Here is a 120227-nt window from a genome sequence, read left to right as displayed (position 1 = left end):
CCTTAAGAGCTCGAAGCTCGGAGTTTTGTTTTTTTTTTCAACGAGCTCGAAACTCAGTTTTTTTGTTTAACGAGCTCGAAGCTCAATATCCCGAGCTCGAAGCTCAATCCCGAGCTCGAAGCTCAATCTCCCGAGCTCGAAGCTCAATCTCCCGAGCTCGAAGCTCAATCTCCCGAGCTCGAAGCTCAATTCCGGGCTCGAAGCCCAATCCCGAGCTTGAAGCTCAATCCCGGGCTCGAAGCCCAATCCCGAGCTTGAAGCTCAATCCCGGGCTCGAAGCCCAATCCCGAGCTCGAAGCTCAATCCCGGGCTCGAAGCCCAATCCCGAGCTCGAAGCTCAATCCCGGGCTCGAAGCCCAATCCCGAGCTCGAAGCTCAATCCCGAGCTCGAAACTCAATCCCGGGCTCGAAGCCCAATCCCGAGCTCGAAGCTCATTCCCGGGCTCGAAGCCCAATCCCGAGCTCGCAGCTCATTCCCGGGCTCGAAGCCCAATACCGAGCTCGAAGCTCACCCCGGGCTCGTAGCACAATATAGAGCTCGAAGCTCACCAAGCTCTAGGCTCATTATTTGCTCTGAGGCTGTTTCACAATCAAGGTAAAATATTTTGGAGTAGAGTCACAGCAGGGCGTTTTTTTATGGGGTTTCTTTTTGCGATCACATAACTTGTGGTTTTTCTTCACCATTTCCTGCTGCTGCTTCTGCCAAAACTTTTCCTTTGAGGTCCACTCGCGTTTTTGTTTTTGCGCCTTTCCAAACACTTTCTGCCAAACGCAAACAAGCACTGAAATCAGAATACTGTGTGTCTGTTAGAGCACCACATAATCTAATCTAACCCTAGCGCAGCCAGTCTTTCGAGGGCATCCTGGAGAATGCCTTAGGTTGGTTGACGCCTAGCATCTTCTTGTCATTATCAACGTTTGCAGTGCGCCATTGCATTAGAATGCATTGAAACATCACAAACGTCGAAGCAGCCAGGCCAACTGCGTAAAGTTTACCGCAAAGATGATTCGTTGAATTGGATTGAGTATGAACACGAATGTTCAAACAACAATACAGTTCTGAATCTACAGGGGAGGAAGAAACGTGGGGATCCCCCGCTCACGTTTCTGTTTGTTTAGGTAGTTAAACGTTGGGAGCCACCATACTAAGAAGTTTTGGGGCTCCGGGACCCTCTGGGATGGGACATTGTATTTCCACAAATGCCCGGGACACTATTTGCCATGGTTATAGCGCCACAACTCGCTCTGCACTTCGGAAGAAACCGGTCAAGAAAAAAAATCAAATGGTCAGCAGCGGCGGCGAGAGCAAGCCAGAGAGGGTTAAGAAATGCCCCAAGAAATCGCTCCCTCTGCTTTATTCAGCTGTTCGTTAAGCTGTTTCTTGACCCCTCTCCTTCCGAACTCCGTACTAGCCTTTACACGGGACTCACCCATACTAGCATACCAAACTTTTGATGGTAAGTGTATGCTCTGTGTAAAGAGGGTGTCAAACTAAGAAGTGACCCCTTTCGTTTGACAAGAATTGGTGTCAAACCATCGGGGTTTGAGTGTAATAATGACAACAAATCCCACACGCAGAAAAATAAGGCATATTTCCAGACTGTTTTTTGATTAGGTTTTATAAACATATCTGGAGATTTTTTTTGAAAAAGTCCAATAAACCAAATTTTCAGTTTTTGCTTTTTGGGTGTTTTTTTATACCCCTGACTCAAGGCGGTTTCAAAAACACCCAAAAAGCAAAATTTGAAAATTTGGTTTATTGGACCTTTTCAAAAAATACTCCAGATATGAAAGACAATAGCTTATAGAATCTTTAAAAAAAACTCAAGATTTGAATTAACAATATTGTGGATAGAGAGCCTGGAGCTTATTAGAGAACGGTCATCTCAAACCAAAACCCCATAGAAATTTGAGCCGACGTTCTCAACGATTTAGTCGGTTTCAGTCTGTTGAATCTACCGACTAAATCTACCGACTAATCGGCTAATTGTTTCACCGACTCTTATGGGAGCTTAACACAGGGATCGACCGACTAATCGGCCGACTGCAACCGACGAAATCGCTTGATTAATCGATGCATTTAAACGGCGTTGTGGGTGAATCCGGCCGGCCGGATCAACCGGAATGAGCCTACTGCCAAGTTCACATGCGCAGGCTCTTCCAATACATTGTTACACCATGTGTAGCCCCCGGAAGTTTTTGCATTAAATCTAAAAAAACTAACCTCAAATCTCTTCGCTCCCTCGAATAATGATTGATGTTCCGGAAAGCTGTAGCAGGTAGAAGTGGTGTCATTATAAGCTAGTTGGCCGCATTGGCCATCTACCGGATCATCCAAGAGTTAGTTTGTCCGGATGCCCTTTGTGACCTGGCTTTGTTTTGAAGCACCTACAAAATTATAAAAAAAAACTTAAAAAAAATCTAAAATAAATAACAATCTATCAAGATTTTTATTAACTCCACTTACTTCTTAAACTAGTACAGTAAATGATGTTCGACTTTATCTAAAACATACCCAAAATAACTGCTCTCCTAATGAAATGGCTTGGGTTCAAAAATTCAAAGGATATGGAAATCAGCAAATCAGAAATACCATTTGTTTAAATTCACCTGATGAACGGTATAATTATTGAGACGAATTATAAAACTGTAAAATAATTCGCAATTCGCAATTCGCAATTTTCAGTGTAAGAACGGGCCTTGACCGATCTTATGCACCAGGTTCCCGACGAACACGCACTGCCCTTACACCAACATCTCACCCTTGCTCTGAGTCAGTACGAGCAACACGCTAGAACACGCTTTGAGTGTTCGTGCCAGGCATGCACACCTTCTTTTCCGGTTACGCATTTTAACTCGGCCGGGGGTGGTACATTACGTAGGGTTTGATGTAAGTATAAGCGCCTAACCATTTATAGTGTGCCTATCAACTTTCATTAAAGCAAAAACTGTTATATTTTTAGTTTGAGTTCAAAAACTAATTGTTATTTACTGTGTATTGTTTTCTCCTGAAATCTTTCCTAGTGTTGAGTCGTGTTTATATGTTGCTATTTCTTTTGTCGCGGTGTTTTGTTACAATATTTTGGTCCTAAGCATTTTAGAAAAGTTTTTCAAAAGTACAATAGTAATATTTGTGTTAATTTTTGATCATTCCAAAAATTGAGTAAGGGTTCGAACCTCATTTGTTTGAAGAAAAGGGTGAAGTTTGAAAACAATGGACAGTGAAAGAAATATACTATTTGAAGAATCAATAGTAAAAGAAAGATAGTAATTTATTAAGTAGATAATGAAATTAACAATAGTTAATAAAAAGAGGTAACAAACAAGCTTAGATTGTATTAAATGCAATTTATAGGGCAGATGAAAAATTATTCAAATAGATAAATAAAGATAAACAATATTGACATCGCTGCCAAATTAAGGAAAAACAGACAGTTTGTTACAGCAGCATCAGTTGGTAAAATGGAATGGAAAAGCGTTGAGAAATAAGAGAATCAAATGAGTAAAATCGAAATCAAATGGAGTAAACAGAAGCCGCGTTAGAAAATCAGTGAAACAAAATAAACAGAAGATAGGTGGTAGATGAAATGAAAAGAAGAGAAACCCCGTTGTGCGATGTTTCAGGTACATCCACAGCAGTTGACTCAACATACTGCGAATCAAAACAATACCGTCTACAATCACAAATTACTTCCCTTTCCCACATTGTCGCGCCCCTTTCTTTTAGCCGTCTCGACTTTGACCCGCGGTGGTCAAAGGTTTACGATCCGTTTCCACAGGCCACCAGCTAGGTCATCATGAAAACCAAGCCAACGTGGAGGTAAGAAAATAGGACACTTGCAAGGAACCAGAGCTATACTGTCTCGATTAAGAAATGATCTAACAGGACTGCGGACGTAGTCAGTGACGCTCCTTCCAGGATGTTCCTCGCCTGAGCGTCAACTGAAGAGGTATCATCAGAATCATTCGCACTTGGCCTGCATAAAACTGTAAAATAATGTATGCAAAAAAGATTTAAAAAAGCTTCATTCATGTTAAAAAAAATTAAATTGAAGAAAATGCTTCATCAAAAATCCACTTTTTTCATATAAAAGGACTTGAAAAGAAAGTGATTTTCTTACGTTTTATTGGATTGTTGAAATTTCAACGAATTTCAAGAAAAACTGTCCGCTAGCAAGTTATCGTTAAATTTAAAATATACCCTGAATAAATTTTTAATAAAAAAATGCTCGAAGAATGTTAATTGATCTCACTTATGTATAATTTCGTTTTTCTACAAATCTGGATGAAAAACTTATGAACAAATTGGTAAATTTCTACTACAGTCAAACCTCTTTTTACGCGAATTTTGGTTCTCGCGTAAAAAAAAATCGCGTAAAAAAAGTTCGCGCTATTTTGAATTTTTCGCGTAAAAAGAGTTCGCGCTATTTTGAATTGCTCGCGTAAAAAGAGTTTTCAGTATTTTTTAGTTTTATAAAGTATTATATATTTTTAATAATAATAATGTAATTCCAGGTTATTCAAAATAGCTTCAGTGACCTGCGCTGTATATTCTACAGCAGGTTGGGATGTTCTGGGTTATCCAAGAACTTCCGGAAGTAATGAACTGATTATCTATCTGTTCAACAAGGGTCTGTACCAGTGTATCCACCATCGTAATAATTGCAGGTAGCTTCCGTGACCTACGATGGTTACCTTGTGATCTGTTAGAATGTACTAGGTCATCCAAGAACTCCCGGAAGTTATGGCCTGGATATCTACCGGATCAACGGGGGTCTATATGGGTGAATTAACCATCGGTATAGCTTCAGATAGATTCAGTGGACCACGATGGACATCCTGTGGCATGTTGGATTGTTTTGGGTCATCCAGGAACTTCCGGAAGTCATGGCCAGGATATCTGCCTGATCAACGGGGGTCTATATGACTATATTATCCATCGGTATAGCTTCAGGTAACTTCAGTGGACCACGATGGACATTCTGTGGCATGTTGGATTGTTTTGGGTCATCCAGGAACTCCCGGAAGTCATGACCAGGATATCTACCGGATCAACGGGGGTCTATATGGGTGAATTAACCATCGGTATAGCTTCAGATGGCTTCAGTGGACCACGATGGGCATTCTGTGGCATGTTGGATTGTTTTGGGTCATCCAGGAACTCCCGGAAGTCATGACCAGGATATCTACCGGATCAACGGGGGTCTATATGGGTGAATTAACCATCGGTATAGCTTCAGATGGCTTCAGTGGACCACGATGGGCATTCTGTGGCATGTTGGATTGTTTTGGGCCATTCAGGAACTCCCGGAAGTCCTGGCCTGGATATTTTCCTGATCAACGCATAAATGTCCCATTAGAATTAGCATTCGCATTTGAGGACGAGTTCCTGGATGTCTCAACATAATCTAACATGTCACAAATTGTCCATCGTGGGCCACTGAAGCTACCTGCAGGAATACCGATGGATAATATAGCCATGTAGACCTCCTTTGATCAATTAGATATCCAGGTCATGACTTCCGGGAGTTCCTGGATGACCCAAAATAATCCAACATGCCGCAGAGTGACCATCGTGGTCCACTGAAGCTACCTAAAGCTATACCGTTGGTCAATATATCCATACAGACCCCCGTTGATCAGGTAGATATCCAGGCCATGACTTCCGGGAGTTCCTGGATGACCGGGAGTTCCTGGATGATCTAAAACAATCCAGCATGTCGCAGAGTGTCCATCGTGGTCCACTGAAGCTATCTGAAGCTACACCGATGGTAGATATAACCATACAGACCCCCGTTGATCAGGTAGATATCCAGGCCATGACTTCCGGGAGTTCCTGGATGACCCAAAACAATCCAACATGCCGCAGAGTGTCCATCGTGGTCCAGTGAAGCTACCTAAAGCTATACCGTTGGTTAATATATCCATACAGACCCCCGTTGATCAGGTAGAGATCCATGCCATGACTTCCGAGAGTTCCTGGATGACCTAAAACAATCCAACATGCCGCAAAGTGTCCATCGTGGTCCACTGAAGCTATCTGAAGCTACACCGATGGTTGATATAACCACACAGACCCCCGTTGATCAGGTAGATATCCTGGCCATGACTTGCGGGTGTTCCTGGATGACCCAAAACAATCCAACATGCCGCAGAGAGTCCATCGTGGCTCACTGAAGCTACCTGAAGCTACACCGATGGTTAATTCACCCATATAGACCCCCGTTGATCAGGTAGATATCCAGGTCATGACTTCCGGGAGTTCCTGGATGACCTCGTACATTGTAACAGATCGCAGAGAGTCCATCGTGGCTCACTGAAGCTACCTGAAGCTATACCGATGGTTAATATATCCATACAGACCCCCGTTGATCAGGTAGATATCCAGGCCATGACTTCCGGGAGTTCCTGGATGACCCAAAACAATCCAACATGCCGCAGAGTGTCCATCGTGGTCCACTGAAGCTACCTAAAGCTATACCGTTGGTTAATATATCCATACAGACCCCCGTTGATCAGGTAGAGATCCATGCCATGACTTCCGAGGGTTCCTGGATGACCTAAAACAATCCAACATGCCGCAGAGTGTCCATCGTGGTCCGCTGAAGCTATCTGAAGCTACACCGATGGTTGATATAACCACACAGACCCCCGTTGATCAGGTAGATATCCAGGCCATGACTTCCGGGAGTTCCTGGATGACCCAAAACAATCCAACATGCCGCAGAGTGTCCATCGTGGTCCGCTGAAGCTACCTGAAGCTATACCGATGGTTAATATAGCCATATAGACTCCCGTTGATCAGGTAGATATCCAGGCCATGACTTCCGGGAGTTTCTGGATGACCTCGTACATTCTAACAGATCGCAGAGAGTATACCGAACCTACTGATGGTAAAAAACCCTGACTGTGATCACCGTTGAACAGGAATATATGACCATAATGGTTAAGACTTCCGACAGTTTAAAATCGGACCGCGTTATTTTGAATTTTTCGCGTAAATTGAGTTCGCGTTATTTTGAATTCTTCGCGTAAAAAAAACCGCGTAAAAAAAATTTCGCGCAAAAGGAGGTCGCGTAAAAAGAGGTTTGACTGTATCTAATTTAAAACCGTCTAGATTTAAATTTTTAGCTGTGTGTATATTTTGATGACAAATTTTATAAATAAAGACTTTGAACTGTTAAAAAAGTAGCACGATTTTTAAACAAAATAAAACTCATAACTTAACTTTTCTTGAAATTTTCATTAAAAAACATAAACACTGTTTTATTTAAATTGATTTAAGGCTATTGAGGCTTTTGCTTATTTTCTTAAGCTAATGCAACCTCCTCCAACCAAAAAAGTGTAATTATTGGTTGAATTAAATGTATAAAGAAATATTAAGAAATGCTAAAAAAAATATAAACGTCACAATATTTACTGAAAAAAAATGTATTTATTGAAAGCAAGCTTAAATCATAGTTTGATTTTCTCGATTAAATCAAAAAAAAATTGCTCCAGAATTTTAAGCATTGATAAAATTTTGAAAATTGTTGAAAAAATATAAATCAGATCCTATCTAAAAGTTTTTTTTAGTAAATAATATATGGTTAAGTGCTGTCAAAATGTTATCTTCGAATAAATATAGTTCAATTTTTCCTTTCATATGACTGATCAAACAGTTCAATTTCAAATTGAATAAATCCAGCAAAAAGTATCACAAAATGCTTATAAACATTATTATAGGTATGCTAGAGTATATATATGTAATAATCTATGAATTCATAAAAAAAAAGTTCAAGATGGTATGTCAGAGACATAACCGAAAGACATAGGACCAAATAATTTGAATGTGTTGTTGGATTGCTAGTGAAATCTGGAATAAGATTATTTTATTTTGTTTCATAGATTTGTCGGCAAAATTGTCATAAATGTTCTCCTAAGGTGAACCTTCCATGAGGGCACCGGCAACTCCAGGTTGTGGCCACTACTGTCGAAATGTCAATTTTCATGTTCAGTATCAAAAACCATGAATTTTGATACCCATATTGCCACAACTCGTATGGTTCTGTAAAAGACCCTCGCGGCCCCGGGGGAACCTGCTTTGAGATCACCGGCCACTCCAGGTTGTGGCCACTACTCTCGGAATGTCAATTTTCATGTACAGTGTCAAAAATCATGCATTTTGATACCCATATTGCAACAACTCGTTCTGTAAATGTCCTCCCAGGCCCCGGGGGAACCTTCTTTGAGGGCAGCAGCCACTCCAGGTTGTGACCACCACTGTCGAAATGGCCATTATCATGTTCAGTATCAAAAAATCATGAATTTTGATACCCATATTGCCACAACTCGTATGGTTCTGTAAATGTCCCCCCAGGCCCCGAGGGAACCTTCTTTGAGGGCACCGGCCACTCCAGGTTGTGGCCACTACTGTCGAAATGGCCATTATTATGTTCAGTATCAAAAACCATGAATTTTGATACCCATATTGCCACAACTCGTATGTTTCTGTAAATGTCCCCCCAAGACCCGGGGGAACCTTCTTTGAGGGCACCGGCCACACTGTCGAAATGGCCATTATTATGTTCAGTATCAAAAAGCATGAGTTTTGATACCCATATTGCCACAACTCGTATGGTTCTGTAAAAGTTCCCCCAGGCCCCGGGGGAACCTACTTCGAGGGTACCGGCCACTCCAGGTTTTTTCCACCACCAATTCGAAATTTTTCATGAGAACCGCCGCATCAAAGTGGCTTCAACGCGGTCCGCTTCGCTCGAATTTCCTCCTTCTGCTGCTGGTGGTTCTTCCTTCTGGTTGCTGGTCCTCTTCTTCTATTGGCCGCTGCTGCTGCTGCTGCTCCGCGCCTGCACGACGTGCACAGTTCGAGTGCTCGTTCCAAAGTGACTTGCTTTTGCGAAATTTTCTGCTTAAATAGCGGCAGAGCCGGAGAACGGCACAAAAGGGGCGCGGTCTCGAATGCATACGCTCGCTCTGATTGGTCATCTGTCCGATTTGTACTGAAAAATTACTCATTTTGATTGCATGTTTTAAGTGCTTTAACTATGTTTAGTCAAACTATCTATGTAGTTAAACAATAGCTGAAGACTTCCTCTTTCGATTGGTGGTCCAACCGTCTGGATTGATTCACAGGGAAAAAAGATATAAGCGTTCAAAATGTCCCCTTTTTTAACGCTTAAATGTGACGCTTTGGATCGAATTTCTGAACTGGCCCCCCAATATAGTAAGTAGAGACATAGTCCTATGTCAAAAACATTTATTTAAAAAAATACGGCTTTTCCAATTTTCGACCAAAAATCCTAAATTCACAGTAATCTTTAAAGAGCACTATTTCATTAAAAAAGTTAAAATAAACACTATCCAATGTATTGAAAATAGTGTACAAACAATTACGCAAAGTTCTCAAATAAGAATTTTATTTAAAGATTTGTCTACTCGTTCCTGAGACACAGCTTCTTGAAATTTAAAACAAAATTGTACGATGAAAAATATAAATACCGTAAACCGGGGTGACTTTGATAGGATTTCAATTTGTTTTTAGAATATTTTCCAACAGGTAAGGTTTTTCTAAAGATAATTATTTTTAAAACATGTACTGGGGTAGGCCATACAAAGTCCATGCACAATTTCGGAAAAGAAAGTTTTTCCAATAATGTTTAGAAAAATAGTTACGTTAAAAATTCATAGTTTTAATTCCGGAGTGACTTTGATAGTCATAGTTTTTCTTGTTAAAATCATATTTCAGACGTTCAAACATTATTTGAGCGCTCAATGTACCATCACTTAAGTAGCTGATATAGTTACTTAGAAAAAAAATAATGTTTATATTTAGTTAACTAAGTGTATAAGCTTTTTAGCAAAATACATATAAATTTTAGGTAAAATTGTTAAAAAGTCGGAATTTTGCCTGAAATTTGTTAAAACTAATTTTGTTTATAAAATTATCGATTTATACCTATTGCATTTTATACTGAATTCGAAGCACGAATCACAAGTTTTCACATTTTACATGAAATTTGTTCAACTGAAATTGCCTATAAATTTAGAGTTTTTTTAATCGTGTTTCAAAAACGCATATTATTTTCTTATTTACAAACATTTTTAACCTTCTCCTAGTGGATAATTGTCCAAAGAATCCGAAATTGCATTCCGTTTTCCGATTAAAAATCATGTTCATTGAGAAAATCATGACACTTTTAAAAGTTTAAAATAATGACTTTCATCAACATTTTTTAACTAACTTTTTAAACTTGTCAAAATTTTATGAAATGTTCTTCTTGAGGTACTTTGAACACTTCTCTACCACGGTCAGTATGTTTCTAAACCATTCCTTACGTATTTGAATTGTACTCTTCATTTTGCGGAAAAATCGCAAACCTATCAAAGTCACCCCGGCTATCAAAGTCACCCCGATTTACGGTACGCGCGCCAATTGTGTGCAATATTTTTTGATGGAAAAAAAAACAAATAACTTGAGTTTGTATATGGGTCATTCCATCTGAAGCGGAACAGCATTTGAAAATTACCCTCTCCGATCCTGCTCAAAGTTGGCAGAGCTGTTGATACTATCAAAACATGCAAGAATCCCGAATTTCATCCAAATCGGACCACCCCCTCCATTTTTGTACCCTCCCAAAAAATCGAATTTTTGCCGATTTTTGAGCAAAACCCCTATCTTCAAATGGCGATAACTCAGGAACCACAAATCTTAGAAGGTCGGTCTTAGACTCAATTTTGAAGGAAATTGGACGTAGAATCCATTTCCGTGATCAAATTGTTGATTAATTTATTATTTCTACCTGTATTGCGCAATTGAAAACTTTAAACGGCAGTACCTCAAAACACCCCAACTTATTTTTTTAATTTGACCTCACCATCGTGTTCCCCGGCCAATTTTACATAAGAATCACTTATCGACAGAAATGAATATGTTTCGTTCCAGAGATATCGAATTTTAAAGTTTAGTGTTTTCGAGAGAAACTGATGTAGGCTTCATTCGCCGCATCTGCTAGAAGCACACAGGCGGGCTGATCAATAACTGCTACCTGGTAATTTATTAAAATAATATTTCATCACAAATAATCTTAATATAATTGGGCAAAAATTAACTGTATAACACTGTAGGAAACTGGAGTTTAATCGCGAATGTTTATCTGCTCAAAAAAATAATTAAGTGAATTTCTGTGCTAACCCACAGGACAGAGCAATAACGACAAACAGCAAAGGGCAGAATTGGATTCCAACGAAGCGAGCAGGAAAATGCAATTAATCTTGTTAGTAACACTGAACAATTGAGTGAAAAATATGAATTAAAATAAATAAAATTTGTTGATACATTGTACTCTAGTGAAGGACGATCACAAGGAGTAGAAAAAGGATTTCTGGAAAGTATAAAATTGAAAAATGAAAGAAAATCACAAAGTTTGATCTGCTGCAAAGCGGCTAATTCCCCAAATTTAGTTGCGATAATTTTGACACCGTCCGAACCGTCCGGGGCCCGGGGGAACTTTTACAGAACCATACTAGTTGTGGCAATATGGGTATCAAAATTCATGGTTTTTGATACTGAACATAATAATGGCCATTTCGACAGTAGTGGCCACAACATGGAGTGGCCGGTGATCTCAAAGCAGGTTCCCCCGGGGCCCAGAGGGTCTTTTACAGAACCATACGAGTTGTGGCAATATGGGTATCAAAATTCATGGTTTTTGATACTGAACATGAAAATTTACATTCCGACAGTAGTGGCCACAACCTTGAGTGGCCGGTGATCTCAAAGCAGGTTCCCCCGGGGCCCAGAGGATCTTTTACAGAACCATACGAGTTGTGGCAATATGGGTATCAAAATTCATGGTTTTGAAAATTGACATTTCGACCGTAGTGGCCACAACCTGGAGTTGTCGGTGCCCTCATGGAAGGTTCACCTTGGGAGAACATTTATGACAATTTTGCCGACAAATCTATGAAACAAAATAAAATAATCTTATTCCAGATTTCACTAGCAATCCAACAACACATTCAAATTGTTTGGTCCTATGTCTTTCGGTTATGTCTCTGACATACCATCTTGAACTTTTTTAGCATAACTTTTGAAGTACTTTACTAAACTTCATCATTTTCAATAGGGACTTATGGGACCCCAAGACGAATCGAATGAGACCAAAACGGTCCAAATCGGTTAAGCCAGTGCTGAGATAATCGAGTGCATATTTTTTGGTGCACAGACCCACATCCCTACACACACACACACACACACACACAGACATTTGCTCAGAATTTGATTCTGAGTCGATATGTATACATGAAGGTGGGTCTAGGAGGTAAAACTAAGAAGTTCGTTTTCTGAGTGATTTTATAGCCTTTCCTTAGTAAGGTGAGGAAGGCAAAAATAGATTGTTTTTCATTATCAAAGCTTTTTAGACGATTTAAAATGTAAACAACACTAGGGTAGAGGACCCAGTTTTCGCCCTGCTCCAGTTTTCGCCCACCTACTGGATTTAATCAGTATTTAGCAAACTTATATCATTTTTTGGGTGAATTACTTATGCAGGTTTCAATATTCATTCATTTCTAGCACTAATTGAAACTTTCCTAATGAATTGCTATTGTTTATCACGTTTTTATAAGCACGTCAAAAAAAGCCTTCTTACAGCCGCCATATTTTTGTCAATTTCGACTACAGCGGGTAATAATGTTAATGAGGGAAAACAACTCATTTTGTTCGAAAATAATGTAAATGAGTAATTCACTGCTTCACTGTATGTCTGAACTTCATGAAAGTCTATCGATTAACCTGTTTTAACCGTTTACCAATGGTTATTTTAATAAAATAAAGTGGGCGATTTCTGGGGTCATGAAAAAAATGCGATCCAATTTTCGCCCAGGGCGAAATCTAGTACTGTGTTTTCAGATTTTATCTAGAACCAGTTTTCGTTTACCATGAAAACTAATCTAATCACCGCGAAATGTGCTTGAGAATATATTTGGAACATTCTAGATTATTTTTAAAAGTTAATGTATCAATTTATTTTATTTCTTTCATTAGGGACCATCCATAAACCACGTGGACACTTTAGGAAGGGGGGGGATGTTTGGCGATTGTCCACAATCGATACAAAAAAGTTTTTTTGCATGGACAATTGTCCACGAGGGAAGGGGGGGGGGGGGGCGAGGTAACAGATTCCCAAAAAAGTGTGCAGGTGGTTTATGGATGGTCCCTTAGGGTGTTTTGGTATAACATCTGTTCAAAATTTAACCTAAGCTGAAATTTGGGACAACTATTTCAAATGTGGTAAGAGTTTACTGGTACATAGGAGAACAAATCAAGCAAAGGATGGAAAAGCAGTTACACAATATCCTTCAAAATAGCACATGTGCTTTAATATTTTTATTAAGAGGTATTCAAAGTTTTCCATTGAGTCAATTCGGGAGCAAATGACCCATAGGGTTAAAGCTCCCCTAATAAAATCAACAACAACATGGAGCTAATCTCGGAGCTAATTGTAACTACACACAAAAAAATATTTCCGAATGTTACATCATTTATGATGTAACACTTTTGCACGTCATTAAACATTTAAATTTAAATGCAATTTGATGTAAATTTCCAACAAATTATACGAAAAAACATGATTTTACGTGTGATTCAACCGTTTACGTCGAATCTCACGTTTACATTAATTGAGTTTACATGTAATTCATTTTTTCCGTGTCGAGTAAATTCACATATTTTTTTCTGTGTATGTGCCCTTATCTTGGGTGAATGGGAACACATGAGTTCTACCAGGAATTTTGATTTAGTCATATTTTTTAATGAGAGTACAGAGAACCTCAAAATTAGTAGAATATCTGTTAAAAAAAACTCCTAGGGTTTTATGACCTTCAATTTATTTTACGACAAAATTTGTGCACATCAACGAAATTGAGCTTCGGGAACATATTGTGAATCAATAGGAGACCATATTTGCTTAGCTATGTGCCATAATTTCATTTGATTTCTTGATTTTTGTCGTGGGCGAAAACTGGTTCCAAGGGTGGGCGAAAATTGGATTTAGGGGGGTGAAAATAGGCACTTCAGAGCACTTTATTAAAACGCAAAATTTTAACGAAAATAAACTTGTTTATGATAAAAACCTTGTGGAAGCTTAAAATGAAATAGTTTATCAACGTTCCACGACAAATAGAACCGAAAAACATAAATTGTGACTAATTTCTCGACAAATTTCCAGGATTCCCACTATAAAGTGGGCGATTTCTGGGTCCTCTACCCTAGTTAAGAGGGAGTTTTTCACCGATGTGAAACAGGTCGTATCGAGGTGCTCCGATTTGGATGAAACTTTCAGCGTTTGTTTGTCTATGCAGGAGATGAACTCATGCCAAATATGAGCCCTCTACGACAAAGGGAAGTGGGGTAAAACGGGCATTGAAGTTTGAGGTCCAAAACACATGAAAAATCTTAAAATTGCTCGCATTTCCGTAAAACTTCATCAATTCCAACTCTCTTAGATGCATTCGAAAGGTCTTTTGAAGCCTTTCAAAATGTGCTATAGACATCCAGGATTGGTTTAACTTTTTCTCATAGCTTTTGCAAATTACTGTTAAAAATTGATTTTTTTAAAACCTTAATAACTTTTGGCAACAGCCTCCAACACCCATACTCCCATAGGTCAAAAGTTAGGGAATTTCATGAACTATAAGCCTACGGTATTAACTTTTTGGCCAATCGTAGTTTTTCTCATAGTTTTTCGATTTTTCTAGAACAAACATTTTACAACGTTAGTTTTTGCCCTGTAGGCCAAGAAGACGGCACTTTTTGGTCTCAATTTTGTCATATTCGGAATCCTCGGTCAATTTCATGTAAGTTAGAAGTATTGGAGTTGTAATTTTGATTTAAAAAATAATTAAATAAAACATTTTTGAAAAAAGAAATAGATCTTATTTACCCTATGATCAATACGTCAAATGCTGTATCAAGTAGGCGAAAACTTGTTTACCCCTAATCCGACAAAATTCTAAATAATATTTTAATTAATTCTAAATGGCATTTTTTCCAATCAAATTCAAAATTCCAACACCTCAATCTAATGTAAAATTTTCTGAGGATTCCGAATATGTCAAAATTGAGACCAAAAAGTGCCGCTATGGAGGCCTACAGAGCAAAAACTAATGTTGTAAAATGTTTGTTCTAGAAAAATCGAAAAACTATGAGAAAAACTGCGATTGGCCAAAAAGTTAATACCGTAGGCTTATAGTCCATGAAATTCCCTAACTTTTGACCTATGGGAGTATGGGTGTTGGAGGCTGTTGCCAAAAGTTATTAAGGTTTTAAAAAAAATCAATTTTTAACAGTAATTTGCAAAAGCTATGAGAAAAAGTCAAACCAATCCTGGATGTCTATAGCACATTTTGAAAGGCTTCAAAAGACCTTTCGAATGCATCTAAGAGAGTTGGAATTGATGAAGTTTTACGGAAATGCGAGCAATTTTAAGATTTTTCATGTGTTTTGGACCTCAAACTTCAATGCCCGTTTTACCCCACTTCCCTTTGTCGTAGAGGGCTCATATTTGGCATGAGTTCATCTCCTGCATAGACAAACAAACGCTGAAAGTTTCATCCAAATCGGAGCAACTCGATACGACCTCTAGAACAAACCGAGCAGAATCTACAAATACTGCCTCTTAAGCTAAAACATAAAAAGTGATGTGCTCTGAAAAACACTTTTTTCTTGACCAAATAATGTTGGTCTTATTGTTGAAAATTTACAACAGTTTTCCAATTTCAAAAACCCTTGTATTTTGAAAAAGAGTATGCAAATTTCAATGCACGAAGTTGATTATAAAAGGGGAAATCGTGCTGAAATTATTACAAAGGCCATTTGTTTTAACTCGAGAATGTAAAAATTTCAAAAGAAAGGTATATGTTTTAATGTTAAAATAATTCCCATTTCATAGAATATTGTGATTCACAGCCAAATTAACGTGATAATAACAAATAGCGGGACATTTTTATAGTCTGGAAGGTATGACTTAAACTTCATTATACAACGCGTTGCAACGGTCCAAACTTTAACGTGTTTTTATTTTGAGAATTTCTTTTAAAACTCGTTTAACTTTCTGTCGCTCGAGCGCCCCTTCTTCGATGAAAAAAATAATTTAGCATTAAGTATGAATTTTCAAAAAACACTTCAGTAGAAATATTCATAAAATTGACTTTGGCGCCCCTAAATATTGTTTTTATATTTTAAACCAAATAAGTTAATTGTAATTCTATTTTATAATTCGGCGCCCTTTCTGTTTCAAATATCTAATGAAGATGTTATAGCTGACATGAAAATTATGTACAATCATCGATTTTGGCGCCCCCAAGGGCTGGCGCCCTTGGCGGTCGCCAACTGCGCCAACCCCTAGGTACGGCGCTGTTTGTAATTAATACCCAAAAACACCCAAAATGGATCTACAAGCAAGCTTATTCCTTTTTCATTTTCGATATTTTTTATCTGTACTTTTCTGTAATTTATTCCCAACCAAGCTGTACAGCTAAAACAAACAACATTTTTTAATAAAGGCTAGTATGGAGATCGGAAGGAAAGGGGTCAAGAAACAGCTTTACGAACAGCAGAACAAAGGAGAGGGAGCGTTTTCTTGGGGCTTTTCTTCACCCTATCTGGCTTGCTTTCGCTTCAACTGCTGCCCATTTGAATTTTGTCTCGACCGGTTCCTTCCGATGTGCATACACCGCTTAACATTGTATTAAAAATTTCCGCATTTTAACATATTTTGAAACTGTTAATAAATAATTACTAAAATGCAAAATCAGTAATATTTTTGAAGAATTTGTTTTCATCAGTACCGGTACACTTTTATAAAATAAAAAATAGTCCATATTTCAGTTTAAGATGATTTCTTGAAAAGCAATCTCAATAAATGAAGCAAATTGAAAAATAATATAAATAATTCAATTAATGCTCATAATGTGCTTTGCTGCACAAAATACATTTTTTTTATAAAAAAATAAAATCAAATGTTGTTAATTCTTGTCACAAAAGCTTTCTGAAAAAACATTTTTACCGATTTAACGATTTTGTTCTGTAAATGCATGGTAGTATCAACATTTTTCAACTTTTATATAAAAAATTTTGAACTTTCTATTAATATTCACTTACGCGATCTTTTAACCAAACAAACGATAGTTTTTACCGAATAGTTTTTTTTCTCTGTTGTGTCTACTTAATAATATTTTTGTTTATCTTGAAACAAAACATAGTTCAGAAAATATTATTCTAATGAATAAAACAAAATCATGTGGTAAATTGTTGCAATAAAAATAAAATATATAAACTGAAATAAATGCCGTTCCACTATATTCGATTTCTATTATATGTCAAATTAATTTTCTCTTCCAATTGTATTTATTGTAGCTAAAGGTATGGATTCAAGCACTTTTGATATTACCGTAGATTAGATTATTCAATGTTGCATTTAATCATGATCAAAACAATGTTTAAGGTCATTTTCTTTATAAATACCTTCAAAATGTACTGTGCTTATCAGATAACAACAAAAAAATTTTTTTATTCAATTATTCTTGTAATGCATAGATGTGTAGATTGCAATCTGACTACTTTCTCAAAGGGTTCCAGCTCAGAAACATTTTTCAAACTACCACCGCAGAGGTCTGTTAGGCTCCAACACGGAGGAGACAATATCCTAACCATAAATTCCTTCAAAACGTATCTTGCTTTTCTTAAAACAGCTGAAAGATTTTTTTAATGTTTTATTTTTAAATATTTTGTTTTACTTTTCTCGTAATGTAAAATGGGTTCCAAGCAACTATGATATATTACATCAGTAGATTGTTCACAGAAACTTAATTTTTTTTAATCACGATCTTTACGATCCCTGTCAATAATTTCTTTTCTTATTTAAAATTTTAACTTTTTCTTTGCTGATAAACTCCTGTTATGTAATCTGAAAAAGTTTGGTTTCATAATTAAGTACAATCGATTAAAGAACCCCAAAGTTACTTTAATTTATTTCAAAATAATGTTTATCTTAATTAAATTTTGATATATTTACTTTACTAAAATTCTGAAAGTTTTTTTTTAAACTCAATAAAATGATACATTGTTAAAATATAATTCTATCGAAATTAATGAATAATTTTGAACTATTTTGATACAAATCAAAGATATTGCATTGAAAAATAAAAATAAATATAATTAATATAAATATTTCTTATTTTTTTAAAATTGTGTTTTTTTTTTCGTTGCTCAATTCAAAATTAATATTTAAATATTTGTATTATTTTCTCCTGTAAGTGAATTATTTGACATTTTTTTTAACTAATAATGTATTGTTCATGTTAACGATTACTTAATTTTTTACGTCCCTGTGAAATAATGTTGGGTTTCAAGAAATTTTTTAATCACAGCTGAGTAGATCGATTAAAGTAACAATTAATAATAACAACTATCAATATGGAATACTTAATCATTAACGTCTTTCAATTTAGAGGTTTATCTTTCAAGAGAGGACAACTCCAGTGTTAGTTATAGTGACAACCGTTTTAGTCCTATTCGATGAATTTAAAATCATTTTTTTTATGTAGTTCACAGACATAACGCCAAAATACATATTGCTTTATCTGTGGATACCAAAAAGTGCTCACTTTCACATTTAAATTTATTTATTCATTTTCTTAGGTCAATTTCTTTTGTGAAGTCAAAGTAGTCCTTAATTGAATGAAAAGATTTGCTGAACAAAATATTTTTAAAATCCATAAGGCTCCTTCTGCGAAGTTATTTAAAAAAAATTATCACAAAAGTCTGTCGGGTTCCTTAATCGAGGAGATTGTTATCTGACTGCTTTCGCAAAGAACTCCAGCACAGATTATTCATTTTTTTTAATCTGACTACCATCACAGAGGTTTGTCAGGCTCTAACATAGAGGAGACTTTTTTTGTGACTACCATCGCAGAGGTCTGTCAGGCTCCAACACAGAGGAGACTTTGTTTTCTGACTACCATCGCAGAGGTCTGTCAGGCTCCAACACAGAAGAGACTTCAAAATTAACTATGACTAATCAATTATAACGGCAAAATTCGTTGCTCAAATCAAATTTCAAAGCAAAACATTGATTGTCAATTTCTGCATAAATCTATAAAATTTTCATTAAAATTCTAAAACGATAGTTTTCAATTTCCACAGCATCAAGCAACAGTCTAATATTGCATCAAATTCACAGTAAAAATTTATCGTCAATAATAACAACAATCAAATCTTCATTCTAATGAGAACTAACATTTTTCATTAACCATAAAATTAATAATCAAATTTTGCATCAACTTCAAAACAAAACATTGGTCATCAATTACCATATAAACAATCAAATATTGCGTCAAATTTAAAACTCAAAATTGCCCATCACAAGACCACAATCAAATATTGCATGAAATTTAAAACCGAAAAAAATACCGTTCTATAATAACAAAACTCAAATTCAGAAAACAAATCTTGGCCTTCGATTGCCACAACAAAAAGCAAATCTATCATCATATTCAAAATAATAACTGGTTTTCGATTACCACAATATCAATCAAACCTCGTATCTTACTCGAAACAAAATATTGGGTTTCATTTATCGCAAAAATAAGCAAATTTGTCATCTTATCATAACAAAACATCGGTCTTTAATTCCCTCATCAACAATCAAATTTTTCAATCAAAATTAAACCTGTAAATTTGGTAATTTGTGATTTTATTGGACTTTGCATCAAGTCATTGCCACAACAAGCATATCTTTCATTAAATTTAAAACAAAACTAACAAGAAGCAAATATTTATCTTATTCAAAAATAAACATTGGTCTTCAAGTACCAAAATAACCAGCATCCAATCCAAAATAAAAAATAAAAATAATGATCATCAATAATAACAACAATCCATAACAATCAAATTTTGCATCAAATTCAAAACAAAACATTGGTCGTCAATTATAATAACAACAATTAAATTCAAACAACAAATTTGATTTCAATTACCAAAACAACAACTAAATTAAAAACAAATTATCTACCTTCAATCGCAAACTGATCCTTCATCAAATTCAAAACGAAATATTGATTTTCAATTTCCACAATCTTGTCAAATCTTTTGTCAAATTATAAACAAAATATTGATTTTCATCAATCACAAAAATAAGAAAAAAAATGAAGTCTAATTCGTAACAAAACATTGGAGTTCAATTTCCACAACAACAATTAAACATTGCATCAAATTAAAAACAAAACATTGGTCGTCAATCAAAACAACAACAATCAAATCTAAAGCAAAAATGTGATTGTACAAAAACAATCAAATTTCGAGCAAATTATTTGCCTTCAAATTCCACCATAAACTTAGAATAAAACATTGGTTTTCAATTATCACAACAAAAAGCCAAACTTACTACTTCTAAACAAAACATTCGTTCCCAATATCACAACAACAAGCAAATCATTCATCAAATTGAAGGTCGTCAATTATCGCAGATAGTTTTATGCCTTTTATCAATTTCAAATAAAAAGTTCAAGCAAAAATCTACCTGTTTCAAAACATAGACAAAACAACAAAGCGAAACATTGGACCTGCTCATGGCAGGTAAACAAAACTGTTGGATTTCACAACACAACAATTCAAGCAAAACAAATGATCTTTCATGAATCAAAAGGTTCGACTTACCGGACTGTGCCATTGTCGTGATCGGGGACTTTCTTTTATAATAAAAATACAGATATTTTGCAATTAACAAACAACACGTCTTATTCCACAGAAATTAACCACAAAACTGATTTGACAATCTTCATTTTCTCTTTCGCCGGCCGCGCGCATCTCGTTGTTTTCTCGCTCGTTGTTCTCTCTCGCAGCTCGCTAGCGCGCTCTCGCACTCTATCCACAATCAGCTAACAAGGCAATATTCATGAAGGTGCGCACTTTTTGTTGCGCTCTTAACTCTTATTTATTAAATAATTATATCAATCTTATAATAAGTACTCATTTAATAATTTATTACATATTCAATCCTGCAACCCATAATCCCTACAGGCGTATGAAACTTTAAAATGTCGTTTTGACAGTGTCTGGACCAAAGAGCCTATGTCTGGAAATATTTTTATCGGATTATCCGGACATTTTTACATAACATACTAAAAAATGGGAGGAGTTCATTAACAGGATTCCGAGATATGATTTTTTGAAAATAAAATCCGTGTTTTTTGACGCGCCGCGCGCAAAAACCGGAGAATGACGAAATTGGCAAAAAATCAACTTTTTTCACTAAAACTGCGATAACTTCAAAATTTCAGCGATGCCCTATACATGTCTGGGTACCAAAAGTTGCGTCTCTTAATTACGATCTGTTTAAAGTAAAAAAATAAAATAGTTAAAAAAAATTACAGGCCACGATTTCAACAATTTAATGAAAAAAGTGTTTTAAAAATGCTTTATACACCTGTCCAGTTGTTTTGCAATCATTAGTTTCCAAAATGTCTAAGTATTGACGAAAATTTTATTTCTATGAGAAAAATATGTTATTGTGGTGCTAAACATTATAATTTCATAAAAGTTCAAAATATTTATAAACGAACCCAAATAAGCTAAATATGATCATCAATGTAGAAAAGGCATTTTAAATTGTTTTGATTGATTATTTTAAACTTTGAAAAATATTTGCAACGTTTTAACAAATCATAAATAGTTAATTTTTGCCTAGTGGCACCGCTTCTCAACCATGTTTTGGTCAGGTTTTACTCGAGCTGCTGGTAACCCTTAGTTTTCATAATGCCATTTTTCGCGTAATAAGTATTTTTTTACATTCTAAATTTTATGATATTTATTGTAAGAAATTGATTGCCTTCGTAACCAATTCTAAAGCAAGACATCTACTGAAAATCCCAATAAATTTCAGTGTTTCTACTAGAGATGGGCAAAAAGAGCGAACGAACCATAGCTCATAAAAAAGAACTCAGAACTCAGGTCTTTTGAAAGAACCGTTCCAAGACATAATGATTTTTAAACATGTATTTTTAAATCAAAATTCCTTGAATTTTCAACAAATTTTAGTGTTCAAATTGTTTAAGAAAGTTGAAAATGTAACGTCAAATGCTTATGCTAATGAATTATTTTCAAATTCATAAAAATTGTCCCACGGTGTACTTTTTCGAGCAACAAAAAAAAGCAGGTTGAAGAGGAAACTTTGAGAACTGAATCGACATATTACGTTGGAGTTCTGTTGCAACTTTCCCATCCATATTCTTTGAAATACCTTAATAGCATTTATACTAATATTTTAACGCTACTTAAAAGTTTCCATACCCATATTATCTTTATCGATTTATCAGAATGTAGATAAGAGTTCGCACAATTTTTGACCAAAATAAATTTTAGCATTTGTTTATTTTTTTTAGAATTTGTCATGCAAGTCAGTGATCGTTAAGTGTCCATGAAAATTATTTCAACTGCTACAGGAAGCTCTAATACTGTTCAATTACAATAAGATCAATTCAGGAAAAAGAGTGCATTAATAACACTACTCGACAAAACAAAACTTGTGTCAAGGGATTCACGATATCTCATCCGTTCCTGAGAGAAAAGGCATCCCCGAATCCGATGCAATCGACAGAATTTGATTTTATGTCCACGCGGACTGACGAAAAGTTGATACATTTTTTAACATAAAAAATCGAACAATTTAAAAAAACCATGCGTCTCCTCCCAATTATATGAGCCATCTACAAGAATATGGAAGCGCCTGGTGCATAGCCATTTCCTTTAAGCACAACGGAAACGACCAATACAAATATATAAAAAAGTTGTCAAGTTCTCGGGGGGTCCACAGCTAGCATTTTTTGTACGATTATAAAAAATAAATATTAAAAGTTTAAAATTAATTTATTTAAAAAACATATTTTTTGATTTATTTGTTTACTAAAATTTTATGTATATCAAAGGTCTATGGGTACTTCGGGATGTCCATGGTCATCCAAGGACTGCCTGGAGTTAAGATCTACGAGTCTACCGCCGTAACAAGCAAGAGGTCGTCGGATTTTGACCCCGGATCATGTGCGTATAGCATCAGTGCATATGGTAGACTACTATATGAATGTGTTGGGATGTTCATGGTCATCCAAGGACTCCCTGGAGTTAAGATCTACGAGTCTAGCCGTCGGATTTGACCCCGGATCATGTGCGTATAGCATCAGTGCATATGGTAGACTACTATATAAATGTGTTGGGATGTTCATGGTCATCCAAGGACTCCCTGGAGTTAAGATCTACGAGTATACCGCCGTAACAAGCAAGAGGTCGTCGAATTTTGACCCCGGATCATGTGCGTATAGCATCAGTGCATATGGTAGACTACTATATGAATGTGTTGGGATGTTCATGGTCATCCAAGGACTCCCTGGAGTTAAGATCTACGAGTCTACCGCCGTAACAAGCAAGAGGTCGTCGGATTTTGACCCCGGATCTTGTGTGTATAGCATCAGTGGATATGGTAGACTACTGTATGAATGTGTTGGGATGTCCATGGTCATCCGAGGACTCCCTGGAGTAAAGATCTACGAGTCTACCGCCGTAACAAGCAAGAGGTAGTCGGATTTTGACCCCGGATCTTGTGTGTATAGCATCAGAACATATGGTAGACTACTATATGAATGTGTTGGGATGTCCATGGTCATCCGAGGACTCCCTGGTGTTAAGATCTAAGAGTCTACCGCCGTAACAAGCAAGAGGTAGTCGGATTTTGACCCCGGATCTTGTGTGTATAGCATCAGTAGATATGGTAGACTGTGAACGATGAACAAAAATCCTTGCTTACCACTTAAGCCAAACGGCGACCTATTGTTTGTTACGGCGGTAGACTCGTAGATCTTTACTCCAGGGAGTCCTCGGATGACCATGGACATCCCAACACATTCATACAGTAGTCTACCATATCCACTGATGCTATACGCACATGATCCGGGGTCAAAATCCGACGACCTCTTGTTTGTTACGGCAGTAGACTCGTAGATCTTTACTCCAGGGAGTCCTTGGATGACCATGGACATCCCAACACATTCATATAGTAGTCTACCATATGCACTGATGCTATACGCACATGATCCGGGGTCAAAATCCGACGACCTCTTGCTTGTTACGGCGGTAGACTCATAGATCTCAACTCCAGGGAGTCCTCGGATGACCATGGACATCCCAACACATTCATACAGTAGTCTACCATATCCACTGATGCTATACGCACATGATCCGGGGTCAAAATCCGACGACCTCTTGCTTGTGACGGCGGTAGACTCGTAGATCTTAACTCCAGGGAGTCCTTGGATGACCATGAGCATCCCAACACATTCATATAGTAGACTACCATATGTTCTGATGCTATACACACAAGATCCGGGGTCAAAATCCGACTACCTCTTGCTTGTTACGGCGGTAGACTCGTAGATCTTTACTCCAGGGAGTCCTCGGATGACCATGGACATCCCAACACATTTATACAGTAGTCTACCATATCCACTGATGCTATACGCACATGATCCGGGGTCAAAATCCGACGACCTCTTGTTTGTTACGGCAGTAGACTCGTAGATCTTTACTCCAGGGAGTCCTTGGATGACCATGGACATCCCAACACATTCATATAGTAGTCTACCATATGCACTGATGCTATACGCACATGATCCGGGGTCAAAATCCGACGACCTCTTGCTTGTTACGGCGGTAGACTCATAGATCTTAACTCCAGGGAGTCCTCGGATGACCATGGACATCCCAACACATTCATACAGTAGTCTACCATATCCACTGATGCTATACGCACATGATCCGGGGTCAAAATCCGACGACCTCTTGCTTGTGACGGCGGTAGACTCTTAGATCTTAACACCAGGGAGTCCTCGGATGACCATGGACATCCCATTACATTCATATAGTAGTCTACCATATGTTCTGATGCTATACACACAAGATCCGGGGTCAAAATCCGACTACCTCTTGCTTGTTACGGCGGTAGACTCGTAGATCTTTACTCCAGGAGTCCTCGGATGACCATGGACATCCCAACACATTCATACAGTAGTCTACCATATCCACTGATGCTATACGCACATGATCCGGGGTCAAAATCCGACGACCTCTTGTTTGTTACGGCAGTAGACTCGTAGATCTTTACTCCAGGAGTCCTTGGATGACCATGGACATCCCAACACATTCATATAGTAGTCTACCATATGCACTGATGCTATACGCACATGATCCGGGGTCAAAATCCGACGACCTCTTGCTTGTTACGGCGGTAGACTCATAGATCTTAACTCCAGGGAGTCCTCGGATGACCATGGACATCCCAACACATTCATACAGTAGTCTACCATATCCACTGATGCTATACGCACATGATCCGGGGTCAAAATCCGACGACCTCTTGCTTGTGACGGCGGTAGACTCTTAGATCTTAACACCAGGGAGTCCTCGGATGACCATGGACATCCCATTACATTCATATAGTAGTCTACCATATGTTCTGATGCTATACACACAAGATCCGGGGTCAAAATCCGACTACCTCTTGCTTGTTACGGCGGTAGACTCGTAGATCTTTACTCCAGGGAGTCCTCGGATGACCATGGACATCCCAACACATTCATACAGTAGTCTACCATATCCACTGATGCTATACGCACATGATCCGGGGTCAAAATCCGACGACCTCTTGCTTGTTACGGCGGTAGACTCGTAGATCTTAACTCCAGGGAGTCCTTGGATGACCATGAACATCCCAACACATTCATATAGTAGTCTACCATATGCACTGATGCTATACGCACATGATCCGGGGTCAAAATCCGACGACCTCTTGCTTGTTACGGCGGTAGACTCGTAGATCTTTACTCCAGGGAGTCCTCGGATGACCATGGACATCCCAACACATTCATACAGTAGTCTACCATATCCACTGATGCTATACGCACATGATCCGGGGTCAAAATCCGACGACCTCTTGCTTGTTACGGCGGTAGACTCGTAGATCTTTACTCCAGGGAGTCCTCGGATGACCATGGACATCCCAACACATTCATACAGTAGTCTACCATATCCACTGATGCTATACGCACATGATCCGGGGTCAAAATCCGACGACCTCTTGCTTGTTACGGCGGTAGACTCGTAGATCTTTACTCCAGGGAGTCCTTGGATGACCATGAGCATCCCAACACATTCATATAGTAGTCTACCATATGCACTGATGCTATACACACAAGATCCGGGGTCAAAATCCGACGACCTCTTGCTTGTTACGGCGGTAGACTCGTAGATCTTAACTCCAGGGAGTCCTTGGATGACCATGAACATCCCAACACATTCATATAGTAGTCTACCATATGCACTGATGCTATACGCACATGATCCGGGGTCAAAATCCGACGACCTCTTGCTTGTTACGGCGGTAGACTCGTAGATCTTAACTCCAGGGAGTCCTTGGATGACCATGAGCATCCCAACACATTCATATAGTAGTCTACCATATGCACAGATGCTATACGCACATGATCCGGGGTCAAAATTCGACGACCTCTTGCTTGTTACTGCGGTAGACTTGTAGATCTTAACTCCAGAGAGTCCTCGGATGACCATGGACATCCCAACACATTCATACAGTAGTCTACCATATCCACTGATGCTATACGCACATGATCCGGGGTCAAAATTCGACGACCTCTTGCTTGTTACGGCGGTAGACTTGTAGATCTTAACTCCAGAGAGTCCTCGGATGACCATGGACATCCCAACACATTCATACAGTAGTCTACCATATCCACTGATGCTATACGCACATGATCCGGGGTCAAAATTCGACGACCTCTTGCTTGTTACGGCGGTAGACTCGTAGATCTTAACTCCAGGCAGTCCTTGGATGACCATGGACATCCCGAAGTACCCATAGACCTTTGAGATACATTAAATTTCAGTAAACAAATAAATCAAAAAATATGTTTTTTAAATAAATTAATTTTAAACTTTTAATATTTATTTTTTATAATCGTACAAAAAATGCTAGCTGTGGACCCCCCGAGAACTTGACAACTTTTTTTATATATTTGTATTGGTTGTTTCCGTTGTGCTTAAAGGAAATGGCTATGCACCAGGCGCTTCAATATTCTTGTAGATGGCTCATATAATTGGGAGGAGACGCATGGTTTTGGGTCTCGTGGCGCAGGGGTAGCGGCTTCGGCTGCCGATCCCGATGATGCTATGAGACGCGGGTTCGATTCCCGCCTTATCCACTGAGCTTCTATCGGGTGGTGAAGTAAAACGTCGGTCCCGGTTTCTCCTGTCTCGTCAGAGGCGCTGGAGCAGAAATCCCACGTTAGAGGAAGGCCATGCCCCGGGGGGCGTAGTGCCAATAGTTTCGTTTTTCGTTTTCGCATGTTTTTTTTTAAATTGTTCGATTTTTTATGTTAAAAAATGTATCAACTTTTCGTCAGTCCGCGTGGACATAAAATCAAATTCTGTCGATTGCATCGGATTCGGAGATGCCTTTCCTCTCAGGAACGGATGAGATATCGTGAATCCCTTGACACAAGTTTTGTTTTGTCGAGTAGTGTAATGAGCCTTAAAGAAAATACAGATTGTTAAATGTATTAGTTATTTAAAAATGTGTATGATAATAGAGTTATTTACGTGCGCATGTATTGCGTGTACGTACACGAAAAAAGTGAGGTTAAGTTTTGTCCGGCCAGCAAAATCAAATGGTGCGCTAGTGTGTGTACGCGAAACGTCATAAAGCTCTATAAAATAAATAAATCATCTCCCAGAACACCAGGTAGTGAATATTTATCAGCGCGCCAGTGTGCTTCTAGCAGATGCGATGAATGAAGCTTATTTAGGAATTTCAAAACTCAAAACATTAAAATTCGATATCTTTGGAACGAAACTTATTCCTTTCTGTCAATAAGTGATTCTTATGTAAAATTGGCAGGGGAATGCAATGGTGAGGTAAAATTTAAAAAAATAAGCAGGTCAGTTTTGAGGTACACCCAAACCCCGATGGTTTGACACCAACTGTTGTCAAACAAACGGGGTCACTTCTTAGTTTGACACCCTTTTTACATGGAGTTCACATACACTACTAGACGTTTGTTTTGATAGTGCGTGTGAGCGCCATGCCGGCATGTTATTGACAAATTACCACAAAAGTGTTCCGAATTTGTGGATGTTCCGAATATGTGGGATGACTGTGCCACATTTTGCTATTGCATAATCCTTAAGAGAAATTTTAAAGGGTCCAGGAATACCAAAATTTAGTATAGATACAAGAGAAAGGTATTATTACGCATTTCCCTTGTTGTTTACCCATGCTCGGGAATTGTGCAATACAGGTAGAAACAACATTTCAATCAAAAATTTTATCACGGAAATGGATTCTACGTCCAATTTCCTTCAAAATTCTAAGATTTGTAGTTCCAGAGCTATCGCCGTTTAAAAATAGGGTTTTCGCTCAAAAATCGCCAAAAAGTTGATTTTTTGGGGCGGTAAAAAAATTGAGGGGTTTGTCCGATTTGGACGAAATTCGGGTTTCTTGCATGTTTTGATAGTATCAACAGCCCTGCCAAATTTGAGCAGGACCGGAGAGGGTAATAGATGGAATGACCCATATGCATTCGCTATTGATAGAGGAAACTTGAGTTGTTTTTAAAGTAGAAGATACATTTTTCTTTGAGATACAGCAACGCGTTAATTAAAAAGTTTTTTTTGTTACGTTGTGTTATAAAATGTGTCCTTTATCTGTAGGACTGTCCAAATCTAGACTTTTTTTTAAAGTTAATGTACATATAGCGTTCTGCTTTTGAAATGAGTAGTGCGGTGCCAGTGTGGACGCGCAGTCCTGTTTTTTCGTGTTATTTTCCATCTCTTTTGTGTCGCTGTTCGAGTGTAGTGGTGATTGGTCATTATAATTAAACAATGGCATCAGCAGTGCGGTGCTTGTGGGACGCGCAGTCCTGTTTTTTCGTGTTATTTTCCGTCTCTTTTGTGTCGCTATTTGTGTACATGGGGTGATTGGATTTCTTCTTCTTCTTTTTTCATTTATTTTTTGTTCGCGCGTTCGTTGGCCGATGAATTTTATTTTTGTTCTCTTTACATAGTTTTCGATATAAACGATCCGATTTTTGTTTTTTGAGACAAGCAAGTCGTATCGCTGGATCAAGTCCTTTCCATATCATCGAGGATCGGAAGGCACGTCGACGGATATGTTTTAAGGCTTATGATATAAAATAATTTTAATGAATGAAGCCCTTCCTACATCACCGTTGATCGGAAGGCACGCCGACGGAGAATTTCTGGAGAATCGCGGTCGAAAAACGCGGGTGACTATGGGTCAAAAAACGATACACCTCTCGTAATTACTTAATAACAAAAACAATTTAAATAACATCGAAAATCCTCCAACGTAGATTTGTTCTTAAATAGTTTACTAACATTTTCCCAAAATGTGGTGGATTTTGATGAACACTACCTTAAATGCCAATAGTTTGAAAATTGACCCAATCTCACCCCTTAGAGGGGGTGACATTGGGTCAAATGAAACTACAATGATGCTCAAATACAACGATATGGTAAAAACAAGTCATCCAACAGTGTTTCTTGTTCGAGGGAATCGGATTGACATGCTACAATGTTTGAAGTGGAGATTTTCAAACATTTTGTAGTTTTTGAGCAATCCCAACAAAAATTTTAGACAAATGTTTTTTCAAGAGGTCATTTTTGGCTAAAAACGTACCTCAAATTTAGACAGCTGTCAAAATAACAGGATTTGCTCTAGGAACGAGATTTTTTCAGCAAAGTCATCTTAAGATGTCCCCTACACAACCCTATTAACAGAATTCAGTTTAATTGAGAAGAATCTGAGAAATGGTGAAATCCGTAAAAAATCACTTTGACCCAATCTCACTCCCCAGACCCAATGTCACCCCCACTGACGGTATATTTAAATCCCTAGATAGGTATCTTTCCGCAGCCGGCTGCCTAAGATGTTTAAAATTTCAACCGATAAACAAATTGCTTATGGTCGCATCACCTACCACAGTGAATCCTGACCTCATACCCATCTTACTAACCCCTCAAAACTCATGTGATACTTTATCGGAGACGCAGCTGATTTAGCGGTCCCATCACTCAAGTATCGGCTAACATTCCCATCCACTTCCCCGTGTCTTACCACTGGTCGTGGCCGGCGTCGGTATTGATCAGCACGATAGGGACCTTTGAAAATTGCGAAGGGGTGATGATTGGTTCCTACTTTTCATCTGTGGTCCACGGAGCAATGTTTGGGGGTCCTGGTCAATAACGAAGTAGCAGCTACGGGTAGACACCAATGCTATGCTATGCTATGCTATATAGCGTTCTGCTTTTAAAAAAAAACTTTAAAGCGTGCTTACAATCCGCAAGATCAGCAGTAAACTTTCAAGTGATCGCTTCCGCCAACATCAGACATGCCGATATTTCTTTAACAAAACGCTTACACACCTCAATATATTGACTCTATGGGTATAGATAATGAACTCTTTGAAACAGTAGTTAAAAATGGATTATGGTACACGAATCGGCAAGTGGTTTCCAATGGGTCCGGGTTATTATGAGTATTTCAACTTCTAGCTACTCTTGAACCAAAAACTCTTGCAAACATCGCAGTACAATGTATATTCATGGTGTAAACACGTGTGGTGGATAAAAATGGAGAACTCCTTCAACTGTACATACATGTACGGTGAAGAAAAATTAACATAACCGCTCCACTGAAAAGTACTTGTTGGTTAAGTATTTCATGGAATCGGCTGATCGGCTTCTTTTGATTCTGGCCATTACGTTTAGTCATGCGGTCAAGTCAAATCACCGCGAACCGCTCATCGGTATATTGTAAAGACCAATTTGATGATAGGGTAGAGGACCCAGTTTTCGCCCTACTCCAGTTTTCGCCCACCTACTGGATTTAATCTGTATTTAGCAAACTTATACCATTTTTTGGTTGAATTTACTATGCAGGTTTACATGTTCATTCATTTCTAGTACTAATTGAAACTTTTCTAATGAATTTCTATTGTTTATTAAGTTTTTATAAGCTTTTAAAAAAAAAAGCCTTACTGCAGCCGCCATATTTTTGTCAATTTAGACTACAGCGGGTAATAATGTTAATGAGGGAAAACAACTCATTTTGTCCGAAAATTATGTAAATGAATAATTCATTAGTTCACTGTATGTCTGAATTTCATGAAAATCTAGTGATTTACCTGTTTTAAACGTTTTCCAAAGGTTATATCAATAAAATAAAGTGGGCGATTTCTGGGGTCATGAAAAAACATGCGATCCAATTTTCGTCCAGGGCGAAATCTATTATTGTGTTTTCAGATTTTATCTAGAACCAGTTTTCGTTTACCATAAAAACTTATCTAATCGCAGCGAAATGTGCTTGAAAATATATTTGGAACATTCTAGATTATTTTTATAGGTTAAATAATCATTTTAATTAGTTTCATTCATTAGGGGGTTTTGGTATAAACATCAGTTCAAAAATTGACCTAAGCTAAGATATGGGACACCTAGTTCAAATGTAGTAAAAGTTTACTGGTAAAGAGGAAAACAAATTAAGCAGAGGATGGGAAAGTAGTTACACATGTGCTTTAATATTTTTATTAAGAGGTACTCGAAGTTTTATATTGAGTCAATTCGGGAGCGAATGGCCCATAGGGTTAAAGCTCCCCTAACAAAATCAACAACAACATGGAGCTAATTGTAACTGTGTGCTCTTATCTTGGGTGAATAGGGACACATGAGTTCTATCACAAATTTTGATTTAGTCATATTTTTTTAGTGAGAGTGAGAACATGTTTTGGTTTTAGTTAGAATATACAAAGAACCTAAAAAATAGTAGGACATCTGTAAAGAAAGCTCCTAGGGTTTTTTGAACTTCAATTTATATTACGACAAAATATGTGCTAATCAATAAAATTGAGCTTCGGGAACATGTTGTGTATCAATAGGAGACCATATTTGCTTAGCTTTGTGTCATAATTTCATTGGATTTCTTGATTTTTGTCGTGGGCAAAAACTGGTTCCAAGGGTGGGCGAAAATTGGATTTAGGGGGGCGAAAATAGGCTCTTCATAGCACTTCATTAAAACGCAAAATTTTATCAAAAATGAACATGCAAATTGTAAAAACCTTGTGGAAACTTAAAATCAAAAAGTTTATCAACGTTCTACAACAAATAGAACCAAAAACCATAAATTTTCATTAAATTCTCATCAAATTTCCTAGATTGCCACTATAAAGTGGGCGATTTCTGGGTCCTCTACCCTACTTGTACCAACTTAAACTTGCGCATTCTACGAGGGTTGAGCTCAGCATCTTCGTGATCTATTGGCTGAACGCTTTCGAAGAGGGAAAGTAGGGCTAGAGAAAATATGAATGAGGCAAAAATAGAGGTACACTCCTCGAGAAGCAGATTTTTTTTTTTTTAATTTATATTTATTCAAATATCTTTTCCATGTACATTCATTCAGTTAAAATATTATTGAGTGTCCAATCACAAACGATGACTTTTCACCTCAATTTTAAATACTAGCAACTTTCATTTATTCATGAAATATTGTAGCTTTCGCTATTCAGTGATTTCAAATGTAGGAGGTCCTACATGTACAAAAGGGAAAAGGGATACCTTAAAACTAACTTATAAACTATATAAAGAGCGGATCAATGCAGCTGAAGACTGCAATGATTTTTGTCGAAATGCATCAATTATCTTATTGGACATAACATCCAAAGTGTCAACTTCGGCTAATTGATGAAGTTCACTGGTGCTGAACCAGGGAGGAAGTTTCAGAATCATTTTCAGAATTTTGTTCTGAATCCTCTGAAGTTTTTTCTTCCTGGTTAAGCAACAGCTTGTCCAGATCGGCACAGCATAAAGCATGGCAGGTCTGAAAATTTGTTTATAAATTAACAGTTTATTCTTGAGACAAAGTCTAGAATTCCTGTTTATAAGTGGATACAAACATTTAATATATTTGTTACATTTAACCTGGATACTTTCAATGTGATCCTTGTAAGTAAGGTTTTGTCAAAACCAAGTCCAAGATATTTCACTTGATCCTCCCACTTTAAATTTACCTCATTCATCTTTATAATGTGATGACTTTTTGGTTTAAGAAAATCAGCCCTTGGTTTGTGAGGGAAAATAATAAGTTGAGTTTTTGCAGCATTTGGAGTAATTTTCCATTCTTTCAAATAAGAATTGAAAATATCCAAGCTTTTTTGTAATCTTCTTGTGATGACACGAAGGCTTCTGCCTTTGGCGGAGATGCTTGTGTCATCAGCAAAAAGTGATTTCTGACATCCTGGGGCAAATCAGGCAAGTCAGAAGTAAAAATATTGTATAAAATTGGACCCAAAATGCTTCCTTGAGGGACGCCAGCACGTACAGGTAGTTGATCAGATTTGCTATTCTGATAACATACCTGCAGAGTACGATCCGTCAAATAATTTTGAATAATTTTCACGATATAAATCGGAAAATTAAACCTTTTCAATTTCGCAATCAAACCTTTATGCCAAACACTGTCAAATGCTTTTTCTATGTCTAGAAGAGCAGCGCCAGTAGAATAGCCCTCAGATTTGTTGCTTCGAATTAAATTTGAAACTCTCAACAACTGATGAGTAGTTGAATGCCCAAGGCGAAATCCAAACTGCTCATCAGCGAAAATTGAATTTTCATTAATGTGCGTCATCATTCTATTAAGAATTATTCTTTCGAATAATTTACTAATAGATGAAAGCAAACTAATGGGCCGATAGCTTGAGGCTTCAGCAGGATTTTTATCCGGTTTCAAAATCGGAATTACTTTGGCATTTTTCCAACTACTGGGAAAATATGCCAAATCAAAACATTTGTTGAAAATTTTGACCAAGCTACTTAAAGTTGCTTCTGGTAATTTTTAATTAAAATGTAAAAAATGCCATCCTCACCAGGGGCTTTCATATTTTTAAATTTTTTGATAATAGATTTTATTTCATTCAGATCCGTATTAAAAACTTCATCTGATGAAAATTCTTGTTCAACAATATTCTGAAATTCTATTGAAATTTGATTTTCAATAGGACTCAAAACATTCAAGTTGAAATTATGAGCACTCTCAAACTGCTGAGCAAGTTTTTGAGCTTTTTCCCATTAGTTAATAGAATATTATCACCATCTTTTAAAGAAGGGATTGGTTTTGAGGTTTCTTAAGAACCTTTGAAAGTTTCCAAAAGGTTTGGAATAAGGTTTAATTTGTTCGACATCTCTTGCGAACTTTTCATTTCGCAGGAGAGTGAATCTGTGGTCAATAACCTTTTGCAAATCTTTTGAATTCGCTTCAGTGCAGGATCACGAGAACGTTGATACTGTCTTCGGCGAACATTTTTCAGACGAATCAGAAGCTGAAGATCGTCATCAATAATGGGAGAATCAAATTTGACTTGGACTTTAGGAATAGCAATATTCCTAGCATCCAAAATTGCATTAGTTAAAGATTCCAAGGCTGAATCAATATCAGCTTTGGTTTCTAAAACAAAATCATGATTTAAATTATTCTCAATATGATGCTGATACCTGTCCCAATTAGCTTTGTGGTAATTAAACACAGAACTATTGGGTCTGGTAACTGCTTCATGAGAAAGTGAAAAAGTTACTGGAAGATGATCAGAATCAAAATCAGCATGAGTCACTAAAGGACCACAATACTGACTTTGATTTGTCAACACCAAATCAATTGTTGATGGATTTCTAACAGAAGAAAAGCAAGTTGGCCCATTCGGGTATAAAACCGAATAAAGACCAGAAGTGCAATCTCTGAATAGAATTTTACCATTGGAATTTACTTTTGAATTATTCCAAGATTGGTGTTTGGCATTAAAATCACCGATGATCAAAAATCGAGATCTATGCCGAGTAAGTTTATTCAAATCCCCTTTGAAATAATTTTTATTTTCCCCAGTGCATTGGAAAGGCAAATATGCAGCTGCAATCATAATTTTCCCAAAAGAAGTTTCAAGTTCAATGCCCAAACTTTCAATAACTTTTAACTTAAAGTCACGTAACGTGCTATAAGTCATACTACGGTGGATAACTATTGCAACTCCACCGCCATTTCGATTCATTCGGTTATTAGTTATAACTTTATAATCTGGATCACTTTTCAAATAAGTGCCAGTTTTTAAAAATGTTTCGGTTATAACAGCAACATGCACGTTATGAACTCGTAAAAGTTGAAAAATTCATTTTCTTTCGCTTTTAAAGAGCGAGCATTAAAATTCATAATATTGATGGAATTACTTAGATCCATGATTAAACTTCAGGGTAAGAACAACATCATTCGCAAATTTTAATCCAATCTGGATAGCTTCCATCATGGATGTAGCATTACTCATTGTTTGAATCAAACCAAACAGTGAGTTTTGCAAAAAGTCATTTTTCAAACGTAACATCGCCGAGATCAGAAGATCCCAAAGCGTTGCCAGCAGAAAAATTTTCAAATGAGATTTGAGGTACCTGCCCAATTTCAGAAAGATTGGTAGAGGATTTAAAATTCGTGGATGAACCCGAACCCGAAACGACGTTAGCATAAGAAATGCCATTGTTGTTACCTAACTTTTCCACGGTAGGGGTATTTCTAGAATTGTTCGAGTGAGACAGCACGAACGTTTGATTTAAAGATGCAGGTACAACCTGACTTTGAGAAAATTTCGGTTTGGATTTCGGCTGATGCTTAGCACGAGAATCCAAAACCTTTTTCTGATGGGGCAATCCCAAAATTTGATTTGTGATTTCCACCACAATTTGCACATTTAAATTGGGTGACTTCTTTCACGGGACAATTGTCCTTGTCGTGAGAAGAATCCCCGCAAACCATGCATTTTGGAACCATGGCGCAATGATCAGTACCGTGACCGAATGCCTGGCAACGCCGGCACTGGGTCAGATTCTGGCCATTACCGCCATGTTTCTTAAAATGCTCCCACTTTACCCGTACATGGAACAAAAACTGTACTTTGTCCAAAAGTTTCAAATTGTTGATTTCATTTCTGTTGAAATGAATCAGATAAAATTGTGAAGTCAAACCAAAGCGAGAAATATTCCCGTTTGATTTTTTCTTCATTGGTATTACTTGGGATGGGGCAAAGCCAAGCAACACCTTAAGTTCGTTTTTGATCTCATCCACCGACAAGTCGTTGGAGAGACCTTTCAGACCGCCTTGAATGGCGAGCATTCTTGGTCTCATACGTGTAGAAATTGTGTTTGTGGTTTTTCAAATAACCAACAAAAGTTTGGTGATCTTGTAAAGATTCCGTCAACAAGCGACATTCTCCTCTTCGACCAAGCTGGAACGAAACTTTCAAATTGCAAGTTTCCTTGCAATTCTTCAGTTGCGTTCGAAAGCTGGCCAAATCGGAGACGGAAGTCACTACAATTGGCGGAGCCTTTACTCGTTTCTCGACGGCAGAAGGCTCAGTACGAGGAGAAGGTTCCTTGTCATCAGTTTCGGATAAAACACCGAAACTGTTTGTCAATGGAATTGGAGGATTGACCTCACATTCAGAATCAGAATCAGACCTCAGAAGAGGCTGTTTTCTTTTTCTGTTTCCGTTAGCCGGTTTAGCGTTCAAACGCTTCACCGACGTAACGACCAAATCTTCAGAAGATTTGCGTTTACCTTTGTTTTGACGCATTTTGCAAGCAAAGTTCTCTTAAAAGATGGCTTCGTTTGTAAAATACAACAAAATTTCAGGTGGTGTTAGTCTTGAAAAGACTGTTTAGAATTTTGGAAAATAACTCAGGTAGTCTTTAAAAAGACTGTGAATTTTGTTTTGAAATAACTCTGAGCTTAGGTAGTAAAAAATACCGCAGCTCTAGTGTCCGTTCACCACGAAGGTTCGCAAGACTGCCTCGAGAAGCAGATGTTTCATGTTCCGAATGACGGCACTTTTTTCAAAAGTGTCGCTTCCATCGCTGAAAGAGTTTTCGCCCTGTCAGTCAAATGCAGCGGGAAATGAGACATACTTTTGCGTTTTGACTAATTTCATCTTGGACGTGAAGGAAAACATTTTGGAATTCGATACCGAGAGTATATGGCAGGAAAACAATAATTAAAAATATATTCAAGGGGTCATGAGACAGGTCGGCTTTAAGATGTTGTTGGGCCCATTATTAGTGTGAGCTATTTATTTTATATAGAGTGTATGGAGTATCCCAGGTCATAGTGTTCTAATTTCCAAGAGTTTCAAAACATTGTTCAAATAATATTTTAAATAAAATATCCCCAGAAATAATAATTGAAAACACAAAATGTCACTTTTTTATCAGTATTGTTGATTGCATTGTTGTAGGTTTAAACAAAATAAAGTTGTATGAACTTTCAACTTTTTTATTTCGAAAATTGTGACATGTAATTTCAATGAAAACATGTTACAACATTTGTTAAGCTTCCGTAAAGTTGAATTTCAATCATTATTTTCTGAAAATGGTATTCTCGACAAAAAAACATTTCGGCGTATTTAACACGTATTAATCGAAAACAAACTAAAATTAAAATTATTTTTGAATAAACCCGACCATGATCAAAATGATCCTAAACGCAGAGGAATGCATTTTTAATGGATTTCAGCAAGTTGCACATAAATTTCCTTGATATTTTGAAGTTTCTGAAAAAAATTTTGCTCGTAGTTTTTCTGTTCAATTATTCAAAGCTTTGTAAAATATTTCCATCAGCCTTATTCGTCCGATTTCAACATTTTGTCTGCCTGAATCAAATGGTAGTCATTAGATTCGTTATCCACCTGTTTGAATCCCGAGGAAAGGTACGTCACGCTAAAATCAGCCAAAATTTACCCCACTTCCCCCCTTTGTCACGCTTTCCCTATACTTATAACATGCAATGTCACACTTGCTCTGACAAAATATTGGTGTCGTAAAATGGGGATCAAAATATTAATCTTATTTTTTAAACAAAAAAAATCAGCATAAAAATGTAATAATTCGTGCTATTTTACAATACCTTTAACCTCCAATTCAATTCATGGACGTAATTTTTGAACGAACCCTTAAAAAATATACAAATACACAAATATATTGATGCAATTAATTTTTCAGAACCCTAATGATACCACCCAGTGAGAATTTTACCTAAAGCTTCGAATCTTTTTAGGCTAAACCTCGAAAATGCCATTTTTTTAATTTCAGAGGTACATTATGGGTTGCAAGATAATTATAAATAATTAAGAAAAACATATTGGATTGAGATTATTAGAAAAAATAAAGGGTACTCAGTCTTTAATGTTAGTCTATGATTATTAACTTAAAAAATATGTATCGATATTGCACTTTGTCGATATATTATCAGAAGCCAGAAAGATCACTTTCACGCGCAAGCGTAAATGTGCTGGCGACAAGACGTAAGACGTAAAACACTAATATGGCTATATCTCTGGAAAAACATTTTGGAAAAGCTTCAAATTTTGGGCCCAAGCAGTTTATGGCGCATGTTTTCGAATGGCTTTTTGTTTGAAACTATTGTTTTTAATTTGATAGTGTTTTCTGTAAAATAGTCCAAAAAATACCTCTAAAAATGGCTTTGACCACATTTACTGGTCGAAAACTGTGAATCGAAAAATAAAATGTTCGTCTCCGACCCCACGGCTACAAATCTGAAATATACAAATTGTGGGTTGTACGAGCGGTTTTCCAATGATGGAAGATACATTTTTTTTTTAGGCGTTGAGTTCCGGGTTTCGGGCCAAAATTCAATCGAAAGAGCGCATCAAATCCTTCAAATTAGCAATAGGATTTTTTTTCTGGGACTATTCCCCGCCGTGCATGATTTTTTTTTTTTAAAGATTTTTCTAAAAGCAAACCTTAAACCTTTCTTTTGTAAGAAAGGCAAAAGGGGTTAACAATAACCACTTTGAGGGGGTGAGAGGTATATTGTATTGTCGACGCTCCAAATTTTTTTGTATGGACAATGGGGGAAGATGGGGGGGTCTAAAATTTACAAAAAAATATTAACGTTGTTTATAGATGGCCCTTAAGGTATCATGCGTCTATGGGTTTTATGATTGAATAAACGAGGACGTTTACAAAGCCAAAATCGCGCGTAGAATGTGTTAGAGCGAGCAGTGGGCAGACGGAGCGCAAAGATGCAGTTTCGGACAGTGGACGGTTGGAAGGAAAGTATCGGAGTATACTTTGCGAAAGACGTCTTCTAGAATTTGGCGCGTAAACATGATATTAAATCTCACTTCTATAACCCCATGTGTCAGTTTACAAGGCTGAAAAAACGCCATAATAAAATTCACCACGAGCCCGGTTTTAGGAGGTCTCGAATGATATCAATAATTACACTTTGCTGTAGTCTGTGTCATACACGCTCGACGATATTCGAGCATGATGATGGCGACAATAATTCTATTTCATTCCATTCCGACGGTGGTGCAGCAGCTCTTCAGCTCCACATACCACGAACGGAGCAAACGATGACATCCTGTGGCAAATATAGCTCGGCATCAGACGTGTTTTCGATACGTGAAACATGTAATTGGATCCCTGCAGAGTGTGGTTGTCGAGCGTGCCAAGCATCATCGTGGAGGGGGCGTGGGGGTGGTTTCGACCCCAACTCCTGCACCGGCCAACAACACATGTTACGAATCGTAGCTTATTCCAGCAGCGTTAGGACGGCTTGCCACTCGACTAATAATCTGTATGTGTGTGATCAAACGTAAGACTCATCCCACTGAGAGTTCACAAGTGAGAGAGAGAGAGTGGGAGGTGGGTGTTAAAGCTCTGCTGGAGTCAGCCATCACGACCCCCACGATCGAAAAAAGGGGGGAGAGATTCCACCGCATGGCACAACCACCACTGGGGCCCTCGAGCAGCACGGCTTTCGTAGCCCAACCTGTATATGGATATAGCTCTGGCTTCTGGCTTCTCATATAGCTTCTCAATAGCAGAATTCCTCTACAGTTGAAATATATACGCGTACAAATAGAAATTATACACATTCTTCTTTTCTGTGCTGTTGTTGGCTGTTGCTGCAAGAGGTTAGAGAAAGAGAACATTATCCGTTTCACATTTATTCATACAGTAGTAGGAAAACTTATGTACACTCCGAAAAAAGATCAGCGCGGACAAAGAGCATGGGGATACATAACTAAGGCAGCATATCGAGCATGATACTTTTACTTTGTGCTCAAAACCAGTTGGAAGTGAACGCAGCACACAAACACATACAACACTCACCCATCATTCCATTTGGATTTTCTTGAGAGACTCTTCATTCATGTCGTTTGCCTCTCTGAAGAGAGAGAAAATTTGTGAATGTGGCTGTATTAGTGAATCGACGCGCATGCCATTCAAAATAAAAATCGTAAAAAAGATGACGCCCCTTTTACTGATTGGTCTTCTCTTGGCTAATCAGAAACTGCCGGAGAACGTGAGCCCCGTTCGCTCTTTGTAACGAGGGATTATGTATTGAAAATCAAATAAGATATCAGTACCTTTACAAAATCCATGCGGGATAGATGATATACTCTCTGCTGCTGAGACGTGTCAAAATAAATACGCGCTATTAGAAGGTTTCGCGCTCGCTAGGCACATGGCGACTATTTTTTCGTTGTTGTTTTTATTGTTGCTTCGGTCATCATCTCTGTTCGGATTCGAATTTTGTTGACCATTGCGGGTTTCGATCGCGGGCTCTCCGTATTACCGTTTTGCCGACGCATGGTGCAGAATGGTCCGTGTGCCGTCGTCGTGTTTGTTGTTCGCAGTGAGATCGCGCCGTGAGTCGTTTCGTACTATGTGTGGTGCTACCGTACTACAAATTAACGGATTGCGACGGTTCTTGTGATGAGCTGAAGAATTTGCAGTGCATCGATTGAGTAAAAAATAAAAGTGTACTCAACAGAAACAAAATTGCAATGAAGAGAGCAGTCCCGCGATAGGATTATCACACTGTTTGAGAGTACGCTGGTTTCAAAATTTAGTGGTTTGGTTTAACCCAGGAAGACGGAAAAAAAGTGAAATGATAATGTGGAGTGCACTACTGTGAGAATTAGCTCAATAAAGTGCATAATTCGTTAAGTTACATTAACACAAAGGAAAACCGCCAAACAAAAGCATCACCATTGGGTCAAAATTGCACCAAATACAAACAATCTGGCGGTGGTTAGACAACCATCAATGGCCGTTGGGCCACCGACCGGGGGATCAGGAAATCCTCCGCAAGCACCAGTCCAGCCACATCCGATTATAGCACCGAGTCCACTGTTTGCCTTACCGACACTGAACTTTACCGCGTCGCAGGTTGCGACCGTCTGCGAGACGCTGGAGGAGTCCGGGGACATTGAGCGTTTGGCACGGTTCCTATGGAGCCTGCCGGTGGCCCACCCGAACGTCACGGAACTGGACCGTTCCGAGGCGGTGTTGCGTGCCCGGGCAATCGTCGCATATCACACAGGACACTTTAGGTGATTGATTCGCTTGTAACTCCTTCCCGCCCCGAGCAAAATCCAGATTTTTTACGTTTTTCTACATTTATTGTAACTGGATCATCCAAATTTGATTAAATTTTAATGATTATTAGTTAACATTCTATATAAACAAATGAAGGTTGAAGCAAGTTGAAAAAATGTATGGTTGCAGGGAAATTTAAAAATAGTGGTGCTCTGGAGTAACCATGAGCGTCAGAGAGTTAATTAAAACTTGAATACAGATACAAATTTATTACAAATTACAAATATATTTAAAAAATAGAGCCATAAAAATAATAATTTATAGAGGTGGGCAAAACCGCTTTTTTTTAGGAGCCGCTCATTTTCGTTCGCTCATCAAAAAGAGCCGCTCTTTTGAACGGCTCTTTCATTCTTTTTCAAAGTTTGGATGAAAAGGGTTTTTTAAGAATCTTGTGATTTTATAAGTTATTTCATATTGGACTTTTATAAATTATTTAAAAAAATTAAAACTCAAAACGAGAAGATGCCCTTGAAAACCATAGGTCTTGGTGGTCTCTATGTCAAAATTTCTACTCGAACCTAAACATTCGAGTAATTGATTGGCATCCAAAATTAAATCTAGGGAAGCTGCGTTTATTTCTGTAAGAATAGACCTAACACGGAGAAAAAAGAGTTCCCAAAATCGTGAACAAGCGTTCATGAAAATGGGAACCACGAACAAAGTGTTCAAATCTCATGGTACGTTTTTGAAATTCGTACCATGAGATTTGAACACTTTGTTCGTGGTTCCCATTTTCATGAACGCTTGTTCACGATTTTGGGAACTCTTTTTTCTTCGTGAATGCTGATATTTTATTTGGGGAACTATCTGTGACCTCTTTTGTACACCCAAAATTCAGAGTCGAGATAATCGTTCTCTCAAAATTTATTGAGGGCTCAGTGCCAAAATCGATAGAATAATGGTACCAACTCATAACATCATAACAAATAAGTTCATTCGTTAGTTGAATCAATAAATCTCCAACAAGTGTCATACATCGACTTCTGACTTCTCCTTGGTCACCAAGCTGTGGTGGCCGAGGCAGCTAAGTCATTGGATTGGTTTGTCAAAGGTCTCTGGTTCGATTCCCGTTGTCGACACTTTTGGTTTTTTGTTTGACGGATGAACTTTTTTTGCAAATGAACCTCGAGAGAATAGTTCTATTGCCCATCTAACTTTTTTTTTACCATGCGTCTTTATTATGTTTTTTTATTTTTTGAATCTCTTTTTTTTATTATGAAAAATACAAATTAAATGCAAACGAAATGGTCTGAAACCTGGATCTGCCTGGTAGATAATTGTTCATTAGGGTGACCAGAATATGGGACTTTCTCTCAAAAACTTGTTTCACAAGCTGAATATTGTTCCTTGAGCTATTTTAGGACTCTGGGTCAAATATGAGCAAATTCGGTCAACATTTTTCCCATTGACACTCAAAGGTGAAGTTTGTATGGGAAAAATCGAACAAATTTATTGAAAAACCAATTGTCTAACGAATTGGTCTGCACGGTGCGCTACATCCTTCTAAATATTCCTGAAAGTGAGATTCTCATTGCATATTTAATGCTATACTACTTTGTAGAACATACCAAAGCTGTAAAATTCGATCCTGAAAAGTTATTAACGATTTTAAAAAGTAATGTTTGTACATAAAACAATGTTTTTCACCAACTTTAGGCTCGGGTATCAATGGGTTAATCTCAACCAATTTCGCTCAAAATGTGCGCAGATGCTTAAAATAATCCAATAAACCGTTTGCCGCTTGTGGACCAGGGGTCATTTTTTGGGACACCCTATTGTTCATAGTTCCTCAAGAAGAAGTTTTCAACATAGCTTTCAAAGTTAAAATTTTTGGTTGACTTTTATTATTTAACATTAATAAATATCGCATTCTTTGAACAATTTTTCACTGAAACAATTATAATAGATTTTTGAGTTACAAGTTTTAAATGTAAATGGAACAGAATCAAAAAATATCATCAAATTATAGACATTTTCAGTAGAACAAGTTTCTTTGTATATGTGGGACTTTTTTGATTAAAATTATTCCTTATTAATTTTGAGAACAAGTTAAAATTTCATTAAAGGTGCATTTAATTTTTCAAATAAGACATTATTAACTTATATTTAATGTAATCAAATGTGTTCAAAAAACTTATTTAAAAAAAAGAATACGGACATCGTGTAGCCTACCCCAGTACTTTTTTGTAAATATAAATCTTAACATTGATCTTACCAGTTGAATAAAGTTTAAATAATAAATTAATCATATCAATGTCACCCCAAATTACGGTACTTAAATCACTTAAATTATAAATAGCCTTTTTCGTTGATAAGTCAAACTTATCTTCAAATAAAAACATAGAATTAAACAAAGATTTAAAAAATCTGGCAATGGTTTCAGTATTTCGTCTGTTGTGTGCTATCTTGTGACAAGGACCATTTAGTACTATTCGAGAAAATCGTTTTTTAAAGTTGATGATGATAAATATTTTCAAAACTATGAATGACAGAGCCAAACTTGTTGGAGCAATCGGTTCGTATACTATCACTTAACAAACGCTCCAAGTTTCAACTAATTTGGTTACACCATTTAAAAGATACAGTAAATAATGTAAACAAAAATCTGAAAAGCACGTGTCACAAGTGTGTTTCGAAAATAAAATTGTACTACGTGTCATAAATGTGCATACAAACTAAAATAGGCTTAAATCAATAGTTTAACCGACTTAATCAGTGTATTTACAAAAACAAAAGATTGTATTGCCTTTAGAAAGTGTGTAACAACATAAATTTGGGAAAACCAAGAAAAAATTTAGACATTTTCCAATAACATGTATGACGTGTCACAAGTGTGCACGATCATTTTGTTTATAAATTGGTCTATGACACAAGTGTGTATTGCGATATCCGGGACACGGAAGCGAGTTGCCAAAATCGGGTTAAAGCATCTTGTAGTGTTTGTTAAGTATAGTAAACGTCATCATAAACTCATTTTCGACCAAAATGGTCTATGTCACAAGATAGCACACAGCAGACGATTTGTTAAAAGGATGTAGAATGCATTATAACTGTTAATCTTGCAATCATTAGCTTTCAAAAAAAATAATGATAAAACATTGTCCAAATTAGTATTGTTCGCGATACTGTACCTTCTAAAACAGAACTGTATCAAATAATTTTATCCATTTGCAAAATATAAAAAAATAGCTTAAATGCTCACTTTTACTAATGCGTTCGACTTGAAGTTGTAAACCATAAATTTAATTTAACTTGATTTTTTTTTTCTTATTAGCCTGGCGTTGCGAAACAATGAGTTCTACATTTTTAAAATCATTTTTCTGTAAAATTGAGATAAGTTCCGCTAAAATTTTGGAACGGGCATATTATTTACGAAAACTACAATAAAAATCTCTAAAAATCTCAAAACTGCTTCAAAAATCTCTTATTTGCTCTGAAACACTCTTATTTGAATATTTTAAATCATTTTTAGAGCTTGTACATCACAGAGTCATAAATTGTTTTATTATGGATTTATTTTGTGGATAGTTTTAATTTGCAATCAATCAGACTTTCTAGTAGGTACCTTGAAAAAGACTAATAAAAAATGTTTAATGTTATGTTTGAAAACGTAAGAACCTCACAAAATAAAACCTTGGCAAATCAAATTATTTTCAAACGATTAAGTTGAGCCCCGGTCATTTCTTCTGGTTCATGACCCTGTAGCTAAAACCAACAACATAAAAATTCAATGCGGTATTTCAAATGAGTTTAGATGGCATGTTTAAATCAGGGGGCAAACATATAATTATTATTAAAATCTGTTGTAAACAATTTAGAATACATTGTATAACGTAATTTTTTTTTTATCGAAAAAGGCATTTCAGAGTTTTTTACAAATTTTAAATTTTGTGACCATAGATAGGAATAAAACATGCAACTTATTTTTTTTGTTCATAACATATCCGTGTTATTTTGAATATTTTGGCTGTAATAGTGTATAAACCGTTTTGTGGTACTTTTTGCATACAAAAACAATGAAAGATAGCCTTTAAATTTGATATTGATTCTTTTTTGTCCTATTCCCTTGACTTGAACAAAGTCGAGGTACACAACACTTATAAAAAAATCGTTCTAGTCCAATGTTTTGTAAAAAAATTCTCAATACGAATCCGTTTGAAAATAATCTATGCTGTAGAAATTTCAATATTAACTTCATGGTTGTGAAACAGCAATTTGGGCCCCAGTTTCTCAGCCTTACAAAAACTGTAAAAGCGCGTGACCTTTGGCAACTGTTTCCAATTGTCCAAATTGGATACAATTAGAAACGTTTTTCTCGTTTCGAAATTATCACTGTTACAATATTATTCTTACTCCAATTTGGACAAAAACAAAAATCATCTAATTACCGTGAGATAAATGAACCATTTGTTGTTCGTTTGGCATCACCCCTTCCCACCCCTTTACCAAATCTATGAGGCTGTCATTGATGGCTGATATTTGTTTCGTGGACTAGTTTGGGCAAAATTGTGCGTGGAGTTGAAGAAATAAAAAATAAAAACAAATCGTACACGCCCGGAGAAATACAAACGCTTTCAAACGAGGCTCGTTAGAAATATCTCGTGTATCAGCAGCACACGTATAAAATCAATAAATTCGTCGCCATCGTGCTAACTTGTCGTACGTGCATTTTGGGCCAAATTGAGTTAAGAACGCCATTTTGTGCAGCTCACAATGCCTCACCTTTTGACCTTCACAGATCCCCAAAATTCGATTTCAATCCTGAGATATTCAACAAAAACCGAAAAAACTCCGTGCATTTTTGTCACTTTACATATGAAAGTAGATTCAATATTGTCGTGCTATCTTGTCACTCCATGAAAATTGATGTAAGTGCGACAAAAAGCCAAAGGGATTTCAGGCCAGGAAAGTCAGGATGCGTTTGTCGCACGTACAAGCTAGACTACCGTAAACATTTGTAATTATAACTCGGGACTCCAGCAACCAACTTCAACCAAACTTTGGGACAATGCACAGAATGGTGAGCCAAACAAAACGTGTTTGTTATTGTTTACATTGCGTGCTCTCGTTTTTGAATATTCAAGGTCAAACATTAAAACGCGTTTTTCTCGAAACGTCAAAATGGCGGGTGCGACAAGATAGCACGACGACGTCGAATTGCCTTTTTGGAGCCAGACAAAATCGCGTTTGACCATACCGTTTGCCGATCGATCCCGGGTCTCTATAATGCGCGCATAACCGATCATGTGCTGTAACGATTTGATAGTTTGCTAGGCTTCGTTCGGACTCGAAGATGGCACACGGGATGGCCAATGAAGAATAAACAGTAAAATTTGTAATAATGATCTATCGTGCACGGTAGATAATTTGGAAATTTTCTCTTTTTAATTTTCGATAAATAATTTTATTAGCAAAACAACGATACATCGCAGAAACTTGCAGCTGGCAGAAAAATGCTGAAAAAGTGGAAAAAAGCTGCGAGTAATTGTAGTTTAAAGCTAGTTAAAAGGTGAGCTTGCTGTGAGTTTCCTTCCTTTCTTGCCGTGCGTACAAAAAGATTGTTGCTCACAAATTTTGGTCGATTTTTTTTTGGTCGGGAGTTGCGCTGGCTGGCAGCCCGTTGGTTATACAATTGTTTGAAGCTTATACTTTTATCATCAGCAGAGCGATCGTTTACGACTGGCGAGCGCGATTATGTGTGGAAGGAAAACGCGCTTATTAAAATAATTTGCTCTTCTCCGATTTTTGATTCGAATACTATTGGAAGAGTAGGTCACGTTCGGGGGCATGATTTGGATTATTCTTCTTGATCTATCATTCATCTATTGCTTCTCGTCTACCTTCGGGCTGGGCGTTTATAATGAACGTTTTTTCCTTTTTTTGCAAATTGAACACTGTTTCCAAACAAACTGATAGATTTCCGTTTCTCTGTTGATCAGCTTTAATATTGATTTTCCAATTTACCAATTAATGTTTTTTGTACCTGCCTCCGTGTGTATGTCCCTCTCTCTATCTACATCTTTCTCATTATAGATGACTTTATTTGTTCTATTTGGTCATTTGCAGGGAGCTGTATTCAATACTGGAGCGGCACAAGTTCACCAAGTCTTCTCATGGGAAACTGCAAGCAATGTGGCTGGAGGCTCACTACCACGAGGCAGAAAAACTGCGCGGACGACCTTTGGGTAAGAAATTGTCGTTACATGGTTAGAAGAAACAAAAACGGGTTGATTCATTATAGAATTACGCTTTTTCATGAACCCATTATCCGTAATAACGAGAAAGGTGCATCAATATTGAATGTTCAACAAACGTGAAGCCAGACAATGATACAGTGGCATGTGCACTCGTTGACAATCATACAATTGAATGTTGCATCTTTATTGTTCAATTACATTACCCTTTCCTATGGTTATGTGCTCGTTTTTTGCATAATCAATTACTCTACTCCACAAATGATTCCAATACAGTCGACTCTCTGGTTGTCAATATCCAAGAGACCGTCGAGGAAGAGAATCATCAGTTTACAGAACGATGCAATATGAAGACTCAATTGAAAATATTTTATTCTTGATACCCAGCTATGGGAGAGAATCATGGAAACGTCCATCAAACAAAAACAAACTAATGTCAAACGCCCTTCAAAGCTTCGTTTCGCCAAGAAAAATGTCTATGCAAGCCATGGGAAAGTGAAATTATTGACAACCGGAAGAGATTTTTAAAGCAAACAGAATCCAAGGGACCGTCGAGGAAGAGATCCTTCAAGCAAGGGAAAATATCGAGGAATGAAGATAATTGAAGTATGCAGATTGAAGGGACTGAAGAATTCATCGATAGATGGAGAATTATTGATATCGAGAATATCGACAGCCAGAGAGTCGACTGTAGTTGTCTTTCTTCGAACAAAAGTGTAACGGGGGAAACGCATGTATTCCTATCAGTCTCTTCTGGTTGCCATAACCTACCAACAATCTACTTTCATTTTTTGTTTGTTTTATACTAAACTCTATGCGTAACCGCCAAGATTAAAGCTTCGTTATCATTCTTTCGGGTTACTTGAACTAAAAAATTATGTGTTTTGCTACACTGAAATAAAACAAAAGTACAAAATTCCTTTTTTTTAGGAATTTGTCTTCCTTTCCATATTTTGGGTTACTTTAACTCAAAAATTATGTGTTTTGCTACACAGAAATAAAACAAAAGTACAAAATTTCTCAATTTTAGGAGTTTGTCTTCCTTTCCTTATATAGTAATTTGGGTCTTCGAATTACTAAACAGGTAGGCAAAATTCCTAGAGTATACAAATTTTGTCCTTTTTTTCAGTGTATAACTCCGTTGTGAAACTACTTGCTCTTTCTGACCTCCTGGAAGAACAAAAAAAGGACAACCGGTCTTCTGGATCATTATAGTCCATTATGCAAATATTAACCGAAAAAAATAATTCAAAAGTTCTTACTTATGTTTTTGATTGCGAAAAAAATAAAATTTATTCAGGGCCGTAGCCAGGATTTTTGTTCGGGGGGGGCTTGGGTGCAAAAATTCAAGGAGTATAAAAATCAGCAAATCATTTATACCATCACTTGGTTTGTGGTATAATTATTGAGATGAATTGTAAAAATTGTAATGTAATGTATGAAAAAAAGTTTTCAAAGATTTTCATTTTAAGTTTTCAATGTCTTTATTGAAGAAACTCCTTCGTATTTTTTTCTTTATTTGAACAGCTAGTTTATATTAAAGGAGTAGAGAAGAAAGTGTTTTTTTTACATTTTCTTGAATTGTTTAATTGTAATCCAATTTCGTGATAAACTGTCGCTAAATTTAAAATATACATAACTTGAATCAAATTGTTGAAAGCAAAAAAAATGTTTAATAAATATCAATTTATCTAACCTTAATTATTATGTTTTCTGTACTTTATACTGAGAGAAAAACCCACGAACAAACTGGTAAATTTGAACTATCAATTTTTAAACCGTCTGGATTTACATTTTCAGCTGTGTGATAATTGTGATGGTTTATCTGACATTTCTCATTTTTTCTAGCACAACAGTTTGAGTTTTAACTCATAACTGGAATATTTGTTTTTCTTAAAATTTTATATAGAAACTTAAACAAAGTTTTATTTTAATTGTTCTAAGCTATAGAAGCCATTTCATATTTCGCAAAGCTTCTGGTACTCTCAAAAATAAATAATTTTAATGAAATACAAAAAATTATAATCGTTGAAATTCCGGTTTCTGAAGTGTCTCCATGGTTGGACGACCCTATAGGCCTATAATGGATATCTGTTAATAAATAGATTTGAAGAAAAAGAAATCAGTGCTTGTGTTTAATTTTAATGTGTTTAAAAAATTAGATAAAATGTATTAAATTTTAACGCCAAAATATTCACAGGAAGAGTTGTTAATAATGCATATGTAACCATTTTTAAATGCATATGTAATAGGGTGGGTACGTTTTTCAAAAAGTTCTCGGATCAAGTTTTAGTATGGTTCCCCTTGTAGGGCATGCCCATAGGGACTTTCATGCCAAATATCAGCTCATTTGGTTGTAAACTGGCTGCGCGCATCAGGGTTAAAGTTTAAATGGGAATTACTATGGGAAAATTGGAAATTTTGTTCAAACGCTCCTACAGGTCTAGGAAAATAACGCGCCAACTTCTGGTATGGTCAGGCCTATGGGGAATGGTCTGGAGAACACTTTTCCCGAAGAGAGCATATGGATTCGTTGTCCCTAGACCTGGCGCATCGGCAAACAATCCGATGTCTCCGAAATCAACGGTTTTCCCCCAAAAAGCATCAAATTTTCCTTAGCATGCTATGAAAGCTTGATGAACACCGCGACGCCATACGTCAGGCAGCTACCACGTGGTTGAAATATTTGCAAAAAAATACAAATTTTCTATGCAATGATTCTAAATTCGACTAAATAATATTAGGATTGCTCGAAATGATCATTTTCTAGTTCAAAGAAGGTTTGCAATTGAATATTCCAGCCGTTTCTCACCCACGAGGTAGCTGCCTGACGTATGGCGTCGCGTTGTCATCAAGCTTTCATAGCATGCTAAGGAAAATTTGATGCGTTTTGGGGGAAAACCGTTGATTTCGGGACATCGGATTGTTTGCCGATGCGCCAGGTCTAGGGACAACGAATCCATATGCTCTCGGAAAAGTGTTCTCCAGACCATTCCCCATAGGCCTGACCATACCAGAAGTTGGCGCGTGATTTTCCCAGACCTGTAGGAGCGTTTGAACAAAAGTTTCAATTTCCCATAGTAATTCCCATGTAAACTTTAACCCTGATGCGCGCAGCCAGTTTACAACCAAATGAGCTGATATTTGGCATGAAAGTCCCTATGGGCATGCCCTACAAGGGGAACCATACTAAAACTTGATCCGAGAACTTTTTGAAAAACGTACCCACCCTAATATGTAACCGTTAAAAACATTCTCGATTCCATCAAACATTAAAAAGATTCATGTTTAACTTTAATATTCCGACTAAAAGCCATTTTCAAATTCATTACTCATTGTACTCTGAAAAATTGGTCCAGAATTTGAGCAAAAATAAAATTTTAAAAATTGACAAAAAAAATTAAGATTTTAATTAAAGGTACTTTTTCATAAAATTTCAATCTATCGTTGAAGTGCTGCTTATCTTCGAAATTTAAAAAAAAAATATTAAATTAAAAATAAAATTTTCCGATCGAATAAACGGTTAAATTTAAACCAAAGAGTATCAACAAATGCTTAAAGACATTATTAAAGATATCCAGGTTCAAAATATTTAAAAGTCTATGAATTCATAGAAATTATTCATTTTTTATGGATAAAAAAATAAATCTACAGTAAGTTTTAAAGTGCCTATTTAAAAAAAAACGCAAAAATTAACATTATCCAATTTATTGAAAATAGTGTACAAACTATTTAACAAGTATTTCAATGAAAATGATATAACAGCAACATCAAGCAAATTTTGTATTGTTCTTTTCGTGTAAAGACTAAGAACCATTGTAGATTGATCTATTAGTTCCTGAGACACATCTTCTTGAAAAAAAATGTACGATAAAAATTGTAAATGCAAACACGATTAACAAATTAAAATGTTCAATTCACTTATTTCTTTATTTTGAAATAACTGTCAAAACAATATATTTTTTTTAAATAAGTTTTGATACCAATATGATTTTACAAGATAAAATGGAAAAATAATGAAAATTGACTGTGGTGGTTCTAGAAAAGACTCTCTGAATATTTCTAAGCAAAACAAAAAAAAAACACACAAATGAAATCCTTTTTTGGATTTCTGGGATTTAATCAATCATGTTGAATAATTTAGGATTGTAACCATTTACTAAACTCGATGTTTGTTCAAGCAATAAAATCCTGCACATTAGATGTGGTTGGTATGGTTTAGAAATTTTATATTTACGAAACCTTCCTAAATTAAAAATAAAGAAAACTTTATGTAAGAATTTATAAATCGATTAATTTTATCCAGTAAATCTTATCTTAGACTGCACTAGAATTCAAAAAATTTAGATTATAAAAACATAATTTATGGAAATTATTGAAAATTATTTTTTGATTTTTTTTTAAATGATAAAAAATGTTTTTTTTTATTTAAGGATTTTTTAGTTGTAATTATTTTAGAATTTTTCAAGTTTTTGATTCTTTTCATTTTTAGTATTTCTGATTTTTTTGAAATTATCATGTGTAATTATTATCTTACATTTTTTTATGTTTTAAAAGTAAAGAATACTTTATGTAAGAATTCTTAAATTAATAAGATTTTTCCTGTAAAACAAATCTTAGTCTGAATTTAGCTACAAGAGCTATATTTTACATTCAAACGAAAATTTAAAATCCTTTAGTACGGAGACTCTTAAAACTCCATACAAAAAATTCTCAAGAACGGTCAAGAAAAGGTTTACGAAAAGATTTCTCTTAAGCGGTACGCAGCTGAAAAGGAACAGAAACAATAAGCGTCGTTTGATATTTCTTCGGGTGCAATATGTCTTGATGAGATTTTGATTTGTTTATTTGAATTGCCTCATGAAGCTGACTGTCAAAACGCTGAATCTTAAAATGCCGAAAAATAGGGAAAAGCCATCGCAATAATCACTTAATTTTCTGGTAAAAATAAATAAATTTAGGAATACTAGAATTCAAACATAAAAATATTTAAAGCATCAAAAAATTCAGATTGAAAAAACATATTTTATTGGATTTTGAATAACATAATTTTAAAATGATATTTTTTTAGTTTAGGATTTTTTAAGTATTAATTATTTTATTAATTTGTTTAGTTCTAGATTTTTTTTATTGTTGAAATTTCAGATTTTTTTGAAATTATTCTGTTGAATTGTGTTCTTAAATTTTTAATGTTTTTATTATTTTTATTTTTGATTTCTGACATTTCTTTGTCTTATTCCAAAAAATTTGAACTCAAAAATTATGAAAATTTAGAAATTTGAAAGTGTAAAATTTTTAAATCTTTAATTAGGCCGTTGCGAATATTATTCTGAAGTTTATGTCGCTAAACTCTGACCAAAGTCGAGAGGGTTAAAAATTAGAAGTACAAGCTATGGTTTTATTATCTAGAAAGTGTTTCAAAACACACTTTAAATCAGTATAGTTGTTTTGCATCATAAGTTTTCAAAATATGTAGATGAAGGCAAAATGCTTTTTTCGAGAAAAAAAAATTCCGCGGTTCCGCGACATGTTACAAAAATTCTGAATATTTTTAAACGAGCCCAAACATGTCGTATATGATAATCAAAGCAGGAAAAACATTTGAAATTTGTTTTCCGAACCGACCTGGTCGCTGGTCTTAAAAAAAAACTTGTTTAGACTTCCATTTCCATTAAAATTGTGAAGCTATTTTTTAAAAAAATATTGTATTTGCTCTCTGTTTTTTGGCCGATTTTGAAAGGGTGGCAACATAAACTTTGGAAAATATTTACAATTGATATTCAGAAATAATAAATTTAAAAAAATAATAAAGACATTTTAAAATTTTCAAAATGCAAATTCTAATCCGTAGAATCGAAAAAATAGATTTTTAATTTCAGAGTTTTTAAATCCGAGCATAATTTTTTTTAACGTTTTGAATATTTTTATCATTTTATTTCTTCCTTTAAAAATCGCAGGGTCATGCACAAAGTGAAAATTAGTTGATAATAAGGATTTACTAAGTTGATCTTCTGACTTTTGATATATTAAATAAAAATTGGAGATTGGCCACGGTGGAAACTAAAAAATGTGACCAAAAGAAAGCATTTTGGACGAGTGGTTTCGGAAAAAAGGTTTACGGAAAAGTAATAAAAAATACACGCAGATACTTCTCAAGCATTTTTCTCTAAGGTCTCAGATATGTAACTAACCATGTTCTTAAAACCAAAACGATAAAATTAGAAGTGTATTTCTGATAATAGTTGAAATTCACTCAAATGTTTTCATTTTAAATGCTTTCGTTTTTGAAAACAAAATCTAAATATTTTTGAGAAATTATGGTAAATTTTGAAAAATGTAACGGGTTTTAATGCAAATAAAGGAGGGTTATTAATTTTACAGTTCAAATTCGACTAGCCGAAGCCTCGATTATCCAAAGTTTCGATTATCCGAAGTTCGAAGGACTTCGGATAATCGAATTAGGAAGGTTTTATTTCCTTGCTTTTAACATCAAATTCGACATCTGCAACCACATTTTAGTTAAATTTGAACAAATCTGGTGTTTTTTTAAAGGTCCAATAAACCAAATTTTCAGTTTTTGCTTTTTGGGTGTTTTTAATACCCCTGACTCAAGGCGGTTTCAAAAGCACACAAAAAGCAAAATCTGGAAATTTTGTTTATTGGACCTTTAAAAAAAACACCAGAAATATTTCATGACCACCATTTTGGCCGCCACATTGAATCCAAAAATGCTAAATTATTTTCTGGTTCTTCAGGGGTCATACTTAAGCTATACAATAAATAAGACAACGAGATCTAAGGATTTGTCTGTCCCTATTCAAACTGTAGTCCCGATTCGCCCCAGATGATGATGGTAATTATTTCTATGTAGCCCCTTAGAGCAGTCCGCTAGGAAATTGCTATTTTCGAAGGTTAATATTTTTTTAGCAAAAAAACCCAAAAAATAATCTCGAAGACACCGGGAAAGTTTTTACAAATTTAAAGAAGATTTTAGTTCTGAAAATTGGTAAGAACTGGATAGTTATTGCGCCTTCCATTGGTCAAAAACTGAAACAGTTGCTTTTCTCCATACAATTTGACGATTTTGCTCAAACTTGGTGGTCAGTGGTCAGAAAAAACTCAAATTTTGGAACTTAGGCTAGTGATGGGTAAATCTTTGATTTCAGGAGATAGCCCCAAGTAAGCACAGCTTTGGACGACCCTAACCAATGTAAAGCTAAAACTACAAGATAAATGAGATGATACTGAATGGAACAATGTACAAATCTGCAGCTCAATTTTTAAATATTGGATCCATTATCAACAAAAACTGAGCCCGGCAATGGGCAGGCAAATTACTTGATTTGATTAATCAGTTCTTGATTCTCTATCTTACAAATTATTTCTGGGAAGAGAACACACAATCATTGATTTGAGATTTTTTAAGGTAGTACAATTTAAAAAAAATTGGAAAAATTTCGGGGGGGGGCTGCAGCCCGGTAGCCCCCCCCTTGGCTACGGGCCTGAATTTATTGTAAATCCTTTTAGAGGTGCAAAACACTCAAGGAAGTTGTTATCTTCTTATTCCTAAATTGTTGAACTCACGAACCCATCCCTGCAACAATCTGATTCAAAAATATTCAAACTTTGTTGTAAATCATTCGTGAAACATTGATTTGGGGAACGAAAAAAAATATGTCGATAATTACAGTTAATTAAAAATACTAAAATGTTTGTAGCAGTCATTAAACGAGAGCGGAGTTTTATTTGTCTTAAATCTGCTCCTTTTGTTGTCCAAATAAAAGGCTGGCATAAACTCAAATTTCAGCAAATTCGCACACATAAAGGAACACAAAGTTTTTATGAGATTACAAACATATCAAACATGTTATCACAAAAACACGATTATTTTCGTGTGCTTTTTTAAAGTTTTACGATTTTGTCGTGAAGCATAAGTACAATATTGTTCAATATTTCTCTATATTTCTAAATAGAAACATCATTTATTTTTCCGAATATGTCAAACCATTTTCTTCTTAAACTGTCTTGTTACATTCAAAACGTGGAAAAATTAACGATTCATCTGAAAAGGAGATGAAGAATCGATCATTTTAATTTAAGAAAAAGTGATTGCCGTCAATCTGCAACTTCACCTATTTTTGTCTATTGATTTTTAATTTATTTGAATGCATTTTAGTGATTTTTAAATATTATTCGTGTAATTTTGAGATCTATTTGCTCTTAATTTTAGAATTTAACGTTCTTTCCTTTAGCTCTTGAGCAGCAAAAATTTGTGTTAAATCATGGTTCCAACTCTGCATACTTAATTTAACTAAAACAATGGTCTGGATCAGGGGTGACCAAAGTATAGCCCGCGGGCCAAACGTGACCCGCGAGGTGATATTTTGTTTGGCCCGTGGACTCATTTTGAAAGACCTTGTAACATGGACCTTTGACCCGTCTGTAAAGTGATTTATTTTTTTTATTTGGTTTGGTTTAAGCTTTTTTGTGAACCTTCTTCATTTTCTGTTAATATAAAAGTAATGATTTATACAACACAAATATCTACATTCTATGATATTGAAAGTTTATATGTGATGATTCCTCAAAATTTTAATCAAACATTTTTGGAAATGAGTTATAAAACGTTTCAATTTGACTAACGAAAACTAATAAATTAGCTAAACATAGGTATTTCATACTACATAATTTTAAAGCAATAGAGCCCCATTTTCTAATGTGCTGGGCCTAACACTTATTTTGCACTTAAAAACCTTTCAGCTCGGAATTCGTACTCAGTTGGACATTGGAAATCTGAATTATTAGACCAAAAATTTATTAGTTTTTTTTTAAATTGGAGGATGGATAGTTTAAAAATTCTTTGGTGACGATTTATCATTAAAGTTGCCTTTTATTTATAAATAAAATTATACAGATTTTCATAGATTGCGTCACACGATAAACTCTTTAAAAATAAAATTTGATTAGGCCGTTGTTTTTGTTCCCCCCCTTTACAATCGGTCCGAAAAATTAGGGGGCAAACAAATACTTTTTTTCAAAAAACTTCCAAATTTTAATGGGAATAGAAGTCTTACAACTGAAAACAAATCGAAATGCATTTTCCTGCAATTAAAATCATGTTTAGCATGTCTGGGATCGACCACAAAATATTTTGATTGTTTGTGATAGTGCGTCGCACAGTAATGCACAACGTTTTTTTTCGGCTGAAAATAAAAAGTTCAACAATACTTTGATAGTTTGAAAACTACTTTTTTCATTAATATATTTTTTTCATTCATATTTAAAAACTCTTTTTCATCAAAATTTGAATACCATAGCCTGTTATTTGATTTTATATATTTTTGTATTTTTTGCCCCCTCCTCGAATTTGGCCAGAGTCGAGGGACACAAACTTTAGAGATAATTTCAAGGGCCTTAAAAGTTTAATGAAAATACAAGAACATTTAATTCAGCACCTTATTTCCATTTAAATTAAATGAATGAAATTATGATTTTCTTTAACCACCCCTTGACCTTGACAAGATCGTGAATATTGTTAGCGACCTAACCTCATTTTAATGTTTGGGGAGGCAATGATAAGCTTTTGGATGATATTTTTCAGATTTTATTTAGTTTTGTTGATTCTTCTAAATTTGAACCAATTGATTAGAAACTTTTCTTAACAAAACGGTTGAAAAATGCAATTTGTTGTTCTCTAATATTTAAATGCCAAAAATGTTTTAAAAAATCAAGAAATTAAAAAAAAACAGGTAATAAATTTATTTTTCGGTTTTATAAATCAAGATAACGCAATTAAGTTTCATTTAAATAATCTGCTTTCACAATTGGCCCGAAAGCTCATGTGAGCTTCAAATTTGGCCTGTTATTGAATAACTTTGGGCACCCCTGGTCTAGATGCCATGAATGACAAAATGGTAAAAGCTTTGGCACGAGAATATGAAACAAGTAAAAATCCATATTCATAACATTTCGAAAATTCTAAAACTTCTAAATCAAAAACAAAAGTTTGTTTTCAAACTAATGGCTGTTTGACAATGTTTTTTTTCTTTCTAAGCGCCTTCTGCCTTGTGTGTAAAGATTGATTATATCTATTCAAATGTTGGATATCATAGCAGTTTCCAGTTATTTTTGATAAAGTTTGAAAAATGATCAAATCTGGAGTTTTTTTTGAAAAGGTCCAATAAACCAAATTTTCAGTTTTTACTTTTTGGGTGTTTTTTAATACACCTGACTCAAGGCGGTTTCAAAAACACCCAAAAAACAGAAACTGGAAAATTTGGTTTATTGGACCTTTAAAAAAAATCCCAAAATGATCAAACGATAAATACCCACTATTTTTTTTTTAATTGGATTAAATATCTATTTACCAAGAATCAACCTAACTTTTCAATAAAAATCTTTTTTTCTCTCTTTTCCATCCGGTTTTCACCGTTTCCTTTACGGAATCCGACCACGGGGTTTTCCGCGGCGTCACAGGCCCTGTCGATAAGTATCGCGTCCGGAAAAAATTTCCGCTGCCCCGGACAATCTGGGATGGTGAACAGAAGACCCACTGCTTCAAAGAGCGAACGCGGAGCTTGCTAAGAGAGTGGTACCTGCAGGACCCATATCCGAACCCGACCAAGAAGCGGGAACTGGCGCAGGCCACCGGTCTCACCCCGACACAGGTGGGAAATTGGTTTAAAAATAGACGCCAGCGGGACCGAGCTGCGGCGGCCAAAAATAGGTAAGTCGTCACTTTTTTTTGTGTGTGCTGAACACCACTTTTCCAGCGGGCTTTTTCTTGTGTCGATGAGGCGGCCATCGTTCCATGGTAGTGATGGCCAGGCCCGGTCGACCACGTTGTCGCGGCGACGGTGCAAATTTTCTTGTGGAGAGCTTACTTCTCTGCAGTATCGTACCGCAGTGTTAGGGACGTTTGCCCTGTGTTTGGTAATGGTAACTTTCCTGTTCCTGTTGGCATATTCTCTCTTTCACATTTCTGCGGATGGGACCGGAAATGTGCAAACGAGTCCTTTTCCATTCGACTTCCTCCTCAAAGACCTTATGTGCTCGCGCCCGCTGCTTTGAATAGACTCTGTGTCTGAGTGACGAACGACGGCAGTTAGTGGGGTCGTACTACACAGGTATGGTGAAGAAGGGCGATTATATCAATTGTACTGAGTGGTATGTGTGCGATCACATTATGTACATGTTTAATACAGTGACATCTAGATACGACAAATTTCAATCAGGGGGAAACCTGAAACAGATTAAAAATAATTTCCATTGCAAATGCGTTGAAATGGGAAACAAAAATAACTAAATAGAGACTCTTTTCAGTGGATGGATTTGTGTAACATTTTATGGTACGTGTGCAGCAGCAAAACGACAGTAATGGCAGCGTTTTGTATGCTTAGATAAAGTCTCTCAAGCCATTTTGAAAGCTTAAAATGCTTTAAGTTGTAAGGGAAAGAACATTGCTCGATTTGAATCCTCTCAAATATTTTATTTGAATTCGATGATTGATACATTCAATTGAGAGATAATCCTTCCATAAAATGTTGATGTTCCCGCCAACAAAAAAATGTCTATAATTTATTGCATAAAGTTTTAGACAAAGTTTTCGTACAGAATACTGTGTTAGTCTATCTGTGATCAATCGGACCGCGCACTGAACTACCAGTCCCGAATTGGATACAAAAACTCTTTATAACAACGCTTTCGCGCCATACATTTTCCATTTAAAGACGTAGAATACCATACATTCAAATTTTGAAACAAAGACAAGTTTTATTAATAAGGCGTCAGGTTATGTTCAGTATAGACGAAGCTAAGCAAAAGCTTCATTATTTAACGTATTTCAAATGTTTTGCATTTCTCTTTTGCCTCAAAAGGTTCATACAAAGTATTGTTTTTATATCAACATTTTTAATTTTTACTTATTACCAGGCGTTTCCATCAGCATGATATTTTTTATCTTCATCAAGAAGGTGAATCACAACTTTCTACATATAAATCTACCATGGGTCATCTGCAATTCATTTAAAATCTTCATAATAGCAAAAAATTTCATATAACATATCCGTAGTAACATTTCAGTAGGGCGAATCTGCATTTGTAAACAAGCAGTCTATCCCCCTCTTACTTGACGTGAACTGTCACTTGAGCGAAAGGGATAGACTGCTTGATTACAAATGCAGATTTGCCCTGTTGAAATGTTACTACGGATATTTAAAACGGAACCACAACACAAGGAGACACATTTTCAACTTATTCAAATATTCACAACTACTTCCCTGTCTTCAAAACAGCGAACACTTACATAGAACCGGGATATTGGGTTCGAGTTCCATATTTCAACAAAATTATTCAGCTTCAACAAAAAAATAGGCGCGACTTGCGCTTAAACGTATTGTCTCCAGTAAGGTGGTGTTTTGCTCTACATCGCAACTCAAACCAACTGAACTGCGCTTTACAGAACTAACAGCAGAACCGCAAACTTGATCTAAACATTTTACCTGAACTCACACACACACAGTTTGGGTCAGCTTTGCAGCTGTACTATTGAAATGTTGGAATGTAAATCCGCCGGTAATGGTTTATTAGAAAGGTTAAGCCCACAACAGTGCACACTGTCCTTCCGTATTGCTCAGCAGTAGCGCTCTGCGGATTTGCAAAGAAGTCGTCGTGCAAAGCTTTTTGTGGTTTGTTTTTCTTTTGATTTTACGTGTGAGATTTGCGTACCCGGGTAATGGACTCTGAGACGGCCGGACGGATGGAAAGAGGACACACAGACCCCAGGAGGGGCTTAGGGAAAAATGTCACAAACACTGTAATTATTTCGAGACATTACACTGCGGTTATTAGCCGAGGATTATAGTACCTCATTATGACGACTGGGGTAAATGTTTTGCCGTTTTGATCTATTTGTAGCGTGTTGGGTGTAGTTCAGTTACCGCGAAAACCTAGCAATTTGTTTTAAATATCAAAAGCTGTATTTTAAACACCAACCACGTACGTTTATGGTGTGATTGATGATCAGTTAGGTTGAGTTATTGCGATTGATATCGAAAAACTTACCTGCCATTGGCCAAACTAACTGTCTACCCGGCGTGACTCTGGAAATCCCCGGGATTAAAATATTATTTTCGTAAATATTGTGACTATTATGGACAGCTTTTCGGCCCTAATTGCTATTCATACCTCCCAAAAAAGGTCCAGCCTGAATTGGCTAGGCTGGTAGCAGTTGAATGAAAAGTTGTAGGTTTCTAAATGCCTTCTCTTTATCGAGTAAATCTGATTCCACTTCTTCGAGCCGTTTCCCACTTCTGTATGTCTCGCAAAAGTATCCACACTTTTTCCCATTTCGTCTGCTCGACTCGTCAGTGGCAAGCGAGCGTCGTTCAGCGAGAAACATTATTATTTCCATGTTTACCACACACTTTCCCGCCCTCATTTAACCTCGTGGCCGGCCCAGTCTAACCGGGACCGGGACGGAACAAGAGGAGGAAGCCTAGCAAAACGTGCCCCCGGGAATTGCCAGAGGACGATTGAGATGTCCATTGCTGAATGACTGACTGACAATCATTGCGGTTGCACGCCCGATTCCTCCTCTTCTATACAATCGTACAACCCATGATCCCCACAATATCCACAGCAGCACTGTGCTCCAAAATTCTACGGTGTTGGAGTCTACCTACTCTCTTAATTCATCTTTTGTTTGCTTATTTGTACTCTTCAACAGCTCAATTTTGAGTAATATAATTGATTGGAAATAGCTTCTGAATTACCGGGCTCCCGAGCGTACGTCTCGAAGTCCGCTATAAACACATTTCAAGTCTGGGGCTGGAATTCCAAGTCTCAAAACTGAGCCAACCGAAGACTGGGCTGGAAAGTGGGAGAGAGCGGAGTTAATTGAAAAATCCCTCACTTTTGGCCATGATTCCAGTAATCGTGCGTGTAACGTGTGGTGTGCCTTCGATTCCTGGCATCTCTCTGCCTCGTTTCAGATATGTGTCTGCCTGGTTAGAGCTTCTGGGGTGCCACAGGCCAACCAAATCCCAAACAAAACCAGCTAACAACCGGCCAGACGGGTGTGTTGAGGGAAAGACCTGAGCAATCACTCCTTCCTCCCATAACTGCTACTGAACGATGATGATGATGGTGATGATAATGACGCACAATGACGCTGATTTTTTGATGAGCCCTGTCCGATAAATGTTGTAATCTAAGCATGGAAACGTCAGCCGTTGAAATATCGATTTAACCGTTTTCCATGCTGAACAAGTTTTCATTTCTCTGAAATTATCATTTAAATTTTGTTAATAATAATCACTCGGTTCATCAGCGCCCGGTGGGACCACGAGATCGCAAAAATAAAGTATCATCAATCAAACGGAACCAGTGCCAGGATCGAGAGCCAAATCAATTGATACATCTGAAGCAACGTTTCTCCTAACAAGCATCTTGAAAACGCAGTGATAAATTGGAAAACAGCGCTGTCTACAACGTAATCCATGCAAATTGAACGCTCCACGGATTCCATTCCCGCGCGGACGATCTCGCCGTCGTTTGACGGTTTAATTAATTAAATTGTTCCCCTCTCGCGGATGCTGTGGTGCGGGATGCGGCTAACAAAAAAAAAAGCGCGCGCTGATCTTCCTCAATTGAGCTCAATTAGCTATTTAGAGCTTAATCAGTACGATTTTCAAATCGGCGAGCCACAATTGGGTGCCCCACAAGCAAGATAAACACGGTCAGTCAAGCAGCTCGCACAAGAAGGAACGTTTTGATTGGTCGTCGTCGTCGTGTGGGAAACCTTGTCGATTCCCTTCGCCGTGGGTCCTGGCCAGTGATATGCGGACCGACAGCCCCCTAATTGGACGGCTCCGACAGTTGTAATTGAACGGGATTGGGCCAGATGGGCGCGCGCCGGGTTGCTGTTCCGATATGTTGTCCAATTTAAGATGATCCCAGGATGGCCCCGAAAGTTGACGGAGACATTGGTGGAAATTTGAGACGGTTCTGGGAAGTGGTTGATTGGTGGAACTATAAATAGAATGGTTAAAGTTAATAAATAATCCTATGAGTCAGCATCAGATGACAAACATAAATTTTGAGACCCAAAAAAACATAGAATACCTAAGTCAAATAAAATCATCCAAAACAATAAGTCTGAACTCCAAGATAGTTTGGATACCCTAGAATATTTCAAGGCTTTCTAAAAATGTTGGAGCTTGTTTTTCAAGGATCAATTTTCTTAAAAAAAAGAATCTCTTCACAAAATCAAGTTTCGAAATAATAAAAATCTACTCTTGGTGTCAACATTGGAACTTACTGTACGGATAAGGCGTAATGGAAGCATCAAAGTTCAACTTCTCTGATATTCGCCAGCAATTCCATGTTTATGTTCGAGCAAATCGGAAGCACTTCACGTTCAGGATTTATGTTATTGAAACATCTCATACATGGCGACGATATACTATATGGCACTGCCAGGTCCTTATTAGCGCGGGGAAAATGGTTAATTGCGCTCACTAATTGACACCAGTTATTTGTTTCCTCTCCTGCTGCAGAGAAGAGACATGCTGTGTTATATGGAGCGCCATGTCCGTTCATGTCCATGCCCAGCATGATGTCCGTTTAATTCTGGATGTCTGCAGACAATTGTGCTTGGCGCGTAAATTCATGCATAATGTATACAGTTTGTGCACGTGAGGCTCGAGTGGGAGGGGTGGGAACGGGCTCATTTCGAACATATTTTTCATTTGTAGGGTGGCAATTACTTTTCATTGTTTATTCTTCACCGGCAGTCCTGTCACGGCCAAACACGTTTACCTCAGATCGGGAGCCGTTGATCGATTCCGGAGTGGATTTTTATGCTGCACATAACGTATCGGATTTGTAGGTGATGACTCTCGTGTTCAACATGAAAATATCGCATTTTGTAAATGGCGAAACAGGTATCCAGCTGGCAGACTCGCTTTGTGATATATTTTACTGTGATACATACATCAATTCAAGGTTATTGTTCCCTTCCACGGGACGACACATCGTCAGCTATACGCTTGAACCTCCACGCAGACCACAGCGGACTCTGCTTGAAGCCACTCGCGGTGACGACGCATTACATTACACCTATAATCAAATAATAATAATAACATCGCCTCAAACCTTAAAAAATATACGTGAGCATGTTCGCGCGCAGTCAGCAAAAGTGTCAGAACAATTATCATTAGTGCGAGTGGAGCTGCTGTTGCTGTGGGTCGTTGGCTGGTTTGCCACCACTTTTCGGCCAGAACCAGGAATGAAACATTCGTTTTATGCCGGTGTATGCTAAATGCAGCGAGGTTCGAGGGCCCACTTTTCAAGCGCTTGAACCACCGCGCATGGATGTCTTTACGAGCAGTTTTTACTGTCGTTTTGTGGAACCTCATCAGCGCCAAATGGCCCCCTCGGCTCGGCCAGATGAGCGGAAAGAAAAGGTGAGACATCAAATGTTATGTTACACAAAAAGAGCGAAATATAATAAATGTTGACTGATGATGACCCCAAATGAGCCCGGAATCGTTTTGGGCTTGTGCGCTTGTTTTGGGGGACAATGTTTGCAGCGGGCTTCCGTTAAGCTTTAGGCTTTGTAAAAATGTTTTTGAATCGTTTTAATATGATGTTGCAGTAAAATCTAAAAAATCAATGAAATTATTACGTTGGTTTTTAATTCCTCAAGTTGAATCTATATTCAAGTGTCCTGATTTTATTTTTTTTTAGTTATTTTTAATTTTCCGTCCTCTCAATAATCTCTTTCAACGATCTGATCGACTTTTGAGTGGTTACGATCTCTAACATGAAGCGATTTGATGCATTTTTTTTGTTTATTAAGAAAATAAATAAACAATACAATAAGGGAATTTAAAACAGTTTCGAGCCTTGTGACTATGCCATAACTTTTGCTGTGTTTTACTGTTGAAACTTTTTTGGAACTAGGCATCAGAGAGCAGAAGGTACAGGCCAAAAAATTAATAAATTTCAAAATGTTTAAGCCGGAAAGCCATTGGAATCTCTGCACGACGCTCAATGTTCATATTTTAATGCCGCTTATAAAAATATTGTTATTTTAAACACTACCAATACAAACATTCTGATAAACTTTTTTTTGTGTTGGAGCCATTTGACGCATTTTTTAAAGTATAATCACCTAATTTATATGAATGATTTGAATTCGATGACTGATTTGTGGGGGCATAAAAGTGTTAAATTCTAAATAACTTTCGCTATTTCAGCTTTCAAACTTCCCACAGTTGTGTGTTTGCCTGTCTGTGTGTGTGTGCGGCTGCATATAAAATGGCAGAATCCAATAAACCGTTTCCACAAACAGATTGTTTCAGTTTTGTTTTGATTACCGCCTGTCGGGCGATGAGAAGTCGAAAATGAAGATGGGACAAAACACCAATAACAAAAACAGCAGCAACGGCTGGCTGGCAGATTATATAGAGAAATGGGTCCTAATCCGGAAGTGTAGAAACTTTCAGGGATTTGCTTTTGGCACTCCTCTCTGGGTATTTCGAGTCGGTCGAACCCTCCGCAACATGGACTATTTAGCCCTGTGCTGGCAGTCTATGATCTGCAGGCACCACTGAAAACCACAATGTTTATGTTATGGTTATTAACATCAAATCCTGTCCTTTTGGTCCTGATGTCTCACTGTTTGGGTCGAGACTGGGATCCTGACGCAGTTTATGCCATTGGTGACAATAACACTCTAGCTTTTTATTTCAAAACCCCCGGACAAGGGATTCGAAGTCTGCGTTGATGAAGACATTATGCTTAGGCACATTAGCCGGTTCGGATGGATAAATTTGTGAGGGGACTTCTGGGCTTTCGGCAGCATTTTTATTGATGCATATAAAAGTTATGGTGGTAGCTGTGATAAAATGTGCTACCGATTCGCCAAGCGTTTTACGCCGAATCAGCTGCGATTAATGCAACGAGGCGTGCATCTGGGGTCCCTAATAGAGGCATATGGTTGGAATCACCCGTGATAAAGTTTTACAAGCGATTGAAAAACTTCGCAAAATAAAATAAGTTGTGCTTTAGTGTTTATGCTACATTCTTCACGTTGTATCAAACTTGGAGGAGCTCAATCCCTCCTTGTTCTGCTATTACAAACTTTCAATGTGTGCAACTTGAAAGAAAGCACTTATCTGGATCCATCTACGGTTACTTGAGCACACCCAAAAGAAGATCTGTACCTTCTACAGAGTACTTGGAAGGTCATAAAAACATATTAAAACTTAAACCAAATTCAATGCAGACTCCATCATCCACTTTCGTGTTATCTTTCAACTTATATAAAATTACTAAGTTAAAAAAAATCTTTGAATCATACTCATTATTTCGATAACTGTAACCAAAACTAATATAGCATCTTCGTCGAAAGCACTGTATTACTGAGCACTTCGGAAGCGAGTCCTTATCTCCTCTTTCGCGCTTAATATCGGATTAAGAATGAATGAGGGATTTTATTATAATAATCGAGAGGACTACTTTTTCACTACAAAATAATCAAATATAAAGGTATTTTTAGGGATTTTTTTCGCTTCGGATTATCGAACCATGAAATTTTGAGTCAATTTCCTCAAATAAGAATTAAAAAAGCTTCAAAGTGATCCTTCTGGCATTTTATTTTCGAATGTATTCGACAACTAGCAAGTCGGATCCAACTAGCTTGATGTTGACTCATTGAATAATCGGGTTTTTTGAAAATTCAGTACGGAATGTTTATTCATCAAATATATTTTGAACATTTCTAATGTGGCAAATAAAACTCTCAAAATACACGAGTTTGAACCAACTTAATTGGCTTTTTAGTTTACAAAGACAGTCAGATTGGTTCATATCCTCGATCTGTGTTAACTCTTTTAGTTTATGTTAAATTTCCGTGGATCCTCAAACAGTGTTTTACAGAACGGAAATTCACTTCAATCAAGATTACAAAGTATGCATCTTGCAGAAATGCTGTATTTTCTAATGTTAGCTGTTTGAACAGAGACGGGACAAAAACAATAGAACTGCTATAGTTCCAGTTTGCACAACGAAAGACAAAATCAATATTTCTCGTATGTTTGTCCACTCCGATATAAACCTTGTTGATTGTGTTTATATGCAACTTGATTCTGTGCACAACAAAGAAACTGAAATGGAAAACAAAAACTCAATCTCAAACAACCCGAACACATCTTGAAAACAGCATCACCCATGGCGGGGTTCCTGGCTGTGTGGAGTGGTTCTAGGCATGTCTCCCTGATGTTTGTACAGAACAACAACGGCAGAGAGAAACCTCATTTATAAAGATTCAATTTAGGCCCGCGCGTTTGGCTGTGCGCCAGCAACTTCTGCCAAGTCATTGTCTTGGTTTCAGTTCTCAATCTCACTCAGTGGGCAGCGCGCAGAAAACAACCACGACGACGACGACGACGACGACGGAGTCCTCTGAACAAGATCTCGAGTCTCAAGATGAAAATGGGATACAGAGGCTGGATGCGGACAAAGAAGAGTCGAATGCTCGCACACATCACATCGATAAGTACATATTTATATTCATTTCAACGATCGGTTTTATTTATTTTCTCTTTTACCTTTCTTTTGTTCGAGCCCAGATGAGAGTGGTTTGATTCATCTCCAGGGCATCCAGGGCATTATGTGTTCAAACTGCTGCCATGAGGCCTCCGGAAGAGTTGAGGCCCTCTGCGGCTCCTGCTGGCTGTGACAGGGTTGGCAACGAGCAACGGTCCGTCGGATTACGGCCGGAGTGCGGAGCGGGATGAGGATGACAAGGTCATTCTGGTGGATTGGCGCCACCTTTTCAAATTTATTCTCGGCAGAACGTCGATACTGACGCGTAGTAAGTTTTGGAAATTGGCTTGTGGAAGTCGTTTCTAGGAAATATGACTGCAGGAATCTGAAAATTCCCACGACAGTGGCAGGTGGAATGTGGGCGATAGGAGTTCTACGAAGTCTGAGCTACTAGTTTTCAGCGAAAAACAAACTTAAAAGCACTTGCCGGAAAGCAATCACTGATACCGGTGTCCAAAAAGAATTTACTGACATAGTGTCGACTAAATTGTTGCAACCAGAGTGGCAACGTAAAAAAAGAGCACGCGGACATCTGGCAAATATGCAGCATCAAAACCCAAATACCGAACCGTCGTCGTTGCCGTCTTTGGCTTCACCGCTGACCACGGCGGCAAACACGTACCATGCGGCGGAATTTCTGATCGATTCGCCGTGGAGCTTTTACCCACCGATATCATAGAACTCGTCACAAACGCTAATTGCTCAATCATTTTACAATTTCACATTGATACTTTCCTCGTTGGCGTGCAGCAGCAGCAAAAGCTGACGAGCTGAGAACCGCAAAACGACAAGGCAAAGACGCGGCATGACGTGTCGAGGGGACCAAGGAAGCTTTTTTTGTCGCGCAAAACTTTGCGCGCGCGGTAATCAAAGGCCTTCGCGCATCAAAGTAATTATTTACCGTCGCGGGATGTCACATCACACAAGATGCACACCCGCGCGACACGCGGACATTCCACGCCGCTGTTTGATGTTGTTGTCACTTGGTTTGGAGGGCAGTAGGGTGGTTCACGGGATCTGACGGACATCTTTTTTAAACCTAATTTAATTGAAGATATAATTAATTTAATCCAGAATAAATCACAAGACCTTTTAGCGTCGCATAACAATGCCCTTGACTGTTCTATATCTTATGCTTTACTTATTTAAATATATTGACAATGCATGAGTGATGGGCAGGTATACATCTTTAAAAGTTTCGTGCAAAACTACAAAACATGCTGTACTGTAAATTAAACATATTGAAGAAATCGTACCAGATCAAACTTAATCGTATATTGGGATAGTTTTTTCACTGACAAATGCGATTATTCTTATTATTATTATTATTTATTCTGGATGTTCGACACTCGAAAATTGACAGCGTGTCTTGATCAGCTCGTGATATCCCAAACTCTCATAATTGAATCAAAATAGGCGATAATAAATACCTCAACCTCCGGAATAGATAAGTATCAAAACTAATGTGCCAAACGAGTTTGCCACAAATAAACCAAACGGAGCAAAACAGAAAAAGAAAACTATGTGGAGCCACCACCAAACTTCTGTATCATAAATCAAGCTGTGGGAGATGAAAACCGAAAGCGTTAAATCGATTTGACATGCTTGATATTAATATACACATTAGAGGCTGGTTCTGTTTGGCCTCGCTCGAATCGGCTCTGGCTGTGCGATCAACCACGAATTACGTATCAAAAGTCAAATTGATGGCTTTGTTCGGGTGGGAGAATTATGGACAATTACCCCCAAAACGCGCCCCTCTCAGAGGTCTCTCGGGCTACCTTTCGAGAGTGTGTTGTAGCAAGTAGCGGTACTTGGAAACTCTGCCTTCTAAGAAACTGCGGGACTCCTTGACGCTGGCTGCTTGAATGTTTGAAATTGTCGCCGATTGTGTCGAAAATATTCCCACGAGAAATTATACCGCCACCAAATCGAGCATTGAACGCGCGACCAAGCTTCGGTGCCGATTCCAGAAATTGAAAAGTATCAAAACAATATTAAAGCTCAAGTACGTGCTGCCCAAGGCCCTCCACGACTAACTCGACTTGATTGCTCTTCTCAAGTAAATTTGTCAAGGACACTTGAACGCAATTACGCGCCAAGACTGATGGCGTTTGATCGCAGGAAATGACGTCGAAGCCAAGCGTCGCCAAGTAGGGAAGAACTCTCCCTGCCAGCACCGCCGACGGCGGGGCAAAGGGTTTAATGAAACCCTCGCTCCTTAATCGAGTTTTTCCCGTGTGCAAATTTATAGCTTTGGTTCTTCCACGAGGGGGGTTTCAAGTGTGCGTCTGTTTATACTTTCCATTTTTAAATACAACCCATAGTGCCCGTTAGCAGCGAAAATGCCCTTTTTTTGTGTGACAAGTAAACCTGCTATTACCGAATGATCATTACCTTGGCTGGGTTTTCGAAAATTGCAATTGTTTCTAAACGTTCAACGTTTAATTTTGAACCATAATTGTGGCTGGCGTGTTACCATCCAATGTGTTCAACGTATATGGTCCTATAGCAAAACACGAAAAGATATGAAGAAGGTGCGCAAAACCAAAACATCGATCTTTAAATGGGGAGGGAGCAAAATGTTTCAATTATTTGCAATAACTGTTCAATTCCACTTTTCCTTGTTACACTAAGCGTCGAGTAATCATGGTTTGTTAGGTTTTCTCGGAGCCATTTTCCAATTCGATCACTGCTGAAATCATTCATTTTCCTTCACCGCACGTGAGTGCAATGGGTGGTTTGCAGTTTTTTTTTATTTTGGTTTGTTTTGGCGCGATTTGTCCCAATCTCAGCCGTTCGATCGTTACATCCATCGACGTAGCCCCGAGCAGCAGCCGACGATCACCATAAAGTTTTAAGTACCTGAAAATTACACTCAATTATGATTTCTATTCATACCTATTTCATTACTTCTGCTTTTTTTTACTTCTTCATCTCTTCAACGCCCATCGAGCTTCGAGACGCTGCGTAGATTAATTTTGCCCCATTATTGTGGTGGCTGTGAAATTTCCTAAATCTGAACCCAACGAGATCGTACAACTGATGATCGGATCATGGCTGGAAAGCATGAAACCAAAAATGATCACAATTTGATCTATTGTTGCGCTGCTCCAAAGTGCAACTTATCCCGCGCTCCGTGTGGAAACTGCCGAAAAGTGTTGTAAAAACAGCTGTAATATGTTGCGAAGCGTGCTCCTCGTTAGTGGCGATCCGGTTTATTTTTTTTTATCAGGAAAACGAAAGAGATTTTACTCCGGTCAATCCACCTATTGGCAGACAATTTCAAATGAGAAGAAACGCAAGGCAAATTTGTCCCACACATAAGTATTACTCCCCAATATGATCTTAATTGGACGTGACAGGAGCTGACGCTGGCTTTGCATTTGAATTTTATAATTCAATCCGTAAACAGACATTTTTTAAAATGTAAATTTTTGAGGCTTTTTGGCCACTATAAAGCGTTTATTTTCAACATCATTGGCGTGTAGGCCAGATCCTTGCGCAATTTTTTGTATATATAGCATTATAGTTTTGAGCATTTTGAAGCTCGGTACAAGTCTTCAAAGTTTGGCATTTTTTTTTTAATCGTCCCCAGCAAGATCAAATGGCGTCTTTTTAAGGGTTAAATCTCTTTTAAAAATTCAAATGCAAAGCGCCAGCTCCTGTTACGTCCAATCAAGTTAAAACAAAATCAAAATCAAATTATTCCTTCTACAGCATTGCCTTGGCGTTCTCGATAGCGAGATTCCTACTCAAAACTAGTTGTTCGAAGGTTTGAATGTTGATGCAATTGCAAATCTTTTTTCACACCTAAACTTCCATCCACCCTGGGATTCGAGCTGACGACCTTTGGATTGTGAGTCCAACTGCCTACCAGCGATTCTACCGAGACAGGACCCAGGGAGACTACCTTGACTGAGGTAACGACCTAACCTCTAGGTTAGACCGAGGCCAACATTTACTTCCCCGTCCGACGGAAAGCGTGATCAGACAAATCTCGTCTCGAAAAATGTCACCGGGACCGTTTGGGACCGAACCCGAACCGACTGGGTAAAAGGCAACCACGCTTACCCCTACACCACGGGTCCCGGCCAGTTCATATTTTGTATTTTGGCTCAATACGCTTTCCAGAACAAGCCCCTGAAAGACCGCCAAAAGTTAATTTTTGTTACATCTTATCAATGTTAAGTTTGTACAATAAATGGATTTCTGAAGGCCTCGGGACCAAAAATCTTATAATTGACAATATTTTTCTATGATCGAAGATGTTTTACGTATCATACCCAAAACTGGTGAATATACATTATCAGGATCCTGAGATGAGATTCTTTGAAAAAAAAAAGGGATTCGATACATTATTTGAACACAGAGCACCATGCGTCCCCATCAAAATCTACTGGGAATCATTTCGATGGAGAAGCATGGTACTTTTCGTATCAAGGGACAATGCATCGATGTATTTAAAAACGATGCTTGAAATGGATTTTAATCCATTTTTCCTCAGTCAAAAAGAAAGAAAACTAGAAGGTGATTTAATTTCTTTAAATTGAAAGTAACTTGAAATAACTCATTTTTAAAAGTACAAAATCAATCAAAATTCAACACATTTGATCAATACTGAAAGTATAATGTCCGCCGAATTGTGGTGAAATCCCCGAGCTCGATAGTTCAGCATCGGAAGCGATTAGTTCGCCTTGTTAAATGTGGGCTCTCGATTAGGGCTCTGATTTCACCATTGTTTAACCAGCATGAAGAATTTAACAAGACTATGCGTTGTGTTCAAACGGAGATAATTGAGTACACACCGCCGCGTGGTTCCAGCGTTAATAATTTCGGCTATTGCCACTTTTTTTTGGCATGATCTGCGCTCGAAGTGAAAGGATTAATTCGAGCAGAAGAACGGTTATTAAATATAATTTAAAACACTAAACAACTGCTGTAAACCCATCAGCAACAAGTTAGAGATTGAGACTTGATATCTAATACTTTGTACGCTTGATGGGCTCGTCGGATGGTGTCTCGTTACTGGTGCCCGTCGTCGTCAGCGTGCTGAGCGAGCTGAAAGTGCACAAAAAGTGGTCGAGTCTAACCAACCGGCATCGTTTACGGCAACAGCCTACAGATGGATTTGCCGAGCTGATGGCTCATCGAAAGGGGTTGGTTCGAGTGATTTTCCATATGACTTTGTAATTGATATAATCTTTCTCAATCTGGCTGCTGCCTACCGTGTTCAGAGGCAAGAGTCGACTGGACGGGGGGACAAGAAAAAATCTCTACCCGGTTATGTACCTTGGCACTGATTTGCACAGCACCAGCTGGGAGGTTAGGGTGGCTCCTGAGCAAAAAAGCGACCATTTGCGTCTTAGAATTAGTAACCCGTAGTGTGTATAATTAAAATATTGAATTACAGCGTGCAAAAAGGGAACCATCTGCTTGATCTCTTGCACGGCCACGACCCCGATGATCGAATATCACCGGCGGCGGCGTGAAGGTTAGAGAGCTGCGTATCGTTTGATCGGTGGCGCTGACTGGTATTACGACGTGTGATGCCAAATCAGAGGCAATCTGTCCAACGACGGTGGTGGTGGTTTTGGTTTCGGTGGGCCCTAAATGACCATTTTACAGTCCACTGCACAAAAGGTACCCACCACCACGGAACACACGACCGATATCGGATTACCGAAGCGGGGTGGCTTCTACCCTCCCCTCCGCGGACAGGACCACTTTTTGCCAAGGATTGTGCGTGTGTCGTGATGGTGGCCCCAGCAGCGGTCGTGTTACTGATGGCTTCGGTTCCGTGTGATGGAGCAGCATTGATAGCCCCATCTCTCGGCTGAGACCACAGTTTCAAACTGGCTCCCGTTGCCGGATCCACAACCGTGGTGGTTCGCAGTTCGGGAGAGTGTTTCTGAGAATATTAACTCACGCAAGATAATTACTAGCGACATGTGATATCGTTTACCCGTCTCGATGTAGATGGTCCGGCATTAGCAGTTGAATTGAAATGTTAAGAAATTTGCAACAATTTGCTGAAGACCTTATACAAGGTTACTGATTGTAATGTATCTGCTGATTTTTTACTGTAATCGTTTAGTCAAATATATCACGTACAATTATGACAAGCAAACTTTTTACATTATTGAGAGACTGGTTGATCGTGTTTCATTCACAAGTTCCAACACAGATCCAGCGGAACGGAACGAAGCCCAGTTTCGTAAATGTGTTAAGATCTTATCGTAAAGCGAATTAACTTCTACTTCCATCTCAATCTCGACTGTCAACCCGTTGGACGAGAGAGCGCGAGTGTCAAAATTTCAACAGGCATTTAAACAATCATTAACGATACTTAACATTCAACAAACAGTGTGGTTCCTCCCGTCATCTGTCCACTACCACCTGCCTGCTGCACGATGGTCTTCACGGTCCAGGCCGATTAATATCCGAGGTGATCGTGATTGATTCTAGGCCCTTCTTGGGATATCGTCGTCTCTCGCGCGCACTCCAAGCCTCATTTATTAATATATTCAAATCCACTGATCGTGTCATCCAGCCAACTGTCAGAGCCAGAGGGAAGGAAGATGAATAATAAAGATATTCCCAATAAATCCATCGTTCGCCCCGTCCTTCCCGAATTCGGGACGGGGGTCGGCCAGAGGTGTCCGCGTCAGGGGCCAACCACTGAGCCAACGAAGAACGGTCAATCAATTACTGGCGCGTATAAACGAAACCGTGAATATCAAATTTGGCGCCTCGTGCTCTCTGCTGGCGACGTCTACGGGGGTCGCAGGAGGGGGGATCGGATCTTCCCGAGCAGAGTTTTTTTTGGGCCAGTATTTTCAGTGCGTTGCTTAATCACTGTTCGAAAATCTTGTTAATCTTATCACACATTCATTTCTCTTTCTGGCGCACGGACGGAACTGCCCCTCTGACGTGACATGGGGGGTACTGTCCAGAACATCCGACAGATAGAAGAGTGGGAGGGACCCAGGAAGACACAAATCCACTGCTGCTGCTGCTTGCTGGCTGGTGTCAAAACTTTCGATTGTGTCCGCGTACACGTCTCCACCGAAGCAAATCTTGCTGAACCGGGTTAATTTCTGGTCTGTGGTACAATGTTTTGTCAGCCTTTTATTCCACTCTTTATGGCGATCAACACACAGCCACACTTGGGGAGGGGTGCCAGTAGTAAGGGGTTAGGCAGGGGGAAATCATTCATCAATCATTGATTTATGATACACCCCGTCCGATAATACTGCTCAATCCCTGCACGAACAACTCTCTTAAGTCCGCTGGTTCAGTTGGGATTTTGCTGCCGTTGAGGTCTCTTTAGGCGCGTACCACCGGCTAAGTGTGGAGAGCAGGATTGAACCTAGAAGGGGCACAGAATTACGAACAACTTTATTATTATGAGGAAACGATTAAATAGAATGAGGTGAATTTTTCGAATTAATATACTCATGTGTGCTTAATCGCCCTGCGTTGTGGTCCGGATCGGGTGGCGATAGAATGCCCCTTTTTCTTCTGGCTCAGCTGCTGGACGGATGGACGGCCCGGGGTGGGCTTTGGCCACGACCCGTAGAGAGAGAGACGCGCGCGCGAAGCGAAGCAAAACAAACAAAAGTGCATTCGTCGAATGATGGCCAGAAGGTGCTCGGAACCAGCCAGCCAGCAAAAGTGGAGGTATTTGTACCAGGAATGAGCGCAAATAGAGGAATCACCACAATCATTGGTGTTGGCGTTGTGTTGACTGATGGCGGAAATTGTGTGTGCTTTTGGTTTGGGTTGTGGCCACAAAACAAGTGAGACGCTGCTGGCCAGCTGCCCTGTCCACAGGATAGGTGTCGAATGGAAGGGACGAGTGTGAATTGGTGGTGACTCGAGTAGTTTTTCCTGGTTGTGTAATTATTGTAATGTGACAGGTAGATTGCGATCTTGACAAATGAAGATTTAAGTTGATGATGGAGGTTCGAAATTTGTACTATTCGTTAGCTGTTCAGTGTGTCAACAGGCTGCGTATTCGTCGGATTGTACAATGTAATACATTTCAAGGTTGCATGTAGACATCAAGTACATACTTAATGGTTTCGATTGAAACATATATTCAGATCTCAAGGAAACTTGACATTTTTTTACAGATATTTGGATTAAAAAGAGGCTATGGAAAGGAATATTTTTAATATTCACTTAGTGGCGAAAGTGCCATTTCTTTTACCTAAATTTGTTAGGATTTTTTAGAAAAAAGATTTTTCAATCAAAATTTTTTATATTTATATAGTACTTGGTGTCTCCATTTCTCTAAACCCCGGGTTGATTTACGGGTGCCGCGATATCTCGAGATGGGATGGACCAAATTGGCTGAAATTTGAGGTGAAGACTCTCAAGATGTATCCCATGTGCATGACCAAATATCTTCAAAATTGCTTTGAAGGTAGGTGAAAATGTATTTTTAATGCCATGAAAAAGAATTTAAAAAAGTTTAAGTGTGTGCCCATACTAACCTATGACTTTTTTGCCGATATACATGTATGTAACCCCTTAATCAGGTAGATGAAACACAAGTTTCTACGTATAAATCTCCTATGAGTCATTGCAATTTTGGTGTCGATTGCTGCTCATCGTGAAACTTTTTTTTTTCAATTGAAATTAGAGTGGGCCTTTTTCTTGCCCATAAAAAAATTGGAGTATTTGTAACAATCCTTAAAACATTATTTAGTCCTAATCTTTGTGCTTAGTTTTTTTTTAAATAATTAATTGTTTATCATTTTCCATTCGCAATTCGTAAGACTCTAAGCCTTGATGCATTCTATTGTTTTTTTCTTCTTATCATCTGTTAAATGATCATTTTAAAAACAAAGTATCCTGTTGAAAGAATGAAACTCCTTGAAGTGGAATATAAAGGAACAACTTTTTTGTCACTTAATGAGTTTATGATCATATGTTATTTAAATCAAAGATTTGCGATGTATTTAATTCAATCTGTGGAAAATCAGCACATTAATACAAATTAGACGAACGTTCTGGAATGTCTAACAAACTGTGGTTAGCCAGCGGAGTGAATACATGAATGTGTTGCAAAATTGGCACAGATTATCTCCTATTTTATTGTTCGTCATGTCCCAGCCAGTGGCAACATTTCCACTAATAAATGGCAAATAATGATGATAAAAATATGAAAATGCATTAAAAACCGTTCGCTATAATTGCGGCAAATGTACGACGCTTTCATGACTCGGTCGAGAGCTCGAGCAGGCCCCCAGTGGCACTGCACTCTGCGGTGGACAAAGGGCGTCGTGCCCCGGAGGAGGAGGGAATAAAATAAAATTAATTAGTCTGGGACTGAAGCTGCGCGACAACTACTGACTACCTGCTCAACACACACACACACTTATACATATCGCGGGCACGAAACTGCAACTGTATATTGTGCCGGTGCAAAAAGCTGCAAATTCATCGCCATAAACCGCATCGTGACAATCGTTGACTGATATCGTACTCCATTCTCTTCTTGATGGCCAACTTGAATGCAGTTTGTACCACGAATCACGAACCGCGCAATTGTCAATGAATGCACGGAAATATTTTTTTTTTCAATTATCACATGATCATGGAAAAATATCACACAATCTAACTTATTTTATCGTTAAATTATTGGCGGAAATGTAGCTTTATATGTTTGATATGACTATGTTTTTTGTACAATTTTTTTTTCCGAATGTTGGCTACAACATTTTTCAAATCACAAAAGTGAACGATTGCGAATGGAATCTGATAAAATCCATGGCCACATGTTATGACGAGCGAACATTTTGTAACGAGCGAGTCACGTAAAGGCTCGTTGATGTTTATTCACTTACTCTTTTGTCAGTGATGCATTATCAAAATGCAATCCCATTAGCAATTAATAATCACACACATTGGTGCAAGCAGCATTGCAGGTGGGACCAGTAGTGGTGGGGCCTTTACAAATGCGGTTCTGAATGGGAAGGCTCCGAACAAAGTGCTAAAAGTTGCCACATCATCCAATCCGTTCGTCCGTGCTGCGCTCGTAACGATGCACTGAGTCACACACTGCTGGGCTGGTAAGGTAACGGAATGTAAGCTCGGCTTTGAACTTTTTAACCTGTATCTCATAACGCTATCTTCAATTTATAATCGATGTAATTTATCAACCAAAGGAGTGTCATTCATCACTGCATTAAGGATTAACTTAACACCTTCAAGTTACGTAAATAATAACATAAAGAGCATGCAAAAACCAAAAAATCATTAAAATATTTGGATATTTCTTTTTTGCCTTACTCACATTACTGAAGAAAGGCTATAAAATCACTCGAAAAATGAACTTCCCAATCAGACCTCCTAGACCCACCTTCATGTATACCTACCTTCATGTATGTCTTTGTATGGGGAGGGATGCTAATCAAAAAATTTTCACTTGATTATCTCGACATTGGCTGAACCGGTTTTGTCCGTTTTGGCCTCATTCGATTCGTCTTGGGGTCCCATAAGTCGCTATTAAATATTATTCAGTTTAGTTAAGTACTTCAAAAGTTATGTTTAAAAAACGATTATGACTTAAGTTCGGAAGATTGTAAAAAGGGTGGTTTTTGTAAGAAAACCCGTCATGTATATACATTACATACACAGGTATTTGAAAGACCTTTCCAAAACATTGAAGATCTGACAACCCTATCGAAAGTTATTAGCACTTAAGTGTAATTCATGCACTTTTCAAAAGCCGGATCTCAGATATTAAGATGAAAACGTTGTCCGGATCTATCATACGACCTATTGTTGGGTAGGTTATCAAAAGACCTTTCCAAAACGTCCAAAACATTGAAAATCTGACAACCCTATCAAAAGTTATATGTACTTAAAGGAGATTTAAGCACTTTTTGGAGGCCGGATCTCAGATATTTTGATGAAAACGTTGTACTGATCTATCATGCGACCTATCATTGGATAGGTTATCAAAAGACCTACCCTATCATAAGTTGTAAGCACATAAGAAATATGAAGATCTGACTACCCAATCTGATGGTATGAATAATTAGTCAAGTTAATAGAACACTAAAAAGTCCGCCCTTTTGTGTCTATTTTGGATAGCATTACCCTTTAAATATGAGAAGGCACCAACCACCTGAGGGTGGATTAAGTAACGGTTTTTTTAAACAAAACAACAGTGGTCCAGTGTTGCAGAAACAAATGATAATGTATCTGTTGGTCAAATATCATTAATCGTCACCACAGTTTACAGTATGACAGTCAGCTTTTTCCGAAATATTACAATACATTTATATTTGTTATATCGTGAATAATACAGTCCAGACTCAATTATGCCGGGACCGCGGTGTAGGGGCAAGCGTGGTTGCCTCTCACCCAGTCGGCCTGGGTTCGATCCCAGAAGGTCCCGGTGGCAAATTTTGAGACGAGATGTGTCTGATCACGCCTTCCGTCGGACAGGGAAGTAAATGTTGGCCCCGGTCTAACCTAGAGGTTAGGTCGTTAGCTCAGTCCAGGTGTAGGAGTCGTCTACTTGGGTCCTGCCTCGGTGGAATCGCTGGTAGGCAGTTGAACTAACAATCCAAAGGTCATCGGTTGGAATCCCGAGGTGGATGGAAGCTTAGGTGTTAAAAGATAGAGATTTTTGAATTTTCACATATCATTTTTGTATGGACAGCTGCCAAATTAGTATGGAAAATTATATGGACAAACTAATGATGCAAAATTGCTTCGGGACCATCCATAAACCACGTGGACACTTTGGGGGTATGGCGATTGTCCTCGATTCATACAAAAATGTTTTTTTGTATGGGCGATTGTCCACGAGTGGAGGGGGGGGGGGGTAGCAGATTCCTAAAAAAGTGTCCACGTGGTTTATGGATGGTCCCTTCTTTGAGCATACCAACGGCACCAAAAAAGTTTCAGCCGGATTAAAAAAATACAAAAATTTAAATTAAAGAGAAAAGACCGATTTCGTAGAGAACTGCTCAACTGTGTAATTTTCAACATTTTTGACATGTTCAGTTCACGTCATTCAATAACGACAAACCTACAACTCGAAACAGCACGTTTCTGATTAATACACGACACATGAAACAAACACATTAGTTACCTTCTGCGATAGCATTTTCACAAACTCTCAAACACTTTGCGCGTCGTCCTTCTGGTCCTTGTGGTGAGTTTATTTTGTAATACATCATCGATCATCACGCCGGTCCAACTGCACTTGCTGTGTGAACCTTCTCGCAGTCTTCCTCCTCTCAACTGTGTTTTGTTCTGACGGATGTTCGTACAAACTTTTGTGGCGGCTGCCTCTCTTTTGATAAATTAGTTTATGATTATTTGAGATTACCTTCGTTTATAAAATAAATTATAACAATTTTTCACATCACCCACCCCGGGACTACCTCGTCCAGGTAATGAAGTGAGAACAATAGATTTTATGGTGAACATTTTTCCTTGCTTGGGTTCCACCTCCGATGGATGGCTGATTGTACAGGTACCCTCTCACATGTGCGAACGCGCGCGCCGAAAGTTTGTAGAGCGGAAACAGCCAGCAATTCGGCACTTTAGAACTTATGCAATCTCCCGGTGGAGGCGACCTGCTTGCTCGGCAGCTTGATCCATGTCAGCCGGTCTATAGAGTGGTAGTTCGCTAAATACGAAGCTCACGCTATAACTTCATTAATCATCTTAGCACTTCTTCCCTCCGAGGGCCCGGCATGATCGCCTTTGGAACGGGAGGTTTCCATCCGCACAGCACCGCAAGCTTTTATTTATACTTTATTTTGATTATTATTATTACCAACCGCAAACATACATTTCATTGTTGTATTTTATGATGTGCTATGATAGTAATTACTACACCTTCCCCCCGTGGTTGAGAGCGTGGTCTTTTTCTGCTACTGACTGCTAGAGTTGCTATAGAGCAGCTATTTTCACCCGGGCTTCTGACTGATGGATGCCCTGAGCCCATCACCCATCAGGCCCATTGCCTGCTCGACGAGGCAGAAATAGGAGAAAATGTTATAATAAGCACAAAAACAAAATTGATTATCTCATTCACAAATCTACCTACCGTCGTCGAGGCGTCCACTGGAGCAAGAAAAAGGAAATCGCTTCCTTCTAGATGTGAAAAGAGAGGAGGCCCCATTTGCTACGGTTGACCGCGTTTTTGTGCAGGACGACGATCCCGCCAGCCAGCTAGCCTAGCCAACGGTAATGGACTGTTTATGAACTCTGAGCGGCCATAATTACCAACATCGACGATGCCCGCTACCGTTTTGTGGACCCTGACCGACCTAGTCCACCATCCTCCCACTCCACCTCCCATGGAGAGTGATTATTGTTTTGTTTTAGACCCTAGTTTGTGTCAACTTTCGCAGACCATAAATCATCCGGCCGGAGGGCTGTCTTTACCGGGTCTTTACAACACCGTATACAATGGTCCCATTTTCTAATGTGACTTCGGAATAGATCTAACATTGTGTGCAGAGACTTTTAGGTGTTGTAATGGGTTCAATTTTTATTTCATAAAAATGTATTCAAACAAAATTTACCTACCTTTTTTATTGTTGTTGTTTTGCTGAGTAAAAAAATAAAAACTTTTTTTTAATTACTACCCATTCAACGTGGGTGTCGTGGCGCAGGGGTAGCGGCTTCGGCTGCCGATCCCGATGATGCTATGAGAAGCGGGTTCGATTCCCGCCTTATCCACTGAGCTTCTATCGGATGGTGAAGTAAAACGTCGGTCCCGGTTTCTCCTGTCTCGTCAGAGGCGCTGTAGCAGAAATCCCACGTTAGAGGAAGGCCATGTCCCGGGGGGCGTAGTGCCAATAGTTTCGTTTTTTTTTCAACGCTTATATATTTTGAGGATCTGGTAATCCTATTGCAAGTTATGATTACCTACATGTGTATATAATATTTATTAAATCACAACCCTTGGACTGCCAGTAAGGAAAATGCTCAGATTTAAAAACACCTTTGAATCGCCAAAAGTGTTACAGATTGTAATGATGTGATAGAAATACGAATAATTGTGAACATGATCATAATGACGACCATTACCACGAACGGTGATACACAAGCATCATAAACTTAATCTCTCTGTGAGGTATATATCTGGACTATTAAAACAACTGCAGTGCATTAAAACAAAGAACCACAAACACACCTTCTCTAATATCGCTTTCATTGGGGCTGACTGCACACGTTATTAGCCGTAAATAACGATACACGCAAAAGGAACGTGCCAACAAAGTATCGCATTACCCTTCCGCCAAACCGTATCATTTGCTCGCCGGTGTCATTTAAGATTTACCAACCAGTCAATTCCACAGCTAAACTTAAACCGCGACGTCAATGAATGGAATGTAGGTACAATCCAGTTGACTCTAGTTGGAGCGAGTGCGTAGATTACACCTCATTTAACGCATTCAATGTCTACCACGTGTTTGAGCCCGGGGTAATTACGCCAGCCGTTCTATTCTGCGCCACCAAATATTTGTAAAACACTGGCCGAGGGTCAATCGATTACCTTGGCCACCTCGTGAGGGATCTACCTGTGAGTAGCAACGGTGGTGGCCACAAATATTCTCACTTGGAGACAAAGTCAACAGTCACATCAGCCAGACATCAAGCGATGTCGGCCAGCTGCTGTGCGTACATTTCCAAAACTCTTGCCAACTCGCGCCACCTCCAAACGGACCACACCACGCGGCAGCTGTCAATGTGGAATGGTGATCAGGATGTAGTAAAACGACCTCGTCGATAAAGAAAACAAATTCTAAATGCTGCTCATTATTCGATACTGTAACATATAAAACAACAAACAGCTCGTCAACTTTTCCAACCACCGTTGCTGCTGCTGTTCAAGTCTCTGGTCGAGGGAGGAGAAAAACTGGACCGTCATTCCGTCGTCAATCGCGGAGGGCCCGGTCGGCGGCACGGTGAAGCAATTCTCGCGCCCGAAACAAGTCGAGTAATTCAGTTTGGAAAACTTCATTTGTTTATTTGTTTATTCACTCGATTGTTCCCCGGAAAAGTGGGGTAGCTTAAGTAAACACGACCACGGAACCCCGATGCTGACAACGACGACGACAACATCATCAGCTCACGAAAAACGGCGGGCCTGAACAGCAGGGAAAGTGTAGCTAAAAAGTGTATAAATAAATACGGACAAGTTCAGAACTGCTCGGCGACGTCGCCGTTGTAGTCGTCTTTCTCCGGGGTGGGCCCTGCCGAAAGTGCCGAGGGAATAACCTAAGTGGTTTGTGCAAGGAAGTGCTCTTGGGATTTGGCCGAGGCCGCCCAGCCGAGCAGTCCAGTGGCGGCATTTTCGGAACTCGAAGTCGATCGACAGCTCCGCGTAAATTAATACTTGAGATATGTTTATGAACCACTTCAGGTGTATTGAACGAATTGTACTTGAAACGCCGTCTGGATTAGTTTTGGCTTTTTGAGCGAAGAATATTGCGATTCATTAAAATTTACAGTGTAACTTTGAAGATTATATTTTTTTATGTTTTTACATCTTGATTGGGAAAAATGAAAAATGATTTCATTTAATAAATATTGTTAGGGTCCAATCTGAAAAAAAAACTTTGTTAATATTGCAAAGTGTTGCAAATAGAGGGTGACGAGCAGGAATTCTCGGGAAATCGATCATTTTAGGACCTCTTGATTCCTGGAAAATTTGGTCGAGACTCCCGGGAAATTTTATCTAATCTAATCTAATCTAATCTAATCAGACCCTAGCGCAGCCAATCTTTCGAAGGGATCCTGGAGAGTGCCTTAGGTTAGATGACGCCTAGCACTCTTCTTGTCATTTATTAACATTTGTAGTGCGCCATTGCATTGAAATGCATTGAAACATCACAAGCGTTAAAGCGGCCAGGCCTACTGCGTAAAGCCGTATCGCAGAGATGACTCGTAATTGGGTTGAAGGTTTGGTACTCCGGGACCCTCTGGGATGGGGCATTGTATTTCCACGAATGCACTGGACACTATTTGCCGTGGTTAAAGCGCCACAACTCGCTCTCGAGACTCCCGGGAAATTTTATTGATATAAATATGAAAGCCAAATTAAGTTCGAATAAACCAATGCTTCTATAATCTTCTTATCCAGAAAGTGTAGAAAATTTTAAATCATCAAAACTTCCAATTACTATAATTGAGTGTAGTCAAAAGTTACTTTAAAGCTTATTTAGCAGGTACATCTCAGAAATGAAAAACTATTTTTTTAAACATTATTTCTATTTATTATTTCTAAGAGGAAAAAGCCTTTTCAAGATAAGTTCAATTTCCATATCATCTCTCGAGCATAGCAAACCTTATAATTTTGTTTTCTTTTTTAAATTCTAAGTATGTTAATTTCACTGTATCAAGGTAATTTCCTTTTTGATGTAACTAAGTCGTTTTGGGTTTTGCATCAACCTCAATCTTAAATAAAATTTTGGAAAAAATAACTCTGCAACTCTTTGTAAAGTATAGGTCCGCCAATTGTTAAAATTCTGGTTTTCCGGATAACTGTTAATATTTCTTCATTTAATATAATCGTCACCCTCTAGTTGCAAATAAATCATTACGAATCAATACAGTGTGACTATTGACTCATGTTTTCAGGGAAAAACTGTACTCTATAAGGATTCCGAGAAAAATATCTTTTAGATGGATCTTGGGTTGTTTCGGCCCAACAAACTGTCAACAATGCAAATTTTTAATAATAAATGTTCAAATTTCAATAGAAACTGCAAATCAAATTGTTGACCCACTAAATCTTAACCAAATAGGTTTTTGATTTAAGATGAGCTTATTTGATCTCAGAACAATGAAAATCTCATATTTTATTTCTAACTTTGAAGAATAAAATAAAACAACAAAAATTACTTACTTTTGTTACGGGACTCTAGTTTTTTTTCTTTCTATTTTCTTTCACAAGTTTCAATTTATAACAAAGTAGAGACGCATAAATCCGATTTTTTCCCAAACAATGCAAACCTAACTTTAATTTCTCTTTTCTTCTCTTTACAGGTGAGTGAGCCATTTCAATCTAGACTGGTTTTTGAATCCAGCCCAAACACCCGAGTCAGTAAGTCTACCAAGAATCTACGGAAAGTAAAACTTTTCCGTCTCTCGGTTAAATTCTTTGCGAAAAAGGTCACGTGGACCATGACGACAAGGGCCCGGAGTTCCCGGTAGGGCAGCACAGTTGAGGGTGAAGAATTTGTGTCTATAGGTTGTACGGGGCAGGGTGCGGGTAACATCGGTACCTACGTGATGACATGTAAATTGGAGTATAATTGAGTTGTGCAAGACTTTTTACGGAGAATAGCGGTCGTTCTGTACACGGCTGAAAAGGGTCAAGGTGGGCTACAATGTACACATTCACAGTTTAACGAATCACAAACTGGATAATGGATCAGTTCAATTTTGCGGAATTGAGGTCACTTGTGAAGTACTATGACCGGCATTCTTTTAAACGACAGTCGAGTTGTCCCACTAACAGTTAGTTAAAAACTAACTTAATCCACCTATGTGGTTGTTGCCTTCCTCACTTTTTACCAACATTTGGTGATATGATGGGTTTGAACACAAATTCTATCTATCTTCTATATATATATACAAAATTTCGACGGTTTTGTTTGAACGCGAATCAATTCAACACGGAACGTCCGATCGAGGTGCTCTTTATTGCGTTGGGTTCGTATGGTAAGTTCGTGAGTCCAAGGAAGGTTCTTACGACTTTGGCCACTCTGGAACCGATTCCGGAAAATTTGCAGATTGTAAAGCTAAGAGCAAGATTGTCCGTTCGACGCAGTGGTGAACGCAGAACGCTGTGCCAGTTCGATTTTTCCATCAACTGTCAGTCGAACAATCTGCAGGGGTTGCTTTGTTCAATGGTCGATGACTTGCAGGCTATGATGACAGGCGCAAAATTTTGCGTCTGCGTTCAGTCCTGACGGACAATCTTGTTCTTATCTTAAGGGAAAGGTTAAAATCAAGTTTTGATCATAGGAGGCTGAATAAGCAAAAAAGTCAAAAACGTCAACAAACGAAAAAAGGCAGAACGTAAATTGTCAGGTAAGGCTTTTTCTTAACCCTCTCCCGCCCATGGTTACTCCAGAGCACCAAAACTTTGAACTCAATTATCTCGGAACTGACACAACTTTTAATGATGCTGCTAATTGCTGGTGTTCATGTAGAATGTATACTAACATCTCCTCAAATTTCATCAAATTTGGTTAAGCACAAGCAAAGTTACAGTGTGAAATGTAAACAAAAATGGGCCAATTTTCGGGAAATAAATAAGACCTGTTTTCGAAAGCCTGTAAAAATTACCAAACACAAAATTTTATGAAACAAAAAATGTTTTGCTATCATTTGAACCTTGGACAAGAACTTCTGTGAATAACATTGTGAGTTTGGACCGGTTTTAAGTGTTTTTCAACCTTTTTCATTTTGTGCACCAGAGCACCACCTAGGCATATGAGCAACTAAATATTCAGGAGCACTTTTTTCTAAATTACAGAAAAAGCTTATTTTTATCAAAACAAAAGTTTATAAACGTTTTGACTATTCATAAACAAGACAAAACATTGTTATTATACCGATAGTTTTATTATTTTCCTCATTTTTCATGAAAATGGTTGTTTGTGGGTTTTGAATGAGCCAACCAAATAAACCTGAAAATGCAGAGATTTTAGAATTTGTAGTTAATACTTCAGAAATATGGTCTTACAGCAAAGAATAAGTAGTTTTTAACACATTTCGAAGCGTTTTCAAACAAATGAACCAATAGATTTGAAGAAAACGAGATTTTGTGGTTTAAAAAAAAGTTGCTCATCTTCCTGATGGTGCTCTGGTGCACCACTTCAAATTATACTTTTTTGCCCCAATTCGATGTTTTTGGGTCAAAGTAAAGTATTTCCTGCATTATTGTACCAAAATTAAACCATTTACTTTTTTTACGATAAGCAAACAGCTCTGGGCGTTAGAGGGTTAATAAAGAAATACACAAATGTCACTTAAGCGGTCATAACTTGAGACTGAGCGTTGTCAGATCTTCAATGTTTTGGACTCATTAGAAAGGTCTTTTGATTACCTAACCAACGATCGGTCGGAAGATGGATCCGGACATAGTTTACATGCATTTAAGTGAGATCCGGCATCCAAAAAGTATATAAATATAACTTAAGTGGTCATAACATGAGACAGGGTTGCTAGATCTTCAATGTATTGGACTCATTGGAAAGGTCTTTCGACTACCTATCTAACGATGGGTTATATGATGGATCCGGACATAGTTTACATACATTTAAGTGAGATCCGGCTTCAAAAAAGTACATAAATATCACTTAAGTGGTCATAACTCGAGACAGGGTTACCAGATCTTCAATGTTTTGGACTCATTGGAAAGGTCTATTGATTACCTATCCAACGATGGGTTGGATAATAGATCCAGACATAGTTTACATACATTTAAGTGAGATCCGGCATCAAAAAAGTACATAAATATCACTTAAGTGGTCATAACTTGAGACAGGGTTGCCAGATCTTCAATGTATTGAACTCATTGGAAAGGTCTTTCGACTACCTATCTAACGATGGGTTAGATGAGGGTAATTCTCTACCAACTCACACGAAATCGGGAAAAGTTGCCCCGACCCCTCTTCGATTTGCGTGAAACTTTGTCCTAAGGGGTAACTTTTGTTCCTGATCACGAATCCGAGGTCCGTTTTTTGATATCTCGTGACGGAGGGGCGGTGACCCCTTCCATTTTGAACATGCGAAAAAGAGGTGTTTTTCAACAATTTGCAGCCTGAAACGGTGATGAGATAGAAATTTGGTGTCAAAGGGACTTTTATGTAAAATTAGACGCCCGATTTGATGGCGTACTCAAATTCCGAATAAACGTATTTTCATCGAAAAAACACTAAAAAGTTTTAAAATTCTCCCATTTTCCGTTACTCGACTGTAAAAAATTTGGAACATGTCATTTTATGGGAAATTCAATGTACTTTTTGAATCTACATTGTCCCAGAAGGGTCATTTTTTCATTTAGAACAAAATTTTTCATTTTAAAATTTCGTGTTTTTTCTAACTTTGCAGGGTTATTTTTTAGAGTGTAACAATGTTCTACAAAGTTGTAGAGCAGACAATTACAAAAATTTTGATATATAGACATAAGGGGTTTGCTTATAAACATCACGAGTTATCGCGATTTTACGAAAAAAAGTTTTGAAAAAGTTACTTTTGCGTTTCTCTTTGTTTCGTCGTCCGTGTCTGTCGCGGGTGACCATGAACGGCCATGATCGATGACGACCAACTTTTTCAAAACTTTTTTTCGTAAAATCGCGATAACTCGTGATGTTTATAAGCAAACCCCTTATGTCTATATATCAAAATTTTTGTAATTGTCTGCTCTACAACTTGGTAGAACATTGTTACACTCTAAAAAATAACCCTGCAAAGTTAGAAAAAACACGAAATTTTAAAATGAAAAATTTTGTTCTAAATGAAAAAATGACCCTTCTGGGTCAATGTAGATTCAAAAAGTACATTAAATTTCCCATAAAATGACATGTTCCAAAAATTTTACAGTCGAGTAACGGAAAATGGGAGAATTTTTAAAACTTTTTTGTTTTTTCGATGAAAAATACGTTTATTTGGAATTCTGAGTACGCCATCAAATCGGGCGTCTAATTTTACACAAAAGTCCCTTTGACACCAAATTTCTATCTCATCACCGTTTCAGGCTGCAAATTATTGAAAAACACCTCTTTTCACATGTTCAAAAATGGAAGGGGTCGTACCGCCCCTCCGTCACGAGATATCAAAAAACGGACCTCGGATTCGTGATCAGGGACAAAAGTTACCCCTTAGGACAAAGTTTCACGCAAATCGAAGAGGGGTCGGGGCAACTGCTGTGTGAGTTGGTAGAGAATTACCCATGATGGATCCGGGCATAGTTTACATACATTTATGTGAGATCCGGCATCAAAAAAGTACATAAATATCACTTAAGTGGTCATAACTTGAGACAGGATTGCCAGAACTTCAATGTGTTGGACTTGTTGGAAAGGTCTTTTGATAACCTAACCAACGATGGGTCGGGTGATGAGTCTGGACATAGTTTACATGCATTTATGTGAGATCGATTTGCAACTCTGCCACTTTTTTATACGTAACTTTTGAACTACTTATCCGATCTTCAAACAATTCAATAGTGCAGTATGGGGCACCAAACCGGATCGAATGCAACTTATTTGACTCAAACCGGATCAGCCAGTGCCGAGAAAACTTGGCAAGAATTTTGAGCACCAAGGGGAATACGCACACACATACACACACACACACACAGACATTTGTTCAGTTTTCGATTCTGAGTCGATAGGTATACATGAATATAGGTCTACGAGCTGTTTTTCAAAAGTTCATTTTTCGAGCAGGATTATAGCCTTACCTCAGTGAGGAAGGCAAAATAGTTAAAAGTTCTTTCAAAATGATTTTGATGATGCTTAATTAGAAACTGGTGGCAGTAATAACAATAACCGTTTTGTAACACGAATCCTCTGCCAGTAATAAAAAGATTATTTCGAAGAGTGCTTCAAAAAGTATCAAATGTTAACCTTTTCGAAAGAATGTTAAAAATCTTCTAGGGTCGATGAACAAAACTGGTAGCAGAGGCAGACCCCCATGAATGATTTTTCTCTGACTTACAAATCACTACTGAATATTATTTTATTAGCAAATGAGCCCTCATATTAGTGCCCCATAACATGATGGTCCTGCCGCCAGAAGCCAGCTCCGGTATCAAGTAACACAACCGTAAGGGCCCTTTCAGTCTTTGCACAATTTCGACGATGACTCTGGGGAGGGTCCCCTCCCGTTGTCGATATTTAACCCATATTAAGGCCTAATGTTGCTGAAATTTGAGCCGACCATATACTCGCGCCGCTCTAAATTACCTGAATGGTGGTGAGCGCAACTTCCGAGAATCTATCCATTAACCGTCATTTATCGCCCAGCAGAGCACTTCGGAGGGCACTTGGTTGGTTGGATCCGTGTCGGATTTATTCCCGGGATCAAAACTCTCGACAGTTTGGCGAAAAAAGACTCATGTTTCTGCTGGGGTAAGGCTCCCGTATGAGTTCGTCGAAAAATTAAGCACACAAAAAAGGACGACGAGCCAACCAAAAAACGATATTTGCTCTCTAATCCACCCTGGAATAATATTGTTGCTCACAAATGGCTTTTCCCTTTGCAAGATGGTGCTGTTTCTAAAGTAAACACGCAGATTTGTTTCAATGTTTCACAAAACCTCTGCATAGACTATTTTTCAAGACTAATAACCAGGGTGCAGAATAGTGGTCCGCAAAGCGGCCTCAATTTAGAACTGTCAAAGCGGAACCAATTTACTGTCTACTGCAAATGATACCAAGAAATGGCAAGTATTGTAATCGATCTATAATTTATTTTTTCAGGAATAAAAAAGTCGATGGCGTGGAGCTTTTGAAGTTTTCAAAGTCAATCTTAAGAAGAGGGTTGGAATCGGGATTGGCATAATTCGTCGCTAACATTTCAAGAAGCGCTGTGTCTCATGCAAAACCTATGTTTATGCCGCTTTTTGAAATGTTATCGACGAATTATCAATAACTATAAATGGTACCTGCCAAATATTATCACTGCGCTTCAAAAATACATAATATCGCCACTTCCATTCGGTTGTTCTTCTGATTCAAAAAAATCCACCCACTTCTAACGCAATTTTTGGTCACGTGGAAAACAAAAGAAAGGCCTCTTGTGGTCGCCATCGTTTAGTCTAAGAGCAAAAAACTGACTTAATCCACCTATCCCAAGTAACATTTTTAAACCAACTAGCCACCACCTAGTTTTATTAGGATTTTATTCTAGCATCTTGATTGCTTAATAGTTTTATTTGGGCATTTAACCGTTGCGTTAACGCAACCAATAAGCAAGATCTTATAAATAAGTTCTAACAGGATTTCATGCCTTGAACATAAAACCTTGTGACAATAAAAGCTAAATGGCTTTCAATAAGATTTTTTGAAAGTTTTAAGAGAGTCTTGAAAACTCTATTGCAATGTCATGCCAAACGGTTTTATCGCATGCTTCTTTAAAACCAAGGGTGTTTTAGCTGGTTGAAAAAATAGAGAACTGAGAAATTTGATTTAAATTTGACGAAAACACCTCATTTCTGATATTAATTATAAAGCGATTTATGATAATAAATAATTTGAACATTTTTTTCAAAGAATTGCAATAAAATATTTTATAACATTAAAAACTATGATTACAAAAAAATATTTTTTATGAAGCGTGTTGTTTTTTTTTTGGATCTGTCTCCCCTACATTTATCAATAAAATTTCAACCGCAGCTGAATTTGAGCCACCAATTGCGAGAAATAAGCGTTCAAGTTATTTTTTTAAATTACCTCCAATATCTATTATTTATCATCGCCATTTTTGCAACCCATCTCCATTTTTTCATTTGACAAGACAAAGACTTATTTTTTGCCAAAATAAAACCTATTTGGCATAAGACGTTTGAAGATCTATGAAATGTCATTTTTCCTTAACTCCTGACTAGGTTTTAACAAAGGTTTTATCAAGAATCAGACCAACAACATGTGTACATCCGTTTCCTAATTGAAAAGCTTTAAGTGCTCAAAAAATTGTTGTCCCTATTCAGGCTGTAGTCCCGATTCGCCCCAGATTACGTTAGTATAAGTTGTTTGGTCACAAATTTCAGCCATTTTTGTAGATCCTGAGTAAAAAAGTAACTTAAATAGAACTTAAGTGATAATAACTCGAGACAGAGATGCCAGATTTTCAATGTTTTGGACTCGTTGAAAATGTTTTTTAATTACCTAACCAACGATGGGTTGGATGATGGATTCGAACATCATTTACATAGAGTTAAGTAAGATCTGGCTTCAAAAAAATTCGTAAATATCACTTAATCGGTCATAACTCGAGACAGGATTGCCAGATCTTCAATGTTTTGGACTCGTTGGAAAGGTTTTTCAATTACTCGAGACAGGGTTGCCAGATCTTCAATGTTTTGGACTTGTTGGAAAGGTCTTTCAATTACCTAACCAACGATGTATATCATGATGATATTTGATTCGATTTCCTCCCTTTTCAGCACCCAGCTAATAACGATCCCGTCTTTTTTATGCAGTTTTCTTATTTTGACAGAACATACGGCACCGTTTGGGGTCTTGGATCTGAATCAATGCCTAACGTTGGCCGTTTTTGTACTGTCCAGAACTGTAACACGCTTACCGTCTGTGGTCCAAGCCTTGATCCCAATGTCCTGACGTAGCCGGTGGTCGGATCAGCTTTTTGCGTTGTTTTTTGTCAGCAAGGATTTTACACCATTTAATAATTGATGCTAGAGGTAGCTCTGTTAGAGATTTCAAAGTGGAATTATAGCTGAGGAGAATATAATCCGTCAACAGCTCGTACACCGTCCGCTTTCAACGTCGTTGGGGTTCAGGGTTGAGAATGGGGTTGGATCGTCGAACCATAATTCTCTCGAGAGATCAATTCCAGTTTTCTAGTTTGGCCGACCGCGGCCGTAAACGTAATCACCGCGATACGGAGAGGTGTAATAAGACCAAGTAAAGGATTAGAGATTCCATATATTAACACTCACTCCCGGTGCGGAGTGAAATCAAATCCAACCAAATAGGATTATGTGAGAGTGAAATGTTTTTCGGGTTGAAATAAATAAACTAAAATGGAATGCATAAGGGGGATTTTCACAGTATTAAATAATCAGGTTTCACTCTCAACGTGATCCCAGAAACCTGTAGAGGTGTAAATGGTTCTGACGATATAATTAGTTCTTTGGAAGTGAAACTCGGTGTTTCTAATTAGCGGGTCCGGAGGAATATGTTTGGTAGACGGTGAAAATAGGATAATGATGTGGCTCGCACATTACACCAATAATATCACTCAGCTTGCACAAGTTCATCTGACGACAGTTATTTGAATAAAGACTGATAGCGAGGGCAAATTAGCGGATTTTTCTAAGCATTTACACTGACGATCAAAATTATTTTCTATTATTTAACTTTTAACGTGGTAAGAGGGTTACAGTTTTGGTTACAGTGCTAGAAATGAATGCGATACATCAACAAATACAAGTTCTTCACAAATAGAAACAAAAAGGTCTTTATAAAAAATACAAAAAAAATATCCAAATCTTTATCACAGTGTCTACACAAAGTATCAAGTACAGCGTGACGGCACCATGCTCAATAGTTAAGTCCCAGCCATCATTATCGACAATCAGTATCAAATGATATTCCAATTGTCAAAGATCCTGGTGGAAGCAGCAGCAGATTCACCCTTTGCCTAATGATTAACAAATTACTCTCAAATTACACGGAAATAATTCGACAGCGTGCGCCTCACCCTTTTCCTACTTTGGTCGTCGACGTAGACCTCGGAACGAGGGTGGAAGGATTCACCCCGACTCCCCTCCCCCATTCCTGTGATGTGCTGTTCAAAGCCAAAAGTGAACTCAAAAGAAGGTAAACATTTTCCTCAATTCAATTGAGCACACGAAAGGCACGGCACGTGTCCTACATGAAGATGAATTTAAATTTTACAGCGCGCATTGGAAAACGTTCTTTGACTATTTTTTCACCACCCCACTGCCGAAACCCCTCCGAAGGGTTGGTGTGGGTGCTAAGAAAAACAGGTCGTCGTCTTCAATTTGCCGCAATTCAACGGAACCACTCGACTGACACCCGGATCAGGACCGGAATCAATGGGCTAGCGAGTGTCCCGAGTAGCGTGGCGTACAAAATTTGAGTCTGTTGTTTTGAACTTTTTAAACATATTTTCTAAATTTGCATCGTATGCAGTTTGAGAACTCTTCAAAAAATCAAATTAATATTAATGTTATTTGCATATTTCAAGCTTGTTTTAATCAGTTTTGCTCTAAGCAGTAGCGTGATTTCAACCAAAAAGAGCATAAACAAGTGTTTAACCAAATATTTACTTTGTTATTTAAATTCAAGAAAAAAACCGTTTCTCCGATAACCATCGTCCCTGTACTCCTTTCCTTCCCTGCAAAAAGGGTCGAGTTCACCGTTCCTTGCGTGATGAAACCTGAATTACGAGTGTCTCGGGCGTCAGTGGATATCTAATGATGACGAGAAGGGATTTGCAAGAGTAGGGATTTTCCACTCGCACTCCGTGAATCCACTGTACCCGGTGGCGGGAAATCCTTGCAAGAAAAGGCCTCTCATCTTTCTAATTCCCTCGACAGCCGGGGAGGATTCGGATCAGTCCGGCTGACGTTGGAAGACGTCGAAAAAGAAAGGTTCAAATGGCAAGTAAAGACCTAAAATTACGATACACACCACCACCCCTTGCTTGTCGTAAACGAGCTCCGGAGGGACGTAAATACTCTATTGAAGAGTAAATATCACGTAATTTGAATTGTCGCAAAATGTCAATATTTCACAAGCTGTTGTCGAATGTAAAATTTGTCTAATTCATTACTAGGGCATGGAATGGTAAAAAGAAAACGACGATAATCGTTTTAGCTTGAGGGTTGGAGCCGCTTGGTAGAAAAAAAGTTTATTTATTCACCAGATCAGTGATTAAAATTCATAACGAAGTTACTTATTGATTTGATATAGGAAGAGGGTAGATTTTCAGTTGATTGTAATTGGATAAGGCTCCAACACTAAGTTAGGAAAATTTCGAAGATTTTTAACTGCTTAACATTTAAAATCAAAACTTTAAGTTAAATACAAAAAAAAGTTAAACGTTTTACTAAAAAGAATTGTTCAATGTTTCAAACTTATTTAGGCCGTTTTTCTCTTTTATCCAGAAAGATAATAACGGAAATCTTTATTTCTTTTGTTGTTATTTATTATATTGAAGGCCTTGCTGGAAGTATTTATCAAATTAATAATAGAATTCAGAAAAAAACTAAAGCGTCCAATTTCCCGTCCTTGGAGAAATAATCTCAAGAATTCCCGGGAATTCCCCAAATTCAAGCGGAAGTATACATTTTCCTGTGTTTCTCGTACCAATATTTTGAAAATATACAAGAAAAATTAATGAGAGAACCTTATTTGATTTTATTTACCATGTTATTTGCCATGAAAAACATATTTCTTGCATATTTTTTTTTATTTCAATTTTTTCTGTCAATGTTATTCATTAGCATATTCTCTCGAATTGGTCACAGAGACAAATTTAAAAGCATTTTTTTTTTTTTGGTTGTGGGGCATGGATCTTACTCAATGTTCAAACACCTTGATTTAAAAAAATACTTCACAACAAAAAACACTAACGATTTTTTTTACTTAGTACGATACAGCATATAAAATTATAATTTGTATGTTTTCTTGATGTTGTATGATTTTCTACTAGCACTTAAGCCACCAATCAATCCTCACACTCATTTGAAGCATTAAAGTTGCTGTTCTATACAATTTTGTTGCAAAATATCAATCAGAAGCGGGATCAGAATAAATCTCAATAAATTTCAAATTTCCCGGGAATTCCTGGGAAATTGGTTGCAAATTTCCCGTTTCCCGGGAATTTTGTATCCCCGGGAAATTGGACGCTCTAGAAAAAACTCAAAGATAAAGCAGAAGCATCTTAATTATAAAAAAATCTTGAATGACAGTTCAATGACGGATTTTCTTGAACCACAATTCTATTTGAATAGAGCATAAACCGAAAATCAGTTCTCCGATCGGGCTAAAAAAATCGCGGTTCCTTGGCCAACATAACTAGACCCTTTTATTTTGCTTGGACAAGAGGGTGACCTACGTCGTTCTAGGGTGGTCCCAAAAATGTTCGTAAACAGCGTAGGTCACCCTAATGTCCTGTGCGTCAAGAATTTCCTTAGCTAATATGTTCTTTTGAAAAAGTAAGCGAGAATTTCAAAAAGGAACCTGATTGCTTCATTGAGGTAATAGTGCAATTTTCGAATAAATATCTCATTGTTTTAACGGTGTTCTCAACTCCTGAAAAGAAGCTGATACTAATTAAGCTATCATCATTCATACTATCGAAACACCATCAGAAGTCCAGGTACAACATTCCATTCATGCCACCGCAGAAAGATTGAGGATGCATTCGGACCAACGAACGGCATGACGAAGTTGCAAAACAATTATGACGCTCTCTCGATCAACTAGTTTGTCAGCGCACTATTAAAGCGTTAACGGGTCCCATCCCTGCCCCGACATGACATATGGCTGACAAACATCAATCACGCACGCTGAGCTGCTGCTTCTGCAAAGATCGTTTTTCTGCCGACAATACCGGGAGGTATGCAATGTTACCGTCGCTCAACCTCACACCGGACATTTATTAGTTTTCTCGTTGAGTTTCGTCGCTTCTTTTTTTGCGCGCGGACGCTCTCTCGATTGACTGACTACTGTCGCTTTTCGTTCCGATTTTAAAGGACCATAGAGCGATATTAAGACTGGTCGAGGCTTTGGAGCTAGTGTGTAGCACACGAGCGGTTGAATTTTTCACAATTTGTACCACATACCATAAATCGGAAATACTGAACTGATCTTGAATGCAAGTCCATGTCAGAGAACGAAGTTGCATCTCACTTGGTGACGCATTACTTGGTTTTCGCTACCAGCCGCGGCCTGATTCCGGGTATCATCAGTCATCAATGTTTTGTGTTTTTTCCCGCCTTGTTGGTCGGTGAACGTTTTGACGAATATTTCGACGGTTTGGTGAAGATATTTTCACGGCTCTGCCACCGGCTATTGCTCTCCGCAGCAGCAAGGGAAAGGAATCTGGCGAACGCTACCGACAAGCCAGCATAAAAAAAGTGATTTATGCATTACTGATATATTTTTGAAAAATTGTAAAATGATTTATGAATCGTTAGGGCTTGCGCTCTTCGCTCGGAATGCATTAGTTTGTTTGGAAGCTGATTGAGTTTGTTGTTTCGGCGTTGAAGTCATCCAAAACGGGAGAGTGGTTAGATCATTAAAAAGTATTTAGCAGATTTCGATACCTTTCGCGTGAGCCATACAAAGAACGGGGGCCAACAAAACTGGTTGCGCCCATCATTATTATTTTATGATTATTATTATTGAATCTCACTCTTTATGCTACCCTAACCGCGTGATACTGTCGAGCACATGCTGCTGTAAAGGAATGTCCTTGCCAGCGGTATTCTCTCCCATCCATCCGTCAAACCACGTGCAACTGCCAAAGACAGCAGCATCTAAAGACGACATAATTTGTAACCACTTTGTTGTTCCCATACCTGGCTTCTTCGCTACCTTATAATGGTTCCTCATCACCACCTTTCAGAAGTGTGAAAGATGAAAGACGACACAAACCACGGGTGGCATATTGTTTTACCGCGGAGTGGTTCGTTCGATAAGCATCTCCTCTTCTTTATCGCAGTTCACCCCCCGGGGATGGTTCCAGGAGGCATCATACGCTGTTATCGCCAGCGTAAATCATAAATCCGTGAAAATGAGAAAGTTTTGTCACCTCCGCATGGTGGCTCTCCACAGAGAGAGAGGGACTAATAAACTTGTCTTTTCCCCTTCCACCAGCGATGGCTGCGCCGGGGATCAAAAGGACCATGCTATCGGAGGTTGGAGATCTTTCGCGACAGTTTGACTCCCACTGCCGGGCGTGGTGTCACGACGGATGATTTTTTACCGCGCGACAGCAACCGTTTTGTGCGAGATAAGGTGTTGGAGAAAATTATAGGCTCGCGTGTTGTTGCTTCATTTTACGGCTTGCTGAAGTGACACGAAGCTATTGAATAAGTTGATTAAAGGAAAGATCTTTGAAACGCGAACCAGTAAATTTGTAACATGGATTTTCGATCTTTGTAGTGCGTGTGTCATTTAGAAGTCTGTAATCTTTTGCACTTGTAGCAAAACAAGGCAAAACAGGAAATGCATGTATTTTAATAGGGGAGTTTGGGGTAATATGGACAGTGGGGGTAATTTGGACACCCCTTTAAAAATCACGTTTTCTTCGGATATAAAGTGAAAACGGCAATTTAAGTGATAAGGATAGTACTAGTAATGGCCTAGGAGTATGGACAAACCAAAAAAGTTGGAAAAGGTTAAGTAGTTTTGGTATAATATGTAAATGTTTACAAAGGCCGGTTGGCACTGCCTTAAATTCTAATATTTGGAGGTTAGGAAATAAGGTTTTGCAGGAGTTCTATGGCAAAAAAGTGGACATTTTTTGTTTAAGGGGGATGCTTGGACGATGCCTGAGATATGTACGTATAAAAATTGTGCATTTTATCCATTTTTATCATCAAAAATCGCAATATATGATAGAATATGCTATGGGGGTAATTTGGACATGGCTTGTGGGGTAATTTGGACATACCTGAAAGTCTACCTGTCAGGCAACAAAAAAGTAACTTTCATGGTTGGATGAGTTTTTAAAGGGATTTAGATAAATTTAGAGGGATTTAATATGTCAAAACATCAAAAAAATAATGTGAGCAATGAGAACTTTCACAAAACCCCTATTTTTAATTTAGATAAATTTATTCCAATATTCGAATTGATGAAAAACTGATTACTATATTTATGTTAATTTTTCGAAAGGTGTACAAACTTTTTTTGCACCTTTTTTGATTTTTGTAATAGTATTTGTTATATAACTTTTTAAAGAAATCATCTTTTCATGAGCTTTTTGTTGCATAATGTTTGACATTTCTAATTTCTATGTTGGTTTACAATAATATTTAAATTTGAAGGGCTACAGGATGTAAAATTAAAAAAAAATATGATATTTTCAGGCTAATAAATTCTATATAAAGATTGATTTATATAAACATAAACGATACCTTAATCACTAAAAACAAGTATAGTGTGCCTGATCCAGAATCAATGTTTAAATCATTTCAGTATTAATGATTAAATTATGTATACTATTTGTTATCTTCCTATTGAATTATAGTTCTATCACAAAATCATATTTTAAACCTTTGATGAAATATTGTGAGCAACACTTCAAAATATAAAGCAATTACAAAACCAGGTTGAAGGATAAAAAACATGCTCAAAAAATCAAATGTTAAACTTATTCTTCAACATGTGTCCATATTACCCCACAAAAGGTGTTCATATTACCCCACAAGGTATGTCCATATTACCCCACAAGGCATGTCCAAATTACCCCACAAGGCATGTTCAAATTACCCCATAGGGGTGTTCATATTACCCCCACACACAAATGTGGGGGTAATTTGGACACCTTTTAACTTTTGCGATAAAAATGGGTTTTTCATCAAAATTTATCGAAATGAATGACATTTTTCCATCAAATATGGTCTCTATTATACTCTGGTGTCATCCACATTCCTTTAAAATATCAATACAGCCCGTAACAGAGCAATTTCCTTAGGGTGTCCAAATTACCCCACACTCCCCTAACACTGGAACGCCCAACGCTTGTCCAACTTACACGGACGCACAAGCCTCCCAAAAAAGTTGGAACGGTACAGTCATCCCTCATATTCGGAACAGTTTACAGATCTGCCAATGTTCAACAAATCATAGAAAATCGATAATTGAACATAATGATTTGCTTTTTCCTTCATAAGAAAGCTTTTCTTGCGATCTTTCGATTGAAGTAGACTTGCTGTACATTTTTACGATTTATATCAAGTTTTTAAAGAAAAACATTGACCCTTGAAATCCACAAATTCGGAACACTTTTTTCTTAGGATGTAAACAAACTTTTTTTTCTCTCCAGGAGTACACATTTTTTACAAAAAAAAAATACTTCACACTCTGAAACCAACAAAACTCAAGCTAAGTGATGTTTTAAACATGGTCTGATAACTTTTTTGTGAAAATATCAATTAAATTCAGGTGTTCCACAATTGTGGGAGGTACAATAACATCCCACAATTATGGAACAGGCAATTTGGAGGCAGTGTTTTGCTGCTATGGATAAAATAGTCTTGAAATGAGTTTTTTTGTTCAAAAAGTACTATTTTTACTAGTGAAATAGGAAGAGAATGTTCAAATAAAGGTCCTAAAAATAGCAGGGACCACAGAAAAGTTACATTTTGCATCCTATTGACAAATTATTCCGAATTTGTGGGTGTTCCGAATATGTGGGATGACTGTAACTTCAACTCGTTGGTTCTCGGGCATAACTCAACCAATCGGGACATTTTTTAGTCTATCTTTTTTTAGGATGTCTAGATGATCCTATAATTTTAGAGAACTTGATCTGATCAAAGCTGTATAATTGGAATGAAAATCATCGTTCCAATTTTTTTTGTCACGCATGCCATTGCGGAATTGGGCGTTTTTTTAAGTTACCGTTCCAACTTTTTTAAGGGGTTGGAAATTGCAAAATGTTCATAAAATTTCAATGAAGTCATCACATAAAAGAAGTTGCCAGATTATCAATCTTTATCATTGATCGAAAATGATTTTTAAATAATTTCCTAAAAGATAGGAAAAGTAGATTGTGATTTTAAATCAAATAAAATTAACATAAGATGATAGGGTTGACAGATTTCCCAGTGTTATGTCTCATCGGGAAGAAAAAAAATACCGATAAAAAATGTACATTTTCTGGGAGTTCAGAAATTCCATCATTTCCCTTAAAAATACTCGTGATTTTTGACAGGGCTACTCAATTTAAAAAAAAGCCCAATCACATGATTTATCTAATATCTATAAAACATGTACACAATAGTAACGGCATGAACTATTTACAATTTTTTTATTGTAATTCACCCCGATCTATAAATCTATCAGACTGTGCAAAGAAAGAGTAAGATATAATTGATTAGAGTTCAAGTGTTGTTATTATTTTGAGTTTGATCGGCTACTCAGTCTGGGCAAAGTGAAAAAACAGCGTTAACTTTGCCCAGACTGAGTAGCCGATCAAACTCAAAAAAAAAAAGAAAGAGTAAGTTTATGTACTTTATGCATTTTCTAAATGCTTGCGTTCGGCCTCTCTATTATGTCAATCTTTTGAGGTTCATAGGTGAAAAGATGGAACGGTTTCTGGTTAGAATCTCGGTGGAAGCAAAAAGTTTACTTTTTTGTAGCATGTTATGGAAAACTCACCGATGACCCAATCGAAATCATTAAAAAATGCAGTTCAATTTTCAAATTTCAAATGTGTCAAAAATGTCTTGATTCAATTCAAGCAAAACAATGAAAATGGGCCAAAGCCGAAGTGTAAACAAAGAGTCTGTCCTGCTCTTTCCTAATGTAAACATCCACTGACGTAAGCAGGTCAGACTGTTTGTTTACACTTCGGCTTTTGCCCATTTACATTTTTTGCTTGAATTCATGTTATATTTTCACTAATTTAATAACTCCAACGAAAGCAAACCTCTATTCAAATCTCAACCGCAACCAAAGCGTCGCCCTCGGCTCAGGGTCAAATTTAATTTTCCTCCCGAGCTCTCTGGATTGTGTGCCGGGGAGCAGGAATAATTGCTGGTTTATCATGTCAAGCGAAAGGATTTGCCGCATACACATTCACATTGTACAATACTGCCCGGAGCTGTTACATTTTCCATTATTTCCGCCTCCCTGAAAAAGATACTCCGGGGCCAGCTTGGTCTCGTTGTGGGTTCTTTTTCTGCTCATCTTTCGTTGCTCCCATTGTCCCCAAACGTTGAGAGGGGAGCGAATATAATCTTGGAAAATTGCTTTTAAAATGTGATTCACTGTCTTTATTTCACAGACGAAAGAATACGCTTTGATGCCAGGGAAAGCACTGGAAAACATTGAAAGTTTTTTTCCGGTTGAGCACTCGGATTGATGAGCGCCAACATGAGTCAAGAACTCTCACTTTCTGAGCTGCTGCATGTGTGAATTGATTCTTGTTCTGATGTAGACAGATAAACACGCGCGATCCATCTCGATTGTTACATCTTTAACGCAATTTAAAACTGAATGGCAGTTTAGGAGTGCTCTAGGGTCAGGGAAGTGTGTATACAACAGCCTACATGAAAAGGGAACAAATTTGGTATAATTTGATTTTTATAATCTCGATACACACGCTTCACCCACATACTGAGAAGCGAAGGGGCCCGGCTAACCCTCGAACGGACTACACTCTCGCTCTCTTTTTGAACCTATAGGGATCATGAGCTAGCGTAACAACAATCAGTCAAATAAAGCGTCACTTTTCCGAAACTCTGAGGGGCCGTCTATCTGGCCAAGAGGACGACGAGAAGGAAAAAAATCCTGAAAGCAAATTGTTTGTCTATGACGGATTACGTTTCAGGTTTTCGGATTCACATTAGAATCCTTGGTCCCCGCCGGTGCTGCCCGGGCGTCTTGTACATGCATCGAGCAATAGAGAGCATGTTTGACATGAGAAAAGGACGTAATCGAGTCGTTATTTTTGCCTGCGCCTATGTTACGGGATACCGGGAAAGATGCTGGGATTTAGACGGGGATGCTAGCGTGAGTGGCGAGGAGAAGGAGGAAACACAAACGATGTTATTCAAATTGGAGTAACAATAGCAATCGACTTTTGGTATAACGAATTTAGGGGCGATGCCGGAATCAGTCCCGAAATCTTATTAGGGAACCTTTCTTTTCTGATCCGTGTGAGGTACCAGGTTTCAGTTCCGTTTGAAACATTCCAACTTGGAACTAGATTGCGGAGTTGTTTGGCTTGAGAGTAAAGGTTGCTAACTTATCTAGTCTTAATGCTTGAAGGTTCCGATAAGCGTTTTGATAGTTTGACCGGTTTTGCTGATTGTCATGCCAAATGGTTCCTGTTGTCGAAATACTAATGCACCCTTTGCAAATGCTTATACAGAAATCATCGCCGGATCGATTAATGCATGCATAAATTTAGTTAGAAGTAAATTTGTATACGACCACTATACCATTTTTACTTTCTCGTTTGAGAGATCTTTCCTCTCAGTAGAGTGCTTCTCATCTTTCGGTATACTTTTTTTACACGCATTTCGGAAAAAAATTGCAGTTTCGTAAGACGTGTCAAAAAATTTGGAAATTAAAAATGTTTGTTGTAAATGCGGCCTACAAAGAACAACACGCCGTTCAAAACATATGTCAAACACGTTTACATTAGTGACCGTTAAACACATTCGAAAAAGAAATATTACCCTCATTGCTTATTACTGATCTCGTATTCGCTGATCGAGTTGCTGACCGTGTCCAAGTTGTGGTCAATATTTTTAATTACCAGTCACTTAACTGCTACCGGTTTGTGCCTTTTATCCCGTATAGGATTGCAAATTTCAAACGAATAAAATTTTATTTTCATCTTTATTTGTGCGGTTATTGTCTACGTTTGACATCTTTTTAACGATAATAGCACGGGTACTGGCAAGACTCTGAGAACTCATTTGTTGCAGCCGCGGCCGTAAACGGAAAACGCATCAACTCTTTTTCGTCGAACGACTTTTTGCCTCTCGGTTTGGAACTGAGACATTTGTCAGAAATTTTTCGAGAATGAGCATTTCGAGCATCAGCGCGCGAACGTCAGCGATGCGCGATGTGTGTAAAACACCGGTGGAAAGAGACACGTCGGACAATTAAGCGTGTATGGTGATCGTTGCGTCAAGGTAATTAATCAAGATAATTGTCAATTCTGAGCCCATTTATATCCCGTTTCGGCTGATAATGTTGGCGTTTAACAACCTTATTTAACCCGGTCCCCGAAAGACGGCGCGGGAAAACCTTGACGCGAAAAAGTACAAATGTCCAAGATGAAAAATTACGTATGCTGATTGAGTCATCTGAAGTCAGGACAGGCAAACGCAGTTTCCCCTCGCCCAAAGTCGTCATCCGAGAGGTCATTCCGGTGGCATTGGCCATCAAAGTGTTATCGTACACCCAGCCCAACTCCACCCTCCTCGTCGTCGGAAGCTAAAGGCACCATAAAGATGCATGCCAGGCCAAGGAAGGTCGGTAACTGTCAGTGGGTATAATTATCACAAAAGCAACTGTTTCTCTCCGTGTTCCTTGAAGGTATTTCCACAGAGTAACCCAACTTCACCGCACAGGAATGTCTCGCATTGTGTTTCTTCAACGCGCGCAATTTTTCCCTTTATGTTGGAGGCTTTTTTTGCACAAACCTTGTGTTAACTTTCATATTGCCGGTCGACCGAAATCGGTAACAAAAACTGCCTTAGAGGCAACCTAGCGGGTGCAACACGGGCTGCAAGTATCAAAAGCAAAGAGCTGTGCGGTTTAGCAGGAACCGAGTAAAGCAAATCAAGTATACTTTATGTGGCGCTCGCACTGCCAGAAGAAATAATGCACTCAGGTGTGGTTAACCCATTTGGAATCATTGTTATCCGAGCATTCGTTGGTGAAGGTTGTCTGAATCAACATGACTCGTCGCGTCCCGGCGCAAAACGCCGGCAATATTGCCCTACCTGCGGCTCAAGCAGGCAAAAAAGTGGGAATTTCCAAAAGGAAGGTTGAGGCCTCAACTGATGGCCAAAAACCGGGGATTTCCAAAAGGAAGGTGCTTTTGGAAGTGACATCGAACAGCAAAAAGACGAAAAAGAGCGACGGTACTGTACCGATGGATGAGGAGGAGGAGAACTCTTCGTCGCACGAGGAGCAGCTATTGAAGAACAACAAGTTCGCTGGACTGCCTGACGAGGACCAGGTAGCGGAAGCAAAGGAGAATGAAGTGAAACAGCGAAAGGAGAAACTGCCTCCTTTTTATGTGCGGCAATCAGCAGCAACGATCGACTTTCGAGCGGGGCTGGTTGAACTCATCAAGTCTGGGAAAGTCCTAGGCAACATTCGTCTGTGTCAGGACGGATTTAAGGTGCTGGTGCAATCCAGGCAGCACTATCAACTGGTCAAGGATTACTTGACCGAAAACGAGGCGGAGTACTTTACCCATGATGTCGCCATGGATAAGCCGTACAAAATCGTCGTCAGAGGTCTGTACGACATGCCAGTGGAGGAATTAGCTGCCGAGCTAAAAGTTTTGAAACTGGATGTGTTGGCCGTGCACAAAATGAGCCGACGCAACAAAGACATCAAGTACCGTGACCAGCTCTACCTGCTGCATTTGGCTAAGGGATCGACGACGCTTCCTGAGCTGAAGGCAATTCGAGCGGTTTTCAACATTATCGTGTCGTGGGAGCGATACCGACCAGTGCATCGTGACGTCACACAATGCTTCAACTGCCTGGGTTTCGGGCACGGAGGTAAGAACTGCCACCTGAAGCGTCGTTGCGCCAAATGTGGTACCGATGCGCACATCACATCCCAGTGCATCCAAGATTCGCTGGTGAAGTGCCTCAACTGCAACGGTGAGCACTCGTCAACCGACCGAAAGTGCCCCAAGAGAGCTGAGTTCGTGAAAATTCGGCAGCAAGCATCGACGAAGAATCAGCCTCAGCGTCGTAGAACTCCTCCAGCCCTGGTGGAGCAAAATTTTCCACCTCTTCAACCGCGACGCCAGGTCCCGAACTTGGCACCGTTGCCGTTGGATCCCAGGAAGAGAGCTGAGATGAATCATCCACGGCCGGGTTCCAGCCAGGAGCCGAGACCGCCACCACCGGGCTTCAGCCAGGAGCCAAGACCAACCCAAGAACCAGCAGTTGAGGAAAATGGTAATGATCTTTACACCTCAACCGAACTCCTCAATATTTTCAAACAGATGTCCGCTGCACTGCGTGGATGCAAAACCAAGACCCAGCAGATTGAAGTGCTGACCTCGTTCGTCATCCAGTATGGATCGTAGGTCCCTCAAGCTGCTGAATTGGAACGCTTGCTCCATTAGGAGGAAGAATTTAGAGCTGGTGGATTTTCTTCGCGAGAAGGAGATCGACGTAGCTGCCATCACGGAAACTCATCTGAAGCCCGGTGAAAAAGTTTATCTGCAAAACTACAAGATCGCGACGCAGCTCGATAGGACCACCTCTGGAGGAGGAGGTGTGCTTGTCGCTGTTCATCGTGATCTCAAGCCACGCCGGCTGCCACACTTTAAGCTGGACATCATCGAGGCCGTTGGAGTGGAAATTCCCACTTCGGTTGGCCCAGTACTCTTCATTGCTGCATACTGCCCACGTCAGGTGAATGCCAGAGATGGTTCAGCAGCAAAACTGAAGAGCGATATCCAGAAGCTGACACGGCGGAGCGCAAAGTACATCATCGCTGGTGACCTCAACGCGAAGCATGAAGTTTGGGGCAACAGCAGGAGGAATCGGAACGGAGTGATTCTGCACAACGATCTGCAAAACGGATACTACAACGTTGTGAGTCCGGATCGTCCAACGAGGGTGGCTCGGTCTGGGAATCACTCAATCATCGACTTCTTCATTACCAATATGGCTGAGAACGTGGCTCATCCTGAGGTGTTTGAAGAGTTGAGTTCTGATCACTATCCGGTGGTTGTGGAGGTTGGAGCTTCCGTTACTCCGCAGCGGCAACCAACCCGGAAAGATTACCACAACGTTGACTGGCAGCAGTTTCAGCAAGTGGTCGACAGCAACATCGACTATGATCAACACCCGGAAACTTCTGCCGATATTGATCGTTCGCTGGAGGTGATCCAGCAGGCTATCAACCAAGCAGAGGCTGCCAACGTTCGGGAGGTTCCTGTTAATTTTAAGGTAACTGATATTGACGTAGATACTAAACACTTGATTAGACTTAGGAATGTTTATAGGAGACAATATCAACGGACTGGGGACTATGACAAAAGATTTCAGTGAACAATTTGAACAAAATCATACAAGACCGACTTGACAATATCAGAAATCAAGAATTTTCAAAACATGTAAGCCAGCTTGGGAATTATTCAAAACCATTTTGGAAACTTTCAAAAGTTCTTAAAAACAAACCAAAGCCTATTCCTCCTCTTATTGTTGAGGATTCTCCTTTGATTACATCCGAGGAAAAGGCAAATGCACTTGGGCTTCATTTTGTTAGTTCACATAATCTTGGCGCTTCCATGACCAGCCGTAAAGAAACATCAGTTGCCAATAGTATTTCAACAATCAATGACTCTACCTTTGAATTTCCTGCAGATTCCCATGTTTCTGGTGAGGAAGTCAAAGTTGCAGTTAAACAAATGAAAAATATGAAAGCTCCAGGCTTTGATAACATTTTAATCTAGTGTTGAAAAAACAGAGTGATCAGTTCTTTCAACATCTAGCCAATATTTTCAATAAATGTTTGCAACTTGGTTACTTCCCCACCAATTGGAAACTGGGCAAAGTCATACCAATTTTGAAGCCTCAAAAGATCCAACATCGCCAACAAGTTATCGTCCCATTAGTCTTTTGAGTAGTCTGTCCAAACTCTTTGAGAAGGTCATCTATTCAAGGCTTTTGGATTTTACCAACGATAATAATATAATTTTGAATGAGCAGTTTGGCTTCCGAAAGGGACATAATACTGCTCATCAGCTTACGAGAGTAACTAAAATCATCAAGCAGAACAAGCTTGAGTCTAAATCAACTGCTATGGCTTTGTTGGATGTTGAGAAGGCTTTTGACAATGTTTGGCATGATGGTTTGATACATAAACTGTATTTATACGGTTTTCCAATGTATCTTATCAAAATTATCCAGCACTATCTTTCGGAGAGATCGTTCAGGGTTTTCTGAATGGGATTGCTTCTGGATTATTCAACATTGATGCTGGGGTTCCCCAAGGAAGTATTCTTGGCCCACTTCTGTACAATATTTTTACATCTGATTTGCCTACTCTTCCTGGTAATGGTGTGTTGTCACTTTTTGCTGATGACACTGCCGTTATTTATAAGGGTAAAATAACCAGATATTTAGTTGGCCGTCTTCAGAAGGGTCTTGACGTTCTTTCCGAATACTTTGGCGACTGGAAAATTCGCATAAATGCAGCCAAAACTCAAACCATCATTTTTCCACTTTCCAAATCGGCCAGATTTGTCCCAAAGGATGATGTTTTGATTAAAATGAATGATGTTTCGATACCCTGGTCAAAGGAAGTTGTCTATTTAGGTCTCATACTTGACTCGAAACTTTTGTTTCGGCAGCATGTAGATAAAATATTGAACAAGTGCAGCATTCTCATCAGGTGTTTGTATCCTTTAATTAACAGAAAATCAAAGCTATCTTTGAAAAATAAGTTAGCAGTTTACAAACAAATAATTTACCCCGTTATTGAGTATGCAGTACCTGTTTGGGAGTGTTGCGCTAGAACTCATAAATTGAAGCTCCAGCGTGTCCAAAACAAGGTACTCAAAATGGTTTTGAATGTTCCTGGCTGGACAAGATCAAGTGAGGTTCATGAATTAGCAGAAGTAAAAATGTTGGATCAGAAGATTCAAGAAAAATGTTTGAAATTCAGGGAAAAATGTGCTATATCTGAATACCCCTTGATTCAAGGATTGGTTTAGTTTATGGTAAGATTAAGTTAGTTTTAGGTTAGGTTATGTTTTCTTAACATTTTTTTCCTCATTGTACCTAGTGTTACAAAAATGATAAATCATATACTTTTAAAGTTATAAAAATGAACAGTGTTTAAATCACGAAAAGCAAACTAAAGCTGAAGAGCCACAGCTGACCACTTATTATGTAAACCAAATGTAATTATTATAAGAAAGATTCAATAAAGTATATTTAATTCAAAAAAAAAAAAAAAAAACCCATTTGGAACTGATGTTGATTCTTCATAATAAACATAATATGTTTTCCAGAGAAAGAAATCAGATAGATAGCTCTAAATTAATGAGTAGAATATGTTTAAACGGTGCACATCAACCAGAGCTTGAAGCTTACACATATTTTAGAATCTCTGAAAATACGGAAATTATCTTCAATTGAAATGTAATAGTCATATTAGAACGGGTATTTTTTTATCAAATGTAAAAAGTTAATGGATGTATAAATGATCAGGAAAGCTTCTGATACAGTCCAGACTCGATTATCCATAGGCCTCGGAAAAATTCCCCTTCGAATAATCGAAACTTCGGATAATCGATTCACGATTTTTGTTGTTGTTTTATTTTTGATTAGGCTCGACAATCAATCATATTACCTCTAAACAACGCTGAAGTGGTTCAGAACTTTTAAATCTAAGATGGCGGCAAAAATGGAGGTGATCAAATATTGAAAAAATCCATTTTGAAATTTAACAGGCTCGAAGGTTATTTTGTAACATTTTTCCTTCCCCTGCTCAATTTGTTCTCTCGTGTACCAGTAAACTCTAACACCGTTTAAAGTCCCATATACACGGAGAAAAAAGAGTTCTCAAAATCGTGAACAAGTGTTCATGAAAATGGGAACCTCGAACAAAGTGTTCAAATCCCATGGTACGATTTTCAAAAACGTACCATGAAATTTGAACACTTTGTTCGTGGTTCCCATTTTCATGAACGCTTGTTCACGATTTTGGGAACTCTTTTTTCTCCGTGTACATCTTCGGATAATCGAACTTTGGATAATCGAGGCTTCGGAAAATCGGGTCTGGACTGTACTATGAAAACTAGTGATCATAGTATAAGGTCTATAATACCATTTTTTTACCCGTACTATTTAATTTTCAAGAAAAAAATGTAATGAAATTTGAATTTCAAAACATTTCAATAGCCGACACCCGGCGTCGCATGGGTTAACCAGATATGAAATACGCGTCAAGTAGCATAGAAGTGGTGGTATCGTTTTCAATCTCTTTATAGCCACGCCGCCTCGTGCTTTCGTGGGGCATACCTGAAAACAACACATTGTATCGGCAGCAGCCGTTAATAACATTATATGAAGAAAAAATAAGAAGAACAAAAAGACGAAAAAAAGCTTCACATCATAAAAGAAAAAGATCCGCACAAGAGATGAGAGGCGGAATTAAACCCATGCCGCCAGTCAGCCAGCCAGCCGGCGGTTGATCCATTCCATTCCCATTCACGACTCTTGGGGGCCCTGCGCCACCGAGGCACTCCATAAAACGACGCCGATTCGCAACTCTTGCAAACGTCGAAGCAAAGCGCGATAATGATTAACGCGTACGGTGTCTGTACAGTGTAACTAATTATCTTATTAACTGTAACAATAAGTTAATTAATTATTGTTACACGTTTTGATACAGCAATTTGCTTCTTCTCATTCGTGTATTGAGGATTGAAAACTGCTCAACGTCCTATTGTATGAATCTTCGGGAGCATCGCGAATCCTTTGGTCACAATGTATTGAGCCGTTCGTCAAACTGTGTGTAAACACATGCTCAAATGGGTTTTGTGATGACTTCTTTTCAGCTGGTAGTTGCCAAGAAGAGTACGTCGGGTTCATGTGATCTCCAAAGACGGCGCCTCTCACGATATCATGACCTTCTCGCACCCCGTTGGTAACCCCCCGCCGTTGGGCGGCTAGAGGATCATAATTTTCACCAACCGTTTCAGGTTGACCAGAGAGCGTACGGATCTTAACACACACACACAAAACGATTGCCGCACATCGCAGCTAAAGGAGGAGAAGCCCGCTGAAATATAATAAAGTCATTAGCGGCATTATTTTCCCTCTTGTGCACACTGGAGAATGCGGTGAAGTTATATGAACTCGCAATGTACGCTCGAAGGAAGTCTGGCTGGAAAAAATATGTAAACGCTCCAAACAAAACATCTTCATTATTCATTCTTTTCAGTTACTCTGTAGTTGTTGTACGTAGGCTTGGAGGCTGCCGCGGAATGTTTCTCACCCTGAAGCGCACCGCAGCAGCAGACTGCTCGTCTACAACACACTGGGCACCTTGGTGAATTAACCTAGGAGCGCTACCCTTTGACGCCTTATGCTTTTATTGTTCACCGAACTTTGCTGTATTTGTTTCCGACGGGTTACCAGTTATCAGGTCTGAAACAAGGGATACTATTATGGACTGCGAGATGTTCAGCGGTGTAATTGCTTCTTCTTGCAGAGATACTTATAACTTTTAGTTACATTCTGTTCAGTTTTGAGCACTTTCTTTTGCCTCGATTAATGCATTTTCCTAGCATCATAGCTCGGAAGGTATGGCGATAAGATTAAGTTCTGTCGGAAAGTAAAGTTTCCGATAGTCTATTATTTTAATAAAGTATTGCAAGTGCACATTTTTTAGACAGCCGCCCACCACTCATCAAGAATGGATCCATATGCAAAATTAAACAAAAAAAGTTTAATTGTAGTTAGACTAAAACAGTTGAGTTCTGCAAAGATCTAACGAATCACGGGAAAAAAGAATCGTCCGGATTGGTTGAGTTATGGCCGAGCACCAGTGAGTTAAGGATACCGTTCCAACTAATTATAGTGTTAAAAGGTCTAGTATTTATTTTACATGAAAAACAGCCAAAAAAATACCAGGCATCTCCATTAAAAGATAACCCTATTTTTCACCTATAGAAAATTGCAAGTCCAACATATTCTTAATCAGGAAGATGAAAGACATGTTCTACGAACAAATCCCCGATAGTCATTCCGATTTATATTATTTAAATCTTCCGACCTGCTCACATTAAAGGATATTTTGTGTTTTGTTTCATTGCCAATATTATAATGAATGTGTTTATTAGGGTTCTGTTTCTTCTGAAATTTCTTATTTTTAACGTAAAAGTTAGAATCCAGTTTTTTTGTGTTGTCCTTGAATATTTTTAAACGCAATTTGTTGTTGAAAAACAAAAAAAAATGGCAAATGATAATACTTGGAGGATGACGAATAGACCTAAAGCCATTAGGTAAAAAAAGAGTCTAAAACTAACAAGACAATTGCTTATAAAAAAACTTAAAATGAGAGAAACAGGAAAACTAACATGACGAATTGACTTTGGATATTTAATAAGTCCGAGTTGGGAAAGGGTGTTTCGTCTTCATGCGTTTCATTTCGCTTCGTGAAATTTTTATATTGCTACCCCGTAAACGAAGTTCAAGGATTATTATTATTTGAAGTTGTTTGAAGAACAAAAGTTGCTGAAAATTACGTCCTTAACAAGGAAAAAATAGAAGAAAGAAAACGATTGACTATCTCAGCCTTTTTCGACCGGTGTAGTCCCTATTGGAAATCTTAAAAAGTTACGCTAAAACTTTACTACCATTTTTTGTGCATATGAATAACAAACAATAAACAATTTTTTGAAAGGTAAGCCTTCTGGTAACCTAACGTAAAACTTCCCACTGAAGTACTGTCGCGAAAACTCGACGACTCTTTCTTAAAACCTTTTCTCATAAAAAAATAGTCCACAAAGTTAATCAACTGCGATTTTCGCCAAAGTATCATACCGCACCCAGACCGAACAGAATTCAATTAGGAACCTGCAAACCGTTCGTAGAACGGCCACCGGAGTTGGTTTCGTGTCCCTTACTTTTCCTCGACCGTCCGTCTTGGCTTGTCGTGTGAGTGTATGTGTCAAAATCTCAAAGGGATCAGCTGCACGGTGGCGACCCCTTGTGTATCTTTCTGTGCCACCATGGCACGGTGCTATTGTTGTGTAGTGAACGATAATTTGATAACAGCTTAATTTGCCTCCAGGCCAAGACTCCGCTCTAGCTGGCTGGTTGGTCTATGCTGTGTGGGTTCGTTTAATCTTCTTTTGGGAAGCAACGACATCGACTAGCTTTCCTCAAACATCCTTGGGTTGAATATGTCTCACTGGCTTTTGAGCCCTGGAGGCAGGATCGGCAGCAGGAAATCATGTTCTGCAAGTGGAGCAGCAACGCTAGACAGAACAATCGAGTCTAGTCGATTATGCAGATAGGTCGCGTTTGTACACAAGAAACCAGATTTTCATCTCCGAGCCCTCTCGTCAAGCCAAAGTCAACGGCGCGAAACAGTATGCCGAAATAAGCTGGCTTGGTTTTTAATATTGCACGCTAATTTGTATTCATTATTTGTAATTTCTTAACGATTTTTCCATTTACTAGACACTTTGGCTCGACTTGAGACGGATATTGGTATGGTATAATACCGGTAGGTTGGCGGCGCTCGAAGGAGGCGTGATATAATGGTCTTATTGTTGTTCAAATTAAATTTAGCTGCAGTTGAGTTTGAATTGCGTATTTATGAGACAATAACGAGGAAGTCTATAAAAAAAGAAGTTGGGTTTAACAAAACCACATCCATAGTGCAAGTTTAGTAAGATTGCTTTACTTGTTACTTGTATGAATGTCTTTCTTGATTTGTAGTTTGCTAAAAAAAATAGGTTTTTCTGGGATCAATGATAAGCAAAACTTATACGAATGAACATCAAATCATGGAACTCAAAAATTGGTGTAAACCCATTTTAAAACATCAAATGATAATAATCTTTTGTATTCAATAAAGCTCAAATGATGCAAATCGAGTGAGAAAGACAAACACATCATGTTTGAGCAACTACCAACAGTACTGGAAACTCAAATGAGGCATTAAAATAAGTAAACATTTACCATTTGCGCTGTGTGTAATCCCTTTAGCGTACGTCTTTTACTACGCGAGAGCGAGCTGTGAAAACACTGCTAATTCCCAAAAACAACAAAACCACAAAATTCTCAACATTTAATAAAATATGCAAATCAGGTCATCGTCAATAAGGCGCGTCTGCCAGTAGGGTTTTCCCCCAAGGAACAATTTTCCAGCGCGTCGTTACACCGCCACAGGATGACATGTTTAAACGATTCCCTTCCATTCATTATCGTGACAATTTGGCCGTGGATTGTCTCGTCCCGTGGGAGGAAGATCGGCTCGGGGAGGGTGTGAGAACCACCCCAAAAAGGGCTGCCAGGCAAACAGACCGGCAGTTCACCGTCGATATTTAGATTCATGTCACCACATTGGCACCCTTATGTTTGCTCATTTTCGACACCTCCGCGCCTTTGTGTTGAAGTAGTAACCCCTTCCGACTAAAGTTTGGTTCTATCATCACTCCGAGCTATACGAAACGTACATATTTGCCGACGAGCAGCCAAACGACATGCTCGAGGGTACATCATGACTGAACGAGCTCCACACCCCTTGCGTTCCGTTCATTGAATCGAGAACAATGAAAAGAGTTAATGGTAATCGAATTTGGGGTTAGCAGATTTGTTCGAGGTGGTGCAAACAGCATTCGATTGTGGTTTTATTGTACAAAATTATGTTAACATGTTGCAAAAGATCTAGTAGTCACTTCCGAAATATCCGCTTAATATTCCAAACCAACTCCACCGTACGGTCCACCATCCTCGTCTTGAGTGAGTTTCTTTCATTATTGTGGATACCGCGTGAAGGAGTATAATGACATTTGAGCCAGTCAACCGCGCAAATAAATCCATCTGTCGTTTGCATTGGACAGCTTTTGTGTGTGCTTCTGCTCGTCGTTTGAATAAAAAAGAGTGTCGTCGTCCAAGATGGTTCACTAACCAAATAGGAAGATGGCAACCGAAAACGAAAAATAAACAAAAAACTCATACGTCTGAAACAAGAAAAACGTACTCAGTAATGATATTGTCAACAACTTTTGAGTCCTACATTTATGCTATGTAGATCTTTCACACAGTAAGTAATTAGGATTTTATTTCAAGATAGACAAATCTCGAATAAACACCAACATCTTTTACACGACATCATAAAAGAACTTCTCTTTGATTACTTGAAATTAAGGTAATGATTCTCAAAAACAAAAGTTGACGTTCTGAGTCCGAACATCGCCAAATTTCTTCTTTCACTTTAATGGATTCTTTTCTTAAACAATATCAACGACCAAAATTTAGAATTGTAGTGGAGACGCGTGGTGTTTTGCTAATGACTGTCATCCTAGCTGTCATCTGAAGTGAACCGGGACCAATTGGGACAACTACCTGAAATTTTGAAAATTTTCAATTTATTTCAGTAATCACTGGCGCGGAACAACTTATGCAGAATATCTTAATTGCTTGATCCTAAGTGCTTGAAAAACTGATGTTCCTTTTCAGAATGTAGTCCCGCTTCACCCCAGTTAACATTATTGAAAAAAACATCTCAACCCATAAAATAATTCTGAAAAATTGGAAGCTTTTAAAAAAATATTATCTGGAGTAATCTGTAAATGTTAAATGAGAGCTAATTCTAAATAAGGCCCTTTTCACCTACCATCAAATATAGTTTGGATTATGCTGTCACCATCGTAATGACTTGTCATAACAAACTCATAAGCGGTATCCAGAAACAATCGAAGGGAAAACCACATTCCATCAGCAAGTTATTATTTCTAGTGGAAAGGAATGTTTGAATAAATAAGCAGAAAGTGTATAACAACAACATCATAATGCGGTTGTGGCGTCGTTGTCATCCCACATGTGCTACCACCACAAACACAAAAGCTATCCTCTTTCTTCATTTCGAATGAATTTTCCCTTTTCTCTAATTCGTCCTTAGAATCCGTAAAAGCCTAAAAAAACGCTAGAGTCGATTATATGTTTACACTTCCTTCATTCCCGGCGCGTCCCGGTTTGGTGACCATGTGGAATCGCTCGCTCTCTCTCCTGCGCTGGCCAAGTCTCCCTTCCACGTTAATCCCCACACGGAGTGCCTGAACAGTCACAAAGTGTGTAAATATAGACACACTGTAATTTCATTTCCGGCGCCATCGGGTGATGGATACTTGATGTGGTTTATTTGTGTGATCTTCATCGCCAGTCTGCACATCTTCATTTCGATTTACAGTGGGTTAGTCCAGACTCGAGGTTCCACCAGCTGACAAGCATCCGTGCGGACCGACATTTTTTAAAATGTATCGTTTTGTGACACGAATCATCTGGTTCGCCTTCGAGCAATGCTCATTAGTGGTGGAAAGTAGAATGACTTAAAGAATACCCCCTGCTGATATTTAGTGTAGACATTTTGAAGACTTCTAACTGTGTCAATGGCACATTTATTGGATAGAAAGGTTTTCAGCTTGAACCCTTAAATTTCGTTGGTGGGTAGACCCCTCCTCTAGACGGGCTTCGATAAAAAAAATCTCCAAAAACCCATTTTCAACCATTTTTGGATGATTTAAAAGTATTGGAATAAGAACTCTTTAAATTTAAGAAAATTTTAGGGTTGGAAATTTGACTTGTTATGTGACTTTGCCAATGTTTAAAAAATGATTATATTTTTCTAGGGTCAACTTAGGCTATGTTTTCACTTACATTTTTTTCATTTTATGAGAAAATAATCATTAGGGTGGGTACGTTTTTCAAAAAGTTCTCGGATCAAGTTTTAGTATGGTTCCCCTTGTAGGGCATGCCCAGTCCCTGCCTGACGTATGGCGTCGCGGTGTTCATCGAGCTTTCATAGCATGCTAAGGAAAATTTGATGCTTTTTGAGGGAAAACCGTTAATTCCGGAGACATCGGATTGTTTGCCGATGCGTCAGGTCTAGGGACAACGAATCCATATGCTCTCTTGGGAAAAGTGTTCTCCAGACCATTCCTCATAGACCTGACCATACCAGAAGTTGGCGCGTGATTTTCCCAGACCTGTAGGAGCGTTTGAACAAAAAGTTCCAATTTCCCATAGTAATTCCCATGCGCGCAGCCAGTTTACAACCAAATGAGCTGATATTTGGCATGAAAGTCCCTATGGGCATGCCCTACAAGGGGAACCATACTAAAACTTGATCCGAGAACTTTTTGAAAAACGTACCCACCCTAATAACCATGCAATAATGTTTGTTTTATCCCAGACTATGCCTCTATGTATTTGTCTACAATTTAAATGATAATGGGATTGGATTGTAGAAATGTTTTTCGTGTTTTTCAACAATCAAAAAAATCAAAAAGTAGCTGTAGAATCATGAAAAACTAAAAATATATAAAAATATAAACTAAACAAGATAAATACAAATTAAAATAAAAAGTGTATAGTTTTACATGGTTGCAGATGTTCAGAAAAGTTGTTAGTCGATGTTCCAACTAAGTCACATAAATTCTTCACCAGTTTATGCAAATAGTTGAGGTTTCAAAAAAGCAAAACCTCTATGTTGAGTACCATTCTAAACAAAAAGCTAAATTGTATATCTTCGTCTGGAAAATCAAGGCAAGATGGAAATCTTCACCTTAACATCAGATAAAATGACCTTGACAAATCACAGTTAATGGGTTCATATTCTTCCTGGATAAAATCTTAAATCTGCAAAAATGTTAATTACCTTATTTACAATACATCAATATGTCAGTTGGATAAGGCCATTAAAACAAAATTTGTTTAATACCTTCTAGCTTAATTTTTGTTTTCTTATATTCGTATTAAGGTACCTAATTTTAAGCTATTTAAATTAATTCTAACCAATTTCCTTGTTTTCTATTTTCAGGCACAACCAGCCGCCGCTGTCCGGCTCCGGGGGGACTTCGCTTACGCCCCGACGGGGTGAACCGCCACTATCGCCCACCGACACCGACTCCGATTCGGACATTTCACTGGGAACGCACTCGCCCGTGCCGAGCATGTCGCTGCAGCACAGTCCCAGTTCGCTGCCCGGTTCCAGCGAGGATCGACTCAACGAAGACCGGGACCGGGAAAAGGATTTCCGCAGCTTTGCTTCGCTCCATTCGTTCCGTTTCGGAGATCACCTAGCGGCAGGAGGATTCCTACCCGGTCTGTACCACAGCACAAGTAAATGGCCTTTTATGTTATATAGTTAGAGCTTAAGAGTTCAAGGTCTAACGTCAGAGCCCTACATTGGCCGCTCGGCCGCTGTAATTGAGTATTTACCGTCGCTCTAATGACCACGCGCGCTCCCAGTACATAGTGATTAACGCAAAACTTTTCCATTTTCACTTTCAGGCTCGTTCAACAACAGATTCATGCCTTATCGCCTCGGGGACAACTCACCTCCGATCAATACTCACTCACCCCCGATAGGCCTGACCCATCTTCCAATCACGCCGACCGTGCTTCGGCCGCAGCCCCATTTGCCTCCATCGCTTTCGGTGGCAGCTCCGACGGCAACTACGACCTCGATGAGTGAATCACCGAACAGCAACAGCAGTGCCACCACCAGTTCCATCAACAATGGTCCCAGTGGACTGGCGGCCATGGCGGGCAGCAATAACACCGGAAGTAGTACTCCCCTGATGGCACCAATGTCCCCACTCAGAATACGGGTCAGTTCACCGACACGGCTCAACTCGGACCTGCTGCAGCACAGTTCTCATCATCAGAACCTCATGAATGGACTGAACGCGAGCGGGATCGTACGGATTGTTCCTAGCACAACCACAAATCTCATCCATCGGCCATTTTCGCCGTCACCCAAACCGAAAGAAGCGTCGTGATAAGCTTTATCATCGCCGTCGCTACATCCGCCATCTTTCCTTTACGAGTGCGTAGTTTTTAATAGTTGATTAATGTAGTAAATTATGGGAGAACAAGAGAGCAAATGCCTCCTCCTGCAACTTGTTACTAAAGCCATAAAGAAAAATCATAAACTCTATGCTTTTAAGAAGACATATTTCTACGCGAAAGCACGCTGCTTTGGTAAATTAGATTTACTTTAAAAACTTTGGCAAAATCACGTCATATTTATTTCACCGTTTTGGAACCGACGCTACATTATGTAGTAGCGAGAAAGCGAAAGAGAGGAGGAAAATCAATCATCTATGTAAACATCATACCAATAAACGTAACATTCCTCTGTGAGTTGGGCGGCTCAATATCATCAGGTGTTGTATCAATCTTGCAGCACCAACACCATGAACCACGGTGCGGCTCATGCGCAGTGACATTCCAGGACAAACTGGGAACACTGCCCCTCGAGCCACCACGTTCTGGGGACTAGACCATATCGCACAACACATGGCACTTCACCGGAATGATAGATGCAGCAAACAGCAAAAGATAGAGCAATTTTCCTCACATGTCTAAGCACAATTTGTTCATAGTCACTAAAGTAAAGGAGCAGCACTTTTCATGCCGCGAAATGATCGATGATGATAAAAGCATGCATGAAAGGTTAATGTCAGAATAGAGAAAAATATTTAAATAAAATTTAACATGAAACGTTGTGTAAAAAAGTAAGCCTGCAAAACTGGTAAGCACAATTAATTATCGTAGTGAAGCTAGATTGAACAAACAAACAAATAAAAACAGCGAGCGAATCACAGGACCTACTGAAAACGGCGCAAAGAGGAGGGCTAAAACAGTATGAAAGTATATTTAACAACACAAAAGTATAGCTATGCATATAGAGGTAGAAAAAGGAAATAATTGATCTAAAGTAGTGCTAATTACTCACCAGCTTCGAAGCCCCCCGAAGAGACGCATTAAAGCATTTCACTTTTTCACATTTAGTTCATTTGAGTCACTTAAAACAAAAGACGAACCACTTTTCGCACGTAATGCAATTTGCTGCGGACACAAACCAACCGAATGGAACAGCGCGCAAGAAGAAGTCGTCGTCGAATCAGAAACAAAAAGCAGAAACAATAAATTTATTTATGTGAACAAAACTACTAGGCACAGACGAAGCTGCTAAATCATTTGAGAAATCTCAAGAAGCAAAACAGCCGAGGAGCAAATGCAAGCACAGACAAACAATTACGAGTAGGCAAAATCATAAGCAAAGAGCACGAAAGATACCTTCAGTAAAAGCGACCGAATGCCGTCGCTGTGTAGATAACAAAAAGGGCATTATTTTTCAAAAAAGTGGGGTAACATAAAATAAGTACCACACAAAAATCGAACAAATCTATCCTGTATATAAATATTGCTGCAATCAAATTATATTAATTATGACGATAATAAATTAAATAATTATATTGAATGATACGCGCTGAATGTTTCATTTTAGTATAAGTATAGTGGAATTTGACGCCGAAAACACATTCTTAGACTAATAACACATTGATCTAACACCAGTAGAAGAAAAAAACTAACCTAACTAACAAACTATCAACCTACAATTCATTTAGCAAATCAATTATTTTTGATTATTGCATACAACTGATTCTTAATTAAAGTCACAGGTATTTCATAAATTATTTCAAAATGATCAATGTGACCTTTCCGTTTATAACAAGATCCGCATGTGTAACCCCGTAAAATGCATCATGTACCATTTTTTCATTTGTTCGTTTAAAAAGCGAATGTCAAAATACTGATTGCGTAAATTAAGAATCGGATGTGCATAAAAAAAAAGTTGTTTGCAAGAGCGATGAACCGACCAAACTATCCAAACAAATTTCGGTGCTTAACAATACCGATTTAAAATAATCAAAAAGAGAAGTCAATTTAAACCTCTTCTTCTCGGCATGTCTGGATCAAAATGTAATAAGCTGATATACTCCATCGGAGATTTCAAAGAAAAAAGATCTTAAAATATTTGAAAAGCATTAAATATTTTTTTTTTGTATTGATCCATGATACAAATTTCCCGAAGCGAAAGTCACTTCTAAATTTTTAAATATAAATAATCTTTTTTCTAAAATATACGAAAAAATCAAAACATAACATTGTTATTTTCAATATTCATTAAAAAAAATAAGCAAAATATTTTATGTTTAAATAGTTATTTGCAAAAAATAAAAATTATTGAATATAATAATAAATTTATTTTTTCTTAATGAAAAATTGTCCTATAGAATAACAGTTAAAATTTTGGAACATGAAGTATTTTGAGACAGGATTGATGTGGTATGTCAAATGTTTACATTTGAATATGTTTATTTGGTAGCATTTTCATGCTTTTAGCATACAAAACGGCGACGCCAATTAAAATTCTGCTCTTGTATGGTGTCAAGTACAGTTATTGCTCAATTATTGTAGTTTTCAAAAACAACTACTTTCTTTCTTCTTTTTTTCATTTAATCATTTTGTCTTCAAAACATATTACAAATGAAGACGACTCATGGGAGACTTA

At 38.2% G+C, this 120227-nt stretch overlaps 1 protein-coding gene across 2 annotated transcripts; it reads left to right on the top strand.

Annotated features, from left to right (window-relative positions):
* The first annotated feature begins 40626 nt into the window (after positions 1 to 40626).
* Positions 40627 to 118785, top strand: LOC6052426 (homeobox protein SIX6). 2 transcript variants are annotated; one of them, XM_038265330.1, is made up of 5 exons: positions 40627 to 41586; positions 47699 to 47817; positions 58303 to 58552; positions 116682 to 116965; positions 117155 to 118785. In XM_038265330.1, the coding sequence occupies exons 1-5, from the start codon at positions 41300 to 41302 to the stop codon at positions 117643 to 117645; spliced, it is 1431 nt and encodes a 476-aa protein (XP_038121258.1). In that variant the 5' UTR covers positions 40627 to 41299; the 3' UTR covers positions 117646 to 118785. The 2 variants fall into 2 exon arrangements, with proteins under 2 accessions (XP_038121258.1, XP_038121257.1); XM_038265329.1 differs by having other exon boundaries at positions 116682 to 116983.
* Positions 118786 to 120227: the final 1442 nt, after the last annotated feature.

The sequence above is a fragment of the Culex quinquefasciatus genome, chromosome 3 (genome assembly GCF_015732765.1).
Source record: "Culex quinquefasciatus strain JHB chromosome 3, VPISU_Cqui_1.0_pri_paternal, whole genome shotgun sequence".
Classification (NCBI taxonomy): Eukaryota; Metazoa; Arthropoda; class Insecta; order Diptera; family Culicidae; genus Culex; species Culex quinquefasciatus.
Note: the sequence above shows the minus strand (reverse complement) of the source record. Positions and strands in the feature narration are given on the sequence as shown.

Excerpts from the sequence above, each read along its gene's own strand:
- LOC6052426 (XM_038265329.1), top strand. The coding sequence starts at position 41,300 with ATGGCCGTTGGGCCACCGACCGGGGGATCAGGAAATCCTCCGCAAGCA. Across the intron at positions 58,553-116,681 it reads GCTGCGGCGGCCAAAAATAG|GCACAACCAGCCGCCGCTGT; the intron begins GTAAGTCGTCAC and ends TTCTATTTTCAG. Across the intron at positions 116,984-117,154 it reads CGGTCTGTACCACAGCACAA|GCTCGTTCAACAACAGATTC; the intron begins GTAAATGGCCTT and ends TTTCACTTTCAG.